General features: G+C 42.0%; 5 protein-coding genes and 1 long non-coding RNA gene across 8 annotated transcripts; 3 read left to right on the forward strand and 3 right to left on the reverse strand.

Moving 5' to 3' along the window:
- Positions 1 to 6,913: 6,913 nt before the first annotated feature.
- On the reverse strand, positions 6,914 to 15,987 carry LOC135574704 (uncharacterized). Its single transcript, XR_010465579.1, has 3 exons — positions 15,596 to 15,987; positions 14,614 to 14,743; positions 6,914 to 7,841 (listed from the first exon to the last, which is right to left on the reverse strand). It is a non-coding gene; the product is annotated as an uncharacterized LOC135574704 (long non-coding RNA).
- Positions 15,208 to 49,267, forward strand: LOC115139624 (bifunctional protein GlmU-like). Its single transcript, XM_029677224.2, has 3 exons — positions 15,208 to 15,498; positions 35,187 to 35,372; positions 48,168 to 49,267. The coding sequence occupies exons 1-3, from the start codon at positions 15,496 to 15,498 to the stop codon at positions 48,417 to 48,419; spliced, it is 441 nt and encodes a 146-aa protein (XP_029533084.1). The 5' UTR covers positions 15,208 to 15,495; the 3' UTR covers positions 48,420 to 49,267.
- A 26,226-nt stretch (positions 49,268 to 75,493) lies between these two features.
- Positions 75,494 to 105,951, forward strand: LOC115139625 (5'-3' exoribonuclease 2-like). The gene is made up of 30 exons (XM_029677225.2): positions 75,494 to 75,705; positions 76,546 to 76,673; positions 76,991 to 77,102; positions 77,243 to 77,354; positions 77,474 to 77,532; positions 77,753 to 77,842; positions 78,329 to 78,401; positions 78,619 to 78,669; positions 79,808 to 79,965; positions 80,181 to 80,255; positions 80,460 to 80,593; positions 80,705 to 80,762; positions 81,041 to 81,148; positions 81,429 to 81,473; positions 81,879 to 82,022; positions 85,227 to 85,315; positions 87,908 to 88,043; positions 89,751 to 89,858; positions 89,975 to 90,064; positions 94,277 to 94,349; positions 94,524 to 94,607; positions 94,932 to 95,029; positions 96,500 to 96,579; positions 96,674 to 96,730; positions 97,428 to 97,496; positions 97,903 to 98,037; positions 98,754 to 98,872; positions 102,202 to 102,265; positions 105,408 to 105,579; positions 105,719 to 105,951. Exons 1-30 carry the CDS (start codon positions 75,631 to 75,633, stop codon positions 105,779 to 105,781), a joined length of 2,859 nt encoding a protein of 952 aa, XP_029533085.1. The 5' UTR covers positions 75,494 to 75,630; the 3' UTR covers positions 105,782 to 105,951.
- Positions 105,952 to 107,415: 1,464 nt separating this feature from the next.
- Positions 107,416 to 108,639, reverse strand: LOC115139626 (homeobox protein Nkx-2.4-like). The gene is made up of 2 exons (XM_029677226.2): positions 108,273 to 108,639; positions 107,416 to 108,094 (listed from the first exon to the last, which is right to left on the reverse strand). Exons 1-2 carry the CDS (start codon positions 108,637 to 108,639, stop codon positions 107,433 to 107,435), a joined length of 1,029 nt encoding a protein of 342 aa, XP_029533086.1. The 3' UTR covers positions 107,416 to 107,432.
- Positions 108,640 to 122,074: 13,435 nt separating this feature from the next.
- Positions 122,075 to 123,336, reverse strand: LOC115140626 (homeobox protein Nkx-2.2a-like). The gene is made up of 2 exons (XM_029678973.2): positions 123,087 to 123,336; positions 122,075 to 122,625 (listed from the first exon to the last, which is right to left on the reverse strand). Exons 1-2 carry the CDS (start codon positions 123,328 to 123,330, stop codon positions 122,075 to 122,077), a joined length of 795 nt encoding a protein of 264 aa, XP_029534833.1. The 5' UTR covers positions 123,331 to 123,336.
- Positions 123,337 to 137,800: 14,464 nt separating this feature from the next.
- LOC115139627 (paired box protein Pax-1-like) lies at positions 137,801 to 143,529 on the forward strand. 3 transcript variants are annotated; one of them, XM_029677228.2, is made up of 5 exons: positions 137,801 to 138,067; positions 138,600 to 139,226; positions 140,177 to 140,310; positions 140,485 to 140,689; positions 142,930 to 143,529. In XM_029677228.2, exons 1-5 carry the CDS (start codon positions 138,064 to 138,066, stop codon positions 143,016 to 143,018), a joined length of 1,059 nt encoding a protein of 352 aa, XP_029533088.1. In that variant the 5' UTR covers positions 137,801 to 138,063; the 3' UTR covers positions 143,019 to 143,529. The 3 variants fall into 3 exon arrangements, with proteins under 3 accessions (XP_029533088.1, XP_029533087.1, XP_064882529.1); XM_029677227.2 differs by lacking the exon at positions 137,801 to 138,067 and adding an exon at positions 138,109 to 138,471; XM_065026457.1 differs by lacking the exon at positions 137,801 to 138,067 and having other exon boundaries at positions 138,563 to 139,226.
- The last annotated feature ends 650 nt before the right edge of the window (positions 143,530 to 144,179 follow it).

Raw genomic sequence — 144,179 nt, forward strand, 5'->3', positions numbered from 1 at the left:
CAATGTCTACCATAGACGTCTCACTGATCTGGAACAATAGACAAGAAAATGGAACCTGAGACTCTACGGCTTGCCAGAGGTGGAGAATGAAGATGTGCGAGGAGAGGCTATCCGTATCTGCCAAGAAGTTTTGCCTGCAGAGAAGAACAAAGTTGGTGATACCATCGACGTTGTACATCGCCTCGGCAAGAAGCAACAGCAAAGCGATTCAAGACCCAGGGGTATCATCATCCTATTCACTACCAGATTCTACAGGGATGCTGTCTGGAAAGCTGCTAGGAAGAACGCCTTCCTTCAGAGCCATGGTATGCGTTTCGCCGAGCATCTCAGCCCGGAGGACATAGAAAGAAGGAACAAGTTGTGGCCAACGATCAAGATAGCACGAAGTGAGGGGAAGGCTGCTTACTTCGTCGGAGGACGAGGTTTCATCAACGGTTCAGAAATCCATATTCCTCCCTAAAATCTCACCAGAAGGAACAGGTTGATGGTTTCAGCCATGCTATTCTCATTTTCCTTATGTGGTTTACCTATCAAGCATCAGGTGACTATTTTAAAGGAATACTCAGGTATTTCAATTCATTAGTTTGTTCTTGTATGACCAGAAGTCCTATTTTGTTTATAAACTTACGAAGAATATTGAAAGCTGAATTTATGTTTTATATATACAGTAACTAAGATACTGTTTTAAATGGCAAACAGGTCTGCTCTGACTTTACACGGTTATTGTTCTATTTAGTTATTAATACTTATTTCCACAGAAGGTCTTAGGAACGTTTATATGTAAAACATTTTGTTATTCAATTATTTTATGATCAGATTTCATATGTACTTAAAATAGTAGGTACCCTTTTATTTAAATTATTATTTGTTTTATTTCTCAGAATAGTTCCTGATTACACTAAAGAGGGTTTTTAGTCTCTCTTACCACAAGAACCCTTGGTTTGGTCTTGAACATAATTTCCAGTTGAGTTGAATTTTAAAGGTTATGGAATAAGCTATTTTCACTTTAAATTGACTTAAATGGTGCCGATCTCGGTTCCTTATCGTTTACGTTCACTGCTCCTACGTCTTTGACTCATCCTACTACAGTTTATACTTTTATATAATCTTTGTTGTTTTGTCTTTGTCTATATTATCTCTTAATGCTAGGGGGTTACGAAACAGTGTGAAGCGCAAGGCCTTATTTTTATTTGCTAAACAATTTCAAACAGATTTTTGCTTTTTTCAAGAGTCTCACTCAATTTCTGCTGATGCCAACTTCTGGAGGTCACAGTGGGGCAACGATATTTGGCTTTCCCATGGATCTGAACGCTCTGCTGGTGTCACTACAATGAAAAATACCTTTGGTGGTAATATTCTACACTCGGAATGTGACCCCTTTGGTCACTTTATTTGTCTTGTGATCAGTTACAATGACATTACACTCATTACTGTAAACTTCTACGGGTACAACACCAAACATGAGAATGATGAGTTGCTTGAATCTATAGAGAAACATATACTTCATTGGCTATCTAAATTTCCCAATTCGTTATTATTGATAGGAGGGGACTTTAACATTACAATAGATAATTCAACTGATAGATGGCCCCCAGGTAGGCCAACCAATCAGAATTTGGGTTTAATACTTTTTATGGAAAAGTTTGATCTTACTGAGATATGGAGAGAGAGGTTTCCGGCCGAAAGATCATTCACTTGGAGTAACAAAACAGGCTCCAGACAATCCAGAATAGATTTTTGGCTTATATCCAAATGTATTGATAGTGAGTGTGTTACTACAAATATTTGTACTACTCCCCTCACAGACCATAAGGCTATTTACATTGATATCAAAATATTTACCCCTGATACGAACCCTGGTAGAGCATCCTACTGGAAGCTAAATAGCTCATTATTAAATAATGATATAGTTACATTTGAGGTTAAAGATCTGCTCTCACACTTTTGGGAAAGGGCTTGTGAAGAAAAATCTTATTGCAAGAACTGGGAGCTCTTTAAATTTGAGGTGTCCAAATATCTTAGAAAATATGGTAGTAATCTTGCTAAGACCAGAAGAGCTGAGGAGGAAAAGGTGATCATTAAGATAACTTCCCTTTCTCAGAGGTCCCCAGCCGACCTCTTGGGGGAGGAGAAGATGGAACTAATTGAGTTACAAAATAAACTGGATAATATATATAAATTAAAAAGCAGAAGGAGCCTTTATTAGATCTAGGAAAAAATGGATTGAGGAGGGAGAACAGAATTCATCCTATTTCTTTAGACTTGAGAAATTTCACTCTAAAAATAACACTATCCATAAGTTAAACATTGATGGTGTTATTACAGATGACCAAAAATTAATCGCTAAATACTGCAGCAATTTTTACAGAAAATTGTATAGCTCTACGTACTGTCAGGAGTCCACAGATATGTTTTTTAACTCACTGAATAATGTTCACTCTATCAGTGATATAGAATCTAAACAGTGTGATGAACCCATCAAAGTTGAAGAGATTATAGAGTCTATCAAACATCTAAAGAACAATAAATCACCAGGTGTTGATGGAATTACATCAGAATTTTACAAATTATTTTCTGAACAAGTAGCTCCCTTCCTATTTGAAGTCTTTTTAGAGAGTATTAAACGCAATGTTCTCCCTCCTACAATGAGTCAGGGGTTAATAACACTGATACCTAAGCCTAAAAAAGAAGTGCTGCTCATTGATAACTGGCGTCCAATTTGTCTTCTTAATAATGACTATAAGATATTAGCCTCACTACTTGCAAAAAGAATTAAAGAAGTTTTGGATGCAATCATTGATGAAACACAGTCTGGCTTCATGAGGAACAGACATATTTCTAACAATGTCAGACTAGTATTAGACGTACTTGACTACTCAGACCTAATAACTGAGGATAGCTTCATATTATTTTTAGATTTTTATAAAGCATTTGACACAGTAGAGCATCAGTTTCTCTTCCACTCCCTTGAGAGACTTGGCTTTGGGGATTTTTTCTGTAAGGCTATTAAGACTCTCTATGCAAATGGTAACAGCTCTATCAAATTGAAATATGGCACCTCACCTAGATTTGAGTTAAAGAGAGGAATTAGGCAAGGTTGTCCTATCTCTCCGTACCTGTTTTTATTAATCACCCAACTTCTTGCAAATTCTTTAAATAATAGTCCTGTACAAGGTATTTCCATAGCTGGTAAAGAAATTATTATAAGCCAGCTGGCTGACGATACTACACTTTTTCTGAAAGACGCTAACCAAATTCCCATATGTGATACAATCCTTTTCCAAAGCGTCTGGTCTATATCTTAACATTAAGAACTGTGAACTCATGGCTGTCAAAGATTGTGTGACACCTTCATATTATGGTATTCCAGTAAAAGAAGAACTTACATATTTAGGCATAACCATTACAAAGGATCAGAAGTCTAGAGGCTTACTAAATTTTAACCCTCTTATTAAAAAAACCCAGAAGAAACTAAATCAATGGCTACAGAGGGACTTATCTTTAAAAGGTAGAGTCCTAATAACCAAGGCTGAAGGTATCTCTAGACTAACATATGGTGCTCTATCTTTATATCTTGACTGTAAAATAAGCAAGGAGATAGACCAGATGCTTTTCAACTTTCTTTGGAGAAACCGTACCCATTACATTAGGAAAACTGTTGTAATGAACACTTATGAGAATGGTGGACTGAATTTTCTGGATTTTACTACTTTAAATAATACTTTCAAGATCAATTGGATAAAGCAATTCCTAAGAAGACCCACTTCTATCTGGAATTTTATTCCTCATCATGTCTTCTCTACTTTTGGTGGCCTTAACTTCATGTTGTTTTGCAATTATAATATTGACAAAGTTCCAGTGAAACTTTCTGCTTTTCATCGGCAGGTTTTCTTGTCATGGTCCTTAATTTATAAACACAATTTTTCTCCACACAGATATTATATATGGAATAATCGGGATATATTGTATAAAAATACCTCTCTGTTTTTAGAATATTGGTTCAGAAATAATATCCTATTGGTGAGCCAACTGGTAAATGCAGAGGGTTTTTTACTCAGTTATAAATAATTCTTATCACTTTACAAGGTCCCTGTAACACCTAAAGATTTTGCAATTGTTTTAGATGCCATTCCCTCAGGTGTTGCTATGTTATTCAGGAACATGTCAAGACCTGACCCTCAGAACCTACCTTCTATTGACCCTGTTGACTCATCAGTAGGAAAGATTTGTTTCTCTTTTGGTCCATTCAACAACAGAGCGATACGATCTTTGTTTCAGCAGGATGTTGTATCTATACCTTATGTCATGCCTTATTGGAATGGATTTATTGATAATATCTGTTGGAAAAAAGTTTGGATGTTGCCACAAACATACCTACTTGTTAACAAAATTAAGGAAGTTACCCTTTAAAATTATTCATAAATATTATCCTGCCAACCACTATATGAAGAAGTTTAAGGAAAACATCAACTCAAATTGTTCCTTTTGTAACGACCACCCAGAAACAGTTGTGCATCTTTTTTGGCATTGTATGCATGTAAGAAAACTGTGGCAAGACATCAGTAGGTTTATAATTGAACACATTTATGAAGATTTTACACTATTGTGGAGAGATGTACTGTTTGGATTCTTTACATACAATAGAAATAAGCGGAATCATTTTTATGTAATTAATTTCATTATTCTTTTGGCCAAATTTCATATACACAAATGTAAATTTACAAACAGAAAACCACATTTTCGTACCCTACAAAAAGAAATTGAACTGTATTTTAAGACGGTTAAATGCTCCACTAACAAAAAAGCTGTTAGAATTGTAAGTATATGCATGTCCCTTAAGGTCCTTGTGTAATTGTAATGTGATATTGTACCCCCTAGCTCGATTGTCCATTGTTTGTAATCTATGTATGCTTGTGTTCCCTCATGTGCTTTATGTATTGATTTGTTGTTAATAAAAATAAAAAAAAAAAAAAAACGTCATGGGAATTGACCATTTTTTTCTGTTCCTGGGACAGAGCAACAATGCATCACACCCAAAAGTGAGAAACTAACTATTGTATAACCGTGAGATCATTGAAAATAAGGTTGCATGATGATACACAAGGGTTCAATATTATACACATTAGTAAGTGCATTTATAAATGGCTAATAGATGGCTCACTAATTGGCAAGCACTGACTGGCTTTCACACAATTTTGGTCTCTCAATTTTTGGCATCTGGTCTCCCATCCAGGGACTGACAAGGACCAACCCTGCTTAGCTTCAGAAGCAAGCCAGCAGTGGTATGCAGGGTGGTATGCTGCTGCTTAAATACCCCTTGGGTGCTGCCATATAGTTACATTAGAAGTGCCCATCCAAGAAGGCTCAAGGTCATTGGCCACAGATAAAATGACATCAAATCATGTTATATCTACTCTAGCTTTGGTTCTTTGATCTTAGCTAGCAAGATAGACAAGCAGTCATCTTAATGCAACACGTCGACTATCTACTGGCAAATCCTTATCATATGAAGAGAAATTTCCAACACAACATGTTGGAAATCGCAAATTAAACAATGAGTGGTTTGGAAGGAATCAGTGGCTAACTGCAAGCTTTGCAAAGCAATCGCCATTTTGCTTCCCCTGCCTGCTATTCGGTGGAGAGGGTGTGTGGTCCAAATCTGGGTTTAAGGGTCTCTTTTCCCAGCTTAAAAGGCTAAATATTCACACGCAACACCATGGGCCAGAAAAGGTTGAAAATATTGGCCATGCTGTCAACACAGCATGACTTTTGCCGCATTCAAAACAAGTGGAATCTTGGAACTGGAAAATCTCAGACTTCAGTGAGTTCAAGACAATTGGGAACTTGGGGAAAAACGAGCTCCGACTGGGAAAATACATTTTGAACAGTCATCCAACTCAGAATTCCATGTTGGGAACTCTGGCCTCTTTCGAAAGCTCCGATTTGTAGATCACTGACATCATGACTCAACATTGTTTTTTCCCCCAGAGTTCCCAGTTGTCTTGAAAGCGCCATAAATCCAGAGAATGCTAGACTTTGGTGACAAAGTTAGCACCAAATTTGCCCACAAGAAGGACTGCCGCACCACCTTCCTGTTCAAGTGAGCACAGCACAACAAGGTGAGTCCAAAAATGTATTGTATGCTGCTGCATAAATGATGTAATAGGCCAGGGAGATATGTATCACCCTAATAATTCCCCCCCTCATAACTTAGCCTACTGTTCTGACTTGGTGGTGCACATGTAGCCTATAGCCTGTTTTAGAGAAATGCCATCATCGAATAATGTAAGAGCTTTCATTGTCTGCTTATATGCGTCCTTTATTTATCCTACAGTTCTGACATGGTGTACAGGAAGAATACTATAAGAACGTCCCATAATCTGAATCCTGTCGCTGTACATTTCAAAAGTGCTGAACAAATAGTTATATAGACTAATGAGTGAGCTATGACGATTGTAAGATCTTCATCGAAATTACGGATTGCCTCTTATCCGCTCGTTGTCCCCTTATGTCATAGTTTGTACATCTCAATTGTCAGTAGAAACCACATTAGTTTAAGCAAGTCAGCCATTTCAGCTATGTTTTTAAAAAAGGCAATAAATGAGGCTGAATGAACTGTTTCGCTGCCAGACAAGGCTCCGCTGAGAGCCAGGTGTAGTGATAGTAAGGATTCACTCCATGGTGCTGAAAAGAAAGCTCTGCTGTTGGGACAGCTTTATGTAGGCCCTAACAGTGTGTGGGCACCGTTTGTCACCGTTTGTGTAGTGTTGTGTATTGGCTTTGCTGGCATGCATAAAAAATCTAATAAAAAGTTGAGTTTGCCTGACCAGGATTTACATGCTAAAATCGCCACTGGATAGGTGTAAGCAATTGGGTGAATTCACTTTGAAGTAAATCTCAGCTCTGCTAAATGTATACTCAAGAAAACGATTTTATTTATCCTAGTGATTCAGGAGCATCATTAAAACAGGCTAATATGCCCCACCAACATTAAACAACTATACAGAAAGCCCTTCAATTGCTGAAATAAGTACATAAAATCAATTATGAGAAAATAGTCAGATTAATTGATACCTGGCATGGATATGGTGGCGTAGCAGGAAGTGCTGGAGTACTGTGAACCAAGAGGTTGTGAGTTCAAATCCCAGGTGAAGACATATTGAATAATACAGCTGGTGTACATGCTCAATGTAATTATGTATGTCAAAAACATAAGTTAAAAGTGTGTGAGTATCCTTGCCAACAGACAAAGAGTTATGAATGGATCATCAACCACACTTATTTATAAAGCCCTTTTTTACATCAGCCGATGTCACAAAGTGATGTACAGAAACACAGCCTAAAACCCCAAAAAGCAAGCAATGCAGATGTAGAAGCACAGTGGCTAGGAAAAACTCCTTAGAAAGGCCAGAACATAGGAAGAAACCTAGGAAGAAACCTAGAGAGGAACCAGGCTATGAGGGGTGGCCAGTCCTCTTCTGGCTGTGCCGGGTGGAGATTATAACAGAACACGGCCAAGATGTTCAAACATTCATAGATGACCAGCAGGGTCAGATAATAATCACAGTGGTTGTAGAGGGTGCAAAAGGTCAGCACCTCAGGAGTAAATGTCAGTTGGCTTTTCATAGCCGATCATTCAGAGTTAGAGACAGCAGGTGCAGTAGAGAGAGAGTCCAAAACGGCAGGTCCAGGACAAGGTAGCACGTCCAGTGAACAGGTCAGGGTTCCATAGCCGAAGGCAGAACAGTTGAAACTGGAGCAGCAGTATGACCAGGTGGACTGGGGACAGCAAGGAGTCATCAGGCCAGGTAGTCCTGAGGCATGCTCCTAGGGCTCAGGTCCTCCGAGAGAAGAGAGAGAGAGGAGAAAAAGAGAGAGAATACTTCAAATTCACACAGCATGGAGTCATCGTGCCAGATAGTCCTGAGGCATGGTCCTAGGGCTCATGTCCTCTGAGAGAGAGAGAATTAGAGAGAGCATACTTAAATTCACACAGGACACTGGATAAGACAGGAGAAATTCTCCAGATATAACTGACTGACCCTAGCCCCCCAGACAAAAATTATTGCAGCATAAATACTGGAGGCTGAGACAGGAGGGGCCTTGATTGGTTCTGAAAAAGTAACAAGATGTGTAATTACAGTTGAAGTCGGAAGTTTACATACACCTTAGCCAAATACATTTAAACTTAGTTTTTCACAATTCCTGGCATTTAAGCCTAGTTAAAAAAGTACCTGGCTTACGTGAGTTAGGATCACTACTTCATTTTAAGAATGTGAAATGTCAGAATAATTAATAGAGAGAATAATTTATTTAAGCTTTTATTTCTTTCATCACATTCCCAGTGGGTCAGAAGTTTACATACACTCAATATGTATTTGGTAGCATTGCCTTTAAATTGTTTAACTTGGTTAAAACGTTTCAGGTAGCCTTCCACAAGCTTCCCACAATATGTTGGGTGAATTTTGGCCCATTCCTCCTGACAGAGCTGGTGTAACTGAGTCAGGTTTGTAGGCCTCCTTGCTCGCACGCGCTTTCAGTTCTACCCACAAATGTTCTATAGGATTGAGGTCAGGGCTTTGTGATGGTCACTCCAATACCTTGACTTTGTTATCCTTAAGCCATTTTGTCACAACTTTGGAAGTATGCTTGTGGTCATTGTCCATTTGGAAGACCCATTTGCGACCAAGCTTTAACTTCCTGAATGATGTCTTGAGATGTTGCTTCAATATATCCACCTAAATTCCCATCCTTGTGATGCCATCTATTTTTCCTCCAGCATCTTCACAAGGTCCTTTGCTGTTGTTCTGGGATTGATTTGCACTTTTCGCACCAAAGTACATTAAATCTCTAGAAGACAGCGCGTCTCCTTCCTGAGCGGTATGACAGCTGCGTGGCCCCATGGTGTTTATACTTGCGTACTATTGTTTGTGCAGATGAGTGGTACCTTCAGGCGTTTGGAAATTGCTCCCAAGGATGTACCAGACTTTGGGGAGGTCTACAATTATTTTTCTGAGGTCTTCGCTGATTTCTTTTGATTTTCCCATGATGTCAAGCAAAGATGCACTGAGTCTGAAGGTAGGCCTTGAAATACAGCCACAGGTACACCTCCAATTGACTCCAATATAAGAAGCTTCTAAAGCCATGACATCATTTTCTGGAATTTTCCAAGCTGTTTAAAAGGTACCGTCTTGTGATAGAGTGAAATAATATGTCTAAACAAGTGTTGGAAAAGTTACTTGTGTCATGCACAAAGTAGATGTCCTAACCGACTTGCCAAAACAATATTTTGTTAACAAGAAATTTGTGGAGTGGTTGAAAAACAAGTTTTAATGACGCCAACCTAAGTGTATGTAAACTTCCGACTGTATGTGCAACATTTTCATAAAAATGTGTCTAACAACATGTTCTGAGAACATGTCAACCATGTTCTTTGTATGTTTGGTGGGACATTTAGTTTTTGAAATATTTAGGACTAACATATTCCTTGCCACCCATTCTGAAACTGCAGCTCTATGTTAAGTGTTGCAGTCATTTCAGTCGCTGTAGTAGCTGATGTGTATAGGGTTGAGTCATCCGCAAACAAACACACTGGCTTTACTCAAAGCCAGTGGCATGTTGTTAGTAAAGATTGAAAAAAGCAAGGGGCCTAAACAGCTACCCTGGGGAATTCCTGATTCTACCTGGAAGTGCTTGAGAGGCTTCCATTTAAAAAACACCCTCTGTTAGACAGGTAACTCTTTAGCCACAATATAGCAGGGGGTGTAAAGCCATAACACATACATTTTTCCAACAGCAGACTATGATTGATAATGTCAAAAGCTGCACTGAAGTCTAACAAAACAGCCCCCCCAATCTTTTTATCATCAATTTCTCTCTGCCAAGCATCAGTCATTTGTGTAAGTGCTCTGCTTGTTGAATGTCCTTCTGTTGTCAATTTGTTTACTGTAAAATAGCATTTTATCTGGTCAAACACAATTTTCCCAAAACTTTAATAAGGGTTGGTAACAGGTTGATTGGTCGGCTATTTGAGCCAGTAAAGGGGACTTTCCTATTCTTAGGTAGAGGAATGACTTTTGCTTCCCTCCAGGCATGACGGCACACACTTTCTAGTAGAAATTAAATGGAATATATGGCAAATAGGAGTGGCAATATCATCCTCTATTATGTTCCATCCAAGTAGTCAGACCCCGGTGGCTTGTCATTGTTGATGGACAACAATTTTTTCACCTCTTCCACACTCACTTTACGGAATTCAACATTACAATTCTGGTCTCATAATTTGGTCAGATATACTTGGATGTGTAGTTTCAGTGTTTGTTGCTGGCATGTCATGCCTAAATGTGCAAATCTTGCCAATTAAAAAAAGCATTAAAGTAAATTAGCAATAGGAGTCGGTTTTGTAATGAATGAGCCATCTAATTCAATGAATGACAGAGCTGAGTTTGCCTTTTCCCCAAAAAAATTATTGAAGGTGCTCCAAAGCTTTTTACTATCATTCATCTTTGTTTCATAGTGTAGTTTCTTCTTTTTATTTAGTTTAGTCACATGATCTGGATACTGCTTTCAAGCAAATTTCTGCAGCACTAGTAAAGCTGTGATCAATACATGTTGATGATTTCATTCCTGTGCTGTTTGTAACTACGCTGGTAGGTTAACTGATAACATGAACCAGGTTGCAGGCACTGGTTACAGTTTGAAGCTTTTTCTTGAGTGAGCAGCTTGATGAAAGCCAGTCCAAAATGTTAAATCACCCAGAAAATATACCTCTGTTGATATCACATACATTATCAAGCATTTCACACATATTATTCAGATACTGACTGTTAGCACTTGGTGGTCTATAGCAGCTTCCCACAAGTATGGGCTTTAGGCTGTATGTTACTGTTTATATAGTAATAATGCCATTTAGCAGACACTTTTATCCAAAGCGACTTGTGTGCATACATGTTGTTACGTATGAATGGCCCCGGGAATCGAAAACACAACCCTGAAGGTGCAAGGGCCATGCTCTACCAACTGAGCCATATAGTACCACCAATTTTTCACACAGGCCACCTTCCCTTCGCCAGGCGGGCCATTTGGGAAGTTTTGGCCAAAATTAGAGTGTACCACTTCTCCAGGCACCATCCACTGGATGGACATCCACAAAATAATACATACAGTGCAGTCGGAAAGTAATTAGACCCCTTGACTTTTTGTTACGTTACAGCCTTACTTTAAAATGGATGAAATCGTTTTTTTCCCCCTCATCAACCTACACACAATACCCCATAATGACAAAGCAAAAACATGTTTAGACATTTCTGCAAATGTATATATTTTTTTTATATTTAAAAAAATGCAATATCACATTACAGCCTCAACTCTTCTTGGTTATGACACTACAAGCTTGGCACACCTGTATCTGGATAATTTCTCCCATTCTTCTCTGCAGATCCTCTCAAGCTGTCAGTTTGGCTGGGAACATCACTGCAGAGCTATTTCCAGATATGTTCGATCGAGTTCAAGTCTGGGCTCTAACTGGGCCATTCAGAGACTTGTCTCGAAGCCACTCCTGCGTTGTCTTGGCTGTGTGCTTAGGGTCATTGTCCTATTGGAAGGTGAACCTTTGCCCCAGTCAGAGGCCCTGAGCGCTCTGGAGCAGGTTTTCATTAAGGATCTCTCTGTACTTTGCTTCGTTCATCTTTCCCTCGATCCTGACTAGTGTCCCAGTCCCTGCCCCTGAAAAACATCCCCACAGCATGATGCTGCCACCACTATGCCTCACCGTAGGGATGGTGCAAGGTTTCCTCCAGACATGACGCTTGGCATTCATTGCCAAAGAGTTCAATCTTGGTTTCATCAGACCAGAGAATCTTGTTTCTCATGGTCTGAGAGTCTTTAGGTGGCTTTTAGCAAACTCCAAGAGGGCTGTCATGTGCCTTTTACTGAGGAGTAGCTTCCGTCTGGCCACTCTACCATAAAGGCCTGATTGGTGGAGTGCTGCAAAGATGATTGTCCTTCTGGAAGGTTCTCCCATCGCCACAGAGGAACTCTGGAGCTCTGTCCGAGTGACCATTAGGTTCTTGGCCACCTCCCTGAACAAGACCCTTCTCCCCTGATTGCTCAGTTTTCCTAGAGCTGGCCGCCTGGCCAGAGTTTTGATGTTTCCAAACTTCTTCCATTTAAGAATGATGGAGGACACTGTTCCTGGGGGCATTCAATGCTGTAGAATTGTTTTTGTACCCTTCCCCAGATCTGTGCCTCGACACAATCCTGTGTCGGAGCTCTACGGACAATTCCTTCAACCTCATGGATTGGTTTTTGCTCCGACATGCACTGTCAACTGTGGGACCTTATATAGACAGGTGTGTGCACCTTTCCAAATCATGTCCAATCAATTGAATTTACCACAGGCGGACTAAAATCAAGTTGTAGAAACATCAAGGAGGATCCACGGAAACAGGATGCACCTGAGCTCAATTTCGAGTCTCATATCAAAGGGTCTGAAAAGGTATCCGTTTTTTTAATACATTTGCAAACATTTCTAAAAACCTGTTTTCGCTTTGTCATTATGATGTATTGTGTGTAGATTGATGAGGAAAAAATGTATTTAATCCATTTTAGAATAAGGCTGTAACGTAACAAAATGTGGAAACGGGGATGGTCTGAATACTTTCAGAATGCACTGTACCATACCATGTAAGATATTATACTAATTTCAGTGTCCAGGATTTGTGTTTACTGTGTTACGTCTACCCCTGATTGCAGGTTGTGCTGCACTGTTACTCTAATGAAACAGCTATCATTTATGATGCAATTCACAGTTGAGGGACACATAGATGAACGCACACAAATGCTGCTACTCCATCACAATATGATATGGCCAATATTTAATCATTTACAAATAACCTGTTTTGGTTTGTGGGCAGATTATGTTTATGTTATGAATACAAACACCCAGCCAGCTAGCGTTGGGTGAATTGCTAATAATGATAAAGGGATCTGGTAATTACAATCATATTTTAAGCCTGTCATTGTTTTGGGGTAGGATTGCGTTATCCCTTTACAAAAGGTTTTTTTGGACTGGCACTCGGCCAAACAAGTAATGAGTTGGAGCCAAATCTCTGTTGGCCAGCTTTAGCAAAGTGGCACCACAGAGAATGCTGCCCAATCATGCCCATAAGGAGGGTCTTTTATACTGGAGACATTTTAGAGGTAGACTTGGGTTGCGTCCCAAATAGCACCCAATTCCCTATATCACTTCTTTTGACAAGAGCCCTATGGGAGAATAGGGTGACATTTGGGACGCACACTTGTGGTGTGGGTAGAGCACTGCTGATGCTGAACCTGTCTTGCTAAGGTTATTTGCTGTGCTTTGGTATAGCAGCCAAATCATTTGGAACATCTTTGAAATACTATCACCACAGCTATTTGTTAAATAATATATATAATTCCTTTCCTCTATTTGAAAGGTGGGTTGAAGTGTGTTTTGAGTTGCTTGCTCTCTCACAATCACAATAGTTTGCCACTCTTCAATTAATATGATTATTATTATGATACCGGTGTAACACATTTGAAATGGAGAGAATCCCTGTTACACCTCAGCCTTGTGTCTTCTCAGCTGACTTTCATAATCAAACGCTTGATTTCTTTCACCACAGTGCCATCTAGAGAGTAAACAACGACAGAGCACCCTACCACAACCAGATTAAATGCATATGGCCAACATCAACATGCATGGCCCAGTAAACTACACGTTGTATATAGATCTTTGATTACATTTAATAAAAGGCATATAAAAACATTAATCTCACTCAAATTAAATTGTCACGTTTATTGCATAAGCATTATTTTACCCCTGAAGTATTATGAATTGAATGTAGCCTACTACAAATTTGAATAGAGTCAAATATGTTTATCTATTTAATTTGCTATAATAAACATATGCAGAATGCTTAGAGACTACACCTAAGCCTAAATCACTACTCCTCTCATGTTTATCAAGACAGACAGTCTAGAATGAATTGACCATTGTATTAAATGTATGAGACAGGATCAAATTCAGTGTTTCCTTAGATGTATTTTAGCAGCGGTGGCAAAGGTCGCTTTAGCCATGGCAACAAAAAAGTTTGTTTTTGCCATGGCTAATTCTGTGTTCTTATGCTCAAACATTATAATAAATTCAATGGGAACCCCAATCGGGGGCCCTGGGTATGCCCGGTCGGTAATCCAGCTATGCCAAATGTACTCCTAAATGCATTCTTTTATTTTATTGGTTTAGCTTTTATTTTTGTGATTTCTAGTTCTCAAAGATCGTATTATTATTATTTTTAAACATATAAGTCAATTTTTCCATCATGAAATGCATTTCTAAAATTGGTATGGCAGCAGTAATTTAGCAGCAGTAGTGTGCCGCTGATAAACAAAACACAGGAATTGTGGCCGCTAGTGCATTAGGGTAACAAATGTAATACATTGTATTGCATTAGTTAGTCTCCATAGGCCACAAGGACCATCAACTGACAACCTTCAGCTCAGTAAACACTTAGAGGGCAACAGCTTTCAAATTCACTTCATCCCCATTCCAACATAACAACATGTTTTGCACGCTGGAGCACAGGTGTTTACCTTTACGTCCAAGGACACATAGCACAGCCCACACAAAAGGTCACTGCCAAGATGATTAGTGAAGAATGTGTCCTCTGCAGTGGAAATGTTTCTCCCTGTGTCTGAATAACACGTTTTCACAATTGATGCCCTTCGGTAGCATAGCAGGGGTGAGGAGGTCCGCGTGTGTGTATGAGAGAGAGAGAGAGAGAGAAATAAGTCAAACAATTGAGTTGGGTGTTGATTTTACATAGGAAATAAACCACTAGAATTGTAGGCTGACTGTTCAATTAAAAACGATTACATTGCAGTAGGCTATTTACCAGAGTGCAATAAAATACTGAATAAATACCCTCTCTATGTACGTTAGCCTACCTACTAGGGTATATTCAGCTTGCAGGCCTGTGTCTGGGGGGCCACAAAGACTGTCTAGTAATTATCAAGCAGGTTTGAGGCCATATGCGTGAAATAACATTATGATGAAGAGTACGTGATAACTGAGCAGTTTCAACAAAATTAGGTCCGCCTATATTAAACGCAAAATGAATGGCTCTGGCTCCAACTATTCAACAGCAGGTGGCAGTAAAAGCCAATAAATTGGGGAAGAAGAAAATACGCTACGGGCAATAATATTAGGTTTATCATGTATCGTAGGCTACTACGTAATGCCCATTTAATTACCAATATTTGGGATTTTAAGGGGTAGACTACAGAAAACAGCAGTGGGGTGTGTGTTTTTAACTGCAACGTTCAGCAGTTCATGCACCGGAACCTGTGTAACTTGACCTACTGCTTTATCAAAACAAGGGAAAGTTAACATTATATAAAAACAGTGCCACGTTATGCAAGTGGCAGGAAAAAAATACACAACTTCAATCCTAAACTGACGGTCTCTTTGAAAGTATGGTGAGTTGACCGACTGTTTCCTGCTTTAATACAGGTCTTGTTTTACATCGGTTTTCAAGGTATTTAGATTCATAAATACACTAGTTTGGCTACTAACCTTCCTTCGTTCTAAGGCTCTCCGCGGGAGCAACATATCACCCACGGTACAAAATACCTTGAACATAGGGTGCTATTTGTGCCTCCCCCCCAATTAATTCGGCTTTCTATAGGTCACAGTAAAGTGTTTGCATAGACCTGGGTCTTCTCATTAGCGATGTCAAGATCGGGTGAGCGGGAATGTGAGCATCCGAGTTGCTGCGTGTGATGTTCATAGGCCTTTAACCTATAACTAGCCCAATAATGTACTCCTAATGACTGTAGGCCAGCCTACTGTTACTCCTTAAGGTCTAATGACTTTAATGTTATGGTCCCCCACGATGAAATCGGGAAGGGGATTGTGGATCTGTCTCCGTTCGTAAATTCGTTCATGCTGCGTTTAGACAAGGGACACAGAGGGTGACGAGTGTTGGTAAAAACAAGCCAGCACCTTGGAATGCGTTGTTAAATTACACTGATTGGCCAGATGGTAGCGCCATAACAAGAGATTGAAAATGAAAACTTGGGAAGATGACGGCCTTCACCCACTGACCCAAAGTCATCAAATGCAGTACCTTGGTCCTTGGTCCCTCTCCTCACAAGGAACAAATTTGCCTCAGGGTCCGCCATTTAGAATTTTGTGAAAAACACTAAATTAACCATTTGCACAAAACTTGAAATGTGGCACCTATGGAGGAAGGGGAGGACCATCTTCCTCAGTGAATTGCATAGATTAAACTGTACTAAATATAGTCACACGTCACCAAATAATTGATTAAAAAACATGTTTTGCAATAAAAGTATAGAGTAGCCTCAACAGCGCAGTAAGGTAGCACCATGGTGTATTAGCCGGAGGACAGCTAGTTTCCGTCCTCTGGCTTCAATACAAAACCCAGGAGGCACATGGTTCTCATCCTCTTCCATAGACTTACACAGTAATTGTGACAACTCCTGGAGGATGTCCTCCAACCTGTTAGAGCTCTTGCAATATGAACTGACATGTTGTCCACCCAATGAAAGGATCATGGAATAAATCTCATATTGAAAGCATATGCTACAGCTAGCTAGCGCTGCAGTGCATAACATTTGGTGAGTAGTTGACTCAAAGAGAGAGAAACACAATAGTTGAAGAGTTTAAGAAATTAATTTATTCAAAAATGAAGGTGACGCAAGAGAGCTATATTTGTATTTTTTTTCTTTCATTTTCACTTACTGCGAATGCAGCTAGCTAGTTAAGCCTACTAAAAACATCCGGCTCAAACAGAGAGGAATGTTACACCCAGCTCGATGCTAGCTGGTTATAGCTTTTACAACACTGGAACTCTTCCAAGTCAAGGTCAGTTTTATTAGTTTATTGCCACCAGGGCCAACCGGTGTAACTGCTAAACTGCTGCAGGATTGTAGCGGGTTTACTAATGTGTTAGTTCTAGTAGCTATATTGACTATGATGTTGGCTAATAATGGTGACAACGATTTAGGCTGCGTGTAGCAGTTAGCGGTTATGATATAAAGGTTTGGCTTGTTAAGATTTTTTCATCTAGTCAGACAGCTGAGGTGTTGTGCACTGAAATGTATATGAAATGCATATGTATATACTGTACTCGATACCATCTACTGTATGCTGCTCTGTACCATCACTCATTCATATATCCTTATGTACATATTCCTTATCCCCTTACACTGGGTATAAGACAGTAGTTTTGGAATTGTTAGTTAGATTACTTGTTGGTTATCACTGCATTGTCGGAACTAGAAGCACAAGCATTTCGCTACACTCGCACTAACATCTGCTAACCATGTGTATGTGACAAATAAAATTTGATTTGATTTACTGTGGATATAGATACTTTTGTACCTGTTTCCTTCAGCATCTTCACAAGGTCCTTTGCTGTTCTGGGATTGATTTGCACTTTTCACACCAAAGTCGTTCATCTCTAACTCGTCTCCTTCCTGAGCGGTATGACGACTGCGTGGTCCCATGGTGTCTATACTTGCATACTATTGTTTGTGCAGATGAGTGGTACCTTCAGGCGTTTGGAAATTGCTCCCAAGGATGAACCAGACTTGTGGAGGTCTACATTTTTTCCCCCATGATGTCAAGCAAAGATGTACTGAGTTTGAAGGTAGGCCTTGAAATACATCTATATCTATATCCTTATGTACATATTCTTTATCCCCTTACACCGTGTATAAGACAGTAGTTTTGGAATTGTTAGTTAGATTACTTGTTGGTTATCACTGCATTGTCGGAACTAGAAGCACAAGCATTTCGCTACACTCGCATTAACATCTGCTAACCATGTGTATGTGACAAATAAAATTGGATTTGATTTGATTTTGATTTGAAATCCACAAGCTAAGGGAAAAGGTGAGAGGAGGAGAGCGCATAGATGCAAGAAGGAATTATAGCTACAAACATAGCTGCAACAAAATGTTGCCCGCACTACAGACAGCTATGTCGGTCCGCTAATACAGGACTAGTAAAGTCCCAGTGCACTACATTTGTGAGATGAAAAAAAAAATGTAATACTGATTTTTCAGGGCGGGTTGCAGCACCCTCAGCATATGCAATGAAACTGGGATAAACATACCTGAGTTTGTCAAATAGAAACTCTCAATTGCAACTGTTGGACTAATTATTAGACCCTAGATCAGCTAGATGCAGGCCAGTGTGCAAGGCGGTATTGAATGTGTCACTGTCTGACACCTTGATTACTCACATTTCTGTCGACCTGTGCACCTACGTTCTAAACTTTCATTCATAGGCTAGGTTGTTATAACGTCACGATGGGTATTGAGAAAATTTGAGTATCATGTTGTAGCCTAAACTTATCGATGTTACATTGAGTTGGGTGAATGGAATATGAATGACAGTCATCCAATATGCTGTAATATAAATAAGGTCATGATCATAAATTTCAACAAAAATATATTTTTTAAAAGTCCTCCCTCATCTTCAATGGTGCTGACCGCCACTGCTCTCAACGCAATATTTTCCAGGGCCCAGTTTCTCGATAGCGATAGAACTTAGGCGTATGGGTGTTTTAACGATGCATCTTTTCTACAGCAGCCAATATGTAACGTGTTTCCCAAAACGCCACGCAGAGAGAACAGTCGCTAAGTGCGTCTTTGGAGCGTTTGTTGATACTGCTAGAATCGAAAGAAAGGCAGTGCTGCTCTCAGGTCAACTTTATCATTTAAAATCTTACCTTATCATTAGAATTATTTCACAATACTGACGACGGATCAGCTCCTAGAGATATTACTACCCATGGCTACAAATATTGAGGTGGCTTATTCTAATGCTTACCCAATAAAAATGCACTAAATCACCGATTTGGCACATCATTGCGCACACGTCATAAAATATATTGAGACAAATGATAGACAGTACTCTAAAAGTAACAAAATAGAATGATTTATTGAACATGAAATAGGGCTATATCATACTGTATTTCAAATCAAAATTATTTTTTTATTTCACCTTTATTTAACCAGGTAGGCTAGTTGAGAACAAGTTCTCATTTACAACTGCGACCTGGCCAAGATAAAGCAAAGGACACAAGCAACAGAGTTACACATGGAATAAACAAACATACAGTAAACACATGCGCCGTATACAACAGTGAAATGCTTACTTAAAAGCCCTTAACCAACAATGCAGTTAAGAAAATACCTTTAAAAAGAGATAAGAAAAACTAATAATTAAGGAGCAGCAATAAATAACAATAGCGGGGGTATCGGTTCAGAGTCAATGTGCCCAGGAACTGATGTTGAGGTAATTATGTACGTGCAGGTCGAGTTAATGTGGCTATGCATAGATAATAACATTGAGTAGCAGCAGGGGGGGTGAAAATAGTCTGGGTAGCCATTTGATTAGCTGTTTAGGAGTCTTATGGATTGGGGGTAGAAGCTGTTTAGAAGCCTCTTGTAACTAGACTTGGCGCTCAGGTACCGCTTGCCGTGCAGTAGCAGAGAGAACAGTCTATGACTAGGGTGGCTGGAGTCTTTGACAATTTTTAGGGCCTTCCTCTGACACCGCCTGGTATAAAGGTTCTGGATGGCAGGAAGCTTGGCCCCGGTGATGTACTGGGCCGTACTCACTACCTTCTGTAGTGCCTTGCGGTCGGAGGCCAAGCAGTTGCCATACCAGGCAGTGATGCAACCTGTCAGGATGCTCTCCATGGTGCAGCTGTAAAACCTTTTGAGAATCTGGGGACCCATGCCAAATCTAGTCGGTCTCCTGAGGGGGAATAGGTTTTGTCGTGCCCTCTTCACGACTGTCTTGATGTGCTTGGACCATGTTAGTTTGTTGGTGATGTGGATGCCAAGGAACTTGAAGCTGTCAACCTTCTCCACTGCAGCCCCGTAGATGAGAATGGGGGCGTGCTCTGTCCTCCTTTTCCTGTAGTCCACAATAATCTCCTTTGTCTTGATGACGTTGAGGGAGAGGTTGTTGTCCTTGCACCACATGGTCATTCATCTGACCTCCTCCCTATATGCTGTCTCATCGTTGTCGGTGACCAGGCCTACAACTGTTGTGTCATCAGCATACTTAATGATGGTGTTGGAGTTATGCCTGGCCGAGCACTCATGAATGAAAAGGGAGTACAGGAGGGGTCTGAGTACGGACCCCTGAGGGGCCCCCGTGTTGAGGATCTGCGTGGAGGATGTGCTGTTAACTACCCTTACCACCTGGGGGTGGCCCGCCAGGAAGTCTAGGATCCAGTTGCAGAGGGAGGTGTTTAGTCCCAGGGTCCTGAGCTTAGTGATGAGCTTTGAGGGCATTATGATGTTGAATGCTCAGCTGTAGTCAATGAATAGCATTCTCACATAGGTGTTCCTTTTGTGCAATAGAGATTGCATAATCTGTGGATCTGTTGGTGCGGTATGCAAATTTGAGTGGGTCTAGGGTTTCTAGGAAAATGCTGTTGATGTGAGCCATGACCAGCCTTTCCAAGCATTTCATGGCTACGGACGTGAGTGCTACGGGTCGGTAGTCATTTAGGTAGGTTACCTTAGTGTTCCTGGGCACAGGGACCATGGTGGTCTGCTTAAAACATGTTGGTGTTACAGACTCAGACAGGGAGAGGTTGAAAATGTCAGTGAAGGCTGTTGCCAGTTGGTCAGGTCATGCTTGGAGTACACGTCCTGGTAATCCGTCAGGCCCAGCGGACTTGTGAATGTTGACCTGTTTAAAAGGTCTTACCCACATCGGCTGCGGAGAACGTGATCACACAGTCATCCGGGCCAGCTGATGCTCTCATGCAGGTTTCAGTGTTTAGCTCGTCTGGTAGGCTCTTGTCACTGGGAAATTCTCGGTTGTGCTTCCCTTTGTAGTCTGTAATAGTTTGCAAGCTCTGCCACATCCGATGAGCGTCGGAGCCGGTGTAGTACGATTTCAAATCAAATCAAATTTTATTTGTCACATACACATGGTTAGCAGATGTTAATGCGAGTGTAGCGAAATGCTTGTGCTTCTAGTTCCGACAATGCAGTGATAACCAACAAGTAATCTAACTAACAATTCCAAAACTACTGTCTTATACACGGTGTAAGGGGATAAAGAATATGTACATAAGGATATAGATATAGATGTATTTCAAGGCCTACCTTCAAACTCAGTACATCTTTGCTTGACATCATGGGGGAAAAAATGTAGACCTCCACAAGTCTGGTTCATCCTTGGGAGCAATTTCCAAACGCCTGAAGGTACCACTCATCTGCACAAACAATAGTATGCAAGTATAGACACCATGGGACCACGCAGTCGTCATACCGCTCAGGAAGGAGACGAGTTAGAGATGAACGACTTTGGTGTGAAAAGTGCAAATCAATCCCAGAACAGCAAAGGACCTTGTGAAGATGCTGAAGGAAACAGGTACAAAAGTATCTATATCCACAGTAAATCAAATCAAATTTTATTTGTCACATACACATGGTTAGCAGATGTTAGTGCGAGTGTAGCGAAATGCTTGTGCTTCTAGTTCCGACAATGCAGTAATATCCAACAAGTAATCTAGCTAACAATTCCAAAACTACTACCTTATAGACACAAGTGTAAGGGGATAAAGAATATGTACATGAAGATATATGAATGAGTGATGGTACAGAGCGGCATAGGCAAGATACAGTAGATGGTATTGAGTGCAGTATATACATATGAGAATGTAAACAAAGTGGCATAGTTAAAGTGGCTAGTGATACATGTATTACATAAAGATGCAGTAGATGATATAGAGTACAGTATATACGTATACATATGAGATGAATAATGTAGGGTATGTAAACATTATATTAGGTAGCATTGTTTAAAGTGGCTAGTGATATATTTTACATCATTTCCCATCAATTCCCATTATTAAAGTGGCTGGAGTTGAGTCAGTGTGTTGGCAGCAGACACTCAATGTTAGTGGTGGCTGTTTAACAGTCTGATGGCCTTGAGATAGAAGCTGTTTTTCAGTCTCTCGGTCCCAGCTTTGATGCACCTGTACTGACCTCGCCTTCTGGATGATAGTGGGGTGAACAGGCAGTGGCTCGGGTGGTTGCTGTCCTTGATGATCTTTATGGCCTTCCTGTGACATCGGGTGGTGTAGGTGTCCTGGAGGGCAGGTAGTTTGCCCCCGGTGATGCGTTGTGCAGACCTCACTACCCTCTGGAGAGCCTTACGGTTGTGGGCGGAGCAGTTGCCGTACCAGGCGGTGATACAGCCCGACAGGATGCTCTCGATTGTGCATCTGTAGATGTTTGTGAGTGCTTTTGGTGACAAGCCGAATTTCTTCAGCCTCCTGAGGTTCTTCACGATGCTGTCTGTGTGGGTGGACCAATTCAGTTTGTCTGTGATGTGTACGCCGAGGAACTTAAAACTTACTACCCTCTCCACTACTGTTCCATCGATGTGGATAGGGGGGTGTTCCCTCTGCTGTTTCCTGAAGTCCACAATCATCTCCTTAGTTTTGTTGACGTTGAGTGTGAGGTTATTTTCCTGACACCACACTCCGAGGGCCCTCACCTCCTCCCTGTAGGCCGTCTCGTCGTTGTTGGTAATCAAGCCTACCACTGTTGTGTCGTCCGCAAACTTGATGATTGAGTTGGAGGCGTGCGTGGCCACGCAGTCGTGGGTGAACAGGGAGTACAGGAGAGGGCTCAGAACGCACCCTTGTGGGGCCCCAGTGTTGAGGATCAGCAGGGTGGAGATGTTGTTGCCTACTCTCACCACCTGGGGGCGGCCCGTCAGGAAGTCCAGTACCCAGTTGCATAGGGCGGGGTCGAGACCCAGGGTCTCGAGCTTGATGACAAGCTTGGAGGGCACTATGGTGTTAAATGCCGAGCTGTAGTCGATGAACAGCATTCTCACATAGGTATTCCTCTTGTCCAGATGGGTTAGGGCAGTGTGGTTGAGATTGCATCGTCTGTGGACCTATTTGGGCGGTAAGCAAATTGGAGTGGGTCTAGGGTGTCAGGTAGGGTGGAGGTGATATGGTCCTTGACTAGTCTCTCAAAGTACTTCATGATGACGGAAGTGAGTGCTACGGGCGGTAGTCGTTTAGCTCAGTTACCTTAGCTTTCTTGGGAACAGGAACAATGGTGGCCCTCTTGAAGCATGTGGGAACAACAGACTGGGATAGGGATTGATTGAATATGTCCGTAAACACACCAGCCAGCTGGTCTGCGCATGCTCTGAGGGCGCGGCTGGGGATGCCGTCTGGGCCTGCAGCCTTGCGAGGGTTGACACGTTTAAATGTTTTCCTCACGTCGGCTGCAGTGAAGGAGAGTCCGCATGTTTTAGTTGCGGGCAGTGTCAGTGGCACTGTATTGTCCTCAAAGCGGGCAAAAAAGTTATTTAGTCTGCCTGGGAGCAAGACATCCTGGTCCGTGACGGTGCTGGTTTTCTTTTTGTAATCCGTGATTGACTGTAGACCCTGCCACATACCTCTTGTGTCTGAGCCGTTGAATTGAGATTCTACTTTTTCTCTATACTGACGCTTAGCTTGTTTGATTGCCTAGCGGAGGGAATAGTTACACTGTTTGTATTCGGTCATGTTTCCAGTCACCTTGCCCTGATTAAAAGCAGTGGTTCGCGCTTTCAGTTTCACGCGAATGCTGCCATCAATCCACGGTTTCTTGTTTGGGAATGTTTTAATCGTTGCTATGGGAACGACATCTTCAAAGTTCGTTCAGAGCCATCGATGTGTCTGCTTGGGGGGGAATATATACGGCTGTGATTATAATCGAAGAGAATTCCCTTGGTAGATAATGCGGTCTACATTTGATTGTGAGGAATTCTAAATCAGGTGAACAGAAGGACTTGAGTTCCTGTATGTTGTTTTGGCCACACCACGTCACGTTAACCATAAAGCATACGCCCCCGCCCCTCTTCTTACCAGAAAGATGTTTGTTTCTGTCGGCGCGATGCGTGGAGAAACCAGCTGGCTGCACCGTCTCCGATAGCGTCTCTCCAGTGAGCCATGTTTCCGTGAAGCAAAGAACGTTACAGTCTCTGATGTCCCTCTGGAATGCTACCCTTGCTCGGATTTCATCAACCTTGTTGTCAAGAGACTGGACATTGGCGAGGAGAATGCTAGGGAGTGGTGCACGATATGCCCGTCTCCGGAGTCTGACCAGAAGACCGCTTCGTTTTCCCCTTTTTCGAAGTCGTGTTTTGGGGTCGCTGGCTGGGATCCATTCCGTTGTCCTTCGCGAAAGTCATATTCTTGGTCATACTGATGGTGAGTTGACGCTGCTCTTATGTTCAGTAGTTCTTCTCGACTGTATGTAATGAAACCTAAGATGACCTGGGGTACCAATGTAAGAAATAACACAAATAAAACGAGTCCTATGTCGACATAACCTGAAAGGCTGCTTAGCAAGGAAGAAGCCACTGCTCCAAAACCGCCATAAAAAAAGCAAGACTACGGTTTGCAACTGCACATGGGGACAAAGATCATACTTTTTCCTCTGGTCTGATGAAACAACACTGTTTGGCATAATGACCATCGTTATGTTTGGAGGAAAAAGGGGGAGGCTTGCAAGCCGAAGAACACCATCCCAACTGTGAAGCACGCGGGTGGCAGGATCATGTTGTGGGGGTGCTTTGCTGCAGGAGGGACTGGTGCACTTCACAAAATAGATGGCATCATGAGGTAGCAAAATTATGTGGATATATTGAAGCAACATCTCAAGACATCAGTCAGGAAGTTAAAGCTTGGTCGCAAATGGGTCTTCCAAATGGACAATGACCCCAAGCATACTTCCAAAATGGCTTAAGGACAACAAAGTCAAGGTAATGGAGTCGCCATCACAAAGCCTTGACCTCAATCCTATAGAAGATTTTTGGGTAGAACTGAAAATGTGTGTGAGGAAGGAGGCCTACACACCTGACTCAGTTACACCAGCTCTGTCAGGAGGAATGGGCCAAAATTCACCCAACTTATTGTGCGAAGCTACCCGAAACATTTGACGCAAGTTAAACAATTTAAAGGCAATGCTACCAAATCCTAATTGAGTATGTAAACTTCTGACCCACTGGGAATGTGAATAAATCAATAAAAGATTAACTAAATAATTATATTTTTCTGACATTTCACATTCTTAAAATAAAGTGGTGATCCTAACTGACCTAAGACGGGGCATTTTTACTAGGATTAAATGTCAGAAATTGTGAAAAACTGAGTTTAAATGTATTTGGCTAAGGTGTATCAAATCAAATGTATTTATATAGCCCTTCGTACATCAGCTGATATCTCAAAGTGCTGTACAGAAACCCAGCCTAAAACCCCAAACAGCAAGCAATGCAGGTGTAGAAGCACAGTGGCTAGGAAAAACTCCCTAAAAAGGCCAAAACCTAGGAAGAAACCTAGAGAGGAACCAGGCTATGAGGGGAGGCCAGTACTCTTATGGCTGTGCCGGGTGGAGATTATAACAGAACATGGCAAAGATGTTCAAATGTTCATGAATGACCAGCATGGTCAAATAGTAATAATCACAGTAGTTGTCGAGGGTGCAGCAAGTCAGCACCTCAGGAGTAAATGTCAGTTGGCTTTTCATAGCCGATCATTAAGAGTATCTCTACCACTCCTGCTGTCTCTAGAGAGTTGAAAACAGCATGTCTTAGACAGGTAGCACGTCCGGTGAACAGGTCAGGGTTCCATAGCCGCAGGCAGAACAGTTGAAACTGGTGCAGCAGCACGGCCAGGTGGACTGGGGACAGCATGGAGTCCTCATGCCAGGTAGTCCTGAGGCATGGTCCTAGGGCTCAGGTCCTCCAAGAGAGAGAAATAAAGAGAATTAGAGAGAGCATATTTAAATTCACACAGGACACCGGATAAGACATGAGAAGTACTCCACTCCAGATATAACAAACTGACCCTAGCCCCCCGACACAAACTACTGCAGCATAAATCCTGGAGGCTGAGACAGGAGGAGTCAGGAGACACTGTGGCTCCATCCGATGATACCCCAGGACAGGGCCAAACATGAAGGATATAACCCCACCCACTTTGCCAAAGCACAGCCCCCACACCACTAAAGGGATATCTTCAACCACTAACTTACCATCCTGAGACAAGGCCGAGTATAGCCCACAAAGATCTCCACCACGGCACAACCCAAGGGGGGGCGCCAAACCCGGACAGGAAGATCACATCAGTGACTCAACCCACTCAAGTGACGCACCCCTGCTAGGGACGGCATGAAAGAGCACCAGTAAGCCAGTGACTCAGCCCCTGTAATAGGGTTAGAGAGACCGAGTCTGCGTCTCTCACATGGGTAGGCAGACCATTCCATAAAAATGGAGCTCTATAGGAGAAAGCCCTGCCTCCAGCTGTTTGCTTAGAAATTCTAGGGACAATTAGGAGGCCTGAGTCTTGTGACCGTAGCGTACGTTTAGGTATGTACGGCAGGACAAAATCAGAGAGATAGGTAGGAGCAAGCCCATGTAATGCTTTGTAGGTTAGCAGTAAAACCTTGGAAATCAGCCCCTGCCTTAACAGAAAGCCAGTGTAGGGAGGCTAGCACTGGAGTAATATGATCACATTTTTTGGTTCTAATCAGGATTCTAGCAGCCGTATTTAGCACTAACTGAAGTTTATTTAGTGCTTTATCCGGGTAGCCGGAAAGAAGAGCATTGCAGTAGTCTAACCTAGAAGTAACAAAAGCATGAATTAATTTTTCTGCATCTTTTTTGGACAGAAAGTTTCTGATCTTTGCAATGTTACGTAGATGGAAAAAAGCTGTCCTTGAAACAGTCTTGATATGTTCGTCAAAAGAGAGATCAGGGTCCAGAGTAACGCCAAGGTCCTTCACAGTTTTATTTGAGACGACTGTACAACCATTAAGATTAATTGTCAGATTCAACAGAAGATCTTTGTTTCTTGGGACCTAGAACAAGCATCTCTGTTTTGTCCGAGTTTAAAAATAGTATGTGTATGTAAACTTCAGACTTCAACTGTACGTGCCTTCAGTTTTTCCCATTTATTTTCCAGCATTTGAACGTTACCTAGCAGAATGGCAAGGGCAGATTAGCCACTCGTCGCAAGGCACTCTGATCTTTTGCCTCAATCTCAGTTTCCTTCTCCAGGAATCCCAGTTCTGATGTCCAGAAGCTCTTTTCGGTCATAAGAGATGGTAGCAGCAACATTATGTACAAAACAAGTTACGAACAATACGGGGGGGAGAGAAAAAAAATAGCATGATTGGTTGAGAGCCGATAATACGGCAGCCCTACCCTAGTGGCGCCGGAGGGTAGGACTCCAAAAGTACTGGTGAGCTCCAAAGGTTACCATTTTTTAAACTATACAATGACTGAGGTTAAAGTGCAGACTGTCAGCTTTAATTTGAGGGTATTTTCATCCATATCAGGTGAACCTGCATTCATTGTAGCTGGGGATTTTAACAAAGCTAATCTGAAAACAAGACTCCCTAAATTGTATCAGCATATCGATTGCGCAACCAGGGCTGGCAAAACCTTGGATCATTGCTATTCCAACTTCCGCGACGCATATAAGGCCCTGCCCCGCCCTCCTTTCGGAAAAGCTGACCACGACTCCATTTTGTTGATCCCTGCCTACAGACAGAAACTAAAACAAGAAGCTCCCACGCTGAGGTCTGTCCAACGCTGGTCCGACCAATCTGATTCCACACTCCAAGACTGCTTCCATCACGTGGACTGGGATATGTTTCGTATTGCGTCAGACAACAACATTGACGAATACGCTGATTCGGTGTGCGAGTTCATTAGAACGTGCGTTGAAGATGTCGTTCCCATAGCAGCGATTAAAACATTCCCAAACCAGAAACCGTGGATTGATGGCAGCATTCGCATGAAACTGAAAGCACGAACCACTGCTTTTAATCAGGGCAAGGTGACCGGAAACATGACCGAATACAAACAGTGTAGCTATTCCCTCCGCAAGGCAATCAAACAAGCTAAGCGTCAGTATAGAGACAAAGTAGAATCTCTATTCAACGGCTCAGACACAAGAGGTATGTGGCAGGGTCTACAGTCAATCACGGATTACAAAAAGAAAACCAGCCCCGTCACGGACCAGGATGTCTTGTCCCAGGCAGACTAAATAACTTTTTTGCCCGCTTTGAGGACAATACCGTGCCACTGACACGGCCTGCAACCAAAACATGCGGCCTCTCCTTCACTGCAGCCGAGGTGAGTAAAACATTTAAATGTGTTAACCCTCGCAAGGCTGCAGGCCCAGACGGCATCCCCAGCCGCGCCCTCAGAGCATGCACAGACCAGCTGGCTGGTGTGTTTACGGACATATTCAATCAATCCCTATCCCAGTCTGCTGTTCCCACATGCTTCAAGAGGGCCACCATTGTTCCTGTTCCCAAGAAAGCTAAGGTAACTGAGCTAAACGACTACCGCCCCATAGCACTCACTTCCGTCATCATGAAGTACTTTGAGAGACTAGTCAAGGACCATATCACCTCCACCCTACCTGACACCCTAGACCCACTCCAATTTGCTTACCGCCCAAATAGGTCCACAGACGATGCAATCTCAACCACACTGCACACTGCCCTAACCCTTCTGGACAAGAGGAATACCTATGTGAGAATGCTGTTCATCGACTACAGCTCGGCATTTAACACCATAGTACCCTCCAAGCTCGTCATCAAGCTCGAGACCCTGGTTCTCGACCCCGCCCTGTGCAACTGGGTACTGGACTTCCTGACGGGCTGCCCCCAGGTGGTGAGGGTAGGCAACAACATCTCCACCCCGCTGATCCTCAACACTGGGGCCCCACAAGGGTGCGTTCTGAGCCCTCTCCTGTACTCCCTGTTCCCCCATGACTGCGTGGCCACGCACGCCTCCAACTCAATCATCAAGTTTGCGGACGACACAACAGTGGTAGGCTTGATTACCAACAACGACGAGACGGCCTACAGGGAGGAGGTGAGGGCCCTCGGAGTGTGGTGAAAATAACCTCACACTCAACGTCAACAAAACTAAGGAGATGATTGTGGACTTCAAGAAACAGCAGAGGGAACACCCCCCTATCCACATCGATGGAACAGTAGTGGAGAGGGTAGTAAGTTTTAAGTTCCTCGGCATACACATCACAGACAAACTGAATTGGTCCACCCACACAGACAGCATCGTGAAGAACCTCAGGAGGCTGAAGAAATTTGGCTTGTCACCAAAAGCACTCACAAACATCTACAGATGCACAATCGAGAGCATCCTGTCGGGCTGTATCACCGCCTGCTACGGCAACTGCTCCGCCCACAACCGTAAGGCTCTCCAGAGGGTAGTGAGGTCTGCACAACGCATCACCGGGGGCAAACTACCTGCCCTCCAGGACACCTACACCACCCGATGTCACAGGAAGGCCATAAAGATCATCAAGGACAACAACCACACGAGCCACTGCCTGTTCACCCCGCTATCATCCAGAAGGCGAGGTCAGTACAGGTACATCAAAGCTGGGACCGAGAGACTGAAAAACAGCTTCTATCTCAAGGCCATCAGACTGTTAAACAGCCACCACTAACATTGGGTGGCTGCTGCCAACACACTGACTCATCTCCAGCCACTTTAATAATGGGAATTGATGGGAAATGATGTAAAATATATATCACTAGCCACTTTAAACAATGCTACCTAATATAATGTTTACATACCCTACATTATTCATCTCATATGTATACGTATATACTGTACTCTATATCATCTACTGCATCTTTATGTAATACATGTATCACTAGCCACTAACTATGCCACCTTGTTTACATACTCATTTCATATGTATATACTGTACTCGATACCATCTACTGTATCTTGCCTATTGCCGCTCTGTACCATCACTCATTCATATATCTTTATGTACATATTCTTTATCCCCCTACACTTGTGTGCATAATACAGTAGTTTTGGAATTGCTAGTTACATTACTTGTTGGTTATTACTGCATTGTCGGAACTAGAAGCACAAGCATTTCGCTACACTCGCATTAACATCTGCTAACCATGTGTATGTGACAAATTTGATTTGATTTGATCCGTTTACTAATTATAACACTTTTTGTACATAGGTTCCCCATTTTAGGGGACCAAAAGTATTGGGACAAATTCACTTACAGTATCGGTCAAAAGAGTTTGGACACCTACTCATTCAAGGGTTCTTTATTTTTACTATTTTCTACATTGTAGAATAATCGTGAAGACAAACTATGAAATACATGGAATCACGTAGTAACCAAAAAACAAATCAAAATATATTTGAGATTCTTCAAAGTAGCCACCCTTTGCCTTGATGACAGCTTTGTACACTCTTGGCATTCTCTCAACCAGCTTCATGAGGAATTATTTTCCAACAATATTGAAGGAGTTCCCACATATGCGGAGTACGTAACTGCTTTTCCTTCACTCTGCAGTCCAACTCATCCCAATTGGGTTGAGGACGGGTGATTGTGAAGGCCAGGTCATCTGACCCAGCACTCCCATCACTCTCCTTGGTCAAATGTGTATTAAAGTAGTAAAACGTTAAATATTTGGTCCCATATTCCTAGCACGTAATGACTACATCAAACTTGTGACTCTAGAAATTTGTTGGATGCATTTTGTTTGTTTTGGTTGTGTTTCAGATTATTTTGTGTCCAATAGAAATGAATGGTAGGCTAAATAATATATTGTGTCATTTTGGATTCACTTTTATTGTAAATAAAAACAGAAGTGTTTAGAAAAATTATATTCTTATTTACAATAAAAGTGACTTTAATACACAAGTGAATTTGTCCCAATACTGTTAGTACTCTAAAATGGGAGGGGGGGGGACTGTGTTAAAAAAAAAGGAGGTGCTGTAATTTCTAAACAGTTCACCCCATATGGATGAAAATAGCCTCAAATGAAAGCTGACCATTTGCAGTTTAACATCCTATATTGTATAATTTAAAACCCAAAGTGCTGGAGTTCAGAGCCAAAACAAAAAAATGTGTCACTTTCTCAATACTTTGCTAATTTTAAGCATATTTTATACGCCGCTTGTTTCTATCAATTGCAAAGACATTGGTTGGCAACATTGTATGTGTAGTCAACTTTGTTCTGATGTTAAAAGTGTTCACAGAGGGCCGATAAACCATGTGATTATATTGTATAAAGTGATGAAGAAGGGCAAAAAAAGCATCTAACGATGCACTTCGCTGATCTACATTTAAGTGCAACGTTAATAACGATGGTTTTGGAAAACAGCTCGAGATATTCTGATGCTCTAATAATGAATTTAGTCTAACGATGCTTTTGGGAAACTGGACCCAGACTACTACCTAATTTCCAGAGGTAGACTGGCTCTGGCAGCCAAATACCCCATCTAAACATGAATCGAATCTCAATTGCGATACTGTTCTCGAAACATAAAGCCATTTACTTTCATATCTCCTCAAAAATATTTTCAAAATACACACTTACTGTACGCTGTTATAATCAGCCTTATCACAGTTGCAGCCAACAGTATTTGTCAGTTACAACACGTTTCTGGTGGCCTTTTGTTACACACAGGTGTGCGGAGCATGTTAGATAGTTAATTAGCCCAGGTGGTTGCCTCTAACATAGAGGTATGGCTGTATGGGCGGTGTGTAGTAATTTAAGCTTTTTTTGAAAATTATTATCTGATATGAAAGATACATGTTGGAAACATAAGGAACTTCCCACAATCAATGCACATTTAAGATACATTTACATTTAAGTAATTTAGCAGACGCTCTTATCCAGAGCGACTTACAAATTGGTGCGTTCACCTTAAGACATCCAGTGGAACAGCCACTTTACAATAGTGCATCTGAATCTTTTAAGGGGGTGAGAAGGATTACTTTATCCTATCCTAGGTATTCCTGAAAGAGGTGGGGTTTCAGGTGTCTCCGGAAGGTGGTGATTGACTCCGCTGTCCTGGCGTCGTGAGGGAGTTTGTTCCACCATTGGGGGGCCAGAGCAGCGAACAGTTTTGACTGGGCTGCGCGGGAACTGTACTTCCTCAGTGGTAGGGAGGCGAGCAGGCCAGAGGTGGATGAACGCAGTGCCCTTGTTTGGGTGTAGGGCCTGATCAGAGCCTGGAGGTACTGAGGTGCCGTTCCCCTCACAGCTCCGTAGGCAAGCACCATGGTCTTGTAGCGGATGCGAGCTTCAACTGGAAGCCAGTGGAGAGAGCGGAGGAGCGGGGTGAAGATACCATCAATAGGTGCTAATGAACGGGGTAACCTATAACAAACATAGCAATATAAATGAATTGTAACGTCATCTGCCCATACGACATTGCATTATGCCTGTATGTATGAATACACGCTTTGGCATCTTCTCTTTTGAGCTCATTTAAAGTTTCCCCATAAATAAATGTGCATTAATTGTCATTGTCAAACCAAAATGTCCTTGCATAATCAAGCACACTACAGCTACTCCAAACATGTATTCATCACCTGAAATATTTGGGTTGTCTTGATCACTTGGTTGTACAAGTGTTTATTTGTGGTGATCCAATCCAGGGGATTTTAAGTAGTTAGATGAGCAGGAGAGAGTGACAGAGAGGTGCTTCACAGAGGTTTGATAATTATGTGCTTTAAAAGCGTGCAGTCATCAGAGCCTCTCTCTGCTCTGTGACAAAGCTGGAAGTTGCTTGTTCAGATCCAGGGTTACAATCACTGTTTTGGTTCGAACTGGTTCCCCTGATTGTGTTTGTGGCAGGTTAGATACTAACAAACCCTGTTACAAAACATTATAGACCATCAGGGCCTAAAATTAACACCTGCCATATGCGGGTAGATTTTGTCATTGGAGGGTAAAAGGTGCTTAGTAGTCAATCTGGAATCTGCATTGGGCTGTGCAGAACTTATGGGGATACGGCCTCAGCAGAAGTCAGGGCATTCATACTTCTTGCGCTTCGCGGAGCAGCACAGACCTGTTGTGAAGGAAGTTGTCAAGGACGTGTGTTTGTGTTTATACAGGACCTCCCGTCCCTGCCTACCATCAACCAATCATGTAAATTATGGAGCTACATGGACCCATCCGTATTGTTACAATATTTGGGAGTAGCGGCCTAAGACACTGCATCTCAGTGCTAGAGGCATCACCACAGACCCTGGTTCGATTGCGGGCTGTATCACAACCGTCCGTGATAGGGAGTCCCGTAGGGCGGCGCAAAATTGGCCCAGCGTCGTTAAGGTTTGGCTGGGGTAGGCCGTCATTGTAAATAAGATTTAGTTCTAAACTGAATTGCCTAGTTAAACAAATACAATTTTAAAATGTGCATCAATAACGCAAATGTTTCTCCTTTCATTCTTGTCCACCAATCCAGTCTGACTCCTCGCATCATCCTCCTCTGGCTGTTGCATTCTGGAATCTCCTCCCCTGCTGGGAGAAAAGGATGATACCAGAGCTGCTGGTTTGAATGAAGGATTTGGAGAAAGAAAGACAGAATATCCTCCCTTTCCTTTATTGTAATGAGCTACTTGCCAGGTGGTGCTTGTGGTTGTGGATTTCTGAGTTGAACCACACACGTACCAGTCCTGAAGACTGGCTCAATTTCAAGATGAAGCCCAACTTTCCAATACAAACTCATTGGTTTATGGTCATACTGCATGATTTGCCTCAATTTAATTATTGATACATTTTTGATTAGTCTCATGAAACCGACTGACCTCTACGCTCCCATTGCCTTAAAAGTTTGTGTAACTTGAATGTGTAGTTCATGAGATCATGTTGGTTGAACGAGGCAAGCCGTGGATAGCTTTAAGAAAAATCATGATGTTATGGTTTACTTCTGTAATACAGAGCTGCTCTGTCAGGCGGTTGAAGACCAGCAGGGTGAACACTGAGTAAATGAGAATACGATATGGAATCCGTTGGAAAGAACACTGAGGTGGTGATAAACTCATTTGCATACACCGGCTGGGACCCATGTCTTTACTGCAGGTTATGGGGTCAGGCTCGTATTTAGTTATAAATAATAATAATAATAAATTACATTTGTAAAGCACTTTTCATTATACAGAATAATCTCAAAGTGCATAAAATACATTTTAAAACAAATAACGTTTTTTGGGACAACTAGACCAGGCAACTGACACAAAGAACACAGTTGACGCTACAAGGGACAAGGACAAGCCCAGCTTTCTTTATCTAACTTTGCATTGTTGGAAAAGGACCCGTAAGTAAGAATTTCACTGTTAGTCTACACTTGTTGTTAACGAAGCATGTGACAAATAAAATTGGATTTAAAAGCCTTCCTAAAGAGAAAGGTGTTTAGGCCCATTTTAAAGGAGCCCAGAGTCTGTGATGCCTTCAGGTGGTCCGGGAGGGCATTCCAGAGGCTGGGGGCGGTCGAGCTGAAAGGCTGATCTCCCAAGAAGCTGAGCTTGGTCCTGGGGGCGTGGAGTCACTTGTCCTAAGGGTGCAGGTGGGGTTATGGAGGGAGAGTAGTTATTTTTAGATAAAGGAGGGGCATTGCCATGAACACACTGGAATGTCCGCAGGAGGGTTTTGAATTCAATCCGTAATGAGATGGGGAGCCAGTGCAGAGAGATGCCGCAATGGGGTTGATGTGATGGCGTTTCCGCACTCTCATCAGGATCCTGGCAGCTCTATTCAGGATGTACTGGAGCTTCTGGAGACTCCTGCCTGGGTTCCTGATGAAGAGTGTGTCGAGGTCGTTCAGCCGTGAGGAGATGGAATGGCGCTTTACGCGGTTGTTTGACGTGGCTGTCAAAGGTCAGGGAGGAATCAAGCTTTTACACCCAGTTAACCGTGATGATCCTGTTAAGATCCTGTTAAAGAACTGAATGGACCACCATCCTAGCGAGTGTGCCTCGAGTCTATACCTCTATCCTCCTCCCCTCTCCTCTCCCTCTGTTCCCCTTTACCCAACATCTGAACTATGATTAATAGACTTCTTGGGCTCAATGACTGCGGGAAACCATAATTGGGTCAAGCCAGGCCTGGAACAATAGAGAGCAGCCCCAGATTGAGAAGGAGAAAGAAGCGATGGCTGCTAGGGGTTGGGAGTGAATAAAGTTTGGGAGCTTTGCAATGCTACACCTCGCCACCAGCTCAGTACCTAACATGCTCATGTCTCGGTTTACCCCCCCCTCCCTTTCTATGTCCACTGTGCCTAGGCATCTGCAGGCTCTGCCCTCAAGGTCCACGCTGTACGCTTTGGGCCGGGACAGGAGCTGCTGTGCTCCCTGCTGGCATTCGTGGAGGAGAGAAACCTCAAAGCGCCATTCATCATCACCTGCGTGGGCAGCGTAACCAAGGCAACACTCCGGCTGGCAAACGCCACTGCAGGGAATACCAATGAGGTACTTGGCAGAGATGTTGGCTGGCAACCAGCCGTCATGCTTCTGGTGAAGTGTCTAAATTGTTGTTGTAAATGAAAAGACAATGTCGGCATCCCAAATGGCGCCCTATACACTTCATAGTCCACTACTTTTGAACAGGCTTCTGATGGCTCTGGTCTAAAGTAGTGCACTATTTAGGGAATCGGGTACCATTTGGGACATAGCCAAGTCTTGTAAGTGCCTCCACAGAATTCACAGGGGTTTGGGTTGGGACTGAGTGGGATTGGGAGGACATCTGGCAAGATGTCAAAGGACATGATGAAAGGGCCTTTGAGCACTGTTGTACACACAGCAAATCTCTCATAAATGGGTACGTGTTGTGTTATAGTACGACAATATACTACAGTAATACTACACTACAGTCTCCCTTGGGAAAGAGGTCCTCTGAGCTCATTTGGACTACCTGCTTAAAGTGGAACTGACAGCGTTTTAGCAACAACAATCTTATTCAAATCTTATTCAAATCTGTTCATACATTTTTTTTTTTATAATAAAAGTAAAAGTGTATCAGTATACACCACCAGGAAGAATGACTACTTTTAATTTTTTTTAATCAGACAAAAGAGCACTTATATATGGTCATTTTAACGTTTTAATGTTTGGATAGGACATATAGTAAGGCATTTGTGAACATTCTGCGGCAATAGAGTGGGAACACGGCTGTGCGCTTGGACAAGTAGACACTGCAGTAAATAAAACCTAATAAATAAATGTCTAGACCAGGGCTGGAGTCTACGCAAACCATAGCTACATTAGGCCTGTATGCAAATAAGCCATTTGCTATAGGGGCCTGCCATCATTCACTTTGAACTGGACTGTCTTTTTACAGGCAGTAGCAACAGCAAGATTTTAGACCATTTAGAACACCAAAAGCCACCTGAACGGATTTCTGCAAGTATGTCAAATATGTACCACAGGAGTCCTCTGACATTTGAGAACGTCACAGTCCTATTCGTTAAACAACCATGAAAAGGTAAGCTTTCCCTCAGTTGCCTATGCACATCAACAACTAATGCTAGCCAGAGCGAGATTAGCTCAAATCTCACGGGGGAACATTAGATAAACCCTCTCAAACTTTTTCAGCCTGTTGGCCATCAAAATTGCACTGATCAACAATGGGGAATAGTATCCTGCTCGTCCTTATGCAGCTTGCCTGCCAATGCATGCTTGTTTCCAACCCACTTTTTGACAACTGAATGGGAACTTGCCTGCCCGTCCATTTGATCGATGCCAAATAACTAAGATATGCTAACATATCTAGCTAACTTCAGCTAGCAAAGCGATTGACATTTTTCTAGCTAACCAAATGACACCTGCATCTCTAGCTGTAGCCACCGAAAAAAAACGATATGAGGGTAACAAGTCGGTCACTCACCCACTCCTCAAATGACATTTCCCAGCAGCTAGCTAGCTAAAGTTAGTCTCCCGTGTTTTTAGCATTCTAAATAAATAGCTAGCTACGTAAATGGATACGCTAGCCCAGGTGTGTCAAACTCGAATCAGCGCACGGCCATATAAAAAAAAAACACAAGGATTTCGCGGGCCAGACGTAACCTAGTTGTCTTTACAAAAATTGCAACTGCGACCCAAACTGGCCATTGTTTTATTTGATTAAATATAGCCCTTGTATAATGTCCACGTACGAAAAATATACATAATTTGTGCAGAATATGCTGCGACCTTCATCGAGAAGTATTTAATAACTCCAACTAACAAAGACGTAGATAAGTTGAAATGTTACAACAACCTAATGTGTTCATATTTTTTTGCACTGCATGGATTACCTGTGCGAATGAATGAAGCGTTACTGTATCGGGCACACAACATGTATTGTAGTTGAGTAGCCGGCCTAGGCTACTTCTCAAATGTTGCTGTAATAGGCCTACATATTTCTCATTTGCATACTGTTTTGTTGATTTTTTTGTGGATTATTCATTGTTAACCATTAAAAACCCAAGCCAGACTGCAACATTTTAGTAGCCTAGCTAGGACCGTGGCATGTCTGTACACTTTCCCTCCGCTGCGCGCTGTCCACCTGACTGTGCTGCTGCTCCAGTTTCAACTGTTCTGCCTTATTATTATTCGACCATGCTGGTCATTTATGAACATTTGAACATCTTGGTCATGTTCTGTTATAATCTCTACCCGGCACAGCCAGAAGAGGACTGGCCACCCCACATAGCCTGGTTCCTCTCTAGGTTTCTTCCTAGGTTTTGGCCTTTCTAGGGAGTTTTTCCTAGCCACCGTGCTTTTACACCTGCATTGTTTGCTGTTTGGGGTTTTAGGCTGGGTTTCTGTACAGCACTTTGAGATATCAGCTGATGTACGAAGGGCTATATAAATAAATGTGATTTGATTTTGATTTGATTTAAACGGGACACATGAAAGCTGCGCATATTGAAGTTGAATTCACCTACTTATTTATACTTGCTTGTGTGTCCTATTCGGTCCCAGGGCCTTGTTTGACACATGTGCGCTAGCCTATTAGCCACTACTTGTGATCATTGCCCTTGCTAGTTTGATTGTATTGACATTACTTTCCTAGTTAATCGTCCGTTTTTTGTTCCAAATATTGAGTCATTGAAACTGAAACCGTGCATCCGGAATGGGTGGAGGCAGCAAACAATGTACCAAGCCAGCTGTGATTTACAACCTGATAGCAATATTTTTTGGACTACCAAGAAATGTATTGGTGAATTATATTAATCATGCATTGAAATTGCATCCAACAATGTCTTACTGTACGTCACGGCATTTTGAGTCAAATATAACTCCTTTAAAAAAAGGTTTAAAGTAATGCTGTACTACCAAGGTTATTATAGTTGTTTTTATATGTTTATTTTGAATTCAGCTTACTTTCAGAAAGGATTTAATAGTTTTAGTTATAGCTATATGAAAATATTTATTTTGTTTTAATATTATTTAGTTTGTGTTTGGGAAAGAAAGCATGTGTGGGAGGCTAGGAGCAATTTGCATGGTATAGTTTTTTGGGATATCACTTCTTGTAACTGGAGAGCAGTAATGCATAAGTTGATGGATCAGGTCATAAGTTAGGTCATAAGTTAGGTTAGTCATAAATTAGGTTGCAAGGGCAATGATCACAAGTAAGCATATTTAGCTAAAATAAATCCAGGTTAGCAGGCAATATTAACCAGGTGAAATTGTGTCACTTCTCTTGCGTTCATTGCACGCAGAGTTAGTGTATATGCAACAGTTTGGGCCGCCTAATTTGCCAGAATTTTACGTAATTATGACATAACATTGAAGGTTGTGCAATGTAACAGGAATATTTAGACTTATGGATGCCACCCGTTAGATAAAATACAGAACGGTTCCGTATTTCATTGAAAGAATAGACGTCTTGTTTTCGAGATGATAGTTTCTGGATTCAACCATATTAATGACCTAAGGCTCGTATTTCTGTGTGTTATCATGTTATAACTAAGTCTATGATTTGATAGAGCAGTCTGACTGAGTGATGGTAGGCATCAGCAGGCTCGTAAGCATTCATTCAAACAGCACTTTCGTGCGTTTGCCAGCAGCTGTTTATGACTTCAAGCCTATCAACTCCCGAGATTAGGCTTGTGTAACTGATGTGAAATGGCTAGCTAGTTAGCGATAATAGCGTTTCAAACGTCACTCGCTCTGAGACTTGGAGTGGTTGTTCCCCTTGCTCTGCAAGGGCCGCAGCTTTTGTGGAGCGATGGGTAACGCTGCTTCGAGGGTGGCTGTTGTCGTTGTGTTCCTGGTTCGAGCCCAGGTAGGAGCGAGGAGAGGTACGGAAGCTATACTGTTACACTGGCAATACTAAAGTGCCTATAAGAACATGCAATAGTCAAAGGTTAATGAAATACAAATGGTATAGAGAGAAATAGTCCTATGATTCCTATAATAACTACAACCTAAAACTTCTTACCTGGGTATATTGAAGACTCATGTTAAAAGGAACCACCAGCTTTCATATGTTCTCATGTTCTGAGCAAGGAACTTAAACGTTAGCTTTCTTACATGGCACATATTGCACTTTTACTTCTCCAACACTTTGTTTTTACATGATTTAAACCAAATTGAACATGTTTCATTATTTATTTGAGGCTAAATTGATTTTATTGATGTATTCGTCCTACCTGACAGGTCGCTCCTACCAGGTGGCGTGGCGAGAATCTGTCTCCTCACCACGCGCTCTCACCACTGGCGTCCCCCAGGGCTCTGTTCTAGGCCCTCTCCTATTCTCGCTATACACCAAGTCACTTGGCTCTGTCATAACCTCACATGGTCTCTCCTATCATTGCTATGCAGACGACACACAATTAATCTTCTCCTTTCCCCCTTCTGATGACCAGGTGGCGAATCGCATCTCTGCATGTCTGGCAGACATATCAGTGTGGATGACGGATCACCACCTCAAGCTGAACCTCGGCAAGACGGAGCTGCTCTTCCTCCCGGGGAAGGACTGCCCGTTCCATGATCTCGCCATCACGGTTGACAACTCCATTGTGTCCTCCTCCCAGAGCGCTAAGAACCTTGGCGTGATCCTGGACAACACCCTGTCGTTCTCAACTAACATCAAGGCGGTGGCCCGTTCTTGTAGGTTCATGCTCTACAACATCCGCAGAGTACGACCCTGCCTCACACAGGAAGCAGCGCAGGTCCTAATCCAGGCACTTGTCATCTCCCGTCTGGATTACTGCAACTCGCTGTTGGCTGGGCTCCCTGCCTGTGCCATTAAACCCCTACAACTCATCCAGAACGCTGCAGCCCGTCTGGTGTTCAACCTTCCCAAGTTCTCTCCCGTCACCCCGCTCCTCCGCTCTCTCCACTGGCTTCCAGTTGAAGCTCGCATCCGCTACAAGACCATGGTGCTTGCCTACGGAGCTGTGAGGGGAACGGCACCTCAGTACCTCCAGGCTCTGATCAGGCCCTACACCCAAACAAGGGCACTGCGTTCATCCACCTCTGGCCTGCTCGCCTCCCTACCACTGAGGAAGTACAGTTCCCGCACAGCCCAGTCAAAACTGTTCGCTGCTCTGGCCCCACAATGGTGGAACAAACTCCCTCACGACGCCAGGACAGCGGAGTCAATCACCACCTTCCGGAGACACCTGAAACCCCACCTCTTTCAGGAATACCTAGGATAGGATAAAGTAATCCTTCTCACCCCCCCCCCTTAAAAGATTTAGATGCACTATTGTAAAGTGGCTGTTCCACTGGATGTCTTAAGGTGAACGCACCAATTTGTAAGTCGCTCTGGATAAGAGCGTCTGCTAAATGACTTAAATGTAATGTAAATGTATTCATTTCAAATAAGTGTTCATTCAGTATTGTTGTAGTTGTCATTATTACAAATAAATTGTCCGATTAATCGGCAGTGGCTTTTTTTTGGTCCTCCAATAATCGGTATCGGTGTTGAAAAATCATAATCGGTCGACCTCCAAACAGGTTTTTGCAAATTGTTTACTAATAAATAAAAAAACATGGAAATATCACATTTACATAAGCATTCAGACCCTTTACTCAGTACTTTGTTGAAGCACCTTTGACAGTGATTACAACCTCGAGGCTTCTTAGATATGACGCTACAAGCTTGGCACACCTTTATTTGGGAGTTTCTCCCATTCTTCTCTGCAGATTCTCTCAAGCTCTGTCAGGTTGGATGAAGAGCGTTGCTGCACCGGTATTTTCAGGTCTATCCAGAGTTGTTCTATTGGGTTCAAGTCTGGGCTCTGGCTAGGCCACTCAAGGACATTCAGAGACTTGTCCCAAAACCACTGCGTTGTCTTGGCTGTGTACTTAGGGTTGTTGTTCTGTTGGAAGGTGAACCTCTGCCCCAGTCTAAGGTCCTGAGCTCTCTGGAGCAGGTTTTCATCAAGGATCTCTCAGTACTTTGCTCCGTTAATCTTTGCCTCGATCCTGACTAGTCTCCTAGTCCCTGCCACTGAAAAACATCCTCACAACATGATGCTGCCACCACCATGGTGCAATGTTTCCTCCAGATGTGATGCTTGGCATTCAGGCCAAAGAGTTTAACCTTGGTTTCATCAGACCAGAGAAGCTTGTTTCTCATGGTCTGAAAGTCCTTTAGATGCCTTTTGGCAAACCCCAAGCGGGCTGTCATGTGCCTTTTACTGAGGAGTGGCTTCTTTCTGGAAACTCTACCATAAAGGCCTGATTGGTGGAGTGCTGCAGAGATGGTTGTCCTTCTGGAAGGTTCTCCCATCTCCGTAGAGGAACTCTAGAGTGCTGTCAGAGTGCCCTTCTCCCCCGATTGCTCAGTTTGGCCGGGCAGTGACCTCTAGGAAGAGTCTTAGTGGTTCCAAACTTCTTCCATTTTAGAATGATGGAGGCCAGTGTGTTCTTGGGGACCTTTAATGCTGCAGATTTTTTTTGGTACCCTTCCCCAGATTTGTGCTTTGGCACAATCCTGTCTTGGAGCTCTACGGACAATTTCAAATCAAATCAAATGTATTTATATAGCCCTTTTTACATCAGCTGATATCTCAAAGTGCTGTACAGAAACCCAGCCTAAAACCCCAAACAGCAAGCAATGCAGGTGTAGAGGCACGGTGGCTAGGACAAACTCCCTAAAAAGGCCAAAACCTAGGAAGAAACCTAGAGAGGAAACCAGGCTATGAGGGGTGGCCAGTACTCTTATGGCTGTGCCGGGTGGTGATTATAACAGAACATGGCAAAGATGTTCAAATGTTCATAAATGACCAGCATGGTCAAATAATAATAATCACAGTAGTTGTCGAGGGTGCAACAAGTCAGCACCTCAGGAGTAAATGTCAGTTGGCTTTTCATAGCCGATCATTAAGAGTATCTCTACCGCTCCTGCTGTCTCTAGAGAGTTGAAAACAGCAGGTCTGGGACAGGTAGCACGTCCGGTGAACAGGTCAGGGTTCCATAGCCGCAGGCAGAACAGTTGAAACTGGAGCAGCAGCACGGCCAGGTGGACTGGGGACAGCAAGGAGTCATCATGCCAGATAGTCCTGAGGCATGGTCCTAGGGCTCAGGTCCTCAGAGAGAGAGAGAATTAGAGAGGGCATACTTAAATTCACACAGGACACCAGATAAGACAGGATAAGTTCTCCAGATATAACAGACTGACCCTAGCCCCCCGACACAAACTACTGCAGCATAAATACTGGAGACTGAGACAGGATGGGTCAGGAGACACTGTGGCCCCATCTGAAGTTCAACCTTCCCAAGTTCTCTCACGTCACCCCGCTCCTCCGCTCTCTCCACTGGCTTCCAGTTGAAGCTCGCATCCGCTACAAGACCATGGTGCTTGCCTACGGAGCTGTGAGGGGAATGGCACCTCAGTACCTCCAGGCTCTGATCAGGCCCTACACCCAAACAAGGGCACTGCGTTCATCCACCTCTGGCCTGCTCGCCTCCCTACCACTGAGGAAGTACAGTTCCCGCTCAGCCCAGTCAAAACTGTTCGCTGCTCTGGCCCCCAATGGTGGAACAAACTCCCTCACGACGCCAGGACAGCGGAGTCAATCACCACCTTCCGGAGACACCTGAAACCCCACCTCTTTAAGGAATACCTAGGATAGGATAAAGTAATCCCTCTCACCCCCCCCCCCCCCTTAAAAGATTTAGATACACTATTGTTCTACTGGATGTCATAAGGTGAATGCACCAATTTGTAAGTCGCTCTGGATAAGAGCGTCTGCTAAATGACTTAAATGTAAATGTAATGATACCCCCGGACAGGGCCAAACAGGCAGGATATAACCCCATCCACTTTGCCAAAGCACAGCCCCCACACCACTAGAGGGATATCTTCAACCACCAACTTACCATCCTGAGACGAGGCCGAGTATAGCCCACAAAGATCTCCGCCACGGCACAACCCAAGGGGGGCGCCAATCCAGACAGGAAGATCACATCAGTGACTCAACCCACTCAAGTGACGCACCCCTCCTAGGGACTGCATGGAAGAGCACCAGTAAGCCAGTGACTCAGCCCCTGTAATAGGGTTAGAGGCAGAGAATCCCAGTGGAGAGAGGGGAACCGGCCAGGCAGAGACAGCAAGGGTGGTTCGTTGCTCCAGAGCCTTTCCGTTCACCTTCACACTCCTGGGCCAGACTACACTCAACCATATGACCTACTGAAGAGATGAGTCTTCAGTAAAGACTTAAAGGTTGAGACCGAGTTTGCGTCTCTCACATGGGTAGGCAGACCATTCATAAAAATGGAGCTCTATGGGAGAAAGCCCTGCCTCCAGCTGTTTGCTTAGAAATTCTAGGGACAATTAGGAGGCCTGCGTCTTGTGACCGTAGAGTACGTGTAGGTATGTACGGCAGGACCAAATCGGAAAGATGGGTAGGAGCAAGCCCATGTAATGCTTTGTAGGTTAGCAGTAAAACCTTGAAATCAGCCCCTGTCTTAACAGGAAGCCAGTGTAGGGAGGCTAGCACTGGAGTAATATGATTAATTTTTTTGGTTCAAGTCAGGATTCTAGCAGCCGTATTTAGCACACATAACTGAAGTTCATTTAGTGCTTTTTCCTGGTAGCGGTAAAGTAGAGCATTGCAGTAGTCTAACCTAGAAGCAACAAAAGCATAGATTCATTTTTCTGTATCATTTTTGGACAGAAAGTTTCTGATTTTTGCAATGTTATGTAGATGGAAAAAAGCTGTCCTTGAAACAGTCTTGATATGTTCATCAAAAGAGAGATCAGGGTCCAGAGTAACGCTGAGGTCCTTCAGTTTTATTTGAGACGACTGTACAACCATCAAGATTAATTGTCAGATTCAACAGAAGATCTCTTTGTTTCTTGGGACCTAGAACAAGCATCTCTGTTTTGTCCGAGTTTTAAAGTAGAACGTTTGCAGCCATCCACTTCCTTATGTCTGAAACACAGGCTTCTAGCGAGGGCAATTTTGGGGCTTCACCATGTTTAATTGAAATGTACAGCTGTGTGTCATCCGCATAGCAGTGAAAGTTAACATTATGTTTTCGAATGACATCCCCAAGAGGTAAAAATATATAGTGAAAACAATAGTGGTCCTAAAACGGAACCTTGAGAAACACACGAAATTTACAGTTGATTTGTCAGAGGACAAACCATTCACAGAGACAAACTGATATCGTTCCGACAGATAAGATCTAAACCAGGCCAGAACTTGTCCGTGTAGACCAATTTGGGTTTCCAATCTCTCCAAAAATGTGGTGATCGATGGTATCAAAAGCAGCACTAAGGTCTAGGAGCACGAGGACAGATGCAGTCTGACGCCATTAAAAGGTAATTTACCACCTTCACAAGTGCAGTCTCAGTGCTATGATGAGGTCTAAAACCAGACTGAAGCATTTCGTATACATTGTTTGTCTTCAGGAAGGCAGTGAGTTGCTGCGCAACATCTTTTTCTATTTGAGAGGAATGGAAGATTCGATATAGGCCGATAGTTTTTAAAATATTTTCTGGGTCAAGGTTTGGCTTTTTCAAGAGAGGCTTTATTTTAATGCCACTTTTAGTGAGTTTGGTACACGTCCGGTGGATAGAGAGCCGTTTATTATGTTCAACATAGGAGGGCCAAGCACAGGAAGCAGCTCTTTCAGTAGTTTAGTTGGAATAGGGTCCAGTATGCAGCTTGAAGGTTTAGAGGCCATGATTGTGTCATCATTGTGTCAAGAGATATAGTACTGAAACACTTGAGTGTCTCTCTTGATCCTAGGTCCTGGCAGAGTTGTGTAGACTCAGGACAACTGAGCTTTGGAGGAATACACAGATTTAAAGAGGAGTCCGTAATTTGCTTTCTTTTCCTCAAAGAAGTTCATGAATTTATTACTGCTGAAGTGAAAGCCATCCTCTCTTGGGGAATGCTGTTTTTTAGTTAGCTTTGCGACAGTATCAAAAATACATTTTGGATCCTTCTTATTTTCCTCAATTAAGTTGGAAACTAGGATGATCGAACAACAGTGAGGGCTCTTCGATACTGCACGGTACTGTCTTTCCAAGCTAGTCGGAAGACTTCCAGCTTGGTTTGGCGCCATTTCCATTCCAATTTTCTGGAAGCTTGCTTCAGAGCTCGGGTATTTTCTGTATACCAGGGAGCTAGTTTCTTATGACAAATGTTTTTTGTTTTTAGGGGTGCAACTGCATCTACGGTATTGCGCAAGGTTAAATTGAGTTCCTCAGTTAGGTGGTTAACTGATTTTTGTCCTCTGATGTCCTTGGGTAGGCAGAGGGAGTCTGGAAGGGCATCAAGGAATCTTTGGGTTGTCTGAGAATTTATACCACGACTTTTGATGCTCCTTGGTTGGGGTCTGAGCAGATTATTTGTTGGGATTGCAAATGTAATAAAATGGTGGTAGGTACAGCGAGAAATTTGCTATCGTAAATGTTAGCAACACCTCCGCCTTTGCGATGCACGGGGGATATGGTCACTGGTGTAACCAGGAGGTGAGGCCTCATTTAACACAGTCAATTCATCAGGCTTAAGCCATGTTTCAGTCAGGCCAATCACATCAAGAATATGATCAGTGATTAGTTAATTGACTATAACTGCCTTTGAAGTGAGGGATCTAACATTAAGTAGCCCTATTTTGAGATGTGAGGTATCATGATCTCTTTCAATAATGGCAGGAATGGAGGAGGTCTTTATTCTAGTGAGATTGCTAAGGCTAACACCGCCATGTTTAGTTTTGCCCAACCTAGGTCGAGGCACAGACACGGTCTCTGAAAGATTAGTGGAATCTGTGTGGGTAGCTGGACAGGTAGGATGACTGACAGTGAAGGTGAACAGGTGGTCACGTGTCAGGTGACAGAGGAATGGATGAGACTGAGGCTGGAATTCCTTTAACCATAAAGTGGTATATTTACTGAGTAGTGTGGATTCATGGACGCACAGAACTTCTGGATCAGATGGAGTCAAGGAAGAGAAAGCAGCGAGATCAGGCGATGGCAATTTCCTCCTTTTATAGAGTTGAGATCTGTCGGACATTTCCACCTGACCTAATTAAAGCGCCCCTGGCCCAGCTGAGTAAATGGCAATGAATTAAAGGATTATTCCACCAACTCCATGGGCCTTTTCTACAGTCTCAATGAGGATAGGGGATAGCTGAGCTGACTCCACTAAGCTGGCAGGCTGGCTAACAGAACGATCCAAAATGTATTTTTGATACTGTCGCAAAGCTAACTAAAAAGCAGCATTCCCCACAAGAGAGGATGGCTTTGTGGAGCTAGAGGAGTTAGAGCCCTGTCTATGTTGGTAGATAAGATGAGAGCACCCCTCCAGCTAGGATGGAGTCCGTCACTCCTCAGCAGGCAAGGCTTGGTCCTGTTTGTGGGTGAGTCCCAGAAAGAGGGCCAATTATCTACAAATTCTATATTTTGGGAGTGGCAGAAAACTGTTTTCAACCAGCGATTGACTTGTGAGACTGCTGTAGAGCTCATCACTCCCCCTAACTGGGAGGGGGCCAGAGACAATTACTCGATGCAGAAACATCTTTTAGCTGATTTACACGCTGAAGCTATGTTGCGCTTCGTGACCTCTGACTGTTTCATCCTAACATCATTGTGCCGATGTGGATAACAATATCTCTATACTTTCTACACTCGCCAGTTTTAGCCTTAGCCAGCACCATCTTCAGATTAGCCTTAACATCGGTAGCCCTGCCCCCTGGTAAACAGTGTATGATCGCTGGATGATTAGTTTTGGGTAATGGAGTCGCCAATGACTAGGGTTTTCAATTTGTCAGAACTAATGGTGGAAGCCTTCGGCGTCTCAGACCCCGTAACGGGAGGAGTAGAGACCAGAGAAGGCTTGGCCTCGGTTGAGCATTCCTGCAGCATTTCCCTCCATAAGCCATGAGAAAGTTGTCAGTTGTCCGGCTGCAGGGACCGCGCGAGGGGATTTGTACTAACGTTACTATCTGTACTTACTGGTGGCACAGACGCTGTTTCATCCTTTTCTACACTGAAATTACCCTTGCCTAAAGATTGCGTCTGAAGCTGGGCTCGCAGCATAGCTATCCTTGCCGTAAGGCGATCGTTTTCCTATATATTATGAGTACAGCGACTGCAATTAGAAGGCATCATGTTAATGTTACTACTTAGCATCGGCTGTTGGAAGTCCTGACGAACCTTGTCCGGAGTGAAAAAGTTGAGTGAGGGAAAAACAAAAAATATAAACGGTAATTAAAAAGTAAAAACCGTAAAGTTGTCAGGTAGCAAAGTAAGGTTGGCAACAGAACGCACAGCAACATGTCAACAAGTCTGCAAGTTGTGACCAGAAATGACGAAAATAGACTGTAATCCTGTATAGTAAATAGACCTCATGGCTTGTTTTTTTTTGTTTGTTGTTTTTTCCCTGACGTGCACTGTCATCTGGGACCTTTATATAGACGGGTGTGTGCCTTTCCAAATCATGTCCAATCAATTGAATTTACCACAGGTGGATTCCAATCAAGTTGTAGAAACATCTCAAGTACGATCAATGGAAACAGGATGCACCTGAGCTCAATTTAGAGTCTCATAGCAAAGGTTCTGAATACTTATGTAATTAATGTATTTGGATTTGTTTTTTTACAAATGTATAAACATTTCTAAAAACCTGTTTTCATTTTGTCATTATGGGGTATTGTGTGTAGATTTTTAAAAATGTAATCATTAATGCATTTTATAATAAGGCTGTAACATTACAAAATGTGGGAAAAAGTAAAGGGGTCTGAATACTTTCCGAAGGCACTGTAATAACCTTGTGTTACCACCCTAAGTAGTTTTTTCCTCCGACCTGTTTCCAGGTGATCCATCTTGACGAGCGCTTTGAGATCGTGTCGCTGGTGGGCACGCTGAACAAGGAGGCTCACCTCCACATCTGCCTGGCCGACAAGGAGGGGAAGACGTTGGGAGGACATGTACTGGGAGACCTGGAGGTGTTCACCACGGCTGAGGTGGTCATCGGTGAGGCCTCTGATCTGCTGTTTGACAGACAGATGGACCATCGCACAGGCTTCCCTGAACTGGTCATCCAACCCCGCTCTGAAAAGAACTAGACGAAGGAGGAGGCCTTTATTCTCCTATACTCACCTCCATATTCATTTGGACAGTGAGGCATTTTTAAAATTATTTCTCTGTAATCCAGAATTTTGGATTTATGATCAAATGTTTCCTATGAGGCGACAGTACAGAATGTCACCTTTTCTGCTTTACTGTTAAGATATGAAAACACTTCATGTATCAAGTTGCCCCATTTTAAAGAAGTCATAAGTATTTGGACAAATTCACTTATAGGGTATTGAAGTGGTCTAAAGTTTAGCATTTGGTCCTATATTCCTAGTACACAATGATTACATCAATCTGGTGACCCTACAAACTCAATGGATGCATTTGCAGTTGGTTTTGGTTGCGTTTTGCCCAATAGGAACTGAATGGTGAATGATGTCTGGAGTAGTTTTCTTTCTAAGTGAATAGATAAGATGTTTCTCAACACTTCTAAATGAATCCTGTAAATGCCACGATTAAGAAAAATCAGGAGAGAATCAGGAATAATGACGATCGAGAAGGTTACAGAGGCTACAACAAAACATGTTAACCTCTCACCTTTACCAATAGCAGGTTAGCATTTTCATTTATTAAACTTCTGTAGCGCTAATCATAGAATCTCAAAGTGCTTCAAGTAATATGAAACATTTGATCTCAAATCCAAAATGCTGGAGTATAGAGCCCCCCCCTCAAAAAAAATGCTTCACTGACTAAATTCATATGGATGGGAGTGTTTGGATGTCTAATAGAAATTATCTTCTCCACTAGCAGTTTGATATAAATAGATTGTAATGAGATTTAATTCATTCTGCTTGACTACAATGGCAGTGTAACACTTTATACTAAATATTTGGAGACAGCTTTGTCTTTGTCGTTTACTACACTCTTATTACGCTTTTGGAATGTAGTATACTACGTTCACCAAGACCAGCCTTAATACAGCACATCTCCCTAATCTAACCCACTTCTTGGTCACTTTCTTAAGCTTAGTGTTCTTATTCTCCCCCACACATACAGCCACCAGTGAACAGTGGTCTTCACCAGAGCAGGCCTTGGAGAGCGCTGACAATACCATAAGGATGTTTGTAGCATATGTCAACAGCTGACGGAACAGCCAACTGGAGAGAGCACTCTTCCATTTTGTTGTCTCTTACAGTTTCCACATGTAGATGTTGGGTTTGGCTCTTTTGTTCACTGGGAGGTTGTAAAATTGATAGGAAAACAGCCATTTCACAGTAGTTATATATTATTTTATTCCACCTTTCCTCTGCTAATGTGAACTGACGATCCCCAAATACAGCCTCCATAGAGCGCCTTTGGACGGTAACGCTTTCTATGGAGCAGATGACTAATGATGTAACACCGAACAGCTGTGGGAGAAATCATTTCGAACAGAAACCCTCCCTCCCCTGAGCGTGGAGTCGTTCTGACCAATAGGAGAATCTCTAGGGGCCTGGGCAGTGTTCTGCTAATAGATGTTTAACCAAAGCATGTCTTTTTAATGGCTCTGACCGCCTGTTTGCTGAGACACAATGTGAGAACTCCCCCATGGATTAGCTGTGACATCCACACAGCCCCAGCCGCCCGACTGAAGAAAGTAGGCTAGTGCAGGGCTGTCTGAGGGGACAGATACATGGTTGTATGTGGGCGGGGAGTGGTAACAACATTTTGATGGAGCAGGGTTCACATAGATCTATGTGCTTTAATTAGGCCCGATGGAGAGAGGGGTGACATTGAAAGCATACCTGTATGTGTTGTAAGTGCTTACTGAGCGAGTGCTACATTAAGTTGTTCTTCAGATCAGAGTGTTGATGATGACTCAAATAGGAGCTAGACGGTACATAACTAAGCCCTTCACCACATTTCCTGAAGGATTTTACAGATTTTTTAGCATGGAAATTTGTATCCATTTTATGCATCTTCTTTGGCTTTCCCTTCCAGGCACCTGCTGGTGTGCCTATTGTCATTCTTAAATGTCAAATGGCTAGTGAAGGAGTGGGCCATCAAGGCCCTGTGTTGATTACCGGTCTTATCGTAATAGATCCCACAACAAAGTTAAATCAGGAATACAACATGGAATTGGGCTGGAAACAATACAGTAGATTATATAGCTTTTGTCGTGGGTTCCTGCTTATGAGTCACCGCAAAGTCTTGGTAGGCTGGAGGAGGAAGCTAGACTGAGAATGCATTCCAAATGGCACCCGATTCCCTATAAAGTGGGCCCATAGTGCACTACTTTTGACCAGAGACTATGTAGGGAATAGGGTGCCATTTGGTCCGAATCCTGATTCTAGAGAGACAGTTGATTGTGTTTCGGATTACAGTCAGAGGGCTAGAGCAGTAAAATTAGAGTTGGAATAAGCAAGCAGTTTAACATACTGTAACTAACCCATTACATTATACTTTTTTTTTTAAAGCAGGAAACCATGATCAATATATTGTACATTTAACTGCATCACACAACTCAAAGTTTACATGGTGCTATTCTGAGAGAGCTGTATTTTGTGTGTACTATAGTTCATGTTCCAAATGAACTCAAAGTGTGCAGGACGGAAGAGTGCCTCAAAGCACAGCAATAGGTACAGCAAGGTTTTTGACATTGACGAAGGGACACATGGATACACACTTACTCACAGGGCAGCACTACAGATACATTTTCACAGTATGTGGACGAGAGGCTGAGCCTCTAAGTGCCCATTGAAATGAGCCGGAGCATCACTTACTACTGGGCTCCCAGTGCTTTCAGCTCTGAGCGGGCATGCTGAAGTGGCCATGCACCCCTCTCCCCAACAATCTCCGCTTTGGGGTGGAATGCTAATCCTGTCACAAAAAAAATCCCATTTTAGTTTTTCATTTTTACATCAGACGAGCCATTGGTTCATGGCTTTTTTAATGTCCTCTCTTAAGCCATATTTGTAGTGTCACCACCCGTGTTTTTTGTGTGGATTACCCTCAACACCAGGCGGTGTTCTTGTATGAATTTCTTTCCTTCAAGAGGTAGCTAACTCTTTCTCTCGCTTGGTATAATTTTATAACGATAACACAATGTCATGTTAATGTAAAATTTCACTAAAGTATGCAGAAGGCTGACATAACAGTAAGAATCCAGAACGACATGTGTATTGACACAGCTGCCCACTGGGAGTAGGGACAATCAACTGGAATATTCTCCCCGAAAAGGGCATCTAGTCACTGTTACTGTGTCACAATAACGGATGGTTCCAGTCCAAGGGGACACAGCTAGATGCCTACAGGGTAGAAGCAAATCAAGCCAGAGGTTGAGGGAACTATAGAGCTCCCGCGGCAAAGCATCTTTGTGCTTCTGTTTTGATCTGTTTAAACAGCATGGTGGCCGAATGTGTTGGTGGTCTGCCCCCGTGCCCACTGGGACTGCTTTAGCTACACGTACTGCTAAGCAGCTCAAAGTCCTCTTTTGTGACAAATGAGCAGGCGAGCACAGTGACCCCAAACGGATGTTTCTGGATTTGAAAGAGATATACTGTTTGATCTACATCCTGAGATCTAAAGATTTGCTACAGTTCTGCAGCATATTGATCTTGCCGTAAGTGTTCAGAGATCTGTGTTGTTGGTTTTCATTGCTCTCCGAGTCCAACGTGCCCTTAGTGTTTCTGAGTGAGAGAGAAGGTGCTTAGTTTTCCAACCTCTACTGTGTTTAACTGGTAAATGCAAATTCTGTGATTGGGGGTGGTCATGGTTGGAGCTCTCTCTGCTCTGGGGCACACTGTCTGGATTGTGGTGATCCTGCAGAAGGTTGCACTCTATCTGGAGACTTACACGAAACACCACAGGTGGTTGGTGGCACCTTAATTGGGGAGGATGGGCTCATGGTAATGGCTCGAGAGGAATGGTATTACATTCATCAAACACGTGATTTTGATGCCAATTCCATTCGCTTCGTCGTAGCCGTTATAATGCCGTCCTCCCCTTAGCAGCCTCCACTGACGTACACGACAGCCTCTGTCTGCTGAGGAAGCTTGTTATTGTTCCCCCACGACAAGAGAACGGAGCAGATAGAACTTGACCGAGACGGCTACAGTACTAAACTAAATGCTTTTGAGAGTCCACAGGAAAGCTATCTGTCCTTCTTTACTGACTGACAAAAAATGATTTGTCTCCAAATATACAGTATAATGAAATGTACCTTGACATGTTGCGCCTGTTAAATATATCATTTGTGTCTTGAAAATAATTGGAAATGAATTGAATTGATGTGGAGGCACTATCCAATGATAATTGGTTGGAAGTATTACATTTACACATTTCCCTTTCAACTGCATGGGACTAGATTCATTCTGGAATTTTGTTGGGGGGAAAAAAACACTTCAACGCCAAACCAGTGAGCTACAGTGAAATGGATGCAATTACTAAAAGCTATTTCACAAATGCATTTCAGGTGAGGTCAAGGAGAATTGTGATAAAGAAGAAATGTGATAAATGTAATGCTGTTCAATGTGCATAGAAAATGACAGCTTGATAATGGAAGGCGTGTGCAATCTATGGTTTCGATTTAAGAAGCTCTTTATTTATTTTTGTACATCTTATGGTATAAGGGAGTAATATGATAATGGAAGGCGTGCAATCTATGGTTCGATTTAAGAATCTTTTTTAAAAACATTTTTTTACATCTTGTGGTATAAGGGAGTAATATGACAAAAAAAAACGATGTTAAAAACATTTTAAGTACATTTACCCTAAATCCTACCCTACTTTAAACCCTCTACTAAAGACCTACATTCAGGGCTCACTTGAAAAATAACAATCTCAAAGTAACTTCCCAAGTTAAATAAAGGATAAAGAAATAAAACGTTGTATTCATTTGAGAATAAACTGCACATACAGTAAGGAAACACTTTAGTAAATGAATGAGGCCTGATGTCAATATAGTACAGTTTTGTGCTGTGAAATCCAAAGGCATCAATCTCTCTACACTAAATGATTGATTGGCTTATCATCCTCCATCCGTTTCATAGCTTCCGGAATCGTGACACAGTCATCCGTAGATTCGGGTACACACAATGGCCTCTATCAATGGGACAAAGAGTAGCTTTGCTGCTGCGGGCACTAAACAGTAGCATTCAGTCTTTCTTAATGAGGATGGAAAAAGCAATAGTTATTTGTGGACAATCTTCTTTTGTGTTGCTCTCTAGCATAAATTATCCCCACTGACAACATCATTAACCAGAGAGTATTTATTGGTTCCTATCACTCAATGCCCTGGCTAACAGAACTGAATGTGAATGCCCCCTTCACTGTGTCCTCATTTTACATCTGGATAGATTTCCTAAAAAATAGGGGTGAATTCTTCCCTCCTGAATACACGGTTGTGCTAATGAATCATTTAAGAGCACCATTACATTTGAAGGATCTCTCATTCATTCACAGCAAACTGTGCAATAATCCCCCTTTCCTGTTCCATGTGTATAGAGAGGCAGCGGTGGCTGGCAGTCATAGTAGTGTGGGCAGATGATTAGGGATGAGGGCTTGGAGTGAATGAGTGGGACTGGAATAATTTGGCAGCTAGGAGGAGGCATAACAGAAGGCTCTGCTCTGCTAAATCGATCTCTGGCTGCCATTTTTCTTTTACAGCATTTGCATTGTTTGCCATCCTCAGAATGTGTAATAGGCGACAACTATCCGTGTTTCTTGTTAATATTGCACATACAGTAGGCCTGGATGTATAATTCCCCAAAGAAGGCCATGATTTTGTGATAAGGCAAAGTAGATAGATGGTATGACTCCTGGTTTCTCCTGTCCTGTCATTGGTCTATCGCCCTATCTTCTTCAGTCATTGAAGGCTTTTTCTTCCCAGTTATTTATCATCGTTATTATTGTCCCTCTACAAGGGATAGATAAAGCTGCAGTAAGAAGAAGATAACGGAAGGCCTAAGTGAAATATCCTGCATTTTGTGTTCGTGTGTGTGTCGGTCAGCGTGTTGATGTTGTGTGTGCCTGTTGATGTTGTGTGTGCCTGTTGATGTTGTGTGTTCCTGTTGATGTTGTGTGTGCCTGTGGATGTTGTGTGTGCCTGTTGTCTGTGCCTGTTGATGTTGTGTGTGCCTGTTGATGTTGTGTGTGCCTGTGGATGTTGTGTGTGCCTGTTGATGTTGTGTGTGGATGTTGTCTGTGCCTGTTGATGTTGTGTGTGCCTGTTGATGTTGTGTGTGCCTGTTGATGTTGTGTGTGCCTGTGGATGTTGTGTGTGGATGTTGTGTGTGCCTGTAGATGTTGTGTGTGCCTGTTGATGTTGTGTGTGCCTGTTGATGTTGTCTGTGCCTGTTGATGTTGTGTGTGCCTGTTGATGTTGTCTGTGCCTGTTGATGTTGTGTGTGCCTGTTGATGTTGTGTGTGCCTGTTGATGTTGTGTGTGCCTGTTGATGTTGTCTGTGCCTGTTGTGTGTGCCTGTTGATGTTGTGTGTGCCTGTTGATGTTGTCTGTGCCTGTTGTCTTTGCCTGTTGATGTTGTCTGTGCCTGTTGTCTGTGCCTGTTGATGTTGTGTGTGCCTGTTGATGTTGTGTGTGCCTGTTGATGTTGTCTGTGCCTGTTGATGTTGTGTGTGCCTGTGGATGTTGTGTGTGCCTGTTGATGTTGTCTGTGCCTGTTGATGTTGTGTGTGCCTGTTGATGTTGTGTGTGCCTGTTGATGTTGTGTGTGCCTGTTGATGTTGTCTGTGCCTGTTGATGTTGTGTGTGCCTGTTGATGTTGTCTGTGCCTGTTGATGTTGTGTGTGCCTGTTGATGTTGTGTGTGCCTGTTGATGTTGTGTGTGCCTGTTGATGTTGTGTGTGCCTGTTGATGTTGTGTGTGCCTGTTGATGTTGTCTGTGCCTGTTGATGTTGCCTGTTGATGTTGTCTGTGCCTGTTGTTGTGTGCCTGATGTTGTCTGTGTGCCTGTTGATGTTGTGTGTGCCTGTTGATGTTGTGTGTGCCTGTTGATGTTGTCTGTGCCTGTTGATGTTGTGTGTGCCTGTTGATGTTGTCTGTGCCTGTTGATGTTGTGTGTGCCTGTTGATGTTGTGTGTGCCTGTTGATGTTGTCTGTGCCTGTTGATGTTGTGTGTGCCTGTTGATGTTGTGTGTGCCTGTTGATGTTGTCTGTGCCTGTTGATGTTGTCTGTGCCTGTTGATGTTGTGTGTGCCTGTTGATGTTGTGTGTGTCAGTTGAAAGCAGCCAGGGCAGTTCAGAGAGCTCCTATTTAGCATTTGTTTTCTCATTAGTGACTTTTCCTTATCGATGCCTTTATTTGTGAGCCATATTAGTGATATAATGAGATGGTCTACAGTTGCAGGTTCAGTAGCTCTGGCTGCTTAGTGCCCCACCTCCCCTGCCGTGGGCCCTAAACACAACCAAATCCATGTCATTATCGCACATCTGCTTAGCAGTCTCTGATCTAGCTGTGAACTGAGAGAACAAGAAAAACGTGCCAACTGAGCAGTACCAATATGCAAGTCCCCTAAGCGGGGAATATGGTCATCCCCCCCGGGGTGCCGGCACTGATTGGGCAGAACTGTCGCTCTTACTGGTGTCACGTAGCTTTCATGTCAAAGCCAAAGTTTCCCAGCCTAATGACAGGGAGATCTGTTTAAATCACAGCACGGGGCTTTGGCCTCGGGCTGAATAACTTAGTTGACAAATCACTTATTGGGGACAGAAGTTGTTATGGTGTCCGCCTGGTTCCGTCCCAAACGGCACCCTATTCCCAATACAGTGTACCACTTTTGACCGGGGCCCATGTGACTCTGGTCAAAAGTAATGCCTTGTACAGTGGGTATTATTTACTGTGTACAGTACACACTCGGATGTCATGTTGATAAGGGCTGTTTGTTATAGCGGGCACACAGCGGGCATTCCTATTTCTATGCTAAAATCGTGAGATAAGCGGAATAATGAACTGTGGTTGTGGAACGCTTTCAAGCATGTGTCCATGATCACACTGCGGTCTCAAACGTTACATTCCCAGACTGCACAGCACAATCTACGTAAAAGGGGACTAGTAGAAGACCACGTTCAAAGAGCAACCTGTACACCCGGTCTCCGAAGCGACACAGCCGTGTTAACCCATGTTGGACCTTGTGCCCATACTTAGTTGTCTTTCGAAACATAAATCATAGAAACCTGGGATAAATGTGTGCAGAAAGGACATTAAAGTATTGAATACTTGAATATAGAACATAACGATTCCACTGGGCTTAATGCTCCAAGGCCACCTGACTGGAGCTGAATGTGCAGGGCACACAGATGGGGGAAGAAAAGGGCCTTTACAGCTTCGATAGATAGGCAGCTGAAAGACCGTTATTGTGACCGACAGAGCAAACTTATCTGAGGCCTGAATGGATCCCATCGACTGCTGTAGAAAAGCAGCTAGGCACACAAAAGTTAATCAATTGGATCGCACTACTATGCACAGATATTCATGAGTACACACAATGTGAAAGTAGGACTCGCATGCGCAAGCAGATACACAAGAACTCTCACCATGTATTGTGATCAGTTCTGCTTACTATTTTTTCTTGTTTCTGTTATTTTATGAAGTCTTTTACTTCCTGTAAAACGTCTGCTTAGCAGTCTGCTATTCTGTTTCATTCATATAATACGGCATATTATTTGGGGAATCCGTCACATTTTCCGACTTTACGATGTGGATTCCAACTAAAGCAAGATTCCTAAGGCAGGACCAAGACGATCCCTATTCATTTAGGTGTGTGGCCCTACTCGAGTGGGGTTGTTGCTTGTAATCTTCTATGTGATTTCACAGTTTGGACTGAGCCCTAAGCTCCTCCACAAACACATCCGAGAGAGGACATCTGGGCAGCCCGAGATCTGTTGACTCTGTGCCGTATATTGACTGATTCATTATGATACTGTTTTAGCAAGTCATCAACACTATACCCACCTCACATAGGAGATTTACATTCATGACCTTAGACAAATCAAATCTGCCCGTCCTCAGGGAGAGCATCAGTGACAATCCTCTGCTGGTTCAACACTCTACCAGGTGGGGGCAGTATTGACCAAGGTTAGCCTATATGACTGCATTGACAATAACCACAAGCTCGTCTGGTATAAGGGAAAGGGATAAGGAGAGGGGGATACCAAGTCCGTTGTACAACTGAATGCATTCAACTGAAATGTGTCTTCCGCATTTAACCCAACCCCTCTGAATCAGAGAGGTGCGGGGATATATATATATATATATATATATATATAAGGCCAGAGTAGACAATCTTGTGAGCAGCAAAGCTCCTGCTTTTGTTGCTGAAAACCCTAACCTTGCCAGTGGCCGTGTAGTTCCCACACACCACCCTCTTTAAATGACTTGTCATTATTCATTATTGTTGGTAGTCAACCTTGTTTCAATTCGCACTGTAGAGGCCCAAATAAAAACTTAAATTAAAGGGATTTGCTCTCCGCCTCACAAGTCCCAAGGTCACAGTATTGAACGGACTCAATGGGGAAAATGTAAGCCATGCTTTTTTCTAGGTCAGTAGTAACGGACTTACCAATAGGCAGAAGTGGCAATTGCCTCAGGCCTCACACATCACCCCCCCCCCCCCCCCCCCAGGCAGAGGACATGTATGTGTAGCCCATAATTACAACATCCAAACAGTGTACTGTGCACCCACAAACTTTCCTTAATTTCGCAAGTGGCTGGAACTATCTCAACGGGGAAAGCATCTGAGCGAGCGAAACAGCGCCCCTCTGTCTTACTATATGTAGACCATGTATCTGATGCTTTCTGGCCAAAAAGACTATGGCATGTCATACTCTTTTTGGCCAGATAGCATTTTGAAACATCTACATTTTAAAAAGCCTAATAAATCCATGTAATATAGCCTACACCATCACAATAAATCCATTATTTCTTTTAGACGGGTCTAAAGAAACATGAAATGAAGAAAATGTAGTCTGTTTCAGAAGAACAGAATAGCATACTCTGAGTTATCCTTATGTTATCCAGTTGACACAATCTCAATCGCACTCCACACTGCCCTTTTCCACCTGGACAAAAGGAACACCTATGTGAGAATGCTGTTCATTGACTACAGTTCAGCGTTCAACACCATAGTGCCCACGAAGCTCATCACTAAGCTAAGGACCCTGGGACTAAACACCTCCCTCTGCAACTGGATCCTGGACTTCCTGACGGGCCACCCCCCCAGGTGGTAAGAGTAGGCAACAACAGGTCTGCCACGCTGATCCTTAACACTGGGGCCCCTCAGGGGTGTGTACTTAGTACCCTCCTGTACTCCCTGTTCACCCACGACTGCGTGGCCAAACACGACTCCAACACCATCATTAAGTTTTCTGACGACACAACAGTGTAGGCCTGATCACAGACAACGATGAGACAGCCTATAGGGAGGAGGTCAGAGAACTGGCAGTGTGGTGCCAGGACAACAACCTCTTCCTCAATGTGAGCAAGACAAAGGAGATGATCGTGGACTACAGGAAAAGGCGGGCCGAACAGGCCCCCATTAACATCGACAGGGCTGTAGTGGAGCAGGTCGAGAGTTTCAAGTTCCTTGGTGTCCACATCACCAACGAACTATCATGGTCCATACACACCAAGACACTCGTGAAGAGGGTACGACAAAACCTATTCCCCCTCAGGAGACTGAAAAGATTTGGCATGGGTCCCCAGATCCTTAAAAAGTTCTACAGCTGCACTATCAAGCGGTGATGGTTGCATCACCGCCTGGTATGGCAACTTCTCGGCATCTGACCTTAAGGCACTACAGAGAGTAGTGCGTACGGCCTAGTACATCACTGGGGCCAAGTTTCCTGCAATCCAGGACCTATATAATAGGCGGTGTCAGAGGAATGCCCATAAAATTGTCAGAGACTCCAGTCACCCAAGTCATAAACTGTTTTCTCTGCGGTACCGGAGCGCCAAGTCTAGGACCAAGAGGCTCCTTAACAGCTTCTACCCTCAAGCCATAAGACTGCTGAGCAATTAATCAAATTGACTATTTGCATTGACCCCCCATACTCGCTGTTTATTATCTATGCATAGTCACTTCACCCCTACCTACATGTACACATTACCTCAACTAACCTGTACCTCCGCACACAGACTCAGTACCGGTACCCTCTGTATATAGCCTCGCTATTGTTATGTTATTGTGTTACTTTTTATAATTGTTTATTTTTTTTACTTTATTTATTTGATAAATATTTTCTTAACTCTTCTTGAACTGCACTGTTAAGGGCTTGTAAGTAAGCATTTCACGGTGAGGTCTACACTTGTTGTATTCGGTGAATGTGACAAATAAAGTTTGATTTGATGTTAGGTCCTGATCTGGCTATGCCATATGCCTGTAGGCTACACTATTTCATTTAGCAGACAAGATTTGCTTTATATTCCTTTATAGTATGAAGAATACAATTGAACATATCTGAATAAAATATAAAGGATGTTTTCTCCAAACGATTTGGAGAAGTGCGCACATGCGGCTATTCTGTATTGATAGGTTAACAAGGAAACAGGTCCTCCTAAATGCTTAATTTAGAGTTATGTCACTTTAGTTGTGAAACAAACATTGTGCTATATACTTTACTTTATATACTTTGTAATACATTCTAAGGCTGCATGATGCAACTGTAATGAGGATTTGAAGAAGTTGCATGAAAGGCATGAGCTCTGCTTTGTGGGATGTGATAGATCCCAAATTAATACAACCACTAGCATCAAAACAACTTTTTTAGGTAATGAGGCTGTCGCAACAGATTAGAACATTTTAGCTGAAAATATTGATAAATGATTAGGCTATTTCTTCACATTATAAGCACAGTAATGCGCACATGGCAGTAGGCTATAAGCGCAAATGTTCCATCAGCAGGAAAACACCGTTCTCAAAAGTGACCACAAATGCGATTATGCATGTAATGCTATTCAAACTACTCTTGATTTAATCTTATCTTTACATATACTAAATAATATATGTGTGACATTTTTGGGATTTAGAATGGACCATTACCATGCACCTGTCTGGAAACACAGGCAGGGGAAAAAATACTTGTAATCTATGCACTTAAATAGCGAATGGAGCACGCTATTCCCAAGGTACATTTTCATGCCAGCCAGGTAGGCTATACTCCTGTTGTAAAGAGAAGCAATGTGTTTAATATTAGGAAAGTTGAGAAAATAAATATAGTAGCCAGTTGAAAGCTGATGGGGTCCACCTCTTTTTAATAGAGACCATCAATGTTTACTCACACAATTGTGTTGCCTGTAGAAATGTTGAGCAACAGGAGCTCATGTGCTCCCATTAAGTGTTAGATTTTTCGATTACGTTTGCATTGATGTCAGAGTGATTAGAGGGACAATAGAGTGCTGCGTACCAGGCAGTTAGCAAGTTTGGTAGGCTACTAATGACCATCAGCAGCATCAGTGTGGTGGTAATACGGTCACCGTAACAGCCCTAGTCTTTACTATAAAACCCTTTTCCCCCCTTTTTTTATGGAGTTGGGGGAGGGGGGCCCTCCGACTGGCCACTGCCTGGGGCCTCCAAATCACTATGTCCGCCCCTGGTAGTTGTACATCAAATGAGAAGCTATAGTGAGCAGCTGAGACCCCACAGTGCTCTAGTGTGTTATTGTGATATATCCTCTGCTTGTGGGAAACTGCCCTGTTTGGAGCAAAGACAAACCAAAGCATAGGAACTGCTTCTCTGACCATAATTACTGGAGCTCTACTACTCTATGTATTTATATTAGTCATTAGGAAATAAATAAAGCCTCTTCATAACATTACCAGGCATGACAACATCTACTAGGTGAGATATTTGAGGAAAATGTACATACAGTATCAGAAGATTTGATCGCCCATTGAAGCTCAGTAATTAACTTTACTGTAAACATTAAGGGATAGCCAAGTTCACTGAAACTACAGTACACATTTGGTGAAAGGGGAAGTTTAGTATTCAGTTCAATGCTATACGATAATATTGAGACAATCAGATCCTCTATCAATGCATACATCTAGAGAGCAGGGCACTAAGCACTGAGGAAAGAGAACATCCAGATGTGATGCACCTAGTAGGTCTCCTCTTTCTGTGGGACAAACAGTGAGACACTATCCTCTGTGCTTCAGACAGTCCTCCAGACAGTCACACAGGCCCTATTGTTGGTTATCGGCCAAGGGACCCAAGATGTGACCCAAAGATGATAACTCACATTTTGTTATCAGTACATGTTAACAGTGATATCAAAAGGGCACCCAGGACATGCATGGTATATATTCAAACATGAAAACAACGGGATCTGTCATGTATCTTTTCATCATGCTTAATTGAAAAGGGTGGTTTGTAATGCCGCTCTGAAACACTCTCGGTGGGACGTAAAGCAGTTTAATTGGGCTAAATTGATTTGAATTGAAAGCACTCTGTTAAAAGCAAGGGAAGCCACTGGCAGTGGGCCTAGTGTGCCCAGTAATACGAACGCGCGAGGGCCCTTACCTGCCCATTAGTATGGAAATCCAGAGGATGAGCTGTGAGTATAAAGCATTTTAATAACAAACATGTTTCCCCCAGTTAGCCTTTTAACTGGAGTGTGATTCAATTATTTTCAAAGGAGTGTTTGGCATGCATTTGCAGTGCAGCATATAACTCTGTTCTGATCCCATTCTCAATGTCTGCCCCCTAAATGGCACCCTATACCCTATGTAGTGCATTACTTTTGACCAGGGCCCATAGGGCTGTGTTCAAATGAGCCCTGGGCAAAGTAGTACACTACGAAGGGCAAAGGGTGCCATTTGGAACACTCACCATCAATCACCCAGGCAGTCCGATAAGGGGATGCATGTGAAAAGGCCTCGACCCTCCCCGATGCTGGTCCAAACAGCAATGTTTAGTTGCCAGTGCTCAGCACCTATGAGACATAAGTATGTTGTGAATTCATATAGCTACGGTTTTAACACATTTATGCTGTGAATATATTGAAATAGGTTGTTTGCTAGCATGTGCTCAAGGATCTCATCCTGCACAACAATGAAAATGTTTTTTCAGGATTAGCGCTTAGCCTCCTAATTTACAATAGTCTCACCACATGTTGAATGTCACCGTAATTTAGTATGTAACCCCTGATCCTATGTACAAGAAGCTCTTGGTGCCTCTGCAAAGAAAGCGGTATATGTTTGTGACAGATGTTGCTCAGTCAAATAAGTTTTAGTCTTTGCTAACTGTTCTCCAGGGAGGACCAGCAAGCGGCGCTGGATGGATGCTAAAATACAACCGGTAGAGAGTACTGTTCAAGTACTGTGTCAATGAGATAGAGGCTGATCTGTTATGCAGAGTATTTACTATTATTAGGACCAGACACAGCACAAGTGCCATTATTCTAGAAATCACTTCACACTAATATCATCAAGATATGCAACAAACTATTTCAGATATTTAACACATTTTACCTGACCAGGAAAAAGCAAGCAAGGTTTTAGAGTACAATCGATGTATCAACCCAAGAAGCCTTGAGCCTTTTCACAACCGTACTGCTCACCGTCGAAAGCAGAGCGTTTATTCAGATAATTGGTCTTCCTTTTGTCGTCACAGAGATGGATAAATGGAGGGATTAGAGAATGTTAAGTTGAAAGGCAATGAGACATTATAGGTTTGTATACTGCTACGAAGAGAGGAATGTGCAGCAGCTTGGTTCATCAGCACTGTAGTAACCAATGAAGCCACTCCAATGTATTCATTTCCATCAGGGCATTGCCAGAAATTGAATTCATGTTATAGTATAATTGAAATAATTTGGTGGGTGCTTATATTTGTCCTATTCCTGGGTACATCTTACCAACCTTCAAATAAATACTGTAGGTGAAAGATAAACATGATTCATGAACAGCAACACGTTGGGTGTGTTTCCTGTTGAAGAGACAGCGGTGAATGGCAAAGCCATCACAAATCTTATGTAAATTCCATCCACATGATTGCTACTCTTTAACCTTGGTCATTGTCACACTTGTAAGTCGAGGTGCCATTTGAGGACACCATTGAGAGGATTCAGACGCAAAATACACATGGGACAACTGTCTGTCTATATGATCAAAACAGCATATCCCTGTGGATTGAATCCTGTGTTCGTCAAACTGCCGTCTCTACTCAAAAGCTGGAAATCTTTTTTTTTTTAAACGGAAATACTTGAGAAGGTAGACCGAGGGGCCAGGCTAGCTTTGATGTAAATACTGGTAAATTCACTTTGTGCTGCAGCACATTTAAGGGTTGACTCATTGAGAAAATGAACAGAAATGCCCACTCTTCTCTATTTGCAATGAACTTGTAATACCATCCTTGCACTTACTGTATCAATTTAAAACTTTATACTGGCATGCTGGCTTTGGCTTCCTGGTATGCCACATTTTCTTCCATGTAGAGTCTGGCTACACTTTTAAAACTGCTACACATTGAGGCCAAGGGGCTGATTTGATACAGTTTCTCTCTGGACATTTTATTGTACAGTAGTTCAAGTAGACCTTTATCGGAAATCTAGTCTTTCCTCCTGCAGACCTAAACCATCCTCTGCTGCTGCAACCTATTGTACAGGTAACTGTGGCAAGAAAAAAAGGTGTAACGATGTACGCTTGAAAGTCAGGAAGCAAGTTTAGGGAGTGATAACATTTTATAAATGAACAGAACATGAACAGCGCACCGACATGATGCAGGAACAATGACGACTGGGGAAGAAACCAAAGGGAGTGACATCAAGGAGGTGATGGAGTCCAGGTGAGTGTCATTATGCGCCTTACGCTGGTGATAGGTGTGCATCCTAACGAGCAGCCTGGTGACCTAGAGGCCGGAGAGGAAGCACACGTAACAAAAGAGTCATATGTGAAAATAGTATAATTCCTCCTACAGATGTAGGATCTTAATTTGAAAAATAATCCTGCAGAAACTAATCCTGAAAATGATCCTGCAGCAACAGGAAATTTGAATTATTATGTGGGTTATATGCATAACAAGACTTCAAAAGCTTTTTTAAATCTCAAATACACTACATGTTTTAAATGTTCTGCCTTGCAGGAAAGTTCTTCTCAACAGGGTGATCAAATTAAGATCTGTATTAGCAGATAATGACATTATTTTTATGGATCTTCTTATGATCCCTCAAACATGATAACCAAGAAGAAACGGTATGAAAAGTATAGTGCGATGTAAAATAAAGGTTGCACAGGTACAGAGGATGATCAAGGTGTACTTTTTTCTTTCTCCAGAGACATGTTTTGTTCTAGTAGTTGTTCAAAGTAGACTATAACTGTGTATGTGTCATGTAATGGAACATCGCCACTGGTTCTCTTTATCTTGGCGGAGCAATGAGCAGAAACCGATTCATAGAGGCTTGGATGTGTAGACATCTCGAAGGAGCTCGGGGCTCAAGGCCCCATCGGAACCTTGAAGACAATGAATTTATCTGAATTCACACTGAGCTTTTCATGTGCAGGCAACCCAGCTCACAAATCTGCTAATCAAAAGAAGCAAGAAGAGAGAAATAGTTCAATGAAAAACAGCTTTGAATAACATGTGCTCAACAAAATTGCTATCTAAACAGACTGTACTGTATGTAAAAAATGTACAATAAAGAATATAGAATTTATGTCTTAAAGTTGTATTGTCAATTTGGTTGTGTATTTAAATGCCACTTTAAACATGTACATGACACTGCAACAACATTTTCCCATGGGGACAGTAAAGTCAGTATAAAGTATAGGAAGACTCACTGAATTGTTACTTTGATTACGCATTCACTTACTTTGTTCACATTTGATTCTGTATTGAATAGTAAGTACTGTGTAGTGTGTATGTGGCATGTGATATTATTGCAGTATAATATGTCAACAAGTTAAATGGATTAACAAAAGTAATGTTGAGAGTTGCTTGAAATAATATAAGTCCTATTTTATTTCCAATGTGTACACTTCTACCGGAACTGCTACTGGAAACCAAATTTGGGCCATGTCTGCTTGTGGATTCAAACCAGTGACCTTTCGGTTACTGGCCCAACACTCTTAACTGCTAAGCTACCTGGCTGTGAAATACAAATACCTGTGTGTCATCAAGTGTTTTGTTGAAAGCATCGACGTTTTTCTCTTTTCTTTTCTTGCCTCTGCAACAAAAGTATTTTTAACGCAGGTAAACAAAGCTTTACGTATCTTTACAATATGAGTCAAGAATTTATAACATGTATCGCCAGTATAATTTTCCACAGGTTGCATTGGGTACCCAATTCTAGGAGCCTGTTTTAGACTTGTTTAAGCCCAGTGATTTTATTTTTAAAATATATATTTCTATATTAAAATCTGAATTCTATGAATACATCAGTGGGATACTAGTCACCATTATCACGCACAGTATTTCTTGTTTTGGAGCATAGTATTTCCATATTATGCTCCAAAACCTCTGCTGGCCCCTAATACTATTGGTCACTAACAGATTATGTTATCCATATTAGTTTCAACATCTAACAAGCCTGGCCCAGTGAAATATAAATGCTGAAATGCCTGCAATGATTTGCAGCATATTCCCACATTCATCTCTGTGTGTCCGTCTCAGACACTCAGATCATTGGCTAAATCTTACTCAAATTCCCCACAAAATGAAACAGCGTAAATGTTTATGGAAATTGAGGATTGGAGTAGGATAGTGTTTTCCATCAATAATCTTGAAATCAGTCCATTGCTTTCTGAAGTGGAACAGCTGATGGACTTTTTCTCCTGAAGGGGATCATGCAGAATAGAGAAGCTCCCATTTTCTTTCTAAAATGCTTTTGTAGCTATTCTCCTGGTGCAACACATTGTTATTGTTATAATCCATTTGGAATTGTCCCTAGATACAGAGGAACAGTGTGCTGCAATTTCACCTAGGCTATACCACAAAATCTTGAATTATAATTTTACAACCATTTTGTTTGTCTGGGTTATAGTTGTTTTGGTCATCATTTCTGTTTCTCATGCCTCAAATGCCTTAATAGTGACAAATGACAAATTAGATTTGTATATGTTAGGAGTTGACGGCATGATGCAAAGTACAGTATGTGTCTTAAAACAGATGTATTGCATTCAGAATAAGGCATACAAAAATAAGCACTATTATAACCATGTTACAGTGCCTTCAGAAAGTATTCATACCCCTTGATTTTTTACACATTTTGTTGTGTTACAGCCTGAATTCAAAATGGATTAAATCGATTTTTTTCTCAACCGTCTACACACAATAACCCATAATAACAAAGTGTAAATACATTTTTAGAAATGTTAGCAAATGTACTGAAAATTAAATACAGAAATATATTTAATTTACACATAAGTATTCAAGCCTCTGAGTCAATACTTTGTAGAAGCACCTTCAGCAGTGATTACAGCATTGAGTTGTATTGGGTATGTCTGTATCAGCTTTACACATCTGGATTTGGAGATTTTCTCCCATTCTTCCTTGCAGATTTTCTCAAGCTCTGTTAAACTAGATGGGGAGCGGCGGGGAACAGCAATTTTCAAGTCTTTCCACAAATTTTCAATGGGATTCAAGTCTGGACTTTGGCTGGGCCACTCAAGGACTGTCACATTCTTGTACTGAAGCCATTCCAGATTTGCTTTGGCTGTATTCTTGGGGTCATTGTCCTGTTGGAACGTTAATCATCGCCCCTTGTCTAAGGTTGTTTGTACTCTGAAGCAGTTTTCATTAAGGATGTGCCTGTGTTTGGCTCCATTCATTGTTCCCTTTATCGTTACCAGTCTCCCAGTCCCTGAAAAGCATCCACATAGCATGATGCTGCCACCACTATTCTCCAAGGTCTCTTTCCAGTCTGCCACCGAAATGTCAGTCCCTAGTTCTTCCTCCCATTTTGCCTTAATGGCATCTGTAGAAGTTGTGCTAACAGATTGAAAAGCATCATATAGACGCGATATCAGTTTGTCTGAGGTGGGGGCATATTTTTATGCATCCGTCAAACATGGAAGGTTTAGCATTCCCAAATGTTGGGAGGTGTTTTCTAACATAGTCTCTAATTTTGTAGGTATCTGAAAAAATTACTTCTGGGAAAATTATAAGTTTCCCTCAGCAACTCAAAGGAAGCAAAGGTCCCTTCTATATACATATACATATACATATATATATATATATATATATATATATATACATACATACATACACACACACATACTGTACATACACACCCACACAAAAAAAATGCATATATAAAAATATATATTAAAATAATATATGTATATGTATGGATGCACATATACATATGCACACATACAAACATTCATACCCCAGAATAACAATCTACACTGATTTAAAATATACACATACTAAAATACTAAGAGAAAATAATAATAAAGTACAAATAATAATTATATGTACGCACACCTACACAGACACAAGCACTACAGAGGGCTGGTGGGAATCTAGTCGGGAGAGCAGCCCACGGCTAGACAAAGGCAGAACGGCACAAAACATCAACTTAATAACCAGGTGTCTGCGTCTGCCCCTTCCCAACCATCACCCCCAGTCCCCTGCAAGCAATAAATAAATGGTATGGTAGTAAGAATAATGTAAGGATTGAAAAATAAATATCGAAACAAAACAAAAATGGGGGAATATAAGTATATCCATCCGAAAGTGTCAATGATCAAACTTGGAAGGCCTCCCAAATATGCATCGCTCTGAACACAGCCGGGATGAAAGTGAACTTAACGTTAAATGAGAGCTCTGACCGCCATCCATTGGTCGGCTCAGCGTCTTACATGTTCGGTAGCCCTTGCTGAGCCCATTTAATACGGTTTCACCCGTTATGGTAGAGTATGGATTCGAGTCCATGAGCAGACGCTAACACACAATGACAAGGCACTCTAACCTGTATGGGGGATTGGCGTATATTCCCGGATAAACTTCTCTGCGTCCAAAACTGAGGAGAGCCAAATCTTCTCACCGAAAGGCGGGGTAATTCTTAGTTTTGCAGGTGAAGTGCAAGGCTGGACGAAGATGGAGTTTGTAGAGTTTGGTCATGACATCTCTGTAGCCGGCGCGGTGCTTTGCCACATCGGGCGTATAATCCTCATAGACACAGAATGGATGCCCTTTATGTGACAGGTTGCCCCTCATTCGAGCTTCATGCAGGATAAGATCCTTGGTCTTGAAACTGTGACAACAGATGATTACTGTGCGAGGATGTTGGCCCGGTCCAGGCACTGGGACAAGGGAGCGATGTGCGCGGTCCAGCTGGGGATCCGAAGCCAAAAGATCCGATCCCATTGCATCCTTCAATAGCTTGGCGAAGAAGTCGTGGGGTGAGAGCCCACCTCCACCCCCTCTGCCAGACCAACAACACGAAGGTTATTACGTCTGGATCGGCCCTCCAGGTCGACCACTTTCACAGAAAGCCTCTGCACACTATCCTGCAATGACGTGCATAGCTTCTCTAACTCGTCGATCCTACCAGCGTTGAATTCAGAAGTTTTCTCAAGGTCCACAATACTCTGGCCATGCGAAGTGACCGTTCGAATGATGCTCTCGATTTTGGTGTCCAGTTCAGCAATAGTAGCCTTAAGATCCTCAGCTATAGCAACATGTAGCTCTTAAGTTCTGTAAGTGTCATGTTGTTGCCTGTGCCTTCCGCCATATCTGTCTCGTTGTTTAGTGGGGAGTAGGCCTCCGCTGTGGATTTATTGTCCTTTGGTCGCTTATTACTCGGCATGTTCACATAGAAAGTTACAATCTTGTATTAGAAAGAAACGTTTGTTGTAATAAGTGCCATAAAGGTGGTTAAATTAGATTATTTCGCAAAAAAGTTGCAGGAGCCTCTCACACACAGCCGTTCACTCCAAGATGCTAGCTCCGCCCCCTGCTTTTGGAAACTTTAAACACTCTAGAAATGGTTTTATACCCTTCCCCAAATATACACCTCATCACAATTCTATCTCAGAGATCTACAGACAGTTCCTTATGGTATAGTTTCTGCTCTGACATAAGTGCATGTGACACCAAAGAGCCTTCTAGAGTTCCATTGTTAAAATAGTAATGGACGCGAGGGAAGGAGGATGACTGGCGTCTGGGGTGAACAGGCAACTCGGCCATGAATCCTACAAAGGAGGGTTCATACCAGGACAGCCTACTCCAAGCCAGTGGAGGTTTCCCGATTCACCACGCCCCACAGCGCCACCTGGAGGAAGGTGCACTGCCTCAACATCCTGCACAGCGGCATTCATGGCAAAATGGATGGGCTGAAGAGGAAATGGCTGTGCAGCTTGCCCTGTCGTGCCTTTACAAGCCCTACTAGACCTCGGCTCTGATCAGCAAAGGGATTCTACTGCCCTAACTACCACCTTGAGGCAGAGCTTTGGTATTAGAGGAGACCCTAGCGAGAGTATGCAGAAGAAGCTATCAGGCTGATCAAGATGTACTGGCCCTACATACCTTCCTCCGGGCCTTGACACCAGAGAGGCTCCAACAGCATGTGCGTCTGGCCACATGGAAGAAGGCCCCGGATAAAGCAGGAAGACCAGAAAATGTCTTGGCCCTGAGAGTCGGGTTACCCCAAGGACACAGCAGATAGAAACATAGGTGGAGATAAACAGTGACTCCAATAAGGTGGTCTGTCAAGACAAGGTGTAACACCGGCAGCGGACTCAAAGATGGTCCACTTTGAGAGGTCAACGCCAGTCTGAGGTTCTGTTTCCACTGTGGACAGAAATGCCACATCGCTTGCCACTATGAAGCCCCACCTCAGCCGTTGCCTGCTCCTGAGTCGACGGGAAACACCAGGGGGGTGATGAGTGATGACGTGAGGGGAACATCATCCCAGGCCCCCGACCCCTTGTTGAGTTGGTCGTTTGGGCCAGACACAGGACCTCTACCTTCCATGCAGCATCAGCGGTGAAGCCTGCCAGGCATTGATTGACACTGGTTCCACAATATCCCTTGTTCGGGCCTGGTGTTCTTCCAGACACAGTGGGCCCTTCCCTTCCGGGTTGGACCCCTATCTTGGTAGGTCTTCACACTGTGGCAGGGGAGCTCGTTGACATGAATGGCCGGAGGTCCTTAGCGGTAATTTCTTATCCTTGTCTCATTGGAGCATGAGTCCTGGTTGGCCTATATCCAAGATGACTGCATCCTAGGGTTGATTTATTCGATCAAGCAGGGGCATGCCTAGATGTTGGAACACAGAAACTCCAGATGAAAGATGTGATGGAACTTTGGAACAAGGGAAGAAGACAATGGCAGCTGCAGGTGACCCGGCAGGAATTGGTGACAGACAGTCCCACAAAGATCCTTCCCCAACAGGTGACCAGTGGCACGGTGGACGTACCTTCGATAGCTACCCGGCAAGCTGTGCAGGAACTAAAGCAGAGGTGTTCAGAAGGGCTGGAGCCTGAGTAGCAGGATAAGTTGGAAGCACTGCTTGCAGAGTTTGCGGAGGACTTTGCAGCACGAGACGAAGACTGCCGGAGAACCAGTCTGGTACAGAATTCTATCGATACTGGCGACACAGCACCTATTTGTTTGCGGCCCCATCACTTGCCACTGGCACAGAAGATCCGGGAGATGGTGCAGACAGGGTTCATCAAACCATTCAACAGCTTTTGGGCGGTCCTCGTAGTCAAGAAAAAGGACGGTCATGGCACTTCTGTGCGGACTACAGGCAGCTGAACTATGTGACCAGGAAGGATTTCTATCCCCTCCCATGCATAAATGATGCACTGGACTACATCCCAGCATCATGGTAGTTCAGTTCCCTTGATCCAGTGGTGTAAAGTACTTAAGTAAAAATACTCTAAAGTACTACATAAGTAGTTTTTTGGGGTATCCATACTTGACTATTTATATTTTAACAACTTTTATTTTGACTTCACTACATTCCTAAAGAAAATTATGTACTTTTTACTCTATACATTTTCCCCGACACCAAAAAGTTCTTGTTACATTTCGAATGTTTAGCTGGACAAAAAATGGTCCAATTCGCACACTTATCAATAGAACATCCCTGGTCAACCCTACTGCCTCTGATCTGGCAGACTCACTAAACACAAATGCTTTGTTTTTAAATTATGTCTGATTGCTGACGTGTGACCCTGGCAATCGTATTTTTACTTTTGATACGCAAGTATATTTTAGCATTTACATTTAATATTTAAGTATATATAAAACCAAATATTTTTAGACTTTTACTCAAGTAGTATTTTACTGGGTGACTTTCACTTTTACTATTAAGGTATCTTTACTTACACTCAAGTATGAGAATTGAGTACTTTTTCCCAACACTAATTGATCTCCGCAGCGGTTATTGGCAAGTGGAGCTTGTCCTTGAATCCAGGCCGAAGACAGTCTTCTCGATTGGACAAGGACTGTGGCAGTTCACCGTGATGCCTTTCGGGCTCTGCAATGCTCTGCCAACCTTTGAGCGTCTTATAGAGCTAGTGCTGGCAACAATGTCCCTGGATGTCCTTGTGCATGCAGCAGACTTCCAAGGATCCCTGCCAAATCTGTGGGAAGTTCTACTTGCCATCCAGCAGGCTGGACTCAAGCTCTAACCAAAGAAGTGTCACCTACTGCAGCAGGGCATCAAGTTCCTAGGCCATGTTGTCAGGGCAGAAGGAGTTGCAACTGATCCAGGCAAGGTGGTGGAGGTTCAGCACTGGCCAACCCCCAAGAACCTCTTTAAGTTGAGAAGTTTTGTTGGCCTAGATTATAACTATCAGAGGTTCATCAAGGACTTTTCAACAGTAGCCAGCCCTCTACACCACCTTTCAAACAAGGACTAGCAGTTCAACTGGGATGAGGACTGCACGGCCACATTCGCTGAACTGTGGGATGCCCTTATCAAGGCTCCAGTCCTGGAATACCTCAACACTCAGCACCCATTCATCATGGACACAGATGCCAACAATGTGTTTATTGGGGCTGTTCTTTCACAGGAGTGGATGAGGAACGGGTAGTGGCCTTCTACAGTCAGAGCCTCAACCGTGCTGAGTGCAACTACTGTGTCCAACTACTGTGTCACCCGGCGAGAGTTGTTGGTTATGGTCGATGCACTCCATTTCCGACCCGAGCTCTACTGGACCCAGTTTCTCCTTCGTACAGACCATGCCTCACTCACCTGGCTCCTCAACTTCCAAGAACCACAGTGCCAGGTGGATCCCTGGATAGAAGAGCTACAGGAGTATCACTGCCAGTTGCAACACCGGTCTGGTCATCTCCACACAAACGCTGATGTGTTGTCAGTCGTGGGAAGAGGAAGACTGGAAGCACTGCCCACGCTTGGAACAAAATGTGGGTCTCCTGCCCACAGTGGCGGCAATTCAGGTGGCAGACAGGAGCTCAACACCCTTAGAGACCTGGAATGACCAAGACCTGAAGTGGAAGCAGGAAGATGACTCAGTGTTGACAACTGGGAAGGGCTGGTTGGAGACCTACCAGTGGCCTGCATGGAACAGTGCCTCACCCCTGTGCCCCGAAGCCAAGGCCTACTACTCCCAGTGGGACGACCTTGCCATTCACAATGGTGTGCTGTTTCGAAGATGGAGTAAACTAGCAGGCAACTCAGTGGTGTGGCAGCGGCTCGTGCCTCGTTCCATGTGTGCCCATGCCCTCAGAGCTATCCATGGGTCGGTTTGGGAAGTCTACTTTGGGTACACAAAATACCCTCCAATGCCTCTGAGGGAAACTCTACTAGGCTGGCTGTCGTCAAGACACAGAACAGTATGTGCAGACCTGTGACACCTGTACTACCCACAAAGGCAGGATGCACAACTGGATGCTCCCATGCCCCATTGCAGCAATACCAGGTGGGGGCCCCCATGCAGCGGGTTGGGGTGGACATCCTCGGTCCTTTCCCCATGACGGAGGAGGGCAACCAATATGTACTTGTGGCCATGGACTACTTTACCAAGCGGCCAGAGGTCTACGGGGTCCCCGGCCAGGGCACCTCAACTACTGCCAACAAGCTGGTGGATATGTTCTGCCGATTCGAAGCACCGGAAGAACTCAACAGCAATCGGAGGAGAAATGTCGAAGCTAAGGTGTTCAACAAAGTCTGTGAGACGCTGGGGGTACGTAAGACAAGGACCACCTCTGTCTCCCCAAAGCAATGGGCTCGTTGAAAGGTTTAATCAGAATTCATTGAACGGTTTAATCAGACAGTGCAGGATCCACTGGCAGACTTGTCCTTTGGAAGAGCACCGGAGCCCGAGATTACAAGAGCCACAGGCTTGGAGTACCTCCTCCACCTTCAGCAGCGTCTGGACTCTCTTTACAGCATAGCTTGTTGGAAGCAGGAATCAAGCAAAAGAGCCCAAAACTCATGAACCAGTGGGAAGGCCCATGCACAGTTCTGGAACGATTTTCTGACGTTGGTTACTCCTCCTCCCAGCCCTGGACCATTGGACAATGCAGCGATTTCCTCCCCCGAGTGGCAAGGTCAAAATGGGACCCCCCAAGGCCACCGTCGCGGAAGGCTTCCGTCTTGAGGTAAGGATGGCAGCCCCCAAGACAACCTGGACGTTGCCATTACCAGCTAAATATTGTAATCAGATTACAGATACTTTTGAAAAACTAGATGATTCTTCTTGGATTACTTTTACATTTAGAAAGGACCTTCAATTCAGCATTGAAAAAAGGCGCAAGTATAAGTTTGTTCCACCTGAGCAAGTCTGACCACAAGTCAGAGACCACTATGATGACACACCAATCACGTTTGATGGATCCTTTTTGTCTTCTTTTAATTCCTATTAGGGGGAAAGTAACTGAAAGTAATACAATTACGTTACTGAGTTTGGGTAATCCAAAAGTTAAATTAGCCTACTGATTAACATTTTTGACAGGTAACTAGTATAGGAAGTAACCTACCCAACCCTGGCCATTGTTATGCGAATGCAAGTTGAAAAGTACTCTGGGCCTTGCCTTGGATCCAAGTTAGAGCAGGTCCTCCGGAGCCATGGCCCAGTGAGACACGGTGCCGGACCATGTAGATGGAAACAGAAAAGTCTGAGCCTTATGGGTAAAACACAGGGGTAAATCCTCAAAGGAAACGTTCCATGAGTATACCATAATTCAGAGGCACTTGTCCTCTACCCTGTTACAGCCATAGAGATAGATAGAGGACTCTAGTGACCAAAAGTCTGTTTTAGCATGGGCAGCGCCATTGAGGACTTTCACCATTTTGAGGTAGTCAACAGGGTGGGAAGGATTAAATGATTCCTTCCAGGTCATCAGGAGGGATGGCCCAATGCATCATGAACAAACATTCCAGTTGTATTTATTTAACTAGGCAAGTCAGTTAAGAACAGATTCTTATTTACAATGAGGGCCTACACCAGCCAAACCTGGACAACGCTGGGCCAATTGTAAGCCGCCCTATGGGACTCCCAATCACGGCCGGTTGTGATGCAGCATGGATTCGAACCAGGGTGTCTGTAGTGATGCCTCAAGCACTGATATGCAGTGTCTTAGACTGCTGCGTCTCTCGGGAACCCCATGACTGAAGCACAGGAGGCCGATGGTACATATTGGAGGATGGGCTCCTATGGCTGGAACGGAATCAATGGAATGCTATCAAACACACCAAACACATGGTTTCCATGTGTTTGATACTGTTCCATTGACTCCATTCCATCCATTATTATGAGCCATCCTCCCCACAGCAGCCTTCTGTAAACTGCAGGTGGCAGTAAATCACCAACCTTAGCTTTATACCTGTTCAAACACACACAGGGTGACAGTATGCACCCTTTTAGTTTCATTAGTAGAACTCACTGAGAAACTGAGATTAGCTAATTGCCAACAAGCTGGTAAAACCCAAAACTAAAAGTACAGCTATCATGCTTGTAAACTAATTATAGTGTTCAAAAAACATATTAATACAAGTTCAAATTTGGAGGGGCGTTAGTGTTGTAAATACAACATTTCCACTTGGTTCCGAACGCAACATTTGAACGTTTCAACATGTAATACATCAGCATTCTCCTCTTTATGGTTTGAATCTCTGAGGTATTTTTGATTTCGCGATGGCGGCGCTATTCGATTCCTCACATGTGCAAAATGGCTCCCGGAAGATAAACCCTATAACCCGGAAATCAAACGTGATCAGTAGTTTATTTGGAAACGCGTAGCTAGCAAAACAGTTAGCTATTCCTCCAGCCGTCGTTTTTAATCAAGTCGTTTTAAACATATGTCATAATTTATAGCTGTGTGTAGCGTATTGTGAAACTACGGGAGATGGGAGTCCCCGCATTTTTTCGTTGGTTGAGTCGGAAATATTCTACGATTGTTGTCCATTGCACCGAGGAGAGGGTACGTCTTTGTTTGTAGCCAGCTACCTGATTGGTAGCGCCAGCTAGTGTTGCGCATTTTTAAGGCCGTGTAATAATTATGCTATTTATTCCTGTAAACTGGTTGTTAGCGCAGCTAGCAGGTACGAACGTTACTGCACTTTAGATATAACATTACCTAACTAGCTATTATATCTCTTAACTATATTAGTAGTGTAACAGCCATTTTTAGATTGAATGAACAATGTACGGGATGCACGCAACTAACGTTAGCAAGCCAGCGCACCAACTATGCTACTTGCAATTTAGATGGCTACACATGCACATCATTATCACAGGGCCAGTCTAGCCTTGGGCTCAGATGGCCAACTCCATCGTAAATTGTGGAGTTTATCGGTGACTGGAGCTCTGACGTTACATAAAAGGAAGTTTATCAAAAACTGACCTCAGCACCCCCAAAAAATGACACATTACACAGAACAATGTCGTGTGTAAATTCTTTGGGCACTAAAATACGTTTTCATATTCACTTAATTTTGTTACGTCGGAGCTCCAGTCCGCCCAAACTAGTCGCCACTCAATTCCATCGTAAAACGTTTAATTGTCTAAGGCTGAGAGAGCCCGGGCCGAGAATAATTCATTGTGAAACGACTATTGAGTGACAAACTCGCGAGTCGAGTTGGCTTTCCATTGGTTTGCAAACAAAACTGAAACTAGACGGCCCGTCGATGTTATGACTAGAGCACGTTTGGAGTCTTATGCATGGCGCAGCCAAGTATTGTTACATAAATAAGGTTATCATTAGTTGTGTCATTGCAAGAATGTTTAATTAATTTTGGTTCCATCTTCCCTTTACTCACAGTCCAAGGAATGCAACGGTGTACGGATTCCTGTTGATACCAGCAAACCGAATCCAAATGAAGTGGAGTTTGACAATTTGTACTTGGACATGAATGGGATCATTCACCCCTGTACACATCCTGAAGACAAGTGAGTCCTCCTCACAGAACATAGCATTGCCCCATATTCCCTTTATATCAATCAATCTTACAAATGTATTTATGAAGCCCTTCTTACATCAGCTGATGTCACAAAGTGCTGTACAGAAACGTTATAATACACTTTATAGTGTATTACTTTTGACCAGGTCCCATAGAGCGCCGGTCAAAAGTAGTGCAGTATATATACTGTGCCATTTGGAATACACTCAATAGCTATGAATCTCTATGGTAGTACTCTTGTGTATTACATTGAGTTGTGATGTTATTCTAGTATTAACCCTCTAAAACTCCATTTCACATTCACAGGGCTGCACCCAAAAATGAAGATGAAATGATGGTTGCCATCTTTGAATACATGGATCGGCTCTTCAACATTGTGCGGCCCAGAAGGGTTCTTTACATGGCTATTGATGGAGTGGTACGTTCTGCTGCTTTCTTTTCATGGGAGAGAAACTTTTTTTCAATTAACCCCTTTTAGATATCCTACAGTTTTGTTCAAACAATATGTTGACCAATGACCTGTGCAGCAGTTGTGACATTCTGTTTATCTCTGAACAGGCCCCTCGTGCCAAAATGAACCAGCAGCGGTCAAGGCGATTCCGTGCCTCCAAGGAAGGAGTGGAACTGGTTGAGGAGAAATCCCGCATCCGAGAGGAGATCCTCGGGAGAGGTGTATATATTTTCAGAAAACTGTCTATACTTATCGTTCCATTAGAATTTAGACTAAGCACATTTAATGAGAAATATTTGCCATTACAGAATTACAACTTTTTAATCTTCACCTTTTAGGAGGGTATCTTCCACCTGATGAAATCAAGGAGAGATTTGACAGTAACTGTATCACCCCAGTAAGCATTTGAGGCTTTTCTTGTATAATAACAATATTTTCTAAGGCTGTGTTACTGTCACCAATATTTTGCAGTGTAAAATGTCTTTATGAAGGTGCACTAAAGCTGAGATCTCTGATTGCAGAGGAACTTGCCCCGGGTACTTTTTGACACATTTTTGTCAGGGTGCTAAATTGTGACTACTGTCTGGAAATTCATTATTCATTTGAATATTCTCTAGGGCACAGAGTTCATGGACAACCTTGCAAAGTGTCTCCGTTACTACATTGCAGACAGACTCAGTAATGACCCTGGATGGCGTAACATTACAGTAAGTATTATTGCAAAAAAGGTGATAGCATCTCCGAAAAAGAACACGACAGATTCGAATGCATTGGTGGTCTTTAATTTATTTAAAAGCTGACACGTTTTGGCCTCAAGCTGAAACGTTTTAAGTGTTATGTTGGTCAGTTCTTCTGCTCAGACATGTTAAGGCCTTAGAACAGGGGCTCCCCAATCCTCTTCCTGGAGATCTACAGTCCTGTGGGTTTTCAGTCCAACCCTAATTTAATACATCTGATTCTACCAATTAGCTTTTGAACAAGACCTTAACTAGCTGAGTCAGATATGCTAAATTAGGGTTGGACTGAAATTGTACAGGACCGTAGATCTCCAGGAAGAGGGTTGGGCAGCCCTGCCTTAGAACATTTCTCAATATGTGCTTATTGGAAATGAAACCAAGGTCAAGTCTGACATGGTCATATGCATTGAATATTGCTATCATTGTTCATATGGAAACATTCTTTATTCGTTTTAGGTCATATTGTCTGACGCCAGTGTCCCTGGTGAGGGGGAGCATAAGATCATGGACTATATCAGGCGACAGAGAGGTATGAGCCATTTATGGTCATTTTCAATATGTGGTTGGGGGTTATTGGCCCTTTTTTTTAAAGGTCATTTGTGACATTGTGATTTCTGCCAGGCATATTACAAGGTCTCAAATGGCCTTCTGTGTTAGTGCAACTTTTTATTTCAAGCTCTGCAATCACATATATGCTAACTATATGTAATGACTCATAATCCATTTATCTTTTTTGTTTCTCACAGCTCAGCCTCACCATGACCCCAACACACACCACTGTCTTTGTGGAGCTGACGGTAAGCTTTGCACCACAAGGGTCTCTTAAGTATTGAAGAGTAACCAACAATGGGAGAAAGTTGAGCATCTATAGCAAGAGCTTTCCCCAAAGCTGTGTTTTATATATCCTGCAACTTGTAGTTATGAGAGAGCATGATGGGTAAAGACACAACAGCAAATTAGATGTTAAGACTCTTGTCAAACCAACTTGAAGGTATGTAGATGCAGTGATTCATATTCAGGTTTTGTTGAGTAGTTGTCAATAATTGTAGGGAATACATTGTTATCTTATTGAGCCTGACAGGCTCAAGGTCTGTGGTTGACGGTGATGGCGTACATGCTTTGTTTTTCTAAGACTACGTTTGAGACGTCTATAAATTAAGTTCATGATAGTGCTTATGAACAGGTTCCTGGTTTCCAGTCCTTAAAAACAGTTAGCAATACTACTTGCAACTCTCCAACCTTGTACATTGTTAGACGATAGAGCATCATGGTTTTCTGCAGGCCTTATTGTTCTGCTATATTAATGGCCAGTTAGTTTTGAATGGGTGCACTTACACAGGACATGATAGATAAAAGCTTCAGCATTCCATGGTTCATGATGCACTTGGTGAGTAAAGGATGGATTTTGTTGTATGTAATTAGCTTGAAGAGGAGATTGATACATTCAGGCTGTGTCACAAATGGCATCCTGGGCCTTACATTAGTGCACTACTTTTGACCAGGGTCAGTGGGGCTCTGGTCAAATGTTGTGTACTTTCTAGGGAAACGGTGCCATTTTGGGCGCAGCGCTCTTCCCCCCCCTCCCTCCAAATGGATAAATCATGGTATTGTATGTGCATATTAGCATTTGTAGATGATAATGCAGGCATGGCTCATAATATAGACTAGGTCATTTAATTAACATAATGCCGTAGAAACCTGAGTTAATTGTCCCGGATGACAAAGCATGTATAAAATGCAGTACTTCAGAGCTATTTTCAGCCTTTCAATGTATTCAAGGTTTCCTGTTTGCACAACAATACTGATGAAGGGTCGAAACACGTGGGTTTTTACATTTTAACAATAGACGCTCTTTCATCAACTGCCACTGTTATCCAAGAGTTGCTGAATGTCCTCTTCTATTCTGTTTGCATATTTTATTTTGGATTTCCCTAGCTGACCTTATCATGCTGGGCCTTGCCACTCACGAGCCCAATTTCACCATCATCCGAGAGGAGTTCAAGCCCAACCAGCCCAGGCCCTGTGCTATGTGTGGACAGAAAGGCCATGAGATCAAGGACTGCCAGGGAGTGGCCAGGGAGAAACAGGGAGAGGTACATTGACATTATAGCTATGTCTCCAAGGGCCAATTTCACAGACATAGATTAGGCCCAGTCCAGGACTAAAAATCATTTTCAATGGAGCTTCTCCGTCGGGTTTGGTTTTTAGTCCAGCACTATGTGTTCAGTAAACCTCTCCTAAAAAGGTCAACATTCCGTTTTCTCTACGTTGATCAACAGCGTTGACCAATGTTGTGTTCTTATTGCAGCATGATGAGTTTGCAGACGCTATGCCGGCTTCTGAACAGGAGTTCATATTCATCAGGCTGTGCGTTTTGCGTGAGGTACGTTCTGTCATATCTTCTTGAATTAAAAAAAAATACTGCTAGTTGTGTTTTTGGACATGTAGCTAGTAATTCTCTGATCCGTTGTGTTATTGGTTGTATGTGTGAAATACGTCCTTGACTTCAGATCAAAAATGGATAAGTTGAGGCATGAGTCTCCCCAGTTTTAGATCTGTTTTTCAAGGTTTGTTTCCTTTTCCATAGTACCTGGAGCGAGAGTTGACAATGGCCAGTCTGCCCTTTCCCTTTGACTTTGAGAGGACTGTCGACGACTGGGTCTTCATGTGCTTCTTCGTTGGCAACGATTTCCTGCCTCATTTACCGTCCTTAGAGATTAGGTAAGCCTGACTGAACTGAGATTATGCATACGGTCTTGAAAACACCTTGACAACAATGAAATCTCGCTCTTTCCATACATTTCAGTTGATGATACTTTTCGTGTCTTTCAGAGAGGGTGCGATAGATCGACTGGTGGGCATCTACAAAGACGTTGTGCACAAGACTGGGGTAAGTGTTTTCAGTGTAGGCTTAGGTATGTCCCCTTCAAGAAAAGTATTTGGTTCAGTTTCCCAAACACCGTTTTTATTTTTTAAAATTATTATTAATTTTATTTTTAGTCCTGGACTAAAAAGCATGCTCAATTGGAATTCTCCCTTGAAAAAGGTTTTTGGTCCAGGACTAGGCTTAAGTTGTCTAGGACACATGCCCTTAACAGCTGTCCTGACTTTCCTCCTTGCCCAGGTATTTGTTCATAGCCTTAACTTGGTCTTTGTCCCTCCTCACAGGGCTACATCACAGAGAATGGCTTTGTCAAGTTGGAGAGTGTTGAGTTGATCATGCAGGCAATCGGTGTGGCTGAGGACAACATCTTCAAGAAGCGCAAAGAGGATGATGTAAGACTAAGGAGGAACAGTAGCTTTCAGCAGGGAAAGTACTGCTCAATAGATTATATTCTTCTCTGGCTAAACAGTGGGCTGGGAGATTTTCCATATGATTTGCATTAACCACTGCATGGGTATTTGATTTAAAATTGTTCGTTCAGGTAGGTATTTGACACTGTCGTTATTTAAGATAATGCAGTTGATGCAAAAGTCAGGGAATTAGTCATTGTGAACTGAAAGCCATGTCCTTTTCCAGCTTCACTGTTTGTCACTAATGGGGTTTGTCTTGCAGGAGGGATTCAAGCGAAGGAATAAGGAGAAAAAGAAGAGGATGAAGGTAAGTGGAAAGATGTACCCATGTTATGGCTATTTGTTTGACGAGATGATTTGAATGAAGCCCTCAGTCCTCACATTTTCCGTGTTTCTTTGAACGGACTATGCAAGTTCATTCGTTTCAACGGGCAATCACACGCACGGTATTTTTAATTTATTCTGAAACTGTCTATGTTGTAGCTCTGTATTGAAGATGGGAACTGTTTGAAATGTTCCCTCAATAGATGTGCACAACTCTGGTCCTTGAGGGCTGCTGCATTGTATGCTAGTTCTTCTTTCTTTCTGACTTGACTAATTTGGACCTGGGAAACCAAAAGTCTACAAGATTTGGAAACGAGAAACCAGGAAACAAGTGGGGAAACTTACGTTGTTAATTGCGAGTATGTGTGTGTGAATTTGTGTTCCCTAGGCTCAGCAGCAGGGCCCATCCTACCTGACCAGCGGTCAGTTTGCCCCCCAGGCCCTTGGCGGCAGAGGCAGACCTGAGGTGGTTCAGAATGCCCGGCACCAAGCCTTCGATATGCGGATGCAGGGCAGGGACCAGCAGAACAGGGTATGATGAGGGCCGATCATGGGGATATTGCTTCTGGTTAACTTGGTGCAGAAGGAAGACTCCTATTATTTACTAGCCACTAATGAGATGTTAGGGCGCAGCAGGCTATTATGGGATGTTCGTACAACTCTGTGGTTAGTGTCTGCTCTGAGATTGGGGGGTTCATTTCCCAACCGAGTCATACCAAGAACACTGCTTGGCACTTGATCCCACCCCAATTTGATTTTGTTAGTTACTCTCACTCATATCATATGAGCATGGTGTAAGTCATGGCAAAAGGTGTAGAATTGCAGGAAATTAGCTTTAAAACTGCTTCATTTCTCTGCCCTATTGCAAAATGTGTGAAGTTGCACAACATTAACTTTACAGTTGCAGTTTGTAGTGATTTGAAGACCGTACCAGAATGTATGGCTTGTATTGATCAAATGCAGCACAGGAATTGTGTCCATGTTAAATTGTGTGTGTATATACAGTAAATGAGGGTTCTAGTGGCTCTGTTATGGTGTGAGGTACATTTTCCTAAGGTCCACTCAACCCCTTAGCGTGCAATGTTAAACGGCAATAAATACACTGCCATTTTGAGGGATCATGGTGAAGCACTTCTATCCTGATGGGAGTGGCCTCTTCCAGGATGACAATACCCTCATCCACATGAGTGGTCGTTGAATGGTTTGATAAGCATTATAACATTGTATGCCATGGCCGTCTTGGTCACCAGATCTCAACCTAATTGAACACTTGTGGGCGATTCTGGAGCAGTGCCCGAGACAGCGTTTTCCATCAACAAAACACCAAATTATGCAATTTCTCATGAAAGAATGTCGTTACATCCCTCCAATAGATTTCCAGATACTTGTAGAATCTATGCCAAGGCGTATTGAAGCTGTTCTGGTGGCCCAACGCCATATTAAGACACCGTGTTGCGTTTCCTTTATTTTGACAGTACCCTGTATGTATCCAGGGCTCTAAAGTGTGACCGTTTTTGGTCTCATATGCCTAAATGTTTTGATGTGTGACCAACACCCCCCCAACTGTCCCCTTTTTGGTCAAGGTCAGGAGGGAGAGCAGAGGGGTGGTGACCATCAGATGCAATCAGTCCAGTAAAAATAAATACATTCAATTATTTGAATTTATGCTCACCTGGGTGTACCTCACAAGTAATACAACTAATCTATTACCAGTGTGATCATAAACCTTAAGTTTAGCAGTATCATTTTAATATGGTCTGAGAAGAACAACATTGGCAACACAGGGCTATTCAAGCATAGTGGTAATGGATTGGGCCTATAGCCTACTGTACAAACCACATTGATATAGAACTGTTTTTAATTGATTAGGCCAGACACAGATGGTTTACTGTTTTAAAAAGATTTAGATTTTTTTTCTGAAAAGGTGAGTTGAGTGAGCTGAGTTTTTTGTTGTTGTATTTATCTGAACTCTCACATTATTTCCCCTTGCTGCCTAGCATTTAGTTTTGATATGGCGGGGGTTAATCTAAGCCTCGCTGTCTGCATGTCCGACCTCGGAAACAATGTTTCACTTTCGAATTTCGATCTCTGTAGTACCTAGAGTGAACTGTGCCCAGGTAAATGGGTTGACTAGCCCTCCGCTAATCGTGTCGTGCTGAACGGCATTTACCTGTGACTGTATTCAGGATACAGCGTGCCCTGCCTCTTGTCCCTGGTTGCTTAAATATTTGTCACATTGTATTCTTGAATTAGAATAAAAGCATCTGCTAAATGCGAATATTTTTTTATATATATTTTTTTTAAGTGACTTGCATAGACTAGGCCTTTACTTTGTAGATGGACAATCATTCAAGGTCTGTCATGTAGCATTGGAAAAAGTGCATTAAATCCAGCCATTGTGTGGCATCTACAGAATACATTTATTTATTTAACATACGCAATTAGAAACGTCAATCCACTGAAGCAAATTTGAGCCCAGTCGGCCTATACAGTCAATCACTCAACACATCCTCATCCGGCTGCCATGAAAAGCCCCCACCTTGGAGTCAGTTACCGCATCATTGTGGAGCTCCTGATCGGCACGTGCCACTGGCAATGCATTTTGCAGGATATGCTGGCTGTGTTTGGCAGCGCACGATAACTTCAAATGAATTTAGTCTTTTGTTGTCTGTCGACCTGCTACAGGCAGAACCGGTAAAATGTCATTTATGAATCGCAAATCACCATGCAGCTGACGCACTTCGATGTCATCGCTCATTTTGATTTCAATCTGGTTGTCCAATACTATCTGCTTTGCTAATGAATGCCCTGATCTCTGGTCAGTCATTTGGTTTGTTGACGTTGTTTTGGGGTATTAATTGCTTCTAATAGGACATAAAATTAAGCATTTAATTGTGGATTTAACCAACTTTGTTTATAACGAGGGACATCCTACATTTAACCTGGAAACACACATAGTAGGAATGTCCACCGCCTCAGCCATGCTGGCATGCTAGAGAAATGAAACATCTGCACTTACCGGTTCCAAGCGGGTGTCACTGTTCAATCTGAGGCCCTGAATGTTAACAAGTGTGTGATCTGAAGTGGTTTGGTCTTTTACTCTTGGGTATCAGCTTGGGAAATCCTCGAGTGGACAGTGCATCAATTGGCAAAAATAAAAGGTCGAGGGGCATCCGTTAAACTGTAAATCAAGTTTGTCTGGCCTAATTGTTACATAGGCTTACGTTTGTCATGTTACGAAAAAATCTGAGCAGTAGGTCATTAATACCAATGAAGAATTTTAATTTAGAGCCCTGTATGTACCTGATGTTAAGTCTGAGCGTGGTAGCCATTTTCTATTGATGCCAGTCTTTACAAGTCATTTATTAAAGTTATGAATGTACATTGTAAGAAGCTGTTACTGTGCCTCCATTCGCTCTGCTTTTGCTACATAAATGCATGAGAACAATAGCCCGAGTTTGCACATGAATGTGGTGTTCACAAGGGAAGCGTGGCAAAGGGGAAGGTCTTCACTCCCTACTTGAGGTGGTTTTATTTCAATAGGATCAGGTATGAGCTCTCAAACAAAGGAGAATATCAGTCCCAACCGCTCTTGCTTCCTCCAATGGTGGAAAAATTGTCCACGCGCTTTCATTTTTAAGTTGCTTCGTGGGTTGCTTCTTGTCAGACTGAAAAATGTGGGTATATTTATGTCTTCCTTGTATGCTATCTCCTGACCGTCTTGTATCTTGTCCAGGCTGGGACCAGTGATGGGCAGGATGGCCGGGGTGTGAAGCGGAAAGCAGAGGACAGCGACAGCGAACCAGATCCTGAAGATAATGTCAGGTAAACGCCTGCGCTACAGTCAGTCAACCAGGTACTCTGTCAACCATCCAGGCAGGCATCTCAGCTAGGGAGATGGTGTGATTTATGCCTCTCCACTGCAGGGGCCCCTCTGTGGTTTCTTACCACCTCCAACCACTCTCTCCTAGTCCATGCAAGTGATTAATATGGAAAGAAGGAATATTCTCAAATTCCTGATGCGCTCGCCAAAGCTGTTAAATCCATTGGGCTAAATTGGTATTCATGGAGGCTTTCCTGTTACTAGGCTGCTCTCCTTGTGGGCCAGTGTGGAGGATGGACTAGACAGATGCTGCTCATCCTTGATTATGTGTGCAGAATGGCACTGCATCGCCAATCTACTAGTATGTCGAAACCATTACACTACTTCTTAAAGAAGCAAACTAGTTTGTCTCACAAGCCTTCATAGAAATGGACTACTATGGTAATTACCAGATCCTGTATGTAAGATGGGGAAATGGTGCTCTATATGTTACTCGGCATAGTGACAAACAATGCAAAGCCTGAGAATGGTTTTATTGATGAGCAGGCCCAAGGCTTTCATCCTTACTTGTTAGAAGGCTTTGTCACCTATACAATAGGAGTCGACAACAGTTAAGTAAAATTAGAAACTGTGCCTCCGGAAAGTATTCAGACCCTTGACTTTTTACACATTTTGGTGCGTTATAGCCTTATTCTAAAATTGAGGGGGAAAACAATTGATTCAATCTACACTACCCCATAATGACAAAGCAAAAACAGTTTATTTGACATTTTTGTTAATTTATAATAAAATATTACATTTACATAAGTATTCAGACCCTTTACTCATTACTTTGTTGAAGCACCTTTGCCAGTGATTACAGCAATGATTCTTCCTGGGTTTGGTGCTACAAGCTTGGCACTTGTATTTGGGGAGTTTCTCCCCTTCTCTGCAGATCCTCTCAAGCTCTGTCAGGTTGGATGGGGAGCGTTGCTCCACAGCTATTTTCAGGTCACTCCAGAGATGTTAGATCGGGTTAAAGTCCAGGCTCTGGCTTGGCTGCTCAAGGACAATCAGAGACTTGTTCCAAAGCCACTCCTGTGATGTCTTGGCTGTGTGCGTAGGGTCGTTGTCCTGTTGGAAGGTGAACTTTTGCCCCAGTTGGAGGTTCTGAGCGCTCTGGAGCAGGTTTTCATCAAAGATCTCTCTACTTTGCTCTGTTCATCTTTGCCTCAATTCTGGCTAGTCTCCCAGTCCCTGCCGCTGAAAAACATCCCCACAGCATGATGCTGCCACCACCATGCTTCACTGTAGGGATGGTGCCTGGTTTCCTCCAGATGTGACACTTGGCATTCAGGCTAAAGAGCTCAATCTTAATTTCATCAGACCAGAGAATCTTGTTTCACATGATCTGAGAGTCTTTAGGTGCCTTTTGGCAAACTCCAAGCGGGCTGTCGTGCCTTTTACTGAAGAGTGCCTTCTGTCTGGCCACTCTACCATAAAGCCCTGATTGGTGGCGTGCTGCGGAGATGGTTGTCCTTATGGAAGATTCTCCACAGAGGAGCTCTGATTGTCCATCGGGCTCTTGGTCACCTCCCTGATCAAGGCCTTTCTCCCCGGATTGCTCAGTTTGGCTGAGTTCCATTTAAGAGTGATGGGGGCCACTGTTCTTGGGGACTTTCAATGCTGCATCAGGTATTTCTGTTGGTTTTTCTCATTTAATTTTTTTTTCCAACCTTGTTTTCGCTTTGTCATTATGGGGTATTGTACAAGGTTGCAGTTTTGCTAGCAGGAGTTTCAGGCAGGACTGAGTTAATACAATAGTTAATGCAGGACTGAGTTAATACAATAGTTAATGCAATGTTTCCAGTTCCTTGCAGACAGGCCACAAGCCAATGTGATTTTATAGGATATTCATCAGGATATTTTCTTCCTGTAGGCTGCAATGTTTTGATTTGTTGGCTTTATGTAGGTTGTTTTTTGCAAGTTACTTTTAGATTTGTTTAATTTTCATTTACAATTTTGATTAACCACATTACCTTTTATTTTGAGATATAAAGACTTTATTATACACGAAAAATGTGCATATGAAAATCATAACTGGCATGCAGATCAGTGGAAATTGTAGAGTAAATTGCCACTCCAAATTGAAAAGGTTGCTGATCGCTGGTGTAGCCTATTACCGGCAAAGTCGGGAGCGTAACGGCAGCGAAGGTCAGTGGGAGGAGGAGGTTCGGGAAAAGATATATGATCTCTCTCTCTAAAAAGAAAAATCAGTTTAGGCTAAATTGATCTCTGGCTTCCTATTTTTAGAAATGCATCTTCATTTTTAATGTCAGTGCTTAAAGCAGAAAAGCTCTGCCTACATATAGTGGATTTTATTCAAACATAGTGTGTGTATGTTTCTCAATGTATAAGAATCGATTGGCCGAAAGAACAGATGCCTCGGTTGACCAAGATTTATTTATTGGGGTGCAGCCCAATGATTTATAATTATGTTCCGGCACTGAGAACATCGTCCCGTGGCTGAATCTAGAATCTAACCCCCACAATAGAACATGAACACCACTCCATGTGCATGAATGGGGAAATGAATATGACTGTCCCTGTGTTAGGTTGTGGGAGGATGGCTGGAAGCAGCGATACTACAAGACCAAGTTTGACGTTGACGCGACTGACGATGATTTTCGCAAAAAGGTGGTCATGTCGTACGTGGAGGGTCTCTGCTGGGTCCTGAGGTACTACTACCAGGTACAACACTAACTCAAACTGACGTTTATTTGTCATATGCACGGGATGCCGTGTCACATACACAAGGCCGTTCTTTAAAAGCTTAACCTGCACAGCTGAGAACTAACATCATAACGTCCCTCTCAGAATGGGCTTTTTTTTTTAAACGAGGTCTGGTCAAATTGGATGGGTCATCTTTCAATGGTCAATTATTTGACTGATTATTGAGCAGTATTAAGTTGAAATTGGAGAGAAAAAAATCTCTGAAAATGTACACTTCAACCCATAATTTCAGGTCTCAGGGGATTACGACGTATTCTCTGTCTTTGTTCGGTATCTGATGACTCAAGCTGTCCTCGCTACTCTGTTTGCTTTGTCACCGAACAGAAAAAAACGGTTTAAATGTTAGTTGTACATGCAGATCCTGATCTTTAACTTAAAATGTAATAATTAGGTGTTGGTTCTCTCCAGAAGATCCTAGTCTAAATCAGACTGGTGTTTGGGGATTTGTCCAAGGTAATTGTGAGCCCTGTGCATGCGAGGCCCTTGTGTTGACACCACATGCTCGGCAATCAACAGCAGTCCCGGGGGACGGCCTGAATGTATTCATTACCCGGGCCCTCCATTGATGGAGACGTGTCTCATAGTTTCCGCCAGACATTCACCGGGCTGGTTGTGCCACTGGAGTTATGATGCGTGCACACATGTTGCCAAACGCTGTGGGAAAACGGACCGGTTTAGTCGGACGCCAAAACGCAAAGCTAAAGCTCATACCCATTTTATTTTTATTAGTAGGATCGCTCTGCATAACATGGCGTTACCTTGATTTGTCACGTTGTTCGTTTAAAAACAATCGATTTGTGCCGGGGAATTTGATTATGTATATGTTCTAGGGCTATGTAAATATTTAAACATGGGTTTTTGTCCGACTCACGCATTCTTATCCTGTGTTGGCACAGTGGGCCACCTTTTTGTTATTTGAATGAGTTACCTTTCATAATAGACTTGTTTGTGTTTTTAAATTAGTTTTGCCAAGTCTGATGTGAAGACTGTTGAAATGATTAGGGGACCTCGTTCTCTACGAGAAGAGCATTCTAACCAGCCAGCCGGCGACGGTCATTCACTAGCCGAGGATAAGCGTTTCAGGGTTGGATTCTTTGGGTTAATATTTTTGATCACCTCTGCCTAATGTGTGTATATATGAAAATACATAAAATATTGGATGACTTGAATTTCAGTGTTCATTTTGTTAGTAAGTGAAGAGGTACTAAACTGGTATTGGAAAGTGTTTTTGGGACATGTTCATGGATTTCCAAGTCCTTCCCACCATTCCTTCCTTACACTGATTTAAACTTCATGGTTTAGCAACTTCTACTACTTCCATTTTCCAGTTTTCCCTGAGTATGCAATCTTATAAGATTTAAATGTCAGTCATACTCACTGGCAAATGTCACCTAGATTAGTGTCATGTAGGCTATATATAATTAAAATGGAATTTATTCACACTTGGGCATCCTTTTTAGTAGGCTATCTATTGACTATTTTACTGTTGAATTGCCATTTCCGCAAATGAATATTTACACAAATAAAAGATGAGTAAAGTACAAATCTGCAGTGATTGGGCCCCAGTTAGCCAGTCATCTAATTAGTCCACTGTCAGTGCAGTTGGTGAGGTATTGGAGGATTATTTGTCCAGGCCGTCTCAACTGTTTCTGTTGCTTTTCACAGGGGTGCGCATCCTGGAAGTGGTACTTCCCGTTCCACTATGCCCCGTTTGCCTCAGACTTCAAAGACATCAAAGGCATGTTCACCGACTTCGAGCTTGGGACCAAGCCGGTAAGAATGGTCTGGCTGCAGGCTTCTTTTTTTCTGCAATTCCACTTCAGTCTTCCCCTGGTTTAAGCCTGTAATGTTCTGTGTGGCGTGTTCTAGTCTGTTGCTGTGTGTTTCAGTTCAAGCCCCTGGAGCAGCTGATGGGTGTTTTCCCTGCTGCCAGTGGAAATTTCCTGCCTGAAACATGGCGGTCACTCATGAGCAATCCAGTAAGTTTTCACTTGATATTACACATTTTCAGCATAAAATGTTATCGTTGATAGTGTACGCAACTGTAGATCACACATAGGAGACCATAAATATACAGTGAGCTCAAACTATTGGAACAGTGACCCATTTAGTTGTTTTTGGCTCTGTACTCCAGTGCTTTGGATTTGGAATGCTACACTGAAGTGCAGACTGTCCTCTTTAAATTTAGGGTATTTTCATCCATATCAGGTGAACAGTTTAAAGATGTGCAGCACTTTTTGTACATAGCCTGCCCCCCCCCCATTTTAGGGGACAAAGTATTGGGACAAATTCACTTACATTAAAATAGTTTATTTGATCACATATTTTTAGCACGCAATGACTACATCAAGCTTGTGACTAGACACATTTGTTGGATGCATATGCTGTTTGTTTGGGTTGTTTCAGAGTATATTGGGCCCAATACAAATTTATGGTACAGTTGTAATCGGAAGTTTAGCCTTAGCCAAATACGTTTCAACTCAGTTTTTCACAATTCCTGACATTTAATCCTAGTAAAAATGGCCTGTATTAGGTCAGTTAGGATCACCACTTTATTTTAAGAATGGGAAATGTCAGAATAATAGTAGAGTAATTTATTTCAGCTTTTATTTCTTTAATCACATTCCCAGTGGGTCAGAAGTTTACATACACTCAATTAGTATTTGGTAGCATTGCCTTTAAATTGTTTAACTTGGGTCAAACTTTTCGGGCAGCCTTCCACAAGCTTCCCACAAAATGTTGGGTGAATTTTGGCCCATTCCTCCTGACAGAGCTGGTGTAACGGAATCAGGTTTGTTGGCCTCCTTGCTCGCGCACACTTTTTTAGTTCTGGCCACAAATGTTCTATAGGATTGAGGTCAGGGCTTTGTGATGGCCACTCCAATACCTTGACTTTGTTGTTCTCAAGCCATTTTGCCACAACTTTGGAAGTATGCTTGGGGTCATTGTTAATTTGGAAGACACATTTGCGACCAAGCTTTAACTTCCTGACTGATGTCTTGAGATGTTGCTTCAATATATCCACATAATTTTCCCATCTATTTTGTGAAGTGCACCAGTCCCTCCTGCAGCAAAGCACCCCCACAACATGATGCTGCCACCCCCGTGCTTCACGGTTGGGATGGTGTTCTTTGGCTTGCAAGTCTCACCCTTTTTTCTATAAACATAATGATGGTCATTATGGCCAAACAGTTCTATTTTTGTTTTATCAGACCAGAGGACATTCCTCCAAAAAGTACCATCTTTGTCCCCATGTGCAGTTGCAAACCATAGTCTGGCTTTTATGGTGGTTTTGGAGCAGTGGCTTCTTCCTTGCTGAGCGGTCTTTCGGGTTATCTATGTAGGACTCGTTTTACTGTGGATATAGATACTTTTGTACCTGTTTCATCCAGCATCTTCACAAGGTCCTTTGCTGTTCTGGGATTGATTTGCACTAAAGTACGTTCATCTCTAGGAGACAGAACGCGTCTCCTTTCTGAGCGGTATGATGGCTGCATGGTCCCATGGTGTTTATACTTGCGTACTATTGTTTGTACAGATGAACGTGGTACCTTCAGGCATTTGGAAATTGCTTCCAAGGATGAAACAGACTTGTGGAGGTGTACAATTATTTTTCTGAGGTCGGAGGGCTGATTTCTTTTGACTTTCCCATGATGCCAAGCAAAGGGGCACTGAGTTTGAAGGTAGGCCTTGAAATACATCCACAGGTACACCTCCAATTGACACAAATAATGTCAATTAGCCTATCAGAAGCTTCTAAAGCCATTTTCTGGAATTTTCCAAGCTGTTTAAAGGCACAGTCAACTTAGTGTATGTAAACTTCTGACCCACTGGAATTGTGATACAGTGAATTATAAGGGAAATCTGTCTGTAAACAGTTGTTGGAAAAAATACTTGTCATGCACAAAGTAGATGTCCTAACCGACTTGCCAAAACTATAGTTTGTTAACAAGAAATTTGTGGAGTGGTTGAAAAATTTGTTTTAATAATTCCAACTTAAGTGTATGTAAACTTCTGACTTCAACTGTATATAATGTATTGTGTAATTTTGGAGTACTTTTGTTGTAAATAAGAATAAATGTTCCCAAACACTTCTACATTAATGTGGATGCTACCATGATTACGGATGAATTGTGAATGAGTGAGAAAGTTAGTCATAGTGTATTTGTGCATCTAAGTATGTGGACACCTGCTCGAACATCTCGTTCCAAAATCATGAGCATTAATATGGAGTTGGTCCCCCCTTTGCAGCTATAACAGCCTCCACTCTTCTAGGAAGGCTTTCCACTAGATGTTTTCTGGGAAGGCTTTCCAATAGATGTTGGAACATTGCTGCGGGGTACTTCAGCCACAAGCATTAGTGAGGTCGGGCACTGATGTTGGGTGATTAGGCCCGGCTCGCAGTCGGCGTTCCAATTCATCCCAAAGGTGTTTGATGGGGTTGAGGTTGGGGCACTGTGCAGGGCAGTCAAGTTCTTCCACACCGACCTCGATAAACCATTTCTGTTTGGACCTTGTTTTATGCACAAGGACATTGCTGAAACAGGCAAGGGCCTTCCCCAAACTGTTGCCACCAAGTTGGAAGCACATAATCATTTACAATGTTGTTGTATGCTGTAGCGTTAAGATTTTCCTTCCCTGAGGCCTAGCCTGAACCATGAAAAACAGCCCCAGACCATTATTCCTCTATGTATTGGGGCAGGTAGTGTTCTCCTGGCATCCGCCAAACCCAGATTCGTCCATTGGACTGCCAGGTAGTGAAGCGTGATTTATCACTCCAGAGAATGCGTTTCTACTGCTCCGGAGTCCAATGGCGGTGAGCTTTACACCACTCTAGCTAACGCTTGGCATTGCGCATGGTGATCTTAGGCTTGTGTGCGGCTGCTCAGCATCGAAACCCATTTCATAAAGCTCCCGACGAACAGGTCTTGTGCTGACGTTGCTTCCAGTAGTGAGGGTTGCGACCGAGGATGATTTTTACACTCTTCAGCCCTTGGCGGTTCCGTTCTGAGCTTCTGTGGCCTACCACTTCACGGCTGAGCCGTTGTTACTCGTAGACATTTCCACTTCACAATAACATCACTTACACTTGCCCGGGGTAGCTCTAACAGGGCAGAAATTTGACTTCCTATGTCGGTGCCACGTTGAAAGTCACTGAGCTCTTTAGTGAGGCCATTCTACTGCCAATGTTTGTCCTAGGAGATTGCTTGATTAAAAAAAAAAAAAAATGTAGACACCTGTCAGCAATGGGTGTGGCTGAAATGGTCGACATACTTTTGTGTATTTATTGAATCATACCCCCCCAAAAAAATGTTTTAAAGTTGTCTGAGAGCATTATGACACCGCTGTGGGGCTCTATTGTAATGGTGAAAGGTTAGCATGTCTTGGGTATCATCATTTTTCATGATTCATTCAGGACCACCTGTAATTATTGTAAAGTAGAAGTGTTTAGAAATATTTTTTTTCTCATTTCAAATCCAAAGTGCTGGAGTTTCATGGTCCAGGCTGTATGATTGGGAGTCCCATAGGGCGGCGCACAATTGGTCCGGGTTTGGCTTGGGTAGGCCGTCCATTGTAAATAATAATTTATTTACAGGTAGGCTAGTTGAGAACCAGTTCTCCTTTACAACTGCGACCTGGCCAAGATAAAGCAAAGCTGTGCAACACAAACAACAACAACGTTACACATGGAATAAACAAGCGTACACTCAATAACACCGTAGGAAAAAAGTCTATATACAGTGTGTGGGAAGGCAATAAAATAGGCCATAGTAGCGAAGTAATTACAATTTAGCAGATTAACACTGGAGTGATGGATGAGCAGATGTGCAAGTAGTGATACTGGTGTGCAAAAGAGCAGTAAAATAAATAAAAACAATATGGGGATGAGGTAGGTAGATTGGATGGGCTATTTACAGATGGGCAATGTACAGCTGCAGCGATCGGTTAGCTGCTCAGATAGCTGATGATTTAAAGTTAGTGAGGGAAATATGTCTCTTAACTGACTTGCCTAGTTTAATTTATTTTAAAAAATTGAGTACAGTCCCAATGCGTTTGCAGATCACTAAATGATATTGTCTATGTGGGATACTATCCAAATAATAAAGTGTGACCAATGTTGCCATCATATTAGTTGCTACGCTGCTTCTGTTCGTCACTGATTCTCCAACCTGGCACTTGTTCTCCAACAGGAGTCCTCAATCATTGACTTCTACCCTGATGACTTTGCCATTGACCTGAATGGAAAGAAGTATGCTTGGCAAGGTAAGTCGACAGGTTAATTGACCATTGACCTGAACACCTTGGCATGGCACTGAATGAATGCAGGTCGGTGTGCTTTGCTTGCTCTTCCGCGTTTCGAACGGCTAAACACTCAAGCGCTACTGCTAATGTAAAAAACTTTGAAATGGGTTTTGACTGTTTTCACCTTGTGTGTAGGCGTTGCATTGCTTCCCTTCGTGGATGAGCGCCGTCTCAGGGCAGCCCTGGCTGAAGTCTACCCAAACCTCTCTCCAGAGGAAAGTGAGTAATAGGACTCTTCAACTTCAAGCCACCATTGTACACCACTCCTTCAGAATATATGTTTTTTTAAGTGGTAGTCACAGTACTTTATTAATGAAATATTTGAAGTGTGAAAACCACTCCTTGACGATGAATGTCGCACTAATTTGTTTCTGAAGTATTCCATGTGTGAAGTTTGCTCCCTGTGTTCAATTGGCAATGTCTTTTTCAATGACGGTTGTCAGTGCCGATCAATAGGTTTAATATGTAAAGTACTCCCTTACAGGAATCCTTTTGAATATGGACTTAGTCGGTCCGCTAATGTGTTCACTCTCTTTGTTTCAGACAAGAGGAACAGCCTTGGCAGTGATATGCTGTTTGTGGGGAAGTCCCATTCTATCTGTGACTTCATCCAGGAACTGTACCGTGGAGAATCTCACGAGGTATGGCAAGAAAGCAGCATCCCTGCAATTTGATCACATCATCCTAATAAACTCAGTAAAAAAAGAAACATCCCTTTTTTAGGACCAGGTCTTTCAAAGATAATTTTGTTCAAATCCAATTGACTTCACAGATCTTCAGTGTAAAGGGTTTAAACACTGTTTCCCATGATTGTTCAATGAACCATAAACAATTAATGAACATGCACTTGTGGAACGGTCGTTAAGACTCCCGGGTGGCGCAGTGGTTAAGGGCGCTGTACTATCAGAGTCCCTGGGTTCGCGCCCAGGCTCTGTTGTAACCGGCCGCGACCGGGAGGTCCGTGGGTCGACGCACAATTGGCCTAGCGTTGTCCGGGTTAGGGAGGGCTTGGTCGGTAGGGATGTCCTTGTCTCATCGCGCACCAGCGACTCCTGTGGCGGGCCGGGCGCAGTGCGCGCTAACCAAGGTTGCCAGGTGCACGGTGTACCCTCCGACACATTGGTGCGGTTGGCTTCCGGGTTGGATGCATTAGGCATGCTGCAAGGAGGCATGGGGACTGCAGATGTGGCCAGGGCAATAAATTGCAATGTCCGTACTGTGAGATGCCAAAGACGGCGCTACAGGGAGACAGGACGGACAGCTGCTCATCCTCGCAGTGGCAGACCACGTGTAATAACACCTGCACAGGATCGGTACATCCGAACATCACACCTGCGGGACAGGTACAGGATGGCAACAACTGCCCGAGTTACACCAGGAACGAGCATTACACCGAGGCCTGTACTCTGGAGCGGATTTGAAGATGGAGGGTCCGTCATTGTCTGGGGCGGTGTGTCACAGCATCATCAGACTGAGCTTGCAGGCAATCTCAACGCTGCGCTTTACAGGGAAGCCATCCTCCTCCCTGTGGTACCCTTCCTGGAGGCTCATCCTGACATGACCCTCCAGCAGGACAATGCCACCAGCCATACTGCTCGTTCTGTGCGTGATTTCCAGGAATGTCAGTGGTCTGCCATGGCCAGCGAAGAGCCCGGATCTCAATCCCGTTGAGCACATCTGGGACCTGTTGGATCGAGGGGTGAGAGCTAGGAGTGGGGCGACATCTCACAGCAAGAACTGGCAAATTTGGTGCAGTCCATGAGGAGGAGATGCACTGCAGTACTTAATGCAGCTGGTGACCACACCAGCTACTGGCTGTTACTTCCCCCCCCCCCTTTGTTCAGGGACACATTATTCCATTTGTTAGTCACATGTCTGTGGAACTTGTTCAGTTTGTCTCAGTTGTTGAATCTTATGTTCATACAAATATTTACACAAGTTTGTTGAAAAAAACGCAGTTGACAGTGAGGATTTTTTGTTTTTTTGCTGAGTTTATTTGTGTAGTAGAACTCCCTTAAACAGTTGCAATTACTGACAGGACTATCCTGGCTAAATACATAAACCATTACATTAAAATGAACTTTAAGCAATATTATGTCTGTTTACCTCAGGGCACCGAGATGCCGGCGGAACTATGCCATGGAATTCAAGGTATATTAAATCTTGACGGAGACCCTATCCTACCAGATAAGTAAGGAACATCTATTTTCTCATCACTCTTTTTGATACATTATTCATCCTTCTCTGGAGAGAATCATGGCTAACCTATGTGCTTTTGTTCTTAGACCAGTGGAGTCTCCCATCCCCATGCTACGGGACATTGCACAGAACAGTGCCATTGGGTAAGGATTGTCTTTTACCTTAGTCACACCAGTTGGTCTTCCCAGTTGACACGTGCACGTTTGTATAAAGACTGAATTTCAGACAAATGTTCACCTGAAGGGCCAGTTGACAATCCTCAGAGCGATAGTCGTAAGGGCACATTACTGCTTTACGTTACATGTTTGATCTCGACCAGGAGGAGAAATTTAAGGTCATCTTCTGTGTGAAACCAATTTCAAGTTTTCCTTCAGTGGTCGACTTCAAATGCTCATTTACCGCACGATAAAAAAAGTCCTTGGATGTAACGACCTGCTTGGCCCTCTGGGGGTCAGCTTCTAAGAGGTGCTGAGACTCCCTTATTCTCAGTGGGTTTGTGTCCCAAATGGCACCCTATTCCGTGTATATAGTCCACTGCTTTAGACCAGATATAGGGGTTAGGGTGCCTTTTGGGACATGGCCTCTCTCATTCACACTGGAAGTAGAGCAAAGCTGATGTCAAACGGAATTGATGCCATTTTCTACGACCAACGCTGGAGTATCTGATTTAAAATGCCTCGGCTCACTATTTCTCCTTGGGGCAGGATGGTTATTAAATTCAGCTTTGCCTGGAGTTTCCCCTGAAATTTAAACTTTTTAGGGAGTACTGTTTTTTTTTTAAACTCACATTCAATTATTCATAAAATAAATGGTTGTAAAATTATTATTTTTTCTTGGCAGAGTGAAATATAAGGACCCACAGTTTGGAGAGACCTTTGTGTTCAAGGCTGTCATTCTTCATGGAGCAAAGTAAGTTATTGCAATGCATTGTTTTATAATTAACATGTTCCCATTGAGTCAGAGCTGTATATTATCTTACACCTTCTGTATGTGCTTAGACACATTGTTCTTTAAGCAATGTTAATATAGTGTAAAATCTTTATCTTAAATGTTATCAAAATACGTATTGCTACACCTTTAAAATGGTTTGTCAATTGAATTTGTACACCGCGTCTGATTTTAAAGAATGGCATCCAGTATATTTGTCATTTATCGCTCATGTCTCCCTGTCCCCATTGAGAAAGTCAGTGTGTTCATTCAGTGTGTTCATTGTCTTTTCATTTTTTGGTGGATCATGGAGCTCTTTATGTCCAGTGTGGTGTTTCCTATTCTGTTACTGTTTTGTGTGGAAAAATAGTGTCTCCTTGTCTCTCAGGATTCCTGCCAAGGTGCTGAAGCCTGGAGACTGGGAGAGGGGTAACCGTGGTAGGGGTAACTGGAGGCCCCAACTGGGCTTCAACTCCAACCGGCAGCAGGTCCATCTGGACCAGTCAGCCTTCAGGGCCCTGGGGTACGTGCACATCTCTTCAGACTAGACAGCATTGACCATTTTAGACTTGCAGCCAAGACCAACTTGTATGATATCCCTTCAATGGTCACCCTTTGATATATGATATCTAAGCTCTTTAACTTAGTCAGACATTCACAGAAGGCTGTTTGTTTACTGTTAAGTTGTTTACAAAGTAAATACAGTTGAACCAAGCTCATGGAAAGTCCAAGAATGGATGTACCAATCCCGGAATGCCCCTTTAAGGAACCTGGGTAATTGAACATCTGGCTGATTCTGGACTGTAGCATGTTCAGGAATGAATTATGCATGCTGCCAAAGAAACCTGATGTATTCAGAAATGTTTTTGTCCACCAAATCCTTAATTCTGTAATTTAAACAGTTATTTGCCTTGATGGGGCCAAATGGGCAGGTGTTTAGAGACTGGTAATTAGGAAAACCTGGCATAAATTAGTTATTTATTCCCCCCCCCCCCCCCCCCACAGAGTTTGGTATGCTTGTGTTGATGTGACAGCAAATGGTTAGTATTAGCAGCTATAATATCTAAAAATGTATGGGTAGGCATCTGATGCACCCGATGTGTGACTCAATGAAGAAGCAGGCCACATTAGGGTTTGTAGTCGGCTATATGACTGGCGGCTGGGGCTTAAGGAACAGTGTGTATGGAACAGCCTATAGCAGATGATTTAATAGCTGTGATTTACGCTGCATGTTTTCAGTCACAGCATTAACCGACAGCAGCAGGGAGGTGGGCAGTACAGCAACGCTCCACCCCCTGGCAACTACCACCAGGGGAACTACAGCAGGCCCCCCCACAGTGGTGGTGGTCACTTCTCACGTAAGTCCTCTTACACACACACACACACAGAGAGTCAGGCCTTAGACAAACACAATCGCTGCATCTCCCATTTAAAAAACAGTCTTTACGTGTTCAATGCAGCTGTCGAGAAGTAACTATCTGAATAAGTGATAGGACAGCTAGCAAAGATGGACAGTAATCTCAGATCCAAAAAGCCGTTTTGTTGCATCCTTTCTTACTTGCTGCTACATTTCACTTCCTTTGTCTTCGGCTGACATATTGTACCTCTTCTAAGAATAAAAATAACTATATATTATACAATTAAATGGCCCTTTTGTTCAACACTGGGGAGTTGGAATGGTGTAATCTGGAGTGGGCCGTTCTCTCTCGGTCTCCTAGCCCCTAATCAGAGGCTCCTGGTTGTCCCCAGGCCCCGGTCTCAGCCCCATGCTCCTCTGATAGCAGGGCTCTGCTCAAAAGTAGTACGCTATACAGGGAATAGTGAGCCATTTGGGACGCAGACTCAGTTCTCCAATTTGACTTTGATGTTCCCATTTGCAAGTTGATGAATAATCTCATCTGGCTGCTGATAGCTTGTGGGGGAGCAGAGGCTATTCCAGTGGCACTTGATGCAAATAAGGCTTTTGGTTCCCTCGGATTGCGGCAGCCTCCCTTGGCCTCTGCTGTTCATCCCTGATGGTAAACTTGCCAATTAGCAGCGTAAGGACGGACTTCATCCTCTTTCTTTCTATATTAGTTATTTTGATTAAGGCAATCAGGGTTAATACTCTGGCCCATCTGATTGTGGGCCTGTTTCTCTTCAAATTGTCACTTTATGTAACGGTGGGATTTTTAAAATTCATGGCCTTCTAGTCCTGACGATACAATTCGCCAAAACTGCAGGAATAATACAAATGTAACAGCTTAATTTTAGCGTACTGTCCCTTTGACACTTGCCTTGAATAACCAACGGCACAAATTATATTTTCAATAACTTTTTTTTTTTTTGCATTTAATTTTGCTGTTTGAAGCTGGTGTCTAAAAAAGACTCAATTTGAACGGGAAACATGGAAATGGCGCACGTAGAACAGATCTGCCTCTTTTTTACACTTTCAATGAGTGACCGATCTATAACTTGTTTTCAATGAGAATTAAATCCATAACTTGCATTTCTATTTGAATTTGGTCAGATTGCCACAAAAGTGACATTGCAGGTTTAAGTCAGAGGGAAATGTACATCAAATAATTGTAAGTGTGTGTATATATTCCCATTCCATCCATAAGAGAATCTAGCAGTTTTAGTCAACCAATTTATAAAAGGATGCACAGATTAACTAGTCTATATATGGTGTGATACGATATTGGTCCCAACAGCACAATTAGCCAGACAAGTTATTGAGACGAGACTACAAATGTGACAACTCTGGGACAGTAGGGAGCTCAGCGCTCAAAGGCTTTTGTTGCTGTGAACTGTCTCTCTCAGGGAGGATCCACTAGGTTGTCAGTAATCACCCTGGTCAGGTTGGGGCCTTTTGTGTTGGGTTGGGGGTAGCTCCTGTGTCGCTGATTAGTGGTGCTGGCTGCACTGGGAGACTGCGGGTGGTAATGAGATTGTCGAGTGCTTCTGGACACACTGGCCCCTCTGATAAAAGCCTTCTGGGACGATCCCATTTGATTGGATGTGTGGTAGACTGGAGAGGATTGAAACCAAAGTTAACTTCCCCTTTCAGCGTGCCACTACCTCCTGCGGTGATGTGTCAACCGGCTGCTTCTGAAACATGCTGCGGGGTTTTGTTGGGCCTAATAAAAACAGCTGCTGTGTAATGACCCAACGGAGAGACACCGCCGGTGGCCATTAGTCTTCTGACGTCCAGTCACATTGTACTAGCAACTTTGTCACTGCATTATTGGAAGTTGCACTTTTTAAGGCATTCTCATGGAATTCAGGTGATTCTAATTTCAGGCCGAAAGGTCTAGGCATAGAACGTTGCCAACTGTTGGAAGAAAAAAGGAGTTGGTTTGAGCTAGTTGTTATCCCTTGGGTTAATACAGGGAATGTGAAGTGTACTGGGGGACTTTAGGCGTAATCGTTCGTTGTCTTTTGTGTCACATGGCTTGGAGCTCTAGAGTTTTAGATCATTGTTAATTAAGGAGAAGGACAGGCGCCTAATTGTAATTTCCTCTGAGTGACTGCCGGTCATCAGGACAGAAGACGGATGACAATGTTACCGGAGTATAATTGGAGCCAGAGTGGGTGGTCTGCAATAAGGTTGTTGGTCCACAAGATTATTAACTGTCAAGATTTACAAGTCCACAGATGCAACCTAATCACTTTGTTTGGATGAACAGTTATGCGTTGTTAGTCTGTTTCAATTGTACGTAGTTCTTATCTGTAGAATTTTCAATCACTTGACAAACATCTATTGTGGTCAATTTTACTCCACCCCGCAAAACTTTTGTTGTGCTGTGCCAGCAGGCCAAATGCTTATTTCCAGATATCCTATCCTTTCCTATCAAACATTTTTAACATCAACCTCCAATCCAGGTTTGTAAATGACTGGCTTTCCTTTGCTGAAGTTCTTTTCATTTCACCCCGCCCCCTCTCCTCCCGTCTCAGCCACTCACCAGGCCTGCCCCTATAAACAAACAAGTCCAGGGCTTGCAGCTGGTCATTGCCTTGGCAACAGCGGATCTGGAAGAAGCCGCTCTCGCTACTTTTTAAAAAGTGTGGCTTTGTGAAGGGGCTCACCGCGATGGAACCAGGGGTACTTGAGTCATCCACAATGCTGCACGCTGAATGCTTATTTCATTTTGCTGGAGACAAGAAATGCAAATGCAGCATTTTTTTATTTTTTTTACCCCCACCTCAAATCCTATTGTGGTTTAGTGCTTGAATGGGCTTAATTTTATCATTGTGACTTTCTTTTGATCAGTTTTTAGGTTGAAATCTATTGGTTTCATATTGAGGTTAAGGCTGAAGTGAACTGGGTTAATTAACTTTTAATACATTTTTACATAGTCTGTTGTATGCTAAACCTGAGTTCCCGTTTTGATTCGCAAACAATTGCGTGCAACAGATTTAACTTTCACTCGAAGGGATTGCTTTGGAATGGATTCCTTGGAATCTCACTTTGTTTCAAACTAGCATTTTCACTAAACAGAAGTCTCATAGTTGGTTTTATCTATGCAATATGTACGGAGGTGTATAAAAATGACACTGATGGCAACTCATCAGAACCAAATTCTTAGGTAGGTGCACCTTAAGTATGGCTGTTTTTAAAAGGGTGTATTGCTCTCGATAGGTTAGTAGCGTGTTAGGGACATTGGTTCCCCAGAACCACTTTCTGAATGTCTCTCTTTTGTCACAGATTCCAGGCAGCAGGGTCTTCTAGGGGCACCTCCCCCATTCAACCCTGTACAGCAATATCCAAGGTGAGTCTACGGCATTGTCTGCTTTTAATACATAGGCGTGTATTCGCAAGGCCTCTCATCCTGGGCCTGATAAGTAATTGATTGTTGCAGTGGCATTTATATATACACTTTACGAACGGATGTTGTAGTATTTGTCCAAAGCCTTCACTGCAGCATAGGAAATTAACCATGGTAGTACCTTTTATTTTATTACATGAGGTTTAGTGTAATATACAGTACCAGTCAAAAGTTTGGACACTTACTCAGTAAAAACAAAAACCCTTGACTATTTTCTACGTTGTAGAATAATAAAGACATCAACAAGGAATAACACATGGAATCATGTAGTAACCAAAAAAGTGTTAAACAAGTCAATTATATTTGAGATTCTTCAAAGTAGCCACCCTTTGCCTTAATGACAGCTTTACACACTTGGCATTCTCAACCAGCTTCATGGGTAGTCACCTGGAATGCATTTTAATTAACAGGTGTGCCTTTATTAAAAGTTAATTTGTGGAATTTCTTTCCTCAGTGTGTTTTGAGCCAATCAAGGTAGGGATGGTATACAGAAGATAGTCCTGTTTGGTAAATGACCAAGTTCATATTATGGAAAGAACAGCTCAAATAAGCAAAGAGAAACGACAGTCCATTACTTTAAGACATGAAGGTCAGTCAAAGTTTCTTCAAGTGCAGTTGCAAAAACCATCAAGCGCAATGATGAAACTGGCTCTCATGAGGACCACCACAGGAAAGGAAGACCCAGAGTTACCTCTGCTGCAGAGGATAAGTTCATTAGTTACCAGCCTCAGAAATTGCAGCCCAAATAAATGCTTCAGAGTTCAAGTAACAGACCCATCTCAACATCGACTGTTCAGAGGAGACTGTGTGAATCGGGCCATCCATGGTCAAATTGCTGCAAAGAAACCACTACCAAAGGACACCAATAAGAAGTGACTTGCTTGGGCCAAGAAACACGAGCAATGGACATTAGACCGGTGGACATCTGTCCTTTTGGTCTGAGTCCAAATATGATATTTTTGGTTCCAACTGCCGTGGCTTTGTGAGACGTAGTAGGTGAATGAATGATATCTGCATGTGTGGTTCCCACTGTGATGCATGGAGGAGGAGGTGCTTTGCTGGTCACACTCAGTGATTTACTTAGAAATCAAGGCACACTTAACCAGCATGGCTACCACAGCATTCTGCAGCGATATGCCATCTGGTTTGCGCTTAGTGGGACTGTCATTTAATTTTTCAACAGAACAATGACCCAAAACACACCTCCAGGCTGTCTAAGGGCTATTTGACCAAGGAGAGTGATGGAGTGCTGCATCAGATGACCTGACCTCCACAATCACCTGACCTCATCCAAATTGAGATGGTTTGGGATGAGTTGGACCGAAGAGGCATATGTGGTAACTCCTTCAAGACTGTTGGAAAAGCTGGTTGAGAGAATGCCAGGAGTGTGCAAAGCTCTCATGACAGCAAAGGATGGCTACTTTGAAGAATATAAAATATTTTAATTTATTTAACACTTTTTTTTTTTATTACTACATGAGTCCAAATGTGTTCTTTCATAGTTTTGATATATTCACGATTATTCTACTTTGTAGAAAATGGTAAGTATAAAGAAAAACCCTTGAATGAGTAGTTGTCTGAACTTTTGACTGTTACTGTATGTGGTTAGTAGAGAATATTCCAGTGGTTTAGTGGTGACTACGGAGTCACACTTAATGTCCAGGTAGATGACAGGCCTTCCTATATTAGTTGAGCCCACTGGGCTGCGCCATGGGGGGGCTTAGAGATGAATTAACAATTTGGGAGTGCTAAACAAATTTCTCTTGAGGTTTGGCCGACTTAATGAGGCATCACTAATACTGCTCCAGTGGTAACATTTCTGCACCACAGCCACTGTGTCCGCACAGACCCACCATTGTTTCTGGCTCCAGACCTCTTGAAGGGCTAATCAGCTTCTTTGGTTGAAATTTTCAGGCCTACCAGGCCTATTGTGGCTCTCTGTCACCTTAGGTCACTAGTTATTAGTGGGCGAATTGAAAGCAGTTTCTTTTAACTACTTATACGAACAGGACCGAAATGCAACTCATAAGGAACTTTGAGGAGGGATTACAGATTCCAGTGCTCTGTTAAGTCTGGCATTGGGGAAGAATGTGACATGGTTCAATAATGAGGGATGGGCCCCTCGACAACGGTTCCTACTTTTTCCTTGGCCAATTGTAGTGAATAAGATGAGACCTTAATGTGGTGGCTTGGCTTATGGATGGACACATTGCTGAGGCGTTATTCATGGAGACCCACTGTGTGCTCATCACACACAGGAAATGTGGTGTCCTCATTTCAGGGATGAATGCAGTTCATGATTCAAGCCACATGTAAATGTATGGTTTATTTCATACTCTGGCATTAATTTAATATTCTTATACTTTCAATCATGTGAAATTCTTTTTTTTTTATGAATTCAATCTCCAGGTCTATACCAATTAGCAGGGATGTTGCTAGGTCACCACGGTCAATTTTGAAGGCTGCGTCAATAGAACTTGAAACATATATTTTATTTTTGCTCCCGATCAGGTGCTCTGACATATTTAGACTAAATGGGTAGGACAAATGCAGGGAGAGCCTAAAGCCCAATTGTCCAGTATGGCAAATGTGTTTTTGTAGCTGTCAATTAGGAGGAAAGACTGAACTTTCTTTAGAATTCAATACAAATTCTGATTTGTTTATTTGGGTAGGGCCGGGACGATACCAGGATCGCGACAAGGAAACACGAAGTGGATTGAACTTTTGTTGGAAACTAACGTTGTGTTGTCATCCAGTCACGTATTTCTTTTCCAAACTATGGAACACAATATTTTACATACAGCAGGTTTCTAAAGGACCAAAGATTTTAGTCTGCTTCGTGTTTTAATTTTCGCCATGGAAAAGATATTGCGATACGGGTATCATTCCGGCCCTAGTCATTAGCTAGATGTTTTAACTTCGTGTTTAACTAATCTGCATTGTTTTAGAATCAAAGGCAAATTGTCAGTGATGTAGTTTTAGTAATCTTCTACAACATGGCAGTTAAGAACCGAATTGCAATGTAGACATACAGTCCATAAATGTCAAATCCAAAACGACAATTTGAATGTTTGTTCCCCCGCAGGCAGCAGTATAGTGGTAGTGGTGGGCACGGCTGGGACCGGTCGATGCAGTCCCAGGGAGCTGCCTACCAGCAGAACATGCAGAGAGGGGGGCAGGGTCAGGGTGGCTACCAACAACAACGTGGTCAGGATGACCGTAGAGGAGACCGCAGAGACGACCGTGGAGGACAACCGGTAATGACTTTGACCATATCCACCTGACGAGGACACCTCCAGATAATTTACACATACTATACTGCACTAATGTCTTTGCCCTTTATGCTTTGTTTATTGTGCAGCCCTTCTGACCGGTTTGTTCCTTTGTGTTTTACAGGGACACAGCGCTGGACGGAATTACCCCTTGCCACCCCCAGCAAGACGATACAATTGGAGTTAAATTTAGGCTTAGATGGGCAGAAGGCGAATATGATTTTTTTTTTTCTCGCTATATTTGTCTTTCAGGCTGTTTTACTTGTTTTCTTTTAATAATTCTGGAAATGTTCTTATGTACTGAATTTTTAAGAATAATGCCTGTAAAACTTGTGAAATACAAGTGAGTCAAGACAATTGTGTCATTGTCAGTTTGTTTGTAAAGTTGATATTGACCCTAATTTAGATAAATATTTTATTTCAAATGTTCATAAATGTAGCCAAATTAAACGATTCAGCTATTTGCATCACATATACCTTACATTTTTCAAATCATATTCCTCCTATCAATCCTCACAATTGTCATAAGCTTTCTGATGTGAAGCATTCATTGAAAAATGTCAACTAAAAATAGCTAAATCATGAACATAGCAAATCTTTGGACTATGGTTTAATTATTTTATAATGTTTTTGTTTTTTTGTCAATTCAAAATTCCTTGGATTGACAGCTCCATAGCAGTTGCATAGTCTTTGTTTGAGACATAATTACATAGCCTAATCAGAAACCATATCTCATTTCCTACCGGTTTTAATAAATCAGTCTCTCCCAGTTTCACAGGTACATAAGTAACTTGATGGTCCTTTAAATAGATTTAATTTATTTTATATTAAATAAATATACTTAATAGGCCATTCGGTGCCCCTTTATTTAATGCGGACCCTATTATTATAAACTAGGCAAATTTATCACTAATAGTTAACATTTTTGCGTGCTTATATTTCAAATGTTCAAATCAAAGAGCCCACGAATAACAAATTATATTTATTGAAAATGTGAAACAACAATTGAGCTCCAGTTATTACAGTAGTTTGAAAATTCTCGCCTTTCATCTTTGTTTTCCATTGTTTGGCCAAATCAGTCACGGTCCAATTTTAAATATCCTGCAAATAGTCTTGCATTTTGGGACTTTATCATGCTATAGACTACGTGCTTAAATATTTGTTTACTTAACCAGGCCTGCTTGTAACAGTAAGAAATATTGGCATTTATATTTTGACTTTCGTTCAATAATTGGGTGATAAGGACTAATAACAAATGTAATTGCATTAGGCCAACGTCTTAATCAAAATTGCGCTATAACCTACAGGTGAACTTCGTTACATCCGCATGTGCCACATGAATAAGCAGATATGCTTACATGTCAAGCAATTTATTGTTAGTTCAACTGGATTGTGATGTGTATATATGTATGCTATGCAGCCATCACATTTGTAATTTACAAAAAATGAACGAAGAAATATTTCGTTTAAAAACAATCACTGTCACATGAAATGTGTTAACTATATATACAGTTCAGGTTCATTCATCGAAATATTACAATACTTTGGCCTGATATGTGTCCTTAAAGAATTTAATTCCAACCAATAAAACTTCACTCCCTTCACACCGTCACCGAGTGCTTGGAGTCTCATTTTTTTATCAAAAATTCTTCAAAAGTAAACCACGCACGGTCGACTCTTAAAAATAGGTCTATGCACCTCTCAAATGTCAAGGAAGTATGGTGCTTCTGTTGTCCATGTCACCAACGACCACTGTCCTTCCCGATTTTTTTGTTCGTCTTAAAATCCACTTGATGTATTCTCCAGAATGAAAATATAAAATGGCAGGTTTCTCCCTTTTACCAAGTTCTGCCATAAAGCAGGTTTGAACTGACCATGTTATTGGTGTACTCGAGGAGAGCCGCGTCTGTCTGAGCCATGTTTATCTGGCTGTGTAGGATAGGGGAACTGGGGGACATTTCCTCCAATTCTTCGGATGATAACGGATTATTCACCTGCTGATTATGGTGATTAACCACCGCACTTCCCGATGCCGTCATCGCACCACCGGACACGTTCTGCTGCACCTGCTGTTGCCCAGACGTCGTTATGCTTGACCCGTTCTGGCAGGGTTTGCCATCCTTCACGAGAACCGGGACTGCTACCCGCCTCGGTGACTGTTGCTGTGGGCAGACACTGCCGTTCTCCTGTTGAATCTGCTGGTTCGCTTTGTCCTTTGCCTGGCGTTTCATTTTGTACCTGTGGTTCTGAAACCAAATTTTTACCTGGGTCGGTGTCAGGTGGATCATGCTTGCCAGGTGTTCTCTCTCGGGTGCCGACAGGTATTTCTGCTGCTTAAAGCGCCTCTCCAGCTCGTACACCTGGGCCTGAGAGAAGAGCACCCGTCGTTTTCTCCTGGGCGCAGAGTGTAAGGTGACCATGGATTTGGTGGCATCCATCCCTGCCAATGTCCCCATCCCGGTCATGTTCATCCCAGTGGTAGCCCCCATGAATCTAGAAACTTCAATGGCACAGTTAAATAAATGCATATTAGATACCGGTTTAGTTTTAAATTATTTGAATTGAATCGTGGTGCGCAATTCAATTAATCACCATTTCAAGTTGTAGTTTACATTTAAGTTATTCAAAACGAATTGCATTTCTTAAAAGTAACATCAAAGGCTACTTGTTCAACTTACTTGTTGGGTAGCGGGGTTCGGTGTTTGCGCTATACCACGCAGTTGCTGCTGCGCCGTTTCTCATTGTGTCTTGGTAAGACGGGAGGTCTCCCATATTCCCGATGCTCCCATTACAGTAGCCTCCTATGGCACTGGAAAATTGGGAGACGCTGTGTGGCATGTGATAGGTGCTCCCCACCCCGGTGTTATGGCACATGGCGTGCTGCTGGATGCCCGGTTGAGACACCTGAGTTTGTCGGTATGCGCCCAGCGAAGACGCGAGGTTCCCTGTACTGTCCATGCCTCCAAACTTTCTGTAGGTCTCCTCGATCGGGCTTAAAATATCTGTCACTGAGAAAGGAGTTGAGTGCTTTGGGCTCAAGGACATGGTTTAGCCCGCAGGTGAATTTGGCTGAACGCGGAACAAGTCCGACCGTAGTGTTGTCTCTGCTGCAGGACACCTACAAGAGTACTTGTGAGTCCGTCTGAGATTTCCAATGGATCGCCTTGGAGAAGGAGGGGAGCCTTGGGCGCTCTTATCTTGTCTTGACTCTAGCCAGGCGCCAGGTTTACGACAAACACGAGGGGCGGAGCAACGAGCCAAACATGCCAACAATGGGCATTGCCATTTTAACCGGGTAATTTAGGAACATTTTACTTTTGAGTTAAGATAAGCAAGATGTCATTTAGATGGTTTAAACGTCAACTTGATAAATACATGTGATATGGAACTAATTCGAAAATTATATATTTTTTGATTCTTTGGTCGGATTTCAAGTGAGGCAATGGGCTATAGTTTTGGTGCATTCGGGTAAAGCTGTTGCTCCATCCAAAAAATAAAATGGCAACCTTTTTCTTAACTCGAGAGCTCTTCGAACAGACACCAGAGACCGAATCAGGCACCACAATGAAGACTTTCTTTCACCATCCAAGCTGTCACATTTTGCATTTAAGGGTGTGATTATATATATTTTTCAATTAACATATTGGTAGGCTTGCATTACCCCATACAATAACGATCATAAAAATTATATTATTTTTGCTTCTTTACAAAATGTAATCAGACAATACAATGGATTAGTATTTTAAAATAATACTTTATTCAAATCATATTTAGATGTGAAAATAACCAACCCTGTGTTATTAATCGCGTTTAATGTGTCACTCATTGGAAGACAAACAAATTCCACTTTTGCTTACTTGTCCAGTCATCCTGGTACTTTCCAATTAGGACTATTTAATTGTGGATATGGGAACGGATAGAGTAGCCTATGGCACAATGTCCTACACCGCAAAGATGGCATGGATTCAAATCAAAGTTCAGTCCTTGATATGAACGAGATTCATCAAAAACAATTAAATGTGTATTAAGTCCTTATCTATTTTAAAATCAAAAAGATGGATCACCAATAGCATGCTAATTGAGTTAATAACTCATTGTTGCCATTTACTTTGATCTATAATGGTCATGTATCTCTGGTAGACCACCGGACAACGGCAGGTTGAATCAACGTTGCTTCCATGTCATTTAAACAACAAAATGTGTGTGACGTTGAATGAAGGTGGAAAAGTTGTCAACATACGTTTAACCTAAATCCAATGACATGGTGACATTTTGTTAATTTCACATTGAATGAAAATAAGTTGACAGCTCAACAAAAAACGGTCTTTAAACTGACGTCTGTGCCCAGTGAGAAACGAGTTCACCTGCTCATCCAATGCTTCAGATGTAGGCTATGCGAGCCGCATGCAGGCTAATCTGAACATTTTAAAAAGATAAAATATAGGCCATACGGTGATTACGCGATTTAAGTTACTATAAAACTGTCTAAATCATTTTTAGGCTACCTCGAATGTTTGAGAGGTATTGACTTGACAACATGTGAGTTGATTTCCGTGAAATTATCTTTTGTCAATCTGTTTTAAATTAATTATACTTGATAATTTCTTATCCGTGCAGATAGCGGTAGTCTATATGCTAAAATCCCTGTGGCAGAAAGAGGTGGCAATACCAGGAAATGACAAGTGCTGAAGCACAGTCACATTTGTGCAGCCCATACACATGCATATTGAACATAATTTTTTTTAGAATTAAATAATTGTTTTGTGAATGTGAATTTTTCAGATTTTAGGCCAAGTATGGTAATCATAAATCATATAGAACGTATTTTCTTGATAAATGGCCTTGTCTTGATTCTGTCTGATCTTGCTTAGTCAATATGTAGGGTTAGGCAATTTTTTTGTTGACCACTTTTTAAAATTCTGATTGGCTATAGCCTAATGTCATTTATCAACTATTTAATTTGAATACCATTTTGCTCTTTCATTTTTTGTTAGGCCTAGGCTACATCAAAGTGTTCAGCCTAGCACAATTGTAGCATCGGCTATAATGCTCATTGTTAAAATATGTTCAGATCGGATAAAATCTTAGTTGTCTGCTTTCCATAATGCATCTGTTGAATGAGCCATATAATAAACGAATTGTATTGTGGTGGATGGCTCTTTTCGGTATTTTTCCTGGATGTAGCCCCATGCAAATAACCAAACCGCTCAATCTTGTGGACCTTTCAAAGGGTATGGTTATGGGCTACTGCACTCAAATGTCTTCCATTCCAACCACGTTCCCATTATCATGACTGCACAGAGAAACATTCGATAACAAAAATAGCAATAATGACTTCGGTCTTTCTATTGAAACTTGCATGTCTCGGGACCATAAATACATAGGCCTATATTCACAAAATGTTTTTCTATTTTATGTACCACTATCGCTTGTGCTGGTATATAGCATGAAAAGGGAATCTTTCCAGCTCGGGTCTGTTGAATTCCAGCTTATTGCAGGTACCTTGTTTTTGTCTTGATGTTTTCATTTACTGTAACTTTTGAATGAATGTTAATTTGATCAATGTTAATTCAACCGGTAAAATTAGACTCAAATTGTTATGCTTAGATTGGCGTTCCATAACCCAGTCGTTGGTGTAGCTATGGAAAACCGATAGGATAATTACGGTTCTTCTTGACATGTTACACCATTTATTTATATATACAAACCCATAATAGGTCAAAATCGTAGCCTATAGGAATGTATTTTAGTGTTATTACATTATTAGGCTACATCATTATAGAAATATACCCCATAGGCTATCTATAGGCCTATAACTTTCGTTGAGTTTCATATTATGAAACAAGTCCAAGTAATGTTCCATTTAGACTACATAGTGTTTTCCACTAGCTAGTAAATTCAGTATCACTTGTAATCAGATCAACATTTGCACCGTAATTAATATAGCACAAAGCAAAACAGAAATTTTGATTGGGAATAGGAGACACTCGAGCACTAATCAGAACAATGACCCTCAATGATAGAGGCCTGTGTTTGGACTTTCCAGCAATGACCGATTCTCTTGAGGTGACTGCAGCCTTCACTAACTAACTATAGTGTGAATTCGGAATGATCTTTGAATTGTGTTAACGTTGTGCTATTTACTAGCTCTATAATTTTGCATCACCTCTTCTATCCCCCATAAACGCACAGTCTACTTGCATATCGAACATTTTGAGATAATATACAAAAAAACGCAAGCAACTCTTTTGAGGTTATATTTGAAAAGATCCCGAACGTCTTGGAGTAGAGGGATGGCATATTTGCTGTCAATGGGGCACTTGATGCATTCCGCCACCACTGGCTCAATAACATGAGAGAGATTTGGAGAGGTCAGTAAAGGGGTTCTGCGCTTAGAGTGAGGGCCCGGGTCCTGAACCGTTCCTGCTAATGCACCGGAGATGTAAGTGAAGCAAATGAGCTTGTGTGGAGTCCGTGCTTGTTAACCCAATTCAACAAAATGAAAAGCTATGATCTCAACTTTCATGTCACGGTGAGGGCAACAAGAAAGAAACAAGATGGATGGAAATTATTCACTGGAGTATTTTTGTAGCAAACACTGTTCGACGGTTTCAGAATGTTGGACAATTGTGGTATATTCCTTTCTCAGGCGAAACACTTACAGAAGTGGAATCCCAGCTCTTCGCAAGACAAATGTCAGCTGTATTAAGCTACGCGCCAGAGCGGCAAGCTACCAAAGGCATCGAATCGTGTTGCAACATCATTCCATGTGCACCGGACGATGGAAAAGGCCCCCCGTGACCACAATCAACCTGTAGGCCTGCTCTCTTTGTTTGGGCAATGTCTTATGAACGATTAGTTCATTTCAATTACACCAAAAGCTGTGGGTATTTGCTCAACGGAGGGCCTAGGCTATGTTTGCCGATGACACTGTCTAACAGAATTGTAAATAATGACAATATGTTTCAAAAGAGAAGTCACATTTACATATTAATGTTGCACGGCAGGTGCACGGTTGCTATAACTTGGGAGGTAGGCTAGCCTATAAACCCTATCAAAATAGCTTTTTGAGCATGCACGAGAAAAATCGCGTTGGTGGTCTGGAGAGGGCAGTGGTAGCCTAAATTAATAAATCAAGAATTGGAATATGAATTTAGTTGATACAGTGGTGAATTAAGTATAGTCTACTAATCAAAATGTTGACATTCGGAAGAAACATCATGGCAAAATGAAACGTCATAGTCATTGCTTTGGAATCAAATGTAGACAAGCCTGTCACCAAAGAATGATGAGTAATAGAGAATTGTTTTATCTTATGACATATTAATATATTATTTCACAAACCTGTCATATTTTTTATTGATATAATGGAAGCACTTCGGTAACTTGTAAAGAGCATTTTAAGCATTGCGAAGAGAAAGTTGTATTATAGACACCATTGATGCCTACTGTGTGCCATCTTTTCCAGAAAATTGTATAGGCTGTATACTCACTATATAAAGTGCTGACAGCATAATTACTACTATCCTACTGTAGCAAATAATAATAGTATAGATGTATTAGAAGTAGATAGCAGCTTTTTCTCAAGTTTTCGGCCTATGGGCGGCTTTAATTGATTGCTTTGTTGTTTTTAGATTTCGCCAATGTGAATGTCAGATTATTGCACCAAACTGTTTAATCTTCTTTCATGAGTAGCATAGATGAAGTGACAAACGTGTGTGCCAAGCCTCCTCAGTCAAGACCCTCTCATCCACTCCAGTATTATTTGTATTTGAATTCATGTTTCTTATATTATAAATTAAATTATGCTTATATGTTAAGGAGGACGGGAGCTTTAGCATTGGACCAAGTGTGGATTTAAAGTGGATTTATTAAAAGTGCGATTTGATGATATCAGCAGCCGATGTGATCAAATCAATTACCGTACATAGGCTTAATACTTTAGATAGTTGGGAGGTCTTTATTCTATCAGAATAAGTATAACTACTTATATATACACCTCCACCAAGAAATGTCGTGCATTAACAATTAACAAAACGGAAACTTTACCGTTCTAAGCAAATGTTCTTTGTGCGTTTAAACTCTTTTTTTTTTATGTAAAAAAAATAATATTTTGGAAGTGGAATTGGTCGAATGCCATAATCTTTTTCTAAATGGGTTTAACCCCCCTTCGATTATTCTGTCCTTTGTTTTATTGTCGTTATTACAAATCTTGGAAGCGACTATAGCGACTCCTCTATTCAGTTATTTGGGTCTGTTCCTCGAAAAGAGTGCCTTTTGAGTCCCTTTTGAAATTTTAAGTAGAAACCATGCACCAATATTTTATTTTAGAAACCTTTGATATTAACTGAAGTCCTTTTTAATATAGACCACAGGGCATTTTAATTCATCAGATTTGTTATATGAACAAAGGTTTGCTAAAATGCCCTCCGTCAACCCTGTGTCACTTCTAGGAAGATTTGAACTCATTTAATCCCCACATTGTAAAGTTTCCCCATCATTGTAAAGCCCTAGTTATTTTGTTGCTTTGACAAAGTCATTTCTAAAGATTATTATTTCGGCTATTTCATATGATTAGTGATTCATTTAAGTATGTCCCGTATTTTAAGGTCAACCATGTAACGTGAACTAAACTCTAGTTTTCAATAATATCCGCTTTAGCCGATATCCGCATAGATGATGTTGGAGGTGGAACTGCATTAAGAGCTGTCAAATCCCACAAGCGGAGATTGCTATTGGCTGCACTGAGTCGCATTGTTTCCAAGTTTGAACACTGGAATGTGAGAAGTCATCTACACCTTGATTAGGATTAAAGAAATCCTCATTATTTTGTTGAATGATTTTACAATTTGAGCGTCATTTTCTATAGCATACACTCTCTTTCTGAAAGTCTAACAGGAGTGGGGCAGGTGTGGTTTAGCGAGAATGATCGCTAGAACAGCTGTTCACTGATTTGATGGCTCCAGCACAGTTCCACCGCTGACATCGCCAAACATCCGCTATGCTGGGTGTGTGCTATCGCAGGTTAACGCTTGATCTGATTGAATCTAGGCCTAATAAAACAAAACAAAATTCAAAGAGACATTGCACATCTAATAGTGAAATCATCGGGTAAAAGCAGTGAGCTAGTTCTACTATTTTTATGGCCAGACAGGTTACCCGTGAAACAAATCAGTGTTAGACGTCCATACATGTCTGAGGACGTCGGGAGATGTCATGGAAACCGTCCACTAGGGGCAACAATGAGCACTGTTACCTTCAAGTAGGTTTCGTTTTTTTCTAGGGCGTTGCGGAACGGGAATGACGGACAGGAGTAAGGATCCTCTGATTCCAAAGGTTGCATGTTGGAATCCAGCGATAGAAAGTAGTTTATTTTTATTTGTTTATATTTTTGTTTTAAGCCTATCCCAAACCTTAACTCTAACCTTAAGAAGTCTGAGTTAATGCCTAAACGTAACCTTAACTTGTGACGGTCAACCCAGTTACTTTATTTAGCACTTAAAAAAGTCGCTTACTGCAGATGTTTTTTTAATTTCTTTTTTTACCAAGTTACACTTCTCAAAAGGCACAGGAATAGTGGAACGACCCATTTGTTATTCATCCATATAAAACAATGTTATCCACCTGTGATCTCAAGAAAAATTAATGTTATAGGATATTGTATTTGAATTGCACCAGCAATCACCAAATAGCCTAGTAAGCTGTTAGACGAGTTGTACCAATGACGATAATGATGACGATAGGCCTATAGCATATATACGCCTATACTGTGGCTATATAGCCTATCACAAGGTCATCTTTCTCAGGTGTTTCTGTGACACACAAATCAATATCAGGTCCAATCACCTAAAGAGCACACACATCAATATGTATAGACCCATTTAGATAGGTATATACCCTTTTCCAGTTCTGGGTATTTCTCCATGTATCTCTCTCCTAGATGCTGGATACCAGACATCCCAGCACAAATGTACAACAGCTCTTTTGATAGCCTATGTTTAGTCTTTTTTTAAATTTCTTGACACCTTGAGGCAAAGCATCAATACTGGTTTGATAGGGAATGTGGATATTTAATGTATTCTATACCACCTTCAATGTCCTTGTAAAGCCAATAAATGGTTTATATTATAACAAATATAAACGTATATGTGTGTATATACTGTATAAACATGTTCTATTGTGATTCTTTCCCCTATTGCAAAAACAAATTGAGAGCTACTGTGGTGAAATATTTACCCATTCTTATTCCTGCACATGTGGCTAGAAAACATCTGTACAAAAACAAAGATCCAATGAATATGAATCTGCAGTCTATAATTAAAGGGCCACTTGGAAAGGCATGAATATGCAAAGACATCCACCAAGATGTTTGTATTCTGGGAAGAAGACCACTTCGCTGGACATGGCTGATCCTTGCCCTGGTGCATTGTGCATGCACTTCAAATGAACTGTGATTGTGCCTTTGATGTGAGTCATTGTATCATTCTGGCCAATTTAGAGTTTGCGGATGCAGGGTGTAATGTGACGGCTGTACACTACAGCCTCACACAGCTGAGCCGTAGCCCATAGCATATTGTGAGGAGCATGAGAATAGTCTGTAAGATGTACTTCTGTTCTGTGGTAATGATATGTACACTGAACATAAATATAAAAGCAACATGCAACAATTTCAAAGATTTTACTGAGTTACGTTTCATATAAAGAAATCAGTCAATTGAAATAAATTCATTAGGCCCTAATCTATGGATTCCACATGACTGGGCAGGGGTGCAGGCATGGGTGGGCCTTGACGTTGGAGGCAGCTTATGGTAGAGGAATGCACATTCATATTATCTGGCAACAGCACTGGTGTACATTCCTGCAGTCAGCATGCCAATTGCACGCTCCGTCAAAACGTTAGACATCTGTGTTGTGTGACAAAACTGCACATTTTAGAGTGGCCTTTTATTGTCCCCAACACAAGGTGCACCTGTGTAATGGCTATGCTGTTTAATCAGCTTCTTGATATGCCACACCTGTCAGGTGGATGGATTATCTTGGCAAAGGAGAAATGCTCACTAACAACGATGTAAACAAATTTGTGCACAGAATTTGTGAGAAAGAAGCTTTTTGTGCTTTTTTTATTTCAGCTCATGAAACATGGGATCAATACTTTACATGTTGTGTTTATATTTTTGTTCAGTGTAGGATATACCCATTGATTATTGAAGAATATACCTTCTAAATGCCTTATGAGCATAGTACAACTTTATATGCTGATGATATAATAATTATATCATGTTGAATATAATGTAATATGTAATATGATGGATATTATCACTATTTTAGTCAGGTTATTCGGGTGTAATATGACTTTCTGCCGCTTGATCTAATACACTGTAATAAAAAGCACAGCCACAAAGTGTCCAACAGCGAGTATAAAGATAAGTGGCACTTTGCAGTGTTGGTATCTCAATTAAATGGATTTTCTCTGGCCAATTCTTTAGAAGTGCACGTCACAATTCATTTAGCAAACCACATGAACACTCAGGAGAGTGATTGCATTTTCATCTAAATCACCCATATCCCTGTCCCAGATAACCGAAGAAGATTGCCCTCAGGAAAAATGCAGTATTTGAAATGAGGCATTGATATTATGAGACTAATCACGTTGTGTGTTCTCTTTTGTGTTAAGGAGACACCGTCATTATGGTGTGAAAAGACAGTTACAGTGGATTTCCACCCACCTGGCTGAACAGTTCCCGACAGTTTATCCCTCCTGTGAGAGACATCATTAACACTCATGATGTCTATAGGCTGTAATGATTTTAGTTCTTATGTTATATGGAGGATCTCCCAATAGACTCTGACCTCTATGTGGTTAATTGCATCCTAAGATCCTTTTTGTTGTTGTTGTCAGGGCCATTCCCCTCTATGTGTTGTCCCTTGTGTGACTCCCTACGTATTATCATTAGAGTTCCTAGCATTGAAGCTGTAGGAAAACTAGTACTTTTGGCCCAGGTTTTTCTGCAGTTACTTCCTCACTATAAGAAAACCTTTTATACCAGGTAAAGGGTGCTCATACCACAATTGAGCTGCGGTGACAATTTATGTTATGTTCCTATTTGAATTCATATTTCATCTCAAATTTCGAAAAAGCTGTTTTGTGAAACCCATCCATTCTCACAAACCTGGTGCACGTCTGTGTGGCATTGGCCTACTATGTTTGCTAGACAGATCTCAATTTACCCTCTCCCTTAGATTTCCAGTTTTTCAATTTCTACCTCTTACACTTTCTCTCTCTCTCTCTCTCTCTGTCCCTCATTCTCTCTCTTCTCCATTTAATCCCCTGCTCTTGTGAAGAGCAATGGGACAAGCAGCTGTGCTCCCGGGGCTCTTGGAAAGGCAGCCACTCAAGCCACTCACAGGAGGGATCCAGACCACCTGGCTCCTGTCCTGGCCAGCCCAGCTTCCATCTCCCAGCCAGGGGAAGATGGGGCAGCCTTTAAAGACTCACACTATAGCCGGGGTGGGGGATGGGGAAGAGTGATCGTCGACCTCTGACCCTCAGTACTCTCCCAGTGTGTCCCGATGGACACCATAACACACAACACAGACGAATCTATGGAATCTATGAAGTACATTTTCAGTGCATGCAACAACAAAAAGATGGATCCAACGTCATTGAGTTATGTTGCATCATGTATTTAACAGGATATATTTCCCTACACCATGTCAAAAAAAGAAAAAAAAAATACTTTAAGAGAACATTTTTTGTTGAACGTGATGAACAATGGGTCCTACATCTGGGTATATTTAATCCACAATAAAAGCCTGGCTCTGTTAGGTTGTGTTATTGAGTTGAGCTGCTCCCCCCTTGCACAATCAAATCAAATCAAATGTATTAGTCACATACACATGGTTAGCAGATGTTAATGCGAGTGTAGCGAAATGCTTGTGCTTCCAGTTCCGACAATGCAGTAATAACCAACGAGTAATCTAACCTAACAATTCCAAAACTACTACCTTATACACACAAGTGTAAAGGGATAAAGAATATGTACATAAAGATATATGAGTGAGGGATGGTACAGAACGGCATAGGCAAGATGCAGTAGATGGTATCGAGTACAGTATATACATATGAGATGAGTATGTAAACAAAGTGGCATAGTTTAAAGTGGCTAGTGATACATGTATTACATAAAGATGCAGTAGATGATATAGAGTACAGTATATACATATACATATGAGAGGAGTAATGTAGGGTATGTAAACATTATATTATACAATCCCTCCATCGCTCAGGTCCGAGGTCAAGACTACGCCACAACGTCTCACTCCATACAATAGTCAAAATGCATACTTTTTGGGGTTTTGTTTACCACAGATATTGTCACTTTCGCATCACGTTACCCCAAGGACAGTTGTGGTTGAGAAGCCAAGTAGCGTACACATGCATTCTACCCAGGGTATGTCCCAAATGACACACCATTCCCTATGGGCCCTGGTCAAAAAATAGTGCACTATAGAGGTGCCGTTTGGGACACCCACCCCCAGTTTGGCTGTGTGCTTGGACTGCGGCGTCGGTCGGATCCCTAATGAAGAGCTCTCGAGAGTCTGTGGGCGACAAGCAGCCAAGCGAGGCCACGCTTAGACAAGTAGACAAGACTTCCAGAGTGCCACCGTGCTGTGGGTATGACAGAGGTGGAGAGGGCACTGAGTAAACATGGGGGTGTAGCCATTGTCCAGGAGGGGTTGGATGATGACTCATAATGCTCCTTCCAGAGGATCAGGGCCTGGTTACATGAAACACCACAGGTACATTTTCCCCTTATCTTCTCCCTTAAAGTTCCTTAAATGTAAATAAGTTGCACAAAACATGTTCAGGTGAATTTCCTCCTTAAATTAAGTGAAAAAGTTAAAGGTGCCCATGAGGTCCCTTAACTGCGTAATTCAGTATAGATATCAACGTAAACAGCATTTGTGGAATGTGTCCTTCATCTGACCTGGTTTCCAAAGGAAAACATCAACCAGCTAGCTACTTAGCTAAACAATGGAAGGTGCACAGTCCATGGCCACAAAGCTAGCTGGCTTGTTTTTTTTAAACCTTTATTTAACTAGGAAAGTCAGCCAATAACACATTCTTATTTACAATGACAGTCTACCCCAGCCAAACCCAGCCAGAACTGGGCCAATTGTGCACCGCACTATGCAACTGCCAATCACGGCCGGATGTGATACAGCCTGGATTCGGACGGTAGTGACACCTGACGCTGAAGCAACTCGGGAGCAGCTAACCCCTCTGTAAACTACTCCGTAAACCAGCCGGATGTGCTAGAAAGTGATAGAAGCAAGTTGATAAAAAACGCCAAAAAACACAAATTCACACACAGTGGTTATTACTGCATGTCACTATTACCCCCCACCATGACCTCAAGCAGGTTACAATATCGCTAGTAAATGAGAACGTTCGTGTCCTCATCCAAAAACTTTCGTTGCCCAACTGCTCCGCTCTGTGGACAAACCACTCACTTCACTGCTGTCCCACGTGCCCTTGCTGCCTGCCCTGGTCTGAATAAGGTGATTGTTCAGCAAAATTAGCTTTTGACAGAGACCTAGTTGAACCATTATTTGTCTATGCAACTAATCAATTAATATTCAAACTTTTAACCTCTAAACATAAATGGATTGAAATAGATATGACGCATTTTCTATTCAAATCATCTCGTTGATTAAATACCTATACCTGCCTTGTAACACTTGACTGAACATTAAAAAAAACATTTGTCTAAAATGCTCAATGCAGAATAAATAAGTTAGAAACTGCTTAAATTATAAACCATTTGTGATTTTGGAACTGGGAGCAGTTATGGTCTGTCCAGTATAATACAGATCCTTCTTCATCAAGGTATAGACTGCCATCTTGTGGTGAGAAAGTTGTTTGACGCTCAGTTGCTGATTGACTCAATAAGGAATGCGAGTAACGTTATAGTTTATACGCTATCATTTATTATTTATCACTTCAACATTTGCTTGAAGTACATGGTGAGTACAGGTGTCCACTGACCCGTGTTTTAGATGACTAGAGCGAGTACAGATATTTTTTGAGCAAAGTATTTGTAAAACTGGTTTCAAATATTTAGAGAGAGTATGAGAAATAGAGCGGGGCGAAATGGAGTGAGACATAGAGAGAGCGCGTGAGGGGTTGAACAGAAAAACCTTAGGATAAGATCTCCCTGTTCTAATATGTGAATGGGGTGTCTTTGCTCAGAAAGGATACCGCATGAATTTGTAATGATTTTTTTTCCCATTGGGAGGAAACAATGGCATGTTTGAAAGCAGAACAAGTTGAGTTTTATTAGCGATCCCCTTCACGAGGCCAGCTGCCCATATGGAATACAACGTGTCCAACAAGGGTCACAAAAGAGCCAAGTGACAGCCTTTACAAAACCCCAGAGATACTTACTCCTCATCCTTACTCTGAGATGAGCTGACCCAACTGACAGCTGAATAGAAACAAAAACGTCCACATCTCTCCATCCACCACTGCCACAACATCCCCTCTCTGTTCTATTCTGCATGTGAAAACCCCTAAAGATCCACAGCTGCACTCAATTCTATATTTGGGGTTTCTTTGTGAATTGATAAGCAATGCTGCTCTGTGAAAAACAGAGTGAGACATTTTTTAAAAAATTGGTTTATATTGACTATAATTCATTTGATGTTTTAGCAAATATTGTTATTGAGAACTGAGAATATATTTTTGTTCTAGCTTAATTGGTCATTTGGAGTGCTGTAATAAGCCATGCATGCTTTTCAATTAGGAAATGTAAGGAAAACATCACAAAACATATATATATATTTGTTGTAGACCTTTGCATAACTCGAAAAAGCCCTTTTTACTTTCGATATGAACGAAATTGTCCAGACTGTGTTTGCAAGATATTCTCTTCAGAGTTATTTGAACCGAATTAGATACAGGAAGTCATTAAAACCGGTTTTGCACGATCTTCTACTTTAAAAAGGGAACTCGTTTTCATCTAGTTCTGTGCATAATGGCATGTATGTATGTAGCGATTTTTACGAATAACGAAACATTTATATCCGAGGTTCTGTTCGATTCCCCTTACTGGGCCGGTATAAAAGTAATTTATTGTAGGTTAATAAATTAATAATAACCACATCAAACTGACAGAGGTTTATTCACGGCCATAAATATTCAAGATCAATCAACAGTCCACCCAAAAACATAAATTAATTCATAATATGAGCATTTTGCGCACTTTACAACAGAAATAACATTCCTTTATAACATTAATTTGGCAAACATTATAAAAAGAACGGAATTTCAAGAACCCTAACATTGTCCAGACCTCATGGGCCACAGAATAATTAGCTCTGATATGGGTAAAATAGAGATCATAATATCGATACAATTTCAATCCCTTTCTTCAGATTGTATTTTTGTTGAATCAAAGTTATTTTGAGTATCCATCGTCTACCAAGTCCATTGGTACATTTGCGCCATATGATGCACACTGGGCAGCTGTGAGATGGCGTCGGGGCTGTAGTGAGAGCGCATATGCATGTGATGGAGAGAATAGGCGCTATACGCCGACAGAGGTATTCCAGCACTGAATGAGGCCTCGAGTTCCTGACTTTTGTTAGTGTCACATGGCTTTCCATCCCGAACCAAAACCGGAATAGCCACCCGTCTTGGGGACACGAGATTAACCATCTCCATACCCTTCTCAGCGCGTGCTCTCTTCATTTTATACCGGTGATTCTGGAACCAGATCTTCACCTGAGTCGGTGTCAGTAGTAGTGCATTTGCAAGGCGCTCCCTCTCCGGCGCCGAGAGATATCTCTGTTGTCGGAATCGTCTCTCAAGTTCGTAGGTTTGAGCTTTGGAAAACAGCACTCTCCTTTTCCTCTTCTTTCCCGAGTCGCTGCTGTCACCTGTGGCGTCCCTGTCGATATCTTGGGATTCGTCGGCGGACAGCTCTGGATATTTCGGTTCGTTTCGAGAATCAACTGACAAACTATGCACTGTTTGGAAGGAAACAAAGTGGATCTGGTAATCAACTAGGGTTGACAACAAACGCTATGAAATCGGGGTACATTAATTTCTTAATTTCTAAAAACAAATCTTCATCGTATAGCAATTTGTTGAATATAAAAAATATTGAAGAGACTACTAATATTCGAAAACAATGGCCTATTGGTGACAACAATTTAAATATTTTGATCAGGCATTACGAACGGATAATTTTATAAATTCTGATTGGACATGGATAGACTAATACTTTAATGGTAGCCTAATAAGTTTAAACAATACATGTTTAAATGAAATCGTGACGTTTTGCATAACAAACCAAATCATGAATGCAAATGTTTTTAATAATGACATAGGCCTATAATTTAACGGATGAGCTATGACTAGGAATTAGGCAAATCAATGAGTTCTATACCTCGATGTTTACGAAACTAACTTTTTTTAAGCTACTCACATGAATATTGGATGGTGCTGGAGGAGGCAAGCCATCTTGAGTAGGGATTACCACCACCATCACACAAAAGGCTCTTGTAGGGCACATTTCCAGTGTTTTCAGAAGATGGATTTTGCGTCAAAGTCTCAGTCGTTTCCACCTCGTTCTCTTCTTCAGTCTCCTCCGTTTCAGAACCTCCATTGGTGTCAGGAAGATCCAGAATGTCCTTTACAGAGAAGCCCGTCTTTGTGTTGCTGAACGACATGGCGTGAGAAAGTATGTGGCGCGCACTGTAAACAAGAGTTCGTTTTCCCCCCCTGCTACTGTTCTGAACCAGTATAACTGAATAAGAGTACAGTATTTATAGATGAGGTTTGAAGATGTTCAGGGTTGTGTCCTTTGGGTTAAGCTAAACGGAGACTTAATCGGCATGCGGTAGTTCACCGTTGGCTCGTAGAGAGGACTCCAATGTGCTGGTCATGGAGGAGCGCAAGAGTTGGTGGAGAGGCTCATGGATAAAGCATGGCTAGGAGCACGGGCATAAAGGAAGCTATCGCCAGACGGATTGGTCCATATAAGGTTAGTTGAAACACTGAATCTGCAATGGAAAATGAATCGGAATAACGGAGAAAGACAACGCGTGTAGGCGGGTCCTTGGAGTCAAGTGGATGAAGACTGTGGGTGTGAAATGCTCGGGTTTGGGGACATCCGAATCTCTGTCATTGGTTCTTCAGAAATGTGATGACTGGTATTATGGGACAGTTAATCACCGAGATGGGGAGGGACATTTGTGCATGTAATTTCCATACAAACCATTACAATATATTGCTTCAAAGCGTCATACAAATCATATTTATTTAAGAGCAAAAACGTCATTTTGAGATATATTTTATTACCCTAAAGATCGAAATGTGAATTTTGGGGGTGTAATATGGGTAGGCTAATTCATGAAATCCATTTAGGTCAATATTTTGGTTCAGGCTTAACTCAAGTAGCGCATAGGCCCTTCTCATAGATTTAGACGTAACATTGCAAACGGAAATCCGCCACACTCAAATTAGTATGATATGTTACGTTTGGTAGTTTTACATAAGACAGATGATAACTTAAAAGCATAAAAAAGTAGGGTCGTTGGTCAGGGTGGATGGGTGAACGTATAACGCTAAAGTAATTACATACCATATGAAACACAACAATTCATACAAAATGGATTGTCTCAGATGAATTTAAAGAATCATATGAAATGCTCTGAGACCAGGTTGCAGCGCAGCCTCCATCGGTCCATGCTTCACCTGGCATGCCCATTGCAACACAATGTAATACAAGTATATCCCTTGGGAATATTAGCTTACAATTTCTTTATAACAATAACAATTATTTTATTGCAGCAATTGGTCGTGTTTAATTCACGTGGGAAATCGAATGATAAGCTCTTGGGTCAACATAAGACGCTGACTATCATGTTCATATTATTTCTTTTTTAGATGTTTTTATTCTCCCCTTCTCTATGCTCCAATGCTCTCATCTAGTATGTGATGTGGGTGACAATGATTCTTGTTCTCAGCGAATCCTCCGGGCATCCTGGGTGGTCGTACTAAGCAAACACACGTACAAACCGATTGCTAAGCTGCGGACAATGATGGAAATGTAGACAAATGTCCTGCTTCTTTTGGAAGTTTTTGTGCAGGCTGAGATTTAGCATTTATTTCGGGGGCAAGATAATAGATGATTGACGCCCCCCTTACAATGCGCCGTAACTGTTTGGAATAAATCCGTGGTTCCTCCTGGTTGTCATGGTGTTCAACTGCTTTCAATGAACTATCTCTTCATTCATCTCTGACCCCAGCACCCTCTACCTCACACACACACACACACACACACACACACACACGCAAACACACACACACACACACACACACACACACTATTATTATTATTATTGTATTATTACACACTTGCGTATTTGTTTGACCAGTAAAGCGGTTCTCAAACACATTTAGACAGGGCGAGAGGCTATCGCTTACAAGACCACTTCACTGATATTTACATGTTTACTCTCTCACTCACAGTGTACACACCATAGAATTACAATCTCTATGGTACACACTGCTGCCTAATATGGCCTAAAGAGTCGAATCACCTCTCATTGTGCCCATGCACGTTCTGATTGCCTGCTTCTTGAGATATAATCACTCCATGAAGGGTCCTTCCTTCAAATGTACGCTGCTTTATTTCTGGACAAATACGATGTTTCTGTAATTGATATACGATTGATTAATGGCTTACTAAAGCCCACTTTGTAGCCCAAAGCTTTGTAGCCCAAAGGCAATGTTTGCCAGATTGTGAACCTTATTTGTCTTTATTATCAACACATCATGATGCTACTTGAATTTGGTAACTACGGATACATTTTCAGCATAATCAATTGGGCTCAGTCCAAGAGAGAGAAATCATGACATGGCCAAGCAGAAGCTTCTCTGCTTTCTTAAAGGAGCAAACAAAGAAACATCCCACATGTCCATTCCCAGCAGGTTCTCAGATAGAGCAGTGTTGGTTTATTCTAACCTTTAGGGTCCGAGCACCCCAACAATCCTGGACATTGGACCCACAATAAAAATAATTCTTAGGGCAAGGGGAAAAAACTATATTGTGATGATTCTGCTATTTCTTTATGCGATACTGTATAGATTCAGAACAGCTAAATTATATATCAGATATATTCTGACATTAAAACCTGTTAGTGATCCCTTCGTGCGCCAATCCCTTTATCGGGATCGATTTGACAACATCCAGTGAAATTGCAGAGCGCCAAATTCAAACGACAGAAATATCAATATTCAAGATAACCGAAAATATAAGTGTAATACATCAAAATAAAGCTTCACTTCTTGTTAATCCAGCCGCAGTGTCAGATTTTTAAAATGCTTTACGGCGAAAGCAGAACATGCGATTATCTGAGGACAGCGCAAATACAAATACATGAAAATTATTTTTCAACCAGCCAGGTGGCGACACAAAAGTCAGAAATAACGATATAATAAATGCTTTACCTTTGAAGATCTTCTTATGTTGGCACTGCAAAATGTCCCAGAAACATCACAAATGGTCCTTTTGTTCGATAATGTCCTTCTTTATATCCCCAAAATGTCAAATTATTTGGCACGTTTGATTCAGAAATACACCGGTTTCAACTCGCCCAACATACCTACAAAATATCTAATTAGTTACCTGTAAACTTGATCCAAACACTTCAAACAATGTTCCTATTCCAACCTAAGGTATCCTAAAACGTAAATAATTGATACAATTTAAGACGGGATATACTGTGTTCAATATCGGATAAAAACAACGTGAAGCGCGTTCCAGTTCACGCGCACCAAACAGTAGAGTGCACTTGGCTTGACACTCACAAAGAACAGTTGTACTTCTTAATTTCTCAAAAGAAAAACATCAATCAATTTCTAAAGACTGTTGACATCTATTGGAAGCCATAGGAACTGCAACCGGGTTCCTCTTAAATAGGGCTTTCAATAGAAAACCAATGGGAAATATTATGACCTCAATTTTTTTCTCCCTGGATGGTTTGTCCTCGGAGTTTCACCTGCCAAATCAGTTCTGTTATACTCACAGACATTATTTTAACAGTTTTAGAAACTTTAGAGTGTTTTCTATCCACATATACCAATTATATGCATATCCTAGCTTCTGCGCCTGAGTAACAGGCAGTTTACTTTGGGCACTCTTTTCATCCAGACGTGAAAATACTGCCCCCTATCCCTAAGAAGATTTGTTAAGGAGTTGTAAGCAGTTGTAAGCAGATTAATCAGGCAAAAAGTTTACTTCCTGGACATATTTAAAATACTTTAGTACCATAGTATTCCAAATACATTACAAAAACCCTTAGTTCCACCCTATTACAGAATCGATTTGCAATAGGCTACATAGAGAATTGTGAGGCATAAATAATCACATAAATAATTCTTAGGGCAAGGGGAATCATTCTTTACTAATCATTCTTTATGCAGGCAGATCCCTGTTTTAAAATGAAATCAGCCCAGACAGAATATTGAGAGAAGAGAACCAGTATGAAGTGGTGCCAGAGTGCAGAGCACCTAGGTGGAACTGTCACACTGTTACCACAACATTGGTAAGTGGCGGCACGAGGGAGGAGTAAGCATACACAGGTAAACACACGCACACACACACCCACACAAAAAGCCTCAACCAATCCCATCATTGCTCTCAGAAGTACTTCTTCCTCAAGAGTGTCACCTACTGGCACTCACTGACACTGGCTCACATCTACTAGTAGTATTCCCCATCAAACTGTGTTCCATTTGAGTTAGCAGATGGCATCATTTAACTAGACTAGAACATGTTCTACATGTCAACATTTCAATCACTTAATTTAAAGATGACATGAGATGAAAAGTATATGAGGTCACTGATAAAGTGACCAAATTGGTGACAACACAAGTGCCATCAATAGGAGATGTGACAGGCATAATAAAAGTCAGCACACTCGAAATACGAACACTGCACCTGCAGTTCAACCTGCCACGTCTGCGAAGCATAAAGGTATGCAAATGAGCCTCCAATAGCGTGTTCAATCCAAAACAATAGGTCACGCTGCTTGGATAAGGACTGTAATGTACATGTTTGTCCAGATGGTGGCGCCTTTGCATCAGTAATCAAGCTGACAACAGAGGTTTAGAGGCGTTCATCAACAGGAAGAAAGCGGTTTGCTCTCAAGAGGACTGCACAGCAGTCAAAGGTCTGAAGCGAAAGACTGCAGTAAAATTGCTTTCAGATTGTGAAAAAACAAGTTCAATTCACACAGACAGTATGTGAAATATCCCTGCAATAATGCAGACCAGCAAATATTGTTTATTGAACGATGACATTCTAACAGCAAGTTTGACAGCTTTGGCCTCAGGATAGAGAGGTTCATACAAGACAAGAGAGGAGCTTGTTTGACCACTGTTAAAGAACCTGTCCTATACATCCCGCATGCATGGCAACAGCGTCATCAATCCACTCTTCCATATCCACCGGATTTGAGACTGCCCTCAGGTTCTCACGACCATGAATGACAAGAGCACATAGACTGGAAAAGGAACAAAACACATTTGTGAAGGTGCCAAGTTCCAAATTACGTGAATTTGAATCCGAACAAACAGAGATTATCAATGGATATGAATTGATTTCACTCTAGAATTCACTGACTTCTCAGCCCCCCCCCCCCAATTCCCCCCCTTAGTGGGATGCCTTTCTTCTTTTGAGCAACTCTACAACTACAATACATACATACTAACAGTCATACTGATACTATATATATTTGCCTCAAGTTTTTTTGCATCATCTATAAATATACATTTCCAGGATTTGCGGTGAACTGAGTATGAGAGTGCATTGTCTCTGGCCTGTAGAGTAGGATAGGGCTTTACTATACTCACCGCTAACCAGCTGTCTCTTACAGTAAGTGTTGATATAATGCACAATGGCCACCATTGCAGTTCTGCGGGACTGGAGAGACTGCAAAGCTGCTGCTCTTGAGAATAGAATATAATTTATTTTTCTTGTAAGGGAACGTAATGAAGAGTCATGTCAAAAGTCAGACCTCCATTATTATGACTTAAAAAAAAAAAAACGTTTTTATTTATATAAATGACCTCTTCTGTGGTTTACGCAGTTCCACCCAAAACACATGTGCTTTTGTGTTGTACGTAGTAGTGCACAGGGACCAGCTAAGGTCATCGTCCTGATAGAATAACTACCGTTGCAGAAAAATAGGTGCCACCTACACTGGTTCATAAGGAGTGTGTATCTAAGTGAGGATCCAGCAGTATGCAAAATGATTCTGTAATGACAGACTTAAATGGCCATCCTTTCTCTTCCCATTACAGCGTAATTATGTATGTTATTCATATCAGTGTAAGAACTATTCTTCAGTGACGACTTTCAAGACATTGACTTGAATTGTTCCTTACAGGCTCTTTAACGGTCAGATGTTACTATATGAGAGAACAACATGGCCATCCAATAATATAAATAGGCGTAACACTCATGTGGGCTTATTGTCCATATGGATATAACTGACATCTACAAAAGAGAATTCAACAAGTTGTGAGATTAACAAGGTTGAAGTGTCTGGGCAGCTATAATTTACACTTAGTCTAAGGCTAGGCCTAGTCTGTGTACAGGAAACTGGCCCTGTAGGAACATGGTAACTTAACTTTAATGCAGAATAAAAAATCATTCTCAATGGAGACTCTCTATTGAAAGTGCTTGTTATTCTTAGTCCAGGAATAGGCTTAATCTATGTCCGGGAAACTGTCCTATAGAGTCTAAACCATCCATAGCATGGGCACCATAGAGAACATATAAATGACTGTGTTCTATATACATGTAATTCTATGATGTTCACAGCCTCATCTGGAGGATGCAGAGAACTGCACAGCCAAGTCCTGGCAGCAGGGTGATCCAGCCAGGGGCCCCACAGACAGGCTAATGCAACAGGGAAAACATGAGATGGAGCTCACATCTAACAACAGAATATTCAGAAAGGAAACATTGACTGTCTTTCGTTTTGTAGACTGCATGCGAATTAGTGTAGGATATTTATGTGGAATTGTCAATATTATTGAAATATTTTCTTGAGAAAATAGCCTTGAAAAATGAATATCTTGCAGAAGCTACATTTCTCTACTGAATGCATCACACCTCATCTCCAAACCCATATCAGATCAAGCCAAGGACATGGATGTGCTCTCAACTGTGATCAGCATATCGATTTACAGAACACTACAACCAAGTCACATGTGCTTGGCAGGCAGCCTAGTGGTGTAGCGTTGGGCCTGTAAACAAAAAGCCACTAGTTCAAATTGGCCAATCCCAGAACTGATAAGGTGTAAAAATCTGTTGATGTGCCCTTAAGCAAGACACATCATCTTAATTGTTCCAGGTTTGCTATTGAAATATTCAGTGAAAGTTTTAAGGATGTTATTCAAAAAACTCAAAATAACTTATAATTTCCTTTCTCAGAGCTTTAATAAAACCTCCCAGGAAAACTTTCAAGGAACAGAGTTTTAAAAAATCAGTTTTACCAGTCCGGAAACAGATGGTTTCATTCCCACAACCGGTAACATATGTTCCAACAACTTCCAAGGAAGCAAATGTGCTAGCTGGGAAGTGTCTATTACTGTATATGCATTAAATGGAAATGTGTTTTTTTTGCAAATCGCAACTCTTCCTGAGACACTCTATCTGTGCTTGGAGTTCAAAAAAGTGAACCCAAAATAAGTTAGCAGTGTTATTAAAACCCATTTCAAAAGGACACATGCTTATAATACACCCTACCAAGCTAGAACATTTGGTTCCTTGGAAGTTGTGAGAACGTCTGTTATTGGTTGTGGAAACGAAGCCATACTTTTCCTGAACAGTAAAACTAAACGTTTTTTAAACGTTCTAAGAACAGAGGTGAAAATGTTGCCTGTTCTGGGAATGTTTATTTCTAGGTTGCAGAGAGGTTCTGAGAATGTTTTACTCTGGTTCCTTGAAAGTTTTAAGAACTGAAATGATTTTGAGTTATCCAAATAACTTCCTTAAAACTTTCAATGAATGTTTCAATAAGATTCTTAATTACACTGCTGAAGCACGAATAGGACATATGGAAATTAATTTCCTTAGGCAATAATCATGAAAACACATGTATTTATTATTGTGACAGTGAGATTCAAAACTATCATCTTCTGTTCGCCATCATGGAGTTAATCCACTGCGCCACCAGGATGGAGCTAGCATGCCATTTAAAAAAAAAATGCAATACAAAGCTATTCCTTCTAGTCTATACAAACAGAACCCATTTCAAAGGAAATAAGAACTAATTAAGACCAGGTCTAGCCAATTATTGGGCAGGGCCAACACACCTGAACACACCTAAAATCTCAACGTAACCGTTGTTATATCAATAAGAAATCAATTCTGGGTAAAAAAAATAGGTACCCTCCTGTAATAGATTTCCATTGAAATGGACTTTATAGCAAAAAACGATTCTCAAGCAAGTATTCTACTAGTAGTGTCTCGGAGTGGTCTGAGTGGGGAGGGAGGGGAAAACTGAAAACTATGTTATTGGCAGAAAAGTTTGGAACTCTCTTTGTTATTGGTCTATTAACCAGTTGAATGCATGGTGATGTCACCATGGAAAGCCAAAACTCCCACCCATGCAAACCTTCTGATAAGAAGGTCCTGTGTAGATTGTATTTTCAACCAGAAACTATCAAGAGATAACACTGATCCATGTTTTCAGTGTTAGTTCCATTAGCTGTTGTAAAATATGATATAAAAAACTGAAAAACTGAATTTTGACTGTACTGGGCCTTTTTTGTTGATGCTGAGAACGAAACATATACAGTACCAGTCAAAAGTTTGGACACACCCACCCATTCAACGGTTTTTCTTTATTTGTACTATTTTCTACATTTTAGAATTATAGTGACGACATCAAAACTATGAAATAACACAGATGGAATCATGTAGTAACCAAAAAACTGTTAAACAAATATAAAATGTTTTAAATTCTTCAAATTAGCAACCCTTTGCCTTGACGACAGCTTTGCACACTCTTGGCATTCTCTCAACCAGCTTCATGAGGAATGCTTTTCCAACAGTCTTGAAGGAGCTCCCACATATCCTGAGCACCTGTTGGCTGTTTTTCCTTCACTCTGCGGTCCAACTCATCCCAAACCATCTCAATTGGGTTGAGGTCAGGTGATTGTTGAGGCCAGGTCATCTGATGCAGCACTCCATCCCTCTCCTTCTTGGTCAAATAGCCCTTACAAAGCTTGAAGGTGTGTTGGGTCATTGTCCTGTTGAAAAACAAATGATAGTCCCACTAAGCGCAAACCAGACGGGATGGCGTATCGCTGCAGAATGCTGTGGTAGCTATGCTGGTTAAGTGTGCCTTGAATTCTAAATAAATCACAGACAGTGTCACCAGTAAAGCACCCCTACAACATCACACCTCCTCCTCCATGCTACATGGTGGGAACCACACATGCGGAGATCATCCGTTCACCTACGCCGCGTCTCACAAAGACAACATCTCAAATTTGGAACCATCAGACCAAAGGACAGATTTCCACCAGTCTAATGTCCATTGCTCGTGTTTCTTGGCCCAAGTAAGTCTCTTCTTCTTAATGGTGTCCTTTAGTAGTGGTTTCTTTGGAGGAATTTGACCATGATTCACACAGTCTCTTCTGAACAGTTAATGTTGAGATGTGTCTGTTACTTGAACTCCGTGAAGCATTTATTTGGGCTGCAATTTTCTGAAGCTGGTAACTCTAATGAAGTGATCCTGTGTAACAGAGGTAACTCTGGATCTTTCTTTCCTGTGGCGGTCCTCATGAGAGACAGTTTCATCATAGATCATAGTTTTTGCAACTGCACTTGAAGAAACTTTCGAAATTCTTGAAATGTTCCGTACTGACTGACCTTCATGATGAACTGTTGTTTCTCTTTGCTTATTTGAGCCGTTCTTGCCATAATATGGACATGGTCTTTTACCAAATAGGGCTATCTTCTGTATACCCCCTTAACTTGTCACAACACAACTGATTGTTTTGATGTCTTCAAATCAAATTTTATTGGTCACATACACGTGATTGGCAGATGTTATTGCGGGTGTAGCGAAATGCTTGTGCTTCTAGCTCCGACAGTGCAGTAATATCTAACAAATTACACAACATATACCCAATACACACACATCTAAGTAGGAATGAATTAAGACTATATACATATGGACAAGCGACGTCAGAACGGAACGGACTAACATACAGTAGAATAGTATAGAATACAGTATATACATATGAGATGAGTAATGCAAGATATATAAACATTATTAAGTGACTAAGATACCGTAGAATAGTATAGAATACAGTATATACATATGAGATGAGTAATGCCAGATATGTAAACATGATTAAAGTGACTAGTGTTCCATTCCTTAAAGTGACCAGTGATTCCTAGTCTGTGCCTATAGACAGCAGGCTCTAATGTGCTAGTGATGTGCTAGTGATAGTCCTTTAACAGTCCTGATGGCCTTGTGATAGAAGCTGTTTTTCAGTCTCTCAGTCAGCTTTGATGCACCTGTACTGACGCTTGCCTTCTGGATGATAGCGGGGGGAACAGGCAGTGGCTCGGGTGGTTGGCCACGCAGTCATGGGTGAACAGGGAGTACAGGAGGGGGCTGAGCACACACCCTTGTGGGGCCCCAGTGTTGAGGATCAGCAAAGTGGAGGTGATTTTTCCTACCTTCACCTACAGGACCCAGTTGCACAGGGTGGGGTTCAGACCCAGGGCCTCAAGCTTAATGATGAGCTTAGGGGGTACTATGGTGTTGAATGCTGAGCTATAGACAATAAACAGCATTCTTACATAGGTATTCCTCTTGTCCAGATGGGATAGGGCAGTGTGCATAGTGATGGCTATTCCATTGTCTGTGGATATATTCAGGCGGTAATAAAATTGAAATGGGTCTAGGGTGGCAGGTAAGGTAGAGGTGATATGATCCTTGACTAGTCTCTCAAAGCACTTCATGATGACAGAGGTGAGTGCTACGGGGCGATAGTCATTAAGTTCAGTTACCTTTGCCTTCTTGGGTACAGGAACAATGGTGGCCATCTTGAAGCATGTGGGAGAGATTGAATATGCCCGTAAACACACCAATGAGCTGGTCTGCGCATGCTCTGAGGGCACGGCCAGAGATTCCGTAAACTTCAAAGTGTTTATTTTCAAATGGTGCCAAGAAAATGCATATCCTTGCTTCAGGGCCTGAGCTACAGGCAGTTAGATTTGGGTATGTAATTTTAGTTGAAAATTGAAAAAAGGGATGGATCCTTAAGAGGTTTTAATTAACAGTTATGGAACAATTTGAGAACATTACTTTAAATAGAACTATGAGGAAGCCAGTAGGAAACGTTATGCTGAAGTACTGAAATTCCCACAGAAGAACGTTGTTTCTTAACTATTTGAGAATGTTCCCAATGTCAAACCAGTTGGAGAACATTCCCAAAATTGAAATGAAATGTAACCATGTTTGAACTTTTAGGAAATGTTCTGCTGGAAGTATTAACAGTGTTGTTTTTTTGTCAAGTTCCTTAAATATGCTGAGAATGTCCCCAAGCCAAGTTACTATTCTGCACCATTCCCACAAAGTTGTGGGAAGGTTGTATGCAAAATAACTATAGGACCACCACGCTCTCACCAAGCTCTATGGTTCTCACAACATTATTTGCTAGCTGGGTTGTAAGTCTACATGTATGAAATAGGACAAATATTATCACCCACCAAATGATTATTAAATCACAAAACCAGGTGTCTTTTTATGATCTATGTGCAATAAATACAGCAGGCTGCCTGTATCAAATTCGTATTAAAAAAATATGTTATGCACATGCAGGTGTGGATATGCACTGTAGTCTATACTATTTTCAGTGACACCTTGCCTTGCACGAGCCTTGTCTTGATCAAGTCCTCTGACTGAACGATGAGATCATTATCCTCACAAACATTCAATCAAAAAAAGCAAACACAGAAATGTTCTCAATAAAATAAAGAAAGAAAGAAAATTGAAACAAGATTCTACCAGTTTAAAGGGTATAAACCTGTACTTTCAGGGGTAATCATTTAAATAAAGAAGTAGTCACCTCGCAGTACTCCTATGGCAGAAGCCTAGCTAACAAAAAAACACAACAAAAGTTTCATATTTTGGATTTTAATGGAAACATATCAGTGCAGATCATTTGTAATCAATTTTAAGGAATATGTAAAACAATATACATGTAGTGAATAAAACAACACCCAAACACCTTCTTGCTGATATTATGACTATAACGAAAGAAATGTTGCATTTGTTTATAGGCAAATAAGAAATAGTGTGGACCAATAAACTATTAACATAATTCATCAGAGAAAAAGAGTGGCAAAGACCAAAATACACAGTATGCCTGCATGCCAAATATGTATAATGTAACCACTGTAACGAGCTGAACAGCAATCAGAAAGTATTTACACCCTTTGACCTTTTACACATTTTGCTGTGTGACAGCCTGCAATTAAAATGGATTAAATGTAGTTTTTTTTGTCACTGGTCTACACGCAATACCCCATAATATCAAAGTGGAATTATGTTTTTCGAAATGTTCACATATTAATTACAAATGAAAAACGAAAATGTCTTGAGTCAATAAGTATTCAACCCCTTTACTATGACAAGCCTAAAGAAGTTCAGGAATAAAAATGTGCTTAACAAGTCACATATAAGTTGCATGGACTCACTCTCTGTGAAATAATAGTGTTAACATGGTTTAAGTAATAACTACCTCAACTCTGTACCCCACACATACAAGTATATGTAAGGTCCTCAATCAAGCAGTGAATTTCCAACAGAGATTCAACCACAGAGACCAGGGAGCTTTTCCAATGCCTCGAAAAAGAAGAGCACCTATTGGTAGATGGGTAAAAAAAATAGACATTGAATATTCCTTTGAGCATGGTGAAGTTATTAATTAAACTTTGGATGTTGTATCAGTACACCCAGTCACTACAAAGATACAGGCGTCCTTCCTAACTCAGTTGCCAGAGAGGAAGGAAACCGCTCAGAGATTTCACCATGAGGCCAATCGTGACTTTAAAACAGCTACAGAGTTCAATGGGGGATAGGAGAAAACTGAGGATGGATCAACAACATTGTAGTTACTCCACAATACTAACCTGACTGACAGAGTGAAAAGAAGGAAGCCTGTACAGAATAAAAATATTCAAAAATATCCATCCTGTTTGCAACAAGGCACTAAAGTAATAAAATAATTTGCAAAGCAATTCACGTTTTGTCCTGAAAACAAACTGTTATGTTCAGGGTATATCCAATAGAATACATTACTGAGTACGACTCTACATATTTTAAAACATGGTGGTGACTGCATCATTAATGGGTATGCTTGCAATCGTTAAGGACTGTGGAGTATTTCAGGATAAAAAAGAAATGGAATGGAGCTAAGCACAGGCAAAATTCTAGAGGAAAACCGGTTCAATCTGCTTTCCACCAGACATTGGGAAATAACTTCACTTTTCAGCAGGACAATTTTTTATTTTTTTATTTTACCTTTATTTAACTAGGCAAGTCAGTTAAGAACAAATTCTTATTTTCAATGACGGCCTAGGAACAGTGGGTTAACTGCCTGTTCAGGGGCAGAACGACAGATTTGTACCCTGTCAGCTCGGGGGTTTGAACTTGCAACCTTCCGGTTACTAGTCCAACGCTCTAACCACTAGGCGTAAAAGACAAGGCCAAATCTACGCTGGAGTTGCTTACCAAGAAGACAGTGAATGTTCCTGAGTGGCCGAGTTACAGCTTTGACTTAATTATACTTGACAATCTATGGCAGGACCTGAAAATTGTGGTCCAGCAATGATCAACAACTAATTTTGACAGAGGTTGAAGAATTATGAAAAAAATAAATGGGCAAATGTTGCACAATCCAGGTGAGGAAAGCTCTTGGATTTACAAAAGACTCACAGATGTAATTGCTGCCAAAGGTGGTTCCAACAAAGTATTGACTCAAGGGTGTGAATACTTATATAAATCACTTTGTCATTATGGGGTATTGTGTGTAGATACGTGAGAGGAAAACACATTTAATCGATTTTGAATGCAGGCTGTAACACAACAAAATATGGATTAAGTCAAGGGGTATGAATAGCTTCTGAGCTTTAAAAAGAGACTCTTACAGTATTTTTTTTTTTTTTTTTTACAGATGTTTGGTCAACTTCTGTGGATTCAAAAACGTCTAAATAATTTGAATTATTTTGTTGGTGTGAGGAGTACATTCTTCGTAGGCCTACGTGTGTCTGATAGGTATAGACCTATCATAATCAATAGCTATACAATTTGTTTGGAAAATGAAAGGGTTCAACGTCATTAAGCATGCAATCAATAGTCTTTAAATACTACAGAAACTAAAAGGCTCCGTATGAAAAAATCCATCAGCCATGCCGTCAATGTATCAGCTAGCCTTAGCCATGGGTAACCAAAGTAATCATCACTCCCTTAATCAAGCACACCAGGGATCCCTCAAAATTCATTGTTAGAAATGGTTTGTTAAAACTATTAAACTAGAAATATTATGAATTGAGTATGGTTTCCATATGGTCATTGTGCACATGCAGATTACATTATTTGCAATTATGGTAGAGTAGGTATATTCAAGCACAATTGGCAGATTTTCGGTGTTTTTAGCACATGTCTATATAGGTTCATGCCTTCCAGTCCACGTTTCAATGACTGCAGGTAACTATTCGGATGGATAACAATGCGAATACCCTTGCAAATTAACGTTATATTGCAAACCTATATCACGGCCGAAAACGTGCACATCCGCACCAATCACTAAATGCATTAAAAATAACTGCTCCTAATGGCAAGTTAATTCTAGACATTATTAATAAAAAATATTTAAACAGAGACGTCCTTGTCATAGAGAATAGCTTTCGTTAGATTTTAATTTCCAATAGCATGTTTGCTCCGATTACCAAGAGTTCTCGTCGGTGTGACAAAGGCCCTCTTGACAGAAGTTCAACTCTAAAACCCGGAAAAGATTCGGTGAAGTAGCCTGGGCTAACATACACGCGAAGGAGGAGACCAATGAAATGGGGAAATAGTCTTGAGCCGCAGCCAACGAGATTGACGTAATGGACGCGTCAAATGAATCTCCGCACACTTGAGCCTTCGGGATGGACAAATTTTCCCTTATGGGACAAAAATCACTTCAGTACCTTTGCCCAAACTCGCCGTCTTCGATCATCTTACCAGAAATGAAAGGGCAGAGCTAAAGGAAAAACGCACAGCAAAACCATTTCCCCCATCTCATGTGCAGAGGGGAGAGACCGCACTTTTCGGCCATTCTTAACTGCTAAAGGACAACATCTCACACCAAAGGCAATGGGTAAGCTCTCCCTACTGGGTACACACTGGTTGAATCAACCTAGTTTACACGTCATTTCAATGGAATTACGTTGAACTAACGCGGAAAAGACGTTCAACTGAGTTTTGTGCCCAGTGAGCCGTGATTAATTTGGCATGGACTCATCAAGAGAAAGTATTTATATAAAAAGAGATTTAGAGGTTTTACCATTATATTGCACTATCCTATTCTCAAATGCGTGCATCCATGCATCATTCCAATGGCAGCGTCCATGTCTTTGTTTCCATTTATTTTTAACCCACATTTGGATTGAGCTGCTTTCCAAAGTTTGAGATCATTATAGGTTATTGGAAATTGTATTTGAAGGCCATAATAATACTAATGATATAGGTTAGATCAAGGATGGGGAATGGTGCTTTGGAAACGTGAGTGCGCACTGTGCATTAAGCCATAAACTACAGGCTATTGTGGTTATGCTATTTGTTTAAAACACGGTTACACTGATCTGTCGAGTCTATGCACCTCAATGCAATTCCTTATTTGTTTCTTGCAGATCATACATATGGAGAAGTAAACCAGCTTGGCGGGGTATTTGTCAACGGACGACCACTTCCAAATTCGATTCGGATCAGAATCGTGGAATTAGCTCAACTTGGAATACGACCGTGTGACATCAGTAGACAGCTTCGAGTCTCTCATGGCTGTGTGAGCAAGATACTAGCGAGATACAACGAGACGGGTTCGATACTGCCCGGTGCCATAGGAGGAAGTAAACCCCGGGTCACAACACCCAACGTGGTGAAAAGCATAAGGGATTACAAACAAGGAGACCCTGGAATATTTGCTTGGGAGATCAGGGACAGGCTTCTTGCAGATGCAGTGTGTGATAAGTATAACGTTCCCTCCGTCAGCTCCATAAGCCGTATTTTACGCAACAAAATAGGAAATCTTTCCCAGCCGGGCCAGTATGAGAACAGCAAGCCAATCCATCCTCAGCTCTCCTACAACCACATGTACCCGTACTCATACCCCAGCGCAATGTCGCCCACTGGGACAAAAATTGGCAGCGGTCCCGGTATACCGGTCACGCCGGGCCATGTCAGCCTCTCTCGCCATGGTTGGCCTTCCGTGCACACAGTCAGCAACATTTTGGGCATCCGAGCCTTCATGGACCCTGCAGGTTGGTGGCAAAATTGAATTTGACTCTTGCAGCTCAGTTGTTTCTTCAGAAACTGCATTACTGAGTGCATACACAGTTCTCAAATTGGCAATATTTCCAGATGCATAATAGTTCAATATTTACGAATCAGTGTTTCTTGTCAATCAAACAGATATATCATACAATTCCATATGAATGAGAAACAACGTAAAACAACCAACTTATATTAAACGACATAGATTGATAAATAAAACAACATTGTAGGTATAACTGTAAAATAGTGAAACGGTATTAATGGGCCTAATAGGCTACGCCTAAAATAGCCCTATACGTTAGTCATACAACTAATTTAAAAAATTGCCTATTGATAAAGGAGCCAAATTACACATCTGATATAAATATGGACGCTAAATCCTCTTGAAATGTGGCAATGGTCAAATAAGGCTAGCCTATCGGTGTGAGGACTACTTTGTGGTTTGGCTATTCTTAGGCCTACTCATAGTTCTACATCGAACCCGTAGCCCATTGTGAACGTTAATGTAACGTCTTATTTTAATTGAGATATCATTGTTTCCCTTCAGAATATGCGTTATAATGTAACCAGGCCTCTATAAATCGAAGAGGCAAACACTGTAGGTGTCAAATAAACAAGAATGTTTAAAATATTAAATGTTGTTCTAAAGTTTCATAGAAATTTAGATCTTACAAAAACATGGCATTGAACACATTGTGGCCACAAACATTCGATCTGATTTTAGAAAATAAAGATTGGTTGAAGTGTGTGTTTAACGAAGAATTTCCACACGAAATTACCTAAATCAAAAATAATGATAATCATAGCATGTCTTTGTGCAAGAGGAATGTTGTCATCAGCAGAGGTGTATCTGAAAATATCGATACAAATCGAATACAACCTAAAATGGTTTGTAGACTTAATAATGTTACATTCTACACTGAAACATTTCCCACAGCCATCGCTGGAGCTGAGGGGTACCCATCAAAAATGGAGGAGTGGGCGAGCGTAAACAGAGCGACGTTTTCCTCAGCCCATGGTGTCAACGGAATAGAGAAATCCTCCCTAGAGGCAGACATCAAGTTTCCTCAGGTACATTTATGAATCAAATACACAAACAATACACAAACAACGAATATGTTCATAGTTCGATCAGAAATCCGTTTCCACTACATTTCCTCTGTAAATACAATGCACGCATAAAAGTGTTAGGGCGTTTTGCTTCTCTGTGCTTAAAATGCTTTATTTTCTTGTTTTCCTCCCCAGTCTTCTTCAAACCTATCTAGTTATGCTTGTGCCTACTCTCCCCCAAACCAATACGGGGTGTATGGTGGACCAGCAGGTAACTATATGACAACGGGACACCACTGGCAGTCTCAAAGCACAAGTCTTGCCCACCCCAACAGCGAAGCAACGATGCAAGGTGGAGACCTCCACATGGCGATGTCCTTCAAACACTCAGCACGAGAAGGTAAGCCATGCAGTCTCTGTACTTAGCTACGCGTTTTTACATTTCAAATATGCAGGTGATATTTTAATGCAGAACAGTGGCAGGCGCGGCTTTAAGGCAGCTGTCAATCAAACACCAGCAATTTGTAAATGCACTCGTCAAAAAAAAAATATATATATTAGGGCTTGTGGGTCGAAAGCTAACGACCCAACAGTAGGTGCCCAATTAGGGGGTCTAGGACAACAGTTGACATTTAGAGAATGTCTGAACAGAGCAGGCGCTGTTGTGCGACTCATAAGGAAACCGTTAAGTCCTCTGGGAGAAGGCTTTGGAAGTGTAGGCTACTGTGCAAGACGTTTTGGTCTATAGGTATAGCACAGCAGTACCCACTCAGGTGATGACTGTAGGCATATAGGTTATCTTGAAGAACCCATGAATAATATTTGAACAGGCCTATATGATTACTATAACGATTTCAACCTTACTCTTCAAAACGTTTAGGCCTACATATTCTTAAAAATATAAAGTTGCAGTTATGATGTTCAAATTATGTTTATTCAATTTGCGAAGAAATGTTAGGCTATCTTATGTTCCTATTTGCAAGCTTTTAGTGCGTTTGCTTGACGACTAGGCCGATTTGGAAGGTTTTTATTTTTACAGATACAAATGTCAGAGGTAATTTAATATAAATGAGAACAACCATGAAATTAGCGATGTCAATTCATTCATTCGACTTATTTACATTTTTAAAAATAGGTCATGAAGATATAGCCTGATAAGCTAATTAATGTAACACCAATGAGCACCATTCTACATTAAATACTTGAGGAGGTCTACATGATCCATACTATGTTGGAAAATCGATGCTGATGTTTATCCAATCATTTTGATGTCAGTAGCTTGGCCTATGTCCCTATTATATTTTTGTGAAGAAAGATTGCTACATATGCTGATCAAAAATATAAAAGCAACATGCAACAATTTCAACGATTCAGTTTTTCCCCACAAAAGATTGCTTAATTAAAGTTTCATCACCTGTCCTGGTGGGAAGATGCCGCAGGTGAAAAAGCCTGACGTGGAGGTCCTGGGGCTGGCGTGGATAAACGTGGTCTGCGGTTGTGAGACGGATTGGACATACTGCCAAATTCTAGAAAACGAGATGGCTTGTGGTAGAAAGATGAACCTTCAATTCTCTGGCAACGGCTCTGGTGGACATTCATGCAGTCAGCATGCCAATTGCACGCTCCCTCAAAACTTGAGACATCTGTGGCATTGTGTTGTGGGACAAAACGGCACATCTTAGAGTGGTATTTTATTGACCCCCAGCACAAGGTGCACCTTTGTAATGATCCTGCTGTTTTATCAGTTTATTGATATGCCTCACCTGTCAGGTGGATGGATTATCTTGGGAAATGAGAAATACTCACTAACAGGGATGTAAACAAATTTGCGCACAACATTTGAGAGAAATAAGCTTTTTGTGCATATGGAACATTTCTAGGATCTTTTATTTCAGCTCATGGGACCAACAGCTGCGTTTATATTTGTGTTCAGTAGTATATTTGGTCTACTATACAATGGACACATATGATTCCATAACCACTTGATAGGCTACTATTGACAGTCCAATAACCCTGATCTATGTCAGATGAGACATCAAAGACTACTCTGTCTAGATATGGGCGGCAGGGTAGCCTAGTGGTTAGAGCGTTGGACTAGTAACCGAAAGGTTGCTAAGTTCGAATCCCCGAGCTGACAAGGTACAAATCCCACCGTTCGTAGGCCGTCATTGAAAATACGAATTTGTTCTTAACTGACTTGCCTAGTAAAATAAAATGACAAATTAAAACAATTAAATATCTCAATAATTAAAACGGCCAGCCCATGCCATATCTCTGTTGATGTAGTTATGGTGAGGTTTTGTATGGAGACACCTGAAACCCCACCTCTTTCAGGAATACCTAGGATAGGATAAAGTAATCCTTCTCACCCCCCCCCCCCCCCTTAAAAGATTTAGATGCACTATTGTAAAGTGGCTGTTCCACTGGATGTCTTAAGGTGAACGCACCAATTTGTAAGTCGCTCTGGATAAGAGCGTCTGCTAAATGACTTAAATGTAAATGTATGGCGTTTTCTTTGGAGATTGTGTAGCGATATCTGCTCTTCTTGACACGGCTTTGGGACCTACATCTAACATGCCGTTGTGTTCTCACTGTTCTGATGATGGATAGAATTACGATTTATTTGTTTGTTTTTCGCAGGAGACAGAAAACCTCCCGGCCCCTTGAGCAAGCACCAGCACGAGGCGTTGAGCGTACACGGACTATCTCTCCCGACCTCCGCTTCATAACCCAACGAAACCAACGGACCGTCAAGATCACAGGCAATGTAGCCGAAAGAAAATGCGTAAAATTAAAAGATTTCAAAAAATGCATAATCCACTAGTAGAATAATCGAATGTCGACATGAATGGTGGTGCAGTCTTGTTCACCTGCACCAATGCAGCGGTGTTGGGTTGATTAGGACATCATTATTATATATTTAAAATTCCACTCATTCAAAACTCATCCCAATCGAAATTGTGTAACACGAATTATGTAGCCAGCCTACAAGTCTCGACAGTTCCAACGCATTGTTTCTCACAACCAATGATAATCCTGCATGCTCTCTGGGTTCAAACAAACGTGGACCATCTCTATTTGTTTGGGCCTATGTCCTAAAAGGGACATTTAAAAAATGTTAACAATATCATGTAGGCCTATTTGTAATTTTGTAAATTATATCTGCAGAAGCTGTATTATATATTTTTATAGCCTAACTGTGCTTAATAAAGGCATGCTAAACGGGAAATGCCTCGTTCATATATGTTTGGATTTGCATAATTCCTGCAGGTTTATGTTGTTGGCTCCTGGTAAAATGAAAATGATACATTTGCAGTTGGTAAAATAACTTCGTATAATGATTCAGTATAACAGCTTTTTTTCCCTCCTGATGTGTCACTCACCATGCCTCCCTTCAAATTCGTGCAAACCAAGCTTTTCTGGAGTTAATGATGCTTCGCACTTTTCGGCGCCTTGCAAGATGGTATCTCTGTAGGCCGATACCTTTGGCCAGATGCCACCGCCAGGCTTGCCCCCCCCCCCCATCTGGGTAAGGAGGCTGGCCGCAATAGCTACCCAACAATCAGTCAAGAATAAAGACCAACACGCCCTTATTTGATATAGGCTCCAGACCATGACAAAAATCATACAATGACACATCTATTGGATAGCCTATTCCAAGACAAACACGAAACACCCGATAATCCAACATGCAGTATCAGAACCGACTGTACACAAACCTCTGGAGCCCCTGATCAATCCAAACATCACGCAGAGATAGATGCAAGTCATGCGCACCGTTTGCCTTAATAATCATAGAAGGATACAAAACAGACGTGTTGTACAGCTAACGCGAATAATGCTATGCCGAGAGAGGAGCATTAAACGACGCTTTAAAAGTGATATATTGT

This window comes from Oncorhynchus nerka, linkage group LG13 (genome assembly GCF_034236695.1).
Source record: "Oncorhynchus nerka isolate Pitt River linkage group LG13, Oner_Uvic_2.0, whole genome shotgun sequence".
NCBI lineage: Eukaryota > Metazoa > Chordata > Actinopteri > Salmoniformes > Salmonidae > Oncorhynchus > Oncorhynchus nerka.

What these genes read in the sequence shown, in the direction of transcription:
- LOC115139624 (XM_029677224.2), top strand. An exon ending in CTGCAGGGAATACCAATGAG is followed by an intron (nt 35,373 to 48,167) that starts GTACTTGGCAGA and finishes ACCTGTTTCCAG; the next exon opens with GTGATCCATCTTGACGAGCG.
- LOC115139625 (XM_029677225.2), top strand. Translation starts at nt 75,631, where the DNA reads ATGGGAGTCCCCGCATTTTTTCGTTGGTTGAGTCGGAAATATTCTACG. An exon ending in CTGGATGGCGTAACATTACA is followed by an intron (nt 77,843 to 78,328) that starts GTAAGTATTATT and finishes TATTCGTTTTAG; the next exon opens with GTCATATTGTCTGACGCCAG. An exon ending in TCAGCCTTCAGGGCCCTGGG is followed by an intron (nt 98,038 to 98,753) that starts GTACGTGCACAT and finishes GCATGTTTTCAG; the next exon opens with TCACAGCATTAACCGACAGC.
- LOC115139626 (XM_029677226.2), bottom strand. Translation starts at nt 108,639, where the DNA reads ATGTCCTTGAGCCCAAAGCACTCAACTCCTTTCTCAGTGACAGATATT. An exon ending in CGAACCCCGCTACCCAACAA is followed by an intron (nt 108,095 to 108,272) that starts GTAAGTTGAACA and finishes GTGCCATTGAAG; the next exon opens with TTTCTAGATTCATGGGGGCT.
- LOC115140626 (XM_029678973.2), bottom strand. Translation starts at nt 123,330, where the DNA reads ATGTCGTTCAGCAACACAAAGACGGGCTTCTCTGTAAAGGACATTCTG. An exon ending in CAGCACCATCCAATATTCAT is followed by an intron (nt 122,626 to 123,086) that starts GTGAGTAGCTTA and finishes CCTTCCAAACAG; the next exon opens with TGCATAGTTTGTCAGTTGAT.
- LOC115139627 (XM_065026457.1), top strand. Translation starts at nt 138,563, where the DNA reads ATGCACCTCAATGCAATTCCTTATTTGTTTCTTGCAGATCATACATAT. An exon ending in CAGACATCAAGTTTCCTCAG is followed by an intron (nt 140,311 to 140,484) that starts GTACATTTATGA and finishes TTTCCTCCCCAG; the next exon opens with TCTTCTTCAAACCTATCTAG. An exon ending in CAAACACTCAGCACGAGAAG is followed by an intron (nt 140,690 to 142,929) that starts GTAAGCCATGCA and finishes TGTTTTTCGCAG; the next exon opens with GAGACAGAAAACCTCCCGGC.